The sequence below is a fragment of the Polistes dominula genome, unplaced genomic scaffold, assembly GCF_049000335.1.
Source record: "Polistes dominula isolate Pdom_NZ unplaced genomic scaffold, Pdom_raw_medaka contig_25, whole genome shotgun sequence".
NCBI lineage: Eukaryota > Metazoa > Arthropoda > Insecta > Hymenoptera > Vespidae > Polistes > Polistes dominula.
In genome coordinates, this window is record NW_028301094.1 from 2,744,626 (window position 1) to 2,874,181 (window position 129,556).

Sequence of the window (129,556 nt, forward strand, 5' to 3'; positions counted from 1 at the left end):
TCAGTTTGATTTGAATCGTTTAAAAATAACTATGGTTCTGGTGCTTGCGCAACAATGTTTTTAGTTCCTCTTACCTTTGTATCTCATTTAAATACCTAAACATTTCGTCACGTGTTGATTCTCTTTTAGGAATGTCACGTATCCTATATATTGTAAGACATGATCCCTTGGAACAGGTTGGACGAGCCTAACAGGAAGATCAAATAAAAAAAAAATAGCATTGACAGATATAAAATAAAACTCAGTTGGATTCATTGATTAGATTGAGACTCGGGTGCGTTTCCACGAGTGCATACTCGTTCGTTCAATCGAAATCGACATTCGTCGAAGTGAGGTCACGCTTGTTAGCTAGGGTGAGAGAAAAAAAGAGTCGGGAAAAAGAGGAGGGGGAGGAGGAGGAGGCAAGAGTCAACGACAACAGGAAACGAGACGTACTATCACTCGGCACCGGACGTCGTAACTTCCGAGTCCTTTGGTCTCTGTTCTCCCCCTGTGCTGTTGCTCATTGCTACGCATCGTCGGGGTAACCATCAACTGCAACGAAGAAAAAACCCTTGCGAAGATTTTCATCGACGGAGGGCGCATTAGATGACACAACCAAAAGCGAGCACCATTACCAATAAGGTAATGGCAATGTTCACGTTGAAAATGGCTTCTTAGGATATCACGAGTGGTGGCACCCGCTTTAACGCGCCCTTTCCTACAAGGATAGAGAAAGAAAGTAAGAAATGGTGAATGAGAGAGAGAAAAAGAGAGGGAGTGAAAGAAATCAAGGAAGGAGGGAGAGAGAGTGAGAGAGAGAGAGAGAGAGAGAGGGGTAGAGAGCGTGAGCTCAGAGGTGGAACGTAGAGAAAACGGGCAGGGCGCGAGAACGAGAGAAAGAAAGAAAAAGAGAAAGAGAAAGAGAGAGAAAAAGAGGGTGGGGAGACAGAGGAAAAGGAGGAGAAGTGAGCTCCTTACAGTGCATTGCCTTACGATCTTCCCCAAGTTCCCGTCGCACCCCGGACGCCGACAAATCGCGTCCAACGTGCTTCTCATGAAGAGATCCACAAAAGCAGCTTCGCCGTCGAGAGAGATTCGGGTCGTCGCTTGGCGGTGGCTCATCGAAAGAGAGAGAAAGAGGAAAGGGGAGGAGGTGGTGATGGTGGTGGTGGTGATGGAGGAGTAAGAGGAGGAGGAGGAGTCAACTCAACTCGTGTATACGTATGTGTATGCGTGAGTGCGCGTGAGCGCATGAAGACGCGAGAGAACACACAAATACACGCATTACAGACGATTTATACACGTGTATGGTATTTATGTATGGGTTTTCGTCTGTATATCCTCTTTTTACATATATGCGTTCGTTTATATGTGCATATGAGAGGAACAAGGAGGGTTTAACACCGCACCCCGTTCGTTTTTCTTCTTAGCTTTCTTCCTTCTCTTCGAAGGAGAAGCAGTCGTCGGCAACGGTGAAATGACGACGATGACGATGACGACGACGACGACGACGACGAAGATCGTCTTGTCCGTACGAGCGTTCTCCTTTACGTCCCTCTTGAGAATACGGTGAACTCTGCTTATACGCTTTTCGTCTTCTCTCCCATCTCCTTTCTCTCGTTGAGAGGAAAGAGAGGAAGAAAGAGAGACTTTCACCAAGAGACGCTATGCCAGTTCGGAGGGCTACAGGGTTATCATCCGGGGTTCTCTCTCCTTTTACGACTTACGCTTTTGGCGCGGAATTTATGCGGCGGTATGACTTCACGCTGCACTCTCGTCCTCCTTTTCGAACGTTCGCACGTCCTTCTTTAGGATACCATTTGCATTTTCACTTACGTAATCCGACGACAACCGAATTTTCTTACAACCGTTCGAGATATTCAATTCGGCAAAATCCAATATTTACGAGAATTTTCAGAATGAATCTCAAGTGTTGGTACCAGGTGGAATCACGTTTATTTCATTTAAATCAAGATCTATCACGAAAGTTTTTTGATAATCGATAAGATTCGATAAATTGATTTACTTTTGACTTTTAACGTTAGAAATTAACTAAGCAAGTTAATTTGGTTTCTTTAAAGGAAAAAAAAGTCACGACTTTAAAATATTTACATAAATTTACGCAAATGCTGTCTCATTGCATTTCGTAATAAAAAAAAAAAAAAAAAAAAAAAAAAAAAAAAAAAAAAAAAAAGGAAATAATTATTCGAATTTATTACTCCGTCGTGAATAAACACAAAGCATCGAATTTGTTGTTCCCATATTCGACTTGTAAATCTTATTCGATCTATTTACACGTGTAATGTAAATGTAAATGTTAATGTAATATATAATGCAAGTAAATGTCTGGATATGTGTTTACATTGAGTGCTTGCATTTATGTTCGTATGAACTTGTTTTGCTTTTCATGGAAGCTTTGTCGATCATTTTATGGAACTTGTTAAAACCTATGGACCAAAGAAGGAAAAAAAAGCGGGCGTTTAGTCGATCAAGTCTTTCAATGGCATCTATCGTCTAGCAGGTTGTACACAAGTTGTAACTCAAAGATGGGGTTGACTGTCCTTCCAATCCTCGTATCCGCATTAGTCTTTTTCTCTATCTTTCTCTTTCTCCGTATTTATGTACGCGCGGGTATAATATATATGAATGTGTGTGTGTATGTGTGTGTGTGGTTCGCGCCCTTCTCTTCCTATACCTCTTACCGCATTGCAATCTTCTAACGGTTAATCGACTTCGACGACTTTTTCTGACCAATCGATCTAAATCTTTGCACGTCGCGCCATCTAGCGGATTATTTCTAACAGAATCAACATGTCTACTACTACTGTACAGTCTTTTACCACTAACATAACCTATCAAAGATAATTTTAAATGATGAATTAAAAATCCAAGTATTTTATATTAAATTGAATTATTGTCATTTCTCTCTTAAAATGGCATTTTTAATGAAACGATTAAAAGTCGGAGAATTGATGAAACTATCTGTTAGATATAAACATGGTCCAAATCATTGGGTAAATATTTTCATATATTTTATTTAGAATTATTATTATATTGATGTCCTGTGTTATATTTAGTTACTAATTAATTCATTTTTTATATTTATATAATTTGTATCTTTCAGTCTGTGCTTCGGAAAAAAAGCAAAGTATAGACAAAGCATTGGAATATTTTGATGACTTTTATGCCAAAGTGTATGGAAAAGCATGGGAAAATATAAGAACTGCATTGTTACAAGAAGAAACTAAATATATAGCAGTGGTTAATAACTACAGTGATGTTGACAAAATACAAACAACTTTGGAGGTATAATAACTACCTTTATTCTATATCAAAGTTAAAGAATTATATTTAACCTATACTTGTGTATATGTCATAGAATTGTGGAGCGATAAATTTAAAATCAATATATGACGTATTTCTGGAAAATCAAGAAGTGATTAAAAAAAATCTACCAAGAAAAAGAATTCAAAGCAAACTACTAAGTCAACTAATAGGATAGATAATTTGATATCAGAAAATCAAAAAGTAGAATTACAATCTCTTTATCCAACTGATTATGAACCACCACCTGATTTGTTGACTTCTACAGAGTCAAATGATATAACTGACAATATTGATAAACCATTAGAACCAGCACAATTAAAATCTATTGCCGATGATTCTAATGAAATTAATATTGACTACAGTCGTATCGTTCTTCCCACCGATAGCACAACAGGACTTTATGAATTTATACCGGTAACAAAATTAAAAGGTTCATGAATATACTATTATTCAATATATATAGTAACAGTAAATATCTACAAACAGCACTTTAATTTTCATTTTATTATAATATAGGTTTGGAAGATTATGTCTTAGAATCTGAACATTATGAATATTATCGGAATGCAAATGATTTTGAAATAACTGTTGAAAAAGAGGACACTTTGTCTTTTCCAAAACATCTTAAATGTTACACATTTGAAGAGTTTAGTACAGAAAGATTTCCAGCTCCCAAAAAAGGATCCACCGGTGTATTAGGTTTAATATAATTTGATTTCTATATATAATAGTAATGTTTTATGTGTATCAATGTATTTTATTATTATTTTGTAGATTATTATCTCTTTGATGGAGCTTCGATACTTCCTGTTTTGGCTCTTGATTTACAATTAGGTGATCATGTATTAGATATGTGTGCAGCACCTGGAGGCAAAACTCTAACAATTTTACAGACACTTATGCCCAATTTAGTGGTAGCCAATGATTTATCAATGTCTAGAGTTAGAAGAATAAAGCAAATAGTTAATCAATACTTAATAAATATAGGAGAAATTACAGAAAGATTAATTATATCTGAACAAGATGCTCGTAGAATTGAAGATGAAAACATCTATAATAAGGTACTATATATAAATTGTGTGTATGTGAAAAAGTAATTTTGTTTTACGTATTGATTTCTTATTTTTTTTTTTAACTTGAATTGCAGATACTTGTCGATGTTCCATGTACAACAGATAGACATGTATTACATGAAAATGATAACAATGTTTTTAAACCTTCAAGAATCAAAGAAAGATTAAAAATGCCAGAAATTCAAGCAGAAATTTTATAGTTAGTATTGTAAACATTTTCAATATATATTGTCATTTGTCATTAATTTAATTATTATTATTAATATTGTAGCAACGCGTTGAAATTAGTTACTGTTGGTGGTACCGTTGTATATTCAACCTGTTCTCTTAGTCCTATACAAAATGATGGCGTTGTACAAATGGCATTAAAACGAATATGGGAAGAAAGTAACACTGTTATAGTTGTAAAGTAAGTTATTTATAAAAAAAATTTGCATTATTACTTTCTATGAAAATGTAAATAAAAATTAATGAAAATAATATATTATATTTACAGAGACATGACAAAAGCTTTAAATCCATTTCAAACATTATTTAATTTTGGAAATTTTGGTTTGAAATATGGACATATTGCTATACCCACTATCGGTTATAATTGGGGTCCTATGTATTTTTGTAAAATGGTTAAAACGAGATCATAATGATAATAAAAAATAGTTAAAAGTAATTTTTACTCCATTCTTTATATTAGGTTGGCAACTAAGTCATTGCTGGTTTTAAAAGGCCATCTATCGACAAAATCCACAATCACTTACTTGTCATCATATTTATTATGTGTATATATGTACATATATGTATATATAGATATAAACTCTTTATATAAAAATAATATGTAATATTTATAATGTTTACATTACTCTTATAAAGATAAAAACAATAATAATCTGTAAATATTCCTGTGATAATTCGACAGCTTGCAGTTTTACAAAATTACGCAGATATGCATAAAACAATTGACACCTCTCTCTCAGGTATGTCATCTTAAACTATATCGATAAATAAAAATGTCGCGTGAATGATCTGCATTATCGGTTAGTTACCGACGCGCCAATTTCAATATATCTTCAGTATTTTTGATTTATTTAATAAATAAATAATCATATGTAGTTTAACTAATGTGGTTAGAAAGAAAGCCGAATTACGTAGGTGTGATGCCAAATTTTATTTTCTATTCAATAAATTTGATTATTTATTAATCAAACTATTATTCATTATATTAATTATTTATTTTATAGTAATCGGAACATTTTGTAATTATGAAACCAAGTAAATAGAGAAAGTTATCTAAGAATAATATCATGTGTACAGATCACACATGAGACGAGTCCACAGTATCAAGGGTAAGATTATAGTAGGGTTTATTTAATATAATTTATTATAATATTGTTATTATAATATTATATAATTATCATACATACCAAAGAGCACCGATATGATCTTGAAGTAAGGTTAGCTGACAGAAACTACCACTTTCCAAATTTGAGCAATTAAAATGGAATACCGAATAAGATAGTCAAAGATAAACACTAAAATCGTAGGATGTTTGTTGACGGAAAGATATCCTGTCCTAACCTAAATAAATATAATATATATTTATATATATATTAACTATATAGATAATATAGCTATAATATAGCTATAATATAACTATAATATAACTATATATAACTATATGAATAATATAGCTATAATATAAATATAATATAACTATATTACTATAATATAAGTATATATATATAACTATATGGGGATAGCTATAATATAACTATAATATAACCATATTACTATAATATAACTATATATATAGTTATAATATATATATATATATAATATAACTATAAAGATAGTCTTTCTGTGAATTTGAAATATCTTCCTTACTTCCTAACTTTCGGTTATTTCCTTACTTTTGGTTACTTTCTTACTTCCGGTTACAATTTCTTCGTTCTATTTAGTTTAAAACTTTCGGATGGGATTCTCGAACTCACGCCATTGTGGTGATTATCTTTTTTCATTTAAATTTTATTCAAGGGTTGCGATTTTTAATTGTAAGATACACTTCCATCCTTATCGGTTTTGTGACGAGACAGACAGAGATAGAGAAAGAAATAGAATGGAAATTAAAAATTGTCGTTTATTTTATGCAATGAAATTTTTATTAATCCCAAAATTAGTCAAAATTGATAAAAAGATGTACATTAAATTATTGAAAAAAAAAACTTTGAATCATTATTCTAATATAAAAACGAAGTTACCATATTTATTTAATCAATAATTTTCAATTTTCTTATAACGAATTATAAAATTAAAGAATAATATTCAAATATTCGAATGTTTATATACACAATTAACATTCGCTAAATACCACCCTATAGTTTTATTACAATTAATCATTACATACTACCGAGGTAAAAAAAGAAAAATAATAATTATAAAAAAATAATCGTCAATAAAATTGTACGACGAAGAAGTTTGTAAAAATATTAATTTTAATTTTTTTAATGTTATTATGACCAATTTTTTTTGTTCTAATCCCTACAGATAATTAGATTAACTATAAGATAATTTAGAATTATCATATATACGTATATCTGAAAATAATTTCAATCATTTTTATATTTGTTAATTAAAAAAAAAAAAAAAAAATAAAAAAAATAAAAAAAGAAAATACATCAACGTATTTATACCACATAGAAATTTGTTCTATTATCAAATTTTTGTGATAATTATTAATAAAAAAGTATATTAAAATCTATGATCATAGTAATCGTACTAGATTTGAACTGAGGTTATTTCAATTAGTCAACGAAAATAAACATATTATTTTGAATATAAAAAATAAGATCAAAATGATAATTATAATAAAATGTTCATTTCGATCGTTGACCAATTGGATACAATGCAAATTGCATTATTTTTTATTCTGAGGATTATAAATAAAGGGATGAAATCACAGACATGACGAAAAAAAAAAGTGAAATTATCAACTCTGAACATTTCTCTAACTACTCGTATTTTCAAAACTTTAGTGTAAACGATAAACGGAGTTGCGATTTTTACCACTTTTTATAATATTTATAATATTTAATATAATCTCGTCCATTTTATTATTAGCTCGTTAAACGACAAACCATTTTCTCTTTTCTTTTTTTTTTGCGAAACTTTGGTGTGACCTGTGTGTTTATCATCAAAATGATGATAAATAGCAGTAGTTTCGTCTTAATCAAATCATTTCTTATCTTCTAATAATATTTAATATCATTGGTACTATTCAAATTTTTTTTTTGTTTTTTTTTTTCGATTTTTGTTGCATTTTGTTGTTGTTCATCTAATAGTTTGAAATCATACAAGTACATCGGTAGATATTACTTCGATATCGTTACTGAGTAAAACGTAATTAGAGTCCTTGTTGACGAGTAATCGATGTTGTTGATTTACTAAAAATGAAGATCCCCTTCTAATAGTTCTCTTTCCTAATTCTATTGCTTCGTGAGTAAACACTACGTTGTTATAGGCCTTGACGAAGACCGCGATTATAGTTATCAAACCGACTAGAATAAACCCGTAAGTTACACAAGGTACTGCGACATCCGCGAATGTTGTCGCCAAGTAAACCCATCTTTTGATCGATGGTGGTAATTCTTCGATACCTTCTTCAAGCCACATTATTGGAAACACTATATCAGGAAAATTCTCGACAACGCCTATACTAGTTTGACGTTCTACTTTTAAATTTAATTGTACTCGTACTTTTCCTTCTAAAGGTATACCAAGTTTCTGAAATCAAAATAAAAACATTTTCATTGTTACTTTTAAACATTTTTGTTTTCTTTTCTTTATTATAATAGAAATAAAATATAACAATTGTTTATCGTATATTTACCGGTTGTATCTTAAAATAACTTTCATGTATTTCTTTGACTGGTTTTAATCCTACGATCGCATCAAGAAGTTTCTTGTCAGCTTGATAGAAATGAGGAAAGGATAAATAAACTGGTGCAGCTGTAATATAAATATATATATATATATATATATAATAATAATACTAATTACATTTAAAATAATTGAAGCTTAATAATTAATTTTTAAATAAAAAAATAAACTTACTGTACTGACAAGGGCTGATATTTTGTAATCCATCTATCATACAAGAGGAAGGATCATTCATGCAGAAACATTTATTATCAGGATTTGTTTTATCAGGTCTGCCGAAGACATTTTCCGGTGGTGTAAATAGATCTGATTTGATGTTATTCGTGTTTGCTGGTCCACGATATTGCAACGGCAAGACACGACAGAGATCTTTATCCCAAACATGCATGAAATCCGATCCAGTTTTATCTCGTGGCGGAAAGAACGAGCCTTCATTTTCAAATATTAAAATAAATTCACAAGAAGTTAATATCGAGGATAAATCAAAATTATATTAAATTATATATTAAATTATAATTATATAAATAGATAAGAAGTTTATTTCAGGTATACCCTTTTAGGGTGTTTACCCCGAAGGCCCCCCCTACATGTTCGTTCCCCTTGACAATATACTTAATTCTAATTATGCCCTAATACAATATTAGCTATTAGTAAATTATAATTATATAATTACGTATATTATTATTATTAAATTTATATATTATAATTATATAAATTATATATAATTTAAATAATATTAAATTAAATATAAATCGAATGTATTATATGTGTAATGAAATAAATCAAATGAATTTACCTTCAGAAGCTGTAATAGAATTGCATGGGTTTTCTGGCCAATATGGTAGATGATCCAATCCATTTAATCGATTTATTAGACCGAATTGTTTCATATCAGTATGTCCGGTATATATAGTTGATACTTCACTTAATGTACCATTTCTCTACGATAAAAATATTCATTTAAAAAAAAACATAATCTTATGTATCGTAACCAGAAACATTTCGTATTTTAAATATTACGAGACTACAAACACTCCTAAAATTGTCTTTAGAGTATATTTATATATTGTAATATTTTATTTTATAATCAACAATCTTATATAATTATTTTATTTATTTTTTTTCTTTACAAAATATTCATCTTATAGAATTCCTTAATATAGTTAAATTTATTACAGTAAAGACATGCAAGTTATTAGCATAACACGACGCTTTCTTTCTCGTAATATAATTGTTATTGAAATAATTTAAATCATTAATATTTATCATTGTTTTTAATTAATTACACTAATGCATAATTTTTGTTTTGTTTCTATAATAAATCATCATCAAGAATTCTTTTTTTTTCTTTTTCAATTTTTATTATTATTATTTTGATGTTACTTTTATACGTATCAAATAAATTTATAACGTATAATTATATTTCGAAAGTTGTAACACAATCCGACGATTATAAATCATACGAGCTCTGTCACTGTATAAATACAATTTTCAAAATAAAAATTGAAATATATTGCAGAATAGAAACTTACCCCAAGTAGGAGTCCCATTTGACTCATCGGACGTCGAGATTTTGGAAAAAATCGATGTGCTATACTAACTAATGGATCATCGTAACCAAATACAAGTTCCTGAACTGTTACAGGAACAAACGGTTTCATTTTCATTCCCCTAAGGAACATCGATAAACCGATGGTAATAAATCGAGGTAGGCTTTTACTTTGAGTCGAAAGTGTCTGAAAATGAAATAAAACTTAAGATAGTAATAGTTTCTTTCTCTCTCTTTCTATCGTGTCGTAATCGATTGTAGAGAAATCGTAAATTAAAGGTAATCTTTGTAAATACATACGAAATTTGTGAAATAAACGAGGACAAAAGGAATGTTAAATAAGAAATTTATAAAAAGAAAAGAAAAACTCATTGTGTAATTTATTCCAATTTAATTTCATAAATTTTAGATTTTATCATTCTTGAAGTGAAAACTTCTTTAGAATTAGGGTGATTTGAAAATCGTGAAACGAAAGAATGTGAAATCGATGAAACAAAAATAATTAATTAAGTAATAAAATTCAATATATAATTTAATTCTATATATTAATTAATTAATTAATTAAATTCTATATAAAAAAATTCAGTGTCATAATATGTTTGTCCATTAATAATTCCGAAACTACTCAATTTATCTTAATGAAATTAATTTTATTTCACGCGTAATTTTTTCCAACTTAGCACATAGCACAATTTTTATCGCGATTTTTTTTTTTTTTAAATTATTTTTTATTACTAATTTAAAGATTTTTATTTAGAGATTATTTAGGTTCTGTAAGGTTCTTTTAATAGATGGCGCGGTATTACAATTCAATTATTTCAAAGCTTGGTTTTCTTTGAAGGTTTTACTTCTACCGTGTGTGATCTGCACACATTTGTTTTTTTTTTAATAGTAGTTTAATTGTTTATCGTCTATTCAACAATCATATAAGTCGTATTTTATAATAATAATAAATTAACAAAAAAAAAATGATTAAAATTGATCATAATTTGAACTTACTAGCAATGGAATGTTAGGAACCATTACTTTGAGATCTTCATCCTTGGACATTTCAGGAACGAAATGTAAAATTTTTTTTGTGTTGATAAGTCACAGTGCCGTTATTGTGAAAAACTATGTTGACTTTTTCCATATCTTCCCTGTATATCATGAATAGATAATTAAAATTGCGCGTATGTGTGTTTATTCTTTTTAAAAATAAATTTGTTTGTCTTTTAAATGCTCACCTATATACAAAAGGACCGACTTCTTGAAGTTTCGGTTTTTCGTTGAACTGTAAAAAGCCTTCGGTATTTGTCATGTTGAATATGTATACTTTGGTTAATCGAACGACACCAGGTTTTTGCCAATAATGAAAAGCAATCGAACCATTCCATAAACGTAATTGCTGTAAAAAAAGAAAAAAAAGAAGAAAAAAATTATTACTACGTGAATATGACCAATCACATATTTTTTCGATTAATATCTAAACATTTATTAAAATGTAGAATATATTTTTATTGCATAACTAAACGATTTTTTATTTTTAGTTTTACAATCGTGCGTGTATATACTTGTACGGTATGTGTATACATATTAATGGCTTTTAGCAATTTAAAAAAAAAAAAAAACTAGTTCCCATCAAGATCATTAAGCAACAGCGGTTAATGCATATACAGGTGACCAATTTGAAAAAGAAAAAAAACAATTTGCTGTTGATTCCAAAGAAGTGGTAAAAGACGTGACCCTAGTGTTGAATAGGTGAGAGAATGTATTCAAGAAATGACTCACTCAAACCCATAAGAAAGACAGAATAATATATTATTTATATATAATATATATGTATGTATGTATGTCTGTGTGTGTGTGTGTGTAAATGTATTTGTTATGCACGAGAACTGCTCGTTATATATACATTAATGAGAAATATAGAAAGGTTGAACGGAACTAGACTATTATTGAAACATTGAAACACAACTTGTTGATTCTTCGATGTATTTATAGTTAAAAGAAAAAAAAACAAAAGAAAATAATAATCCTTATAATAAACATTCATATCGAGGCTAATAATATAATAATGATTACGAAACACATTTAATAATAGAAAATCCGTTTATTCTATTTCTTTGTCATAACATTATGAATATAAACAATTTATTTGAGATTTTATTACATAACTGTATAAATGTGTATTATAAATATTAGATGTAAAAATGAATAATTTCAAAAAAAAAAAAAAAAAAAATTTATAATGCATTGGGTTGTCCAGAAAGTACGTGCCGATTGTCGGTAGATGGCACAAGATTTGTTTTCTGAAAAAAAAAAACCTGAAAATTTCTTTCTGGCGGGACAAATTTTTTAATTTACTCTCTTAAGATGAAAAAAGGTTATGCAACAAAATAGCACTTATATACATATAATTAAATAAGTATGTACTAAAAAAAAAAAAAAAAAAAAATACTTTAATGCGTTGCGTTTCAATCTTTCGTCAAAATCGGCACGAACTTTCCGAACAATTTAATAGTCATAAATATATTATTCTTCTCGAAATATTTCATTTATTTTTATATCAAAATACTAACCTTCAAAATAATGTAGTCTACCCATGGTATACTGCTGAGTACAATGCCGATGATTAAAGCCAATAAGCCGAAACAAATTGCTGCTATTCTACCTGAAGGCAAAAAGAAAAAAACATCATAGAGTTAAAATTAGAAGGTAAAAAATTATCTATGCATTTATTTTTTCAAATTGATTAATTCGAAAATATTATTTAAATAGCGTATAGGCAATTTAAATGTTTTTTTTTTTTTTGACATGTGAATAGATATTTTTGATATAAAATTATAGTCGTAGCATAGAATTATCTTTTTTAGATGTTAAAATATATAAGTATTTTTTTTTTTTTATTTAATACATATTTATAATTGTTATTAAACAAAAAAAAAGGTGAAAAATATTGGACGTAGTTGTGAACACGAAATGTAATAACAAAATTTGATAGAATTAAAATTGTATATACTAATTAATATATAATATATATTACAATTATTTATATATAATATATTAAATTAATATATTAATTATTTAATTATTATTATAATTATATTATTATTATTATTATTAATTGGCGTTAGGAACTCGAAAGTTCATTGCCGCAAATACCAAATCCCGCCATTGTTCCTGACCCTGAGCTCGATCCTTTCATTCGCGGTCTTCGTATCCTATTTCTTTCAGATCTCTTTTAATATTATCCTCCCACCTACGTCTCGGTCTACCTAGTGGTCTTTTCCCGTTCGATATATTGACCAATATTTTGTGCACCGTTCGATCCTTCCCCATATGCGTCACGTGACCAGCCCATCTTAATCGGCGTGATTTTATGTCGTTAATAATGCCCAGTTTGTTGTACAATCGATGTACTTCAACGTTATGGAGTTTTCTCCATTCGCCCGTTTCCTCATCGCGTTTTACACCGAAGATTTTACGAAGAACTTTGTTTTCGAAAACCCTAAATTTCTTTTCGTCCCGTAACGTAAGCGACCACGTTTAGCTACCATAAAGGACTACCGGTAGGATGATTATCCTGTATATCCTGATTTTTAATCGCCTAGACAGTAACCGCGAGCTGAGTAATTTGTTAACCGAATAAAAACATGAATAGCCTAAATTGATTCTTTTCTTAAGTTCTTCGTTAATTTCATTCGTCTGGTTTATGATCGATCCTAAATACCTAAAGTTGCTGACCCATTCGAAAATTTTATTCCGGACGATCAAAGTTCCAGTACTAGGCACTTTCTGAACTCTATCGGTTATCATATATTTGGTTTTTTCCACGCTTATTTGCAGTCCCAGATCTTTAGTATTATCTATTAATATTTTCGCGTTATTAATTAATGACTCTTCATTGTGTTGTCCCGTTCAACTGTAGACCATCTTTACTTTTCTGTAGTTCTTTGACAGCGAATTCCAGTACTAAATTGAACAAAAGAGGTGACAATGCGTCTACCTGTTTTAACCCGCTATGGATACTTGGTCGCTTCCGACACTTGGTTACCTATCCTCACTTTACCCTTAGTTTCCTTTAGGCAAAATTGAACCAGGTTAACCAATTTTTTTAGTATCCCCTGTCGTATTAGGATTTTGAGCACATTTATAATGTTATATATGTAGGGAAATCAATCGTTCTGTATCCGGCTAAGGATATCTAATCTCCCCGTGTTGCCGACACTACTTGAGATATAAAAGATATTCTTTATTTACACAAGTTATTGTTTATTACAGTTACAATATAATTACGCTTCGCAACTTCTCACACTCACTCAGACCTCACACGGTCACTACTCACTCGCTAATCACGTTCGTATCGAATCGTTCGCTATCGTCGTTCGGTTCTCTCTACGCTACTCCCGAAAAAACGCCCTTCACGCGTGACCGTCCTCTCCTTATGAGGTTTCTCCCCCACCCTTCATCCCCGAGGGACAAAACATTTTTGAATCGTTCTTGAATTTTCCCAACGTCCAGCTTGGTCCAATAAACAAATCATTGATATCGCTCGAGAACCTTCTAAACTCACACGGACTTACACACACAACTTCTTCGCTTCCAAAGTGCGGTCCAAACACCGTCTTTCTTTATTTCGATAGTCTTTCGTTACCTGCCTACTTATTTGTGTTTACTCTTTGATATTCAACACTCCCCACATATATATATTATAATTATATTATGTGTATTATTATATAGTATTATTATTATTTTTAATTTATATTTTTTTTTATTTTTTTTTTAAGTGAAAAATATTGGACGTAGCTGCGAACACAAAATGAAATAAAAAATTGGATAAAATTGAAATTGTATTAATGTGAAATTTAATTAAATTTCTAACACTTGTGTTGTAAAATATGAAAACGAAATGATTCATGTGTAGTATTACATAATTGTTTTGCATCACTACAAGTAAAAAACATGGTGGTCATTGCAATCCAAAAAAAAAAAGAAATAACAAAATAAAATAAAATTATAATAATCTAAATGAAAGTAGTAGATGGTGATATATATATATATATACTTAGATCCTTCTAATCAACAGTGAAATTTTCTACGTCTTTTAAGGAACGAACAATTACCATGTAAGGTGGTAGTCGTACTCTAAAATTCCGCATTCCACTATAAGCAATATTACCCGATAGGTCAATTAATCTCAGCATTTCCTGAAAGTCATGCGTGTTCAGGTTTCTACAAATATGTGACTTTAACTAATACATGCAAGAAAAAGTAAATAAGTATCTTTCTCTACCATCGATGATAAAGATATATGAACGAAATTGAACACGTATAGGAACACACGTAAGAACAACACGAACACATTCAAGAACGTGTATATGAAATATCCACACATATGTCGATAATGAAAAGAAAGTTATAGTCCACGGACATCAGTCAACAAAGTAAAATGAACGACCCTGATATTATGTCATCGTATAAATATCCTCTAACGTAATAAACATAAAACTTACGCAATTACGGACATTTCCATAACTTGATTTTGATAAGCAACCCTTCCTTATTAAATTCAAAACACGTTCAATCAAATATTTGATCTTTAAAGTAATTCATTTGTGATTAGATCATTTACCAAATATTAAGTGAATCGGAAAGTGATGTCGCTTTCTAACCTTAAATTCAAACAAATACATTTTTTTCTAATAAATTTTTATTTTTAATCAATAATAATTACCACACCCTCGTTATTCAACTTTTTTTCATCTCGTATACAACATTTTTAATACCAAATTGATAAAACTCAATCGGTTTTTGATAAAAATATACAAAATTGGACATTTGTAAAAACGACATTACTTTCCGGTCTTCCTAATATAATAATACTTCCTTATTATTATCTTAACTAATATATTAGATTTAAATTTATTTATTTATTAGATCGAGTCATAAGTAACTTCCGATGCGGCTATGTAGAATCTATTTTTTGTATTTATCTACTATAAGTCACCGAAACAAACGGATTTTCGATATCACACTATATAGATGAGGATTCAGTTAGTCTTCCGTTAACTTTTTTATGCAGTCAATGTTACATTTAACCGTTTTTCTTAACCACTGAAATGGATAGTAAAAAGTGCATATTCGATATGTAATCCTTTAAGAATTGAAACAAGGCAATAGCACTAAAGTGGCAACTGAAAAAATATGCAGCGTATATACAGTGCATACTTTATCTGATTTGTTTTTCCACTGAGTGGAGACAATTACTTTTTCTTTTAGAACAAGTTTAATAACTTTATTCTTATATCTGTCTTATTACTCGTTATTTGCACAAATAATGCATGCTGCGTAACGAGGTAAACGCTATGAGAGCCCAGATTGACATCAAGTGCGACGTTAGGATGTTATCCACAACTTTGGCCTCATGACTTCACCCATGGTCAAAGTCAATGAAGGATAGTCTCTACCCTCTGCTGGGACTCGATCACTATAATGGTTAGTAGTCGTTATGGGATAGTGCGTCGCTGCCATTTGGGCTATTCACGACTACCGATATAACTATATAATATGATAACTGATAGGGCAGTCAGAAATTAGTTTGTAAAATTCCGTTCTGGAGATACGATCTTAAAACCAAGGACATCTTTCCGACTTTGACTAACTTTTTAAAGCTCATATTGGAGTAAAATTCAATAGATACGTTCAGCAGATACAAAGAGTGCAAAAAAAAAAATACCATGAAAAGTGTCGTGCACTTGTCAGTGACAGAAACACCATTCTTTGTCTCATAAGAAAACGGAAGTTATTTATGACTCGACCGTAGATTTAAATTTATTTATTTATATTTGAAAAAAAAAAAACAGAAACAAATCTTTACGATTAACTTGAAAAATGTTTATTTTAAAATACGCGTGTAGTATAATTTAAATTTCAACAAGTTCGAATGTTCGAATAAAATATATTTTTGCATCAATTATAGATAATATTTAGATTTGTGGATGAAAAATAAAAAGAAATGATTGAGAAAAACAAAGAAATAAAAACAGAAAAAAATGTATACAAAACTAGTGACAAATATCGCTAAAATTTACAGTAGTGATTCTTTAATACCAAAAATAAACTGGTTTTTTCCCCGAAATTTACATACACACCCAACTAGGACATCAAACGACATTGGGTTTTTTTTCTACTATTTTTATCCTACTAATTGGCGAGAAAATAAAACTATTTGTTATTCATGTTTGTCAATGTGAATAAAATGTTATATTAAAAAATATAAAATTCAACATGTGTACAAATATATATATATATATATATATATAAGTTTAAAAGAGATCATTTCCAATCATAAGTATAGATTTATAGTTATATAAAAATAAGTTATGGCTCATAATAATTTAAATGTTAGATCTTATTATAAAAGTTGTTTCATTTGCTTGTCAATTTTAATGTCGAGTAAATAAATCTATCGATGTGAATGAGATCATTTTAATTCTTACAGAAATAAAATAATCGATAAATGAGAAAATAAATGACCCACACGTGTGTGTATCGAATGTTTGTATTAAAATTAAAATTTAATTATATAAAAATAAAATAGAAAATATTTAAATTATTTTTTATTCAATATGATTCTCAATAAATGGATATTTATAAATTACTAAATGATATATAAATCACTCTAAGATGCTTATATAATGAGACGATCTCTCTTCCAACAGATATAACCTAAGATCAGCTATTTTTATATTTGATTATTTAATTCTTCCGAAATATTAATTAATGTCTCTGATTCTGAAATTTATTCGAATAAGTAACATTTGATACGTTAGCGAAATTCGTAATATGATTATTTATATAATCGTTTAATGATATAAACGTGAATTATTCAAAATTAGAAATCTTTCTTTATTAATTTTATTCATTTATTGAAATAAATTTTTGCGTTTATTTTCTTTTAATAAAAAAAAAAAATAAATAAATAAATGCAAGACATCTTGGTATCCTTCTTTCGGTCATTACACAGATCTTTTTTCTCATATCGTCATAGATAATTTTAATAGAAACTCTAGTTACTATTTACTTCATCTTTAATCGAAGTTAAAACGATAATTTAAGTTGAATTCACCGTAGGATAATTTGGTGTCAACATAATGAATAGACATCAAAGATAATTATTATCTTTTATACTGATGAAAATTTGTAATTTCAACATGAATTATAATAAGAAAGATGATTCAGTTAGATTGGGTTAGTGTGAGTAAGATATATTTTTTTTGTTCCTTTTTTATCTTGTCAAGATTACATTTGATCTATCTTTAAATTCTTTTCATTCGTGTGCAATAAAATGTTTTTCATCATTAAGGTCACTCATAGTTTTTGTTCAATCAAATAGAAAAGAAAAAAAAATCTCTTTCCGAGATTTTATATTTATAAATAATGTTATTTTAAATCTTATTAAATCTTATAACTTTAACATTTCATAATCGATTTAATCTCGAATAAAATCGACGATATTTTATTGTTCGACGAACCTTGTCTTTCTTTGACCTCAATTAAATTTCAAATAAAAATCATTTGATTTTCATGCGAAAAAAAGAACTATAAGAAACTAAAAGACACGTAAAGGTGAAACACATGGTTATTTAATTCACCATAAATTCGAACAGCAAGTAATTTAAGGGGATTGCGTCATCTTATAGAAACAAATTGTGTTCAATCATTTCATCCCTGAGAAATCAAAAACAAAAAAAAACAAATTAACAAAATTCATCAACCAGTTTTTTCAAGTTCACTTTCTTCTTAGGAATTTATAATTATTATATTCAAGGTCGATTAATAAAGATTTAACCTATTTTTTGTTATTATCGAAAAATGTAAGCAAAAGACATTGAATTGTTAATATTGGTTAAAAAATAATTCCTATTACAGGAATTTTATTCACGGGGAAAAATATTATGATTACATGTAAAAGTATATTTACCAGAGATGCTAACGAATGTGTAAGTATCGTAAAATATTATACTTTTGTTATGTATATATAAACTTGTATAAAGAATAGTATACTCTTGCTAAAATTTCTTTATAAAATAAATAAACTTTCATTTATTATTCAAGGTTGAAAGGTGGATTGTCAAGTTTTAGTCATTAGTGCAATCGAAATCAATTAAAGGACAATTTATTTAGAAAAAATTATGTAAAATGTTAAACGAAGCCTTAATTTAATCGACAAGGTATTGGCCTTGTTTCTTTTACTAATATCTTGTATCTTTCTTTTCTCTTTTTCTTGCAACATTGAAAGTTAATAATCTAGAACACTATTTCGTAACTTAGACTATATTATAAACGATACCAATCTGTATGTTTTAAGGATTCATCAAATGTATTTAAAAAAAAAAAAAAAAGTACAAAATATCGACTATGATTGATCAATTGAATGATCATATTTGTAAAAGTAAAAAGCCTATAAAATTATTCGCATAAATAAAAAATTAATGAAAACCAGTCTAACAAGACTCAAAGTTGAAAGTATCGGTGAGTTATTTCTTTTTATATTCGATTAAAATGTCTTTTTAAGATTAAATGATAAGTTTCTTTGATCTCTTATCGATGCTATTTCTTACAAAATATAAACAATTTGTAAATAAATATATATTTAATACAGATTTTTCTTAAATTTTTCTTTTATAACGAAACACTTCACATAACCTGCAAAATTTGATTGTGAAATTTGTAAAATACAAATTATTTTACAGATTGGATTGATAATAAATAAAATGTGTACAGTTAATAAAACAAGACAATATATTTAACGTAGAATTTTCTTAAATTTTTCTCTTATAACGAAATACCTAGCATAACCTTAAAAATTTGATTGAAATTTGTTAAATAAAAATTATATTACAGATTAGTTTGATAATAAATAAAGTGTGTGCAGTTAAGAAAACAAAACAATATATTTGCAACATATTTTTCTTAAATTTTTCTCTTATAACGAAACACTTCACATAACCTTAAAAATATGATGAAAATTTGTAAAATAAAAATTATTGTAGAGATTAGTTTGATAATAAATATAATGTTTGCAGTTAAGGAAACAAAACAAATATTTATTTTCAAATATAAAATAAGTATTTACGGAAATCGTAAAATATAAATTTGTTTACTCAATATTTTTATTGCATTCACTGCGGCATCTTGCTAAATATATCTTGGATATTTTCATTGAATCGATTGAATATTTCATTTTATACAAAATATTTTTAATTATGTTAGAAAACGAAGAAACGTTCTATTTTTTGATAAAACGATAAATATACAAATTAAAATGAAATTAAGGACACATCGTAAAATGATATTTTGCAAGTACGAAACTTCCGCAATCTTTCAGTGAGATAAAATTATCTTATGTTAAATTTTTTAATAGATCGATCTACGTCACCTATTAACAAACAATTCTCTCGTACCTTGAAAATGTTCCTTGAATATTACATAAACAACATGGGGATACAAAACATGACGATCATAACGATTTATGATAAAAACTATGTACACTATAAATACATTCATACTTCATAAGACATGATAGAAAAAATTTACTTACAATTTATAACCTAAAAAAAAAAAAAATAGAAAAATTTTAAATAAAAAAAAATGACACACCTGTACGATATATTTAGCTATCATATCACTGTTTACAAGATTTACAGTCGATATTATGCTTATTCATAATTTTACGCGTGTTCACAAAAGTTGCGTTACTATCGTAAACTTTCACTAACACGATTTTATATCTTCTTTTTACGTTTAACACGAAAAATTAACGAAAAATGATGAAAACGTATTTTAATTGATTTCTTATGATTCAATTAAGTTTAAAATAGAGAAAAAAAATAATAATAATAAGATCTATCTAACGATAGATTCCTTTTTGAAATAATTAAATGCAAAAGAACATTTTGAAATTAAATAAAAAAAAGAACAACTGAATTACGACATACATTTATGGAAAAATTACCACATAAGTCATAGGGTATTACCCACCATTATTCACTCATTTTACGAAACACTAAAAGCAAAAGTAAATTTTATTTTAAAAACTCGACTCGTAATTAAACATAACCTGTCAAAATCTTGTATTAATTCTTATTGTTTAACTAAAAAGTAATTTGTATATTATATAATAATAAGGACTAGTAAAATTTCGAGTGGTTATTAACTCATGTAAGGAGTAGCCTGTAAGATTACTTAACTAAGACTAACGTCATGTAATAGGTGACGAGGACATTTCGTTTCGAAGCAGGGTCGAGTTCGTCAGAATATGTGCGTAATGTTCACAAATCTAAGAGCACTGGGTTTGGTTACACTAAACGGATGCTGACTGGAAAGACCGAGGGACAGTGAAAGTGATCTTTAAAAAAATGTTTGAGGAGTAACCGGTCGAGTTGCGTTTACTTGAAAGAAAACAAAAATAACGCAGAAGAGAATGGAGAAGTCTTTTATTCTGTTAAAGAAATCGTTTGGTCATATGTTAATGAATTATAATCCTTCTTAAGTAAGTATTGCAATACTTGGTAAAAACCTATTTCAAACTGTTTATGTTAAATGAGAAAGATTTGGTAACATTTAAATAGAAAATAACATTGCTACATATTTGTTATAATAAAACTTTGTATATTTTGTTTAAAGATTATTTAGTTACAATTATGTTTAGTTTTTCTTTTTTTTTTTTTTTCATTTATCATATATAGAATCTTTGAAATTTAAGTTTAATTATAAACTCTGGCTTTTTTTTTTTTTTTTATATGCAATCGTTCGAGCGTCTAAAAACAACACAAATCATAAACAGTTCCGTAACATTTCATTACAAGTTTTCTTTTACGTCCTTCTTTTATTATTAGTATTTTTTGTTTTCTTTCTCATATCTACATTTACTACCGTCATTACGTCCTCGGTTTGACATTCGCCACGAAAAGAAAGAGAGAAAAAACAAACGTAATTCTTAGAAATATCCTTTGCAGATCAGACATGTTAAAAGTAAAGTGGTAGTTCTGACGCGAGTTCTTTTTTTTTTTTTTATTATTGATGAAATGAAATGATAAAAAAAAAACCAATGTAATTATCATCAAAGGATTCATACACACGAACAAACAAACAAACAAACAAACAAACAAGAAAGTTAATTACTTTACGATAGGATAATTAAAATTTATGAAATAAAAAACAAAACGGAAGATGATGAATGATTTATAGAAATGTCTAAGTTTTAATGATGATAACGAAATAATGAAAATAAACAAAACAAATGGTTGACAAAAATGACGCGAAAGTGAACTTTATCGTATCAAATTATTCATAATTATTTATTTATTATAGAGAGTAGAGAAATTATACTATAGTGTAACTGGAATGTTAAATGAGAAAGCAACTTGCACAGTTGTGAATGCAGTGGGATAATGAAGTACACATATATATATATATATATAAGAAATATGAACTGGGAAGTGTAAGGTAGGAAAGTTCTACGGGAAGTGATTGTAAATTGAAAAAAAAAAAAAAAGTCATCGATAGAAAATAAAATCTCCGGTTTGTGCGAATATATGACGATTAATAAACTCGTAACTAAACCTCCACGAGTATATTTTATTTTTATTTTTAATCAACTTTTAACTTTCGCATTTAAAAAAAAAAAAAAATAATTTATTCAAAGACGAGATGATAAAAGTGTTAATTTATAAAATGTAAATGAATTTAAACATAATAAAAAATTATTGATAACTCATTGGCTAAGATGTTTTATCGTTAATATTAATGTGTCAGGAATTAAAGAAAAAGTTGTTGCTAACATAAAACGAGGAAGTATTTATATTTCTGATTTACGACGAAAGAGAGAGAGAGAGAGAGAGAGAAAGAGAAGTGACATTTAAAAAAAATCTAAAAAAGAAATAATAATTAAGTGTAATGCCAGACATTACGAAGAACAATACACGCCTACTCACTTGTAACTTAAAAAAAAAAAAAAAAAAAAAAAACACTTGACGTCAAGGAAAATAGATAATAAAGTTAAATGATAATGAATCGATTATTTAATCGTTGTACGTGTGAGAATTTTCTTTTAAAATATACGCACTAATTTAAATAGCATAAACGTTTTTAATGAAAAAGAAGAAAAAGAAGGAAATCAACCGATAATTTTCATCGATATAAAATGTCTTTCAAATCAATGAACGAACGAAATCGAGATTGCAATTTCTCTTAAAAGCGATCTCTCGTAGAAGAGAAACGAAGATATTTAGTAAAAGAAGAAAGTGAACCACACTTACACACTTACACACTTAAATTTATACTTAAAAAAATGTTAAATTTACGCCTACCATGTAATTGAAATAAATAGCTGACTGCATATCTCACGTGTATGACCTATATCTACCACAATACAGGTACTTCTTATAAGAATAACCTCCTATCGAGTTTAACATATATATATATATATAAATACATATGTATATGTTGAACCGATGCAAGTGACTATCGTATTAGAAAGTTTGCTATTGCTGCAAATCTGTTAGATACAGCTGCAAACCAACTTTACCTTCGTCGCCGTCAATATGTCGTCGAACTAGGAGTCATCGTTTAATAGCGCGCTTACAACTTTTTTTACGACGTTTACTTACATTAAAGTAACCCTAACTTCACAAACTACCGGTATTATTTTATTAAGTATGGTAACACACTCATAGGATGTTTTACTAAACCAACATTACGGTTCGTTTATACACACGTCATAACGGTCTAATAATTGCTTCTTGTGGTTGTAATACAACACCACAGTTGACACTTTTAAAGTCCTAGATTAAAAGATAACAGGACATTAATAATTTGGATAAAAATTAATCTATTTTTATGAATGGAAGTTAATAATTATTATTTATTTTGGTTAGTTTCTTTTTTCTTATTTGTGTTAAATGCATTCTATCACGAACGATAATTATTAAGAAAATTTGTAGTTTCATTTAGAACGTTTCATGTCATCTCATATGTTTTCTATGAGTATTAAGTAGGACTATATATATATATATATATATATACATATATATTATATATATGTAATATAATGTATTTATATATAAATTATACTTGTAAATTTGTATTAGTGTTACAAGTATACTAGTAACTTGTACTAGTATATAGAATCTACTATAGACTATAGTATTCTATATACCATAATATACTATATATTATGTAGCTAAACTAAACTAGTATATACTATACTAGTATATAGTATAATATACTATAGTATATTATATGTACTATGATATAGTACTAATATAATATAATAATATAATATAGTACTCGCGTATATTATATATACTATACAATAGTATATTATATATATATTAGTACTTTATATTAATATACTATTTATAGTATATTATTAGTATAGTATAGTACATAGTATATTACTATAGTAATATACTATAGTATTATAAGTAAGATAGTAACTTAGTGTTACTGTTTAACACCAAATAGTAGTGTTATCTACTTATATATATACAGTAGAATTCCTCTCACAAAATACATGCAAAGTTACGAATATATTAAATGAAAAGTATATAAATGTAATGCAGTTTCTTTCTAATAATACACTTTCAATATTATAAACAGTGATCTTTCTAATCCTTTTAATAGAAAAGAAATGATTTGAAAACATTCTCTATTTACGCAAATAAATATAAAAGATTCACCCTATACAATATGAAACTAGAAATCTCTTTCTCCGGTTGTTTGTATTACATTTCCTAAAAGAGTGTCTGTTAAATAAGGTCATGCGAGACGATGTATAAATGATATGGCATTAAGTAGAAAAATGACGATTCGAAAAAGAAAGAGAAAGAAAGAGAAAGAAAGAAAGAGAAAGAAAATAGTAGGCCGGGGTGCAGTAGGCCAGTGGAACAAGTGATAGAGGACAAGTTGACCCACTGAGTTCTTCGTAACGCAACACTAGGATTACGTTTTGCTATCGGCAACATATTTGAAACGTCTATCTGTCGTTTTAAACAACACTCCCGTTAGGAGTAAATGGAATCTTCCTTAAGAGTTTCTCCGTTAACCATGATACCTAGGGAACCTTTGTACTTTACGAAAATACATGGTAATTAAGAAGGAAAAAAACAAGAAAGAAATCAAAGAACCAGTTGTTGTCATCGGTTATCTCGCAATGATTGTTCCTTTTTTATTTTTTTATTCGATTCAAACGATGATCAATATTCAACAAAACAAACGTTCCATGTTCTTAGAATATGTTTACCATGTAAATAAGATAATTAATATTATTCATTTAAAAAAAAAAAAAAAAAAACTGAGTCTAACCGTGTAATTAATTCATACTAAGGCAATCCTATATTCGTCTTATTAGAACTAATGAAAATTTTCGCTCGACCGATTATAATAATAACAGATTAGAACAGAAACAATTCGTAATGGCAATTACGACGATAATTTCATTACTGGTTAGGATTAGAGTCGTTTATACCATTTAAAGCTGTTGTTAAAATACGCCTGCGTAAGTTAGATCGTAATCTTTTGTAATTCAGTATTTCGGAATAGTGTTTTACTTAGTATTTGAGATAATAGAATTTTTTTTATTATTAAAAAGTAAATCTCGTAGAATCAACGTGTACAAGTAAAGAAATTGAAAAAACAAAAGTGAAATGAATATTATTACTCACTGTGTTTTAATTTGCCACCTCGGGAAATCAGCAAGGACAAGGGTGTTGGCACTCTTTCAGAACAAACACCATTCTTTTGATCAGGTTTTATACCAAGAAGTGCATTCCTTCCAACTTTCATATATTGCCTTCCCATCGTTTTAGGAGACCCATCTCCAAATAACGACGTTATAAATTTCATCTTTGTTGTCTATCCTTCCAGATGAGAAAAGAGAACTTTTTTCTTTGTTGTTTTTTTTTTTTCCTTTTGCAATAGGTCGATGAATGAAGAAGAAGAAAACAAAAATAAAGAAGGGAGAATCTTCGATAAAGCTTAGTGCACCTTCAGGAATATATATTTTTTGATAGTTGAATAGGATGGGCCTGATATTCTGTGCTCTATTTATCGAACAATACAATGTAGAAATCGCGTTACAGATAATTCACGATGTGTTATGTTTAGAAAGCACATCTCCTCATGTTACTTCTCCCATCATCGTGTAAGGGTAGAATTTTGTATATTATTTCTCTGCCAAGTTTGAGAACTCATAATAATAATAATAATAATGATAATGATAATAATAATAATATTTCTTTTTTTACTACGATAAAGAAAGTTTTTTATCTTAGGTTAGTTTTTATCTTTAAACACGTTTTATTTCTTTTTAAATGACTTTTTAAATGGGTAGTTGTTAAAATCTTCTAGGAAATTATCAAAAAACAAAATACTTGGCCAGCTCAATATTTTTACGTGTGTGAGTTTAAGTGAACATAATAAAAAATGAGAAAGGAAGGAACAAATTTAAAGGTCGTTGGCAGACAACTCATGGATATCTCTGATCGTAGATCAAAAATTGTTTAAATGAAAGGCAAACTTAAACTTTCACTCTTGGCTATTTCCTTTTCTTTATTTTTCTCCTTTTTCTCCTTCTTCTTCTTCTTCTTGATTATTTTTTATTTTTGCCTTGATCAAACGTGAATCGATTTTGTCCTTGGGCTCCCCCTGCTTGGGATTTACCTAAAACATTTACAAATAAAATTAATAAAAAAAGAAAAGAATAACAAGAAGATCACACGTAAGAGAAAAAACTGGTTATACGGCATTGGTTTCTGAGATTATATTATATATATATATATATACATATATGTAATGTAAATGTGTACTTCGGCGAAAGTTGGCATATTGCAACGGTTCTACGTTCGGGTTATTACATATCTAGAAACGAACCGAGCAAAACGAATGTGAAGCAATTGATAGGAAGAACAAAGTTTGTATTATTAATTTAAAAAAAAATGAAACAAAAAATAAAGCCACCTAAGAATCATATTATTCTTCCATTATTCATATAACTCGTCATATTCATAACACTTTTTTTTTAACGAATCTCTATCACAATAAATAAACAAGGAAGATATGTAAATAAAATACCAGGTTGAAAAATATAAATGTTCATATGATAAAAAGTAGTAAAAATCTATGTTTGACGTTTATCTTTTCATCACGGGTATGGTAAAAAAAAAGTACCTTTTGCGTTTTCATCAATGTCCATATGATTAAGTGTTATTTTTTTATTTTTCTTTTTTATTTCGTAAAGTGCTTCGTCATCCTATACATAGTATCGAAAGATTCATGAATATTCAGATCCGGTTAGAATCATTTTGTGATCTCACTTGTTCTACTTTTGTAAAAACTTCATATACGTCTTTAATTATATGTAATATCACAACTAACAAATAACAAATATAATTTCATTGGAAAGGTAAATAATATATTTATCTTATAATGCAACAAACGTGATAAAAAATAAATTGATCGAAATTAATTTTCAATGTGATTGTCACGTTCTTATTTCATGCAAATCATAATACTCAATACAAATGAAATGATTTCTTATTTGTTTTTCCTTGTTTGTATTTATGTAATCATGTGTTTTGCCAAATGAGACAAAAATGATGAGCATAAAATCAAATGGCTTTTGAACTGATAGCAGAATTATCCTGCGATTTATTTTATGAAACGAATAATCGTTCAAGCATACTTACCAATTCTATCGATAGTAATATAGCTTTTATTATGCTCTGGTTAATGTTAGGATGTTAGGTTATGTTAGGATATATAAATATATGATATATTATGCAGAATATATTTTTTGTAATCCTACGTAATGCACACGAACTAAGAATTATTTACTGTCGATATAATTCACACAAGTTTTTTATAATTAAAATATTTATAATAGAATATAATATTAATATTATTTTATAGGTTATAAATATGTTTAAGAAATTTTATTAATTAATATATCTATAATGGAATAGAATATTAATATTATTTGATAAATTATAAATATATTTAATAAGTTAATATATTAATTAAAATATTTATAAAATAGAATATAATATTAATATTATTTGATAAATTATAAATTTATTTAATATGTTGATATATTAATTTAAATATTTATAAAATAGAATATAATATTAATATTATTTGATAAATAATAAATATATTTAATAAGTTAATATATTAATTAAAATATTTATAAAATAGAATATAATATTAATATTTTTTTATAAGTTAATATATTAATTATAAAATATTTATAAAATAAAATACAATATTAATATTATTTTATAAATTAATATATTAATTATAAAATATCTATAAAATAGAATAAAATATTACTATATTATTTTCTATTAATTTTATATTTTGACAATCTAATTTATTGTTTCAAAATTCTCTATTTTACTTCCTGTTTTATTTTCTTTCTTTGTATTTACTCATTATTCCCGTGTAATTTGACATTCGTACTTTTAATAAATAACACGTTTTTATAAACCAATGGATATTATCATTAATTCTGTCGACGTATTTCACATTTATATATATATATATATATATATACACACACACAAAAACCTAATTAATTCTAAAATCTTTTCTATTTTTCTCAGCTGTTAATTGTTTTATCTTACTAACACATACACATACATATACACAACAAATGTTGAAACTTTTTATACTATTTTCTCAATTATCGATCGATTTATCTTACATATCAACGATCACAAGTAATTATTATCTGAATCATTAATATTACTTTTCCAATAACATAATAAACATACATATCTGACTAATGATTGAAATTTCCATCTCACCTATATTAATTGAAAAAAAAAAAAAAAAAAAAAAAACAACAATTTGTAAATTCTTTACCATTTCGTCAATACAATTCACGTTCCAAATTTTACATTAAATTTCACGTTATTACTTATAATTGGACGATCGTAAAAATATCGGCAAGAGTTTTAAACGAAACGAATGAACAAAAAACACGCTACTCCGAATTCATTGCAAAACTTCGACCAAAAATTATTTCGAATAAAAAAATAAAGTGATTTGCACAATATTTTTCATCAATTAAATTCCTTCGTTCTTTTAATTATTATTATTTAATTATATTAAAAAATGAAGTATCCATAATAACTTCCAAATCGGGTATAAGTTTATCATTTAATCAATTAATAATTATAAATATTTATTTATTTTAATTTAATATTAATTTTATTTCAAGACAATAATTATTTATTTACGATGAAGATGAAGACACACAAAAAAAAACCATTATTTTCTTATTGAAGCCATAGTGTCATTGATTATATGATAATTATTTATGTAAATGTACATATAATTAACCAGTTATTTTAAACAATAATTTACATATTCAGACATGCAAAAAATGTTAGATGGAAAATTATCAAGATCGATTTATTGAGTATTTTCTCTCTCTCTCTCTCTCTCTCTCTCTCTCTCTCTCTCTCTCTCTCTCTAACAACTATATAAACTATAGTCGCAAACAGATTAAATTATTTAAATTTTACTTTACCTTCTTGTTCCACATAAATATATTTATAGCAAAAAATCTTTCTCTGATCTTGTTTATGAATTAATAGTCTAATAATTAATAGGTATTATCAATAATATAATAACACGTGTTGTTCAATAGAATATATTATATATAAACATGTCTAAGTAATTAAGAATAAAAACTAAGATTACCAATGAAATAAAAAACTAATTTAGTACTTTAATATTTTAATGCTTCATCTATCTGCAGTATTTTCTTTTTTTTTTTTTTTGGTGTAAATTTAAAGATATACAAGTAATGGTAATGCAAAATATGATGAAAGAAATGAAACAAGAACCCTGTCTCAATACAATCAAGTTTAAGTTGGGTGTATTATTTCTTGCATTCACACGCACATCTATGAAAAAATTAACGAACCTTAAAAAAAATGTAAAAAAAAAAAAAAATAAAAAAGATGATGTCTTTATTGAACTATATAAATTACTCGATAATAATTATTTTATATACTAAATTATTGATTTCAATGAAACATAAAAGTATATGTTTTATTTATTTAGATAAAACATATATATATATTTAAGTTAAGTTAATAATGTTATTAATATTATAATGTAAGCAGGTAAATGTTTGGTTACATTTAACATTTACTTTTTTAATTTGGAATCCTGTCTTTTACTCACTTGTTAATAGCAATGTACAATTACTCTATTGTTTGAAGAAAAATTATTAAAAGTCACCAAATTGACATATCACGACAACTATTATTATCTAACTTCCTATGCAATTATTCTTCTACACAATCTCGAATAACGGTTATCAAAGAATAATAATAAAAAAAAAAAACAAAAAAAAAAACAAAAAAAACTAGAAAAAACGGAATCTGAATAATTTTCACTGTGTTCAAATTTTTGTTTGTCTATGAATATGTATTAAGTTTCATTCATAAATATGAAATACATTACTAACAAAATTCATGATGTTTTAAACCGTTATAAAATAAAAATTGTTCTTAATTGAATATTAAAATATTATTAAGGATTATTAATATAATTTTAAATAATTATTACGAAAATATAATTTGTCAATTTGGAAGAAAAAAATAACAGACAAAGATGAATACACGTTTGTTGCAATTCAAGACAACTAAACCATTTGAACTTCGGTTATGATCGATACATACTGTTACACAATCAAAAGTTATATTTTTTAAGAACGTTTGCCATTTTAAATGAAATATGTATTTCGATAAATAATAACTTCATATATCTAATCATTAAACCATTATTCTTTATAATGTTATATACAAAAATTATATTAATTTATTAATTTAATGTTTAATATCAAATAATTGAATATAATTAATTTTAAACGTATAAAAATTTTTTATATTATTATATATTATAATAGGTAATTTTAATTATTAATAATTAAGTTTTTTAAATATATTATTATTATATTAAATTTTAATATAATTTATATTATATTAAAATAAATAATTAAAAATATTAAGTTTAATATAATATAATCATTATTATACTATATATATTAAATTATTATATATTATAATATTTGGAGAAGATATTGGAGTCGAGATACAACATGTGGTACAAGACGGTGGTTGCGGAAGGGTTGCCAGGATATTGGGTAGGAAAGTGGAGTGAAGAGAGAAAAAGAAGAGTGGCGAGATTTAGATTGGGGAATGAGATGAGGGAAGGGAGATACTGGGAAGAGGAGGAGAAGAAAAAATGTAGGGTGTGTGGTTGGGAGAGAGAGACATGGGAGCACGTGTTGGAGGGCTGCAGTAGAGCGGTCGGGGAGGAGGACGGGAGAGGAGTGGAAGAGAGGATCAAGGAAATTTTGGATGAGAGTGGAAAGGGGGAGGAGTGGATGAAGAGGATTGGGAGCATGAGAGAGAAGAAGGAGAGGCAAGGAGGGGAAGAAGGGAGGAAGAAGTGGAGGTTTGGAACGGGTGAAGGGGGAGGGGAAGAAGAGGAAGTGAGGGAGAGGGTAGTGTTAAGTTAGGTTAAGGAGATAATTGTCAAAGGAGTGCAACCCTTCGGGGACGCAGTAAAATATCTATCTATCTATCTATATTATAATATTTTAATTATATATTATATAATATTATAATATAAATTAATAATTAATATATTATAATAATAAATTTTAATTATTAATAATTAGGTTTTGTAAATTTATTAATATTATATTAAAATAAATAATTAAATATATTAAATTTAATTATTATAATAAATAATATAATATATAATAATTAATATATTATTTTAAATTATTATAAATAATAATAATAATTATTATTATTATTATATATTATATATTTGATTTATTTTTAATGAATTTATATGGTTGTTTATATTTTTTTCTGTAACATGATAATGGGTAATGACTGGAGTACCATGACGTATAACTCAATACCATACAAAATCATCCAAGGTCAAGATTTACAAGATAAATAATAAATTTACTTTTTGTACATTTCATTATTAATAAGATATCTATTTATCACCTTTCAATTTTTATCTTTAAAAAATTGTAGCAGTTGGCCTTGATGCAATTTTACTTTCAATGTCTTTGAATGACCTTAATTTATATATCATTGAACTCTGCTGATGAAATTCAATAACGCTATACAAGAAAATACGTGTAAATGAATTTACAAAAATGAAGGTAAATTTAAAAACTTTTTTTACACGTTTAAACACGTGTAATAAATATTAAAATATTTAAAAATTAAATAATTAAAAAATATTAAAATATAACCTTTAAATATTATTATTATTATTATTATTATTCTATAAGTTTTGTATGTAAGATATTTTTGGTATTTTTAAATTATACAGAGATATATTATAGTGTTAATAATTACTGAATAATTTTAATTAATATTTATTATAATATATACAAAATATGATATTTAAAATAAATTTTGTATCTTGAATCACTCAACTTTTCTTTTTAAGTTTAATTTAAAAAATATATATGACTTGTTATTTGTAACGTTAAAGTTACGTAAAATCTTAGTAAAATATTTGGAAAATTTCTTGAATAATTTATTGCAACACTTTTCAAATCATAATTGCATGAATTAATTTTATTTTAACAAAGAAATCAAAAAACATTAGGAATTCCATTAAAAAAAAAATATTTCGATAACCTTGAAATTTAAGAAAATAAAACAAAAAAACAATATTCACATCAAATTCTGAACATAATCAGGCGAGTTTTTTGAATACTATAATTTTGCTCTTTGTGAGCATTTTTTTTTGTTCATGTTGAATGCAAAAAATATTCCAGACTATAAAATTATACTTTGCACCTTAAAAATGATATAAAAACGATATAAAATTCTATGTATAAAATTTTAATAGGCACAGTTCTTTTTTTTTTTTTTTTTAAGTTTTAGTTAACTTTAATTTTATACGATCTGAAAATAATTTTAAATTCAAACATTTGCATTTTAACTTAACAATAAAAAAAAAAAAAATAAAATAAACAAATTAACTGTAAACAGTATTAATATTTGAAATAATCTTCTACACATGCCGTTTAAATAAAACAACAGGTAAAAAAATGGTGTTAATGAATTATATATTTTTAAAAATGATCATGTGATTCAAGAATGATCTTTAAATATTTTTTTAAGACCATTAATGCTAGCTCACGTAAAAATGTTTGAAACATGATTCAAAATTCAACATGCGATTCCAAAAAAAAAAAAAAAGATTTAATTACATATCAATTTTGAAAGTGTTGTATTCGTATATTTAATCAAATATTAATAAACTTAATTTAAAAAAAAAAAAAAACAAAATGACATTTCAAATAATTCAAAATACAAAAATAAATATTTTTTAATTTCATATCTTCAATAATTCATGTTAGATAAGATATATTTTAAATTTAATAATTTATCATTCAATCATATTTTTGTTGTTTTGTTATTTTTTTTTTCTAAATCCAAGACTTAAGTTTTCATAGGACCATTATGAGCAAGCATAAATTAGTCGGCAAGTTTTAAACCTTCTTAAAGAACGAATATAATTTTAGTGGTGTTTACCTTTTTCTTTTTTTTTTTCTTTGTTAAATCTTTTGTGTCGATAACACACAATGACTAGCCGAATATACAGGTACATATTTACATATTAAAGACAAGTTTTTGGAAGTGTAGAATATGAATATTTCTCCATAGTGTATATCCTAACAAAAATTACGTTGATGTCTTTAAAAGAAAATAAAACAAACTTCACAAAAAAAAAAAAAAAAACAATAATAAAAAAATGTACAAATAATAATGAAAAATATGATGATTGGTAATGAAGAAAAATCGATGATCAGAATGAATTGTTATTTACAATCAACTACAGTAAAAGTTATAGGAACATGTATGAATTGTATTTACTTCCGTCTTCTATTACGTTGAATGCCTAAACTAGATCAAGCTTTCACGATCTTTTCAACATTTCAAAAGGAAGTGAAATCAGTTAAAAATAAGGAATATTATCAAGATATTTACTACTACTATTTACTTATTATATTATATAGGTATCTCGTTGTGTCTATGAATAGCATGACATTTCGTTTCTTTACCACAAAATAAAATCAATTTGTTGAGCATATTTAAAAGAAGTGATTATATTTAAAGACGAGATACAAATCGTTCTACTTTTGTTCGTCAATAATTCTCCTTTAGTTATCCTCGAGAGTTTCATTTAATCGTCAAGATTAAAACAGTTATAAATATGCGATTAAATCAACATAGTAGTAACCATTTACAATTAGAAGATTGTAGGATATAACGATGCAAAACTGACTGTGATAATAATCACAATTATGGCATTAATAATCAACGAGTGTAATAAACACAATCTTCTCTATCTAACAAAGTAACTATCTCGAAGTAAACTACTACAACTATGATACTTTTTCATGATGTAACACATAAGCAGCCATGTAATCGTAAAACTGTGTAGGGTATATCAATAAAGAACTCTCTCGTGTAATGGACTCACGATCGTGATTGTTATATTATTTTGTGTCAAAGAAAATAATGATTACACATGTGTTATATAAATAAATCGATGGATAATGATAACAGTAGGTTATGTTAAATGAAACGTGAATTTGAAAATATCAACCTTTTAAAGTAGGTCAAATTCTTATGTTACAATTAATTATTAAAATAAAAAAAAATAAAAAAATAAAAAAAAAGGAGCAAGGAAAAAAGAAATATGGTAACAAGATCTCAGCATTGATCTTAGCAATGCTAGTCATTTCAACTTTACCATGAAAATGCATTTACAAAACATTATACGCACTATTAAAATAAAATACTTCTTGACGATTCATCATGTTCATTGAAGCTTATCCACGTGACACTTCAAAACACATTTTTGTACTTTAACATATTACGAAACGTAATTTCTTCGAAGAACCTTTATACCTGTACTTTTACTTATATATTTGGAACAATTACATATCTATAACCGATAATCTCTTAATAACATTCTAATATATCCAACAGTTATATCAAAGGTATAGTTTGAGATATTCTTTTTTTAGAAAGCAGATACGTTTCGTAAGTACTCTCGATCATGCTTACAACAAGGCTCGGCATTCTATTGCATTTAAATTTTTAATGAGAGAAGAAATTTCTTTTATTCATTTTTTTTTGTTTTTGTTTTTAATATTTCAACATTTATCAACTTTTCCATCATAATCTTAAATGTTTTGTAATCTTTGATTTTGATACTTTAATTGACCTTGACTTAAAGTAATAATGACCTACGAATTATATCTACGAAACATATTAACGTGAGGGTTAAATAATTGATTCGTATCACTGTGATACTCTAGTAAAAGTAAGTAATATGAATAATTAAAATTGTTTCAATACATATATGAATAGATTTACGTATAGAATATAAAAAAAAAAAATGACTAAATACCCTAATAGCACAAAATATTGAAAAATATTGAATACATGTTTATTTAATATTAAAAAGACATTGAATCTCTTTTTTTTATTTTAATATTTAAATTAATATTAATTAATTATATAATATATAATAAATTAATAATAATTAATATTTAAATCTAATGTTTAAATTTTTTGATATTAAATACACATGCATTGAATATTTTTGAATATTTTGTGCTACTAGGGTAACGTTTTCATCTTGGATAGTAGTAGAGTAATATAAACTTAAAATTTTTTTTTTTCTTAATTTTCAATGTATATTTTACTTACGTAAGATAATATTATCTTCGTTCCAGTAATTCTTTCTTGATATATTTCGTCGTTCTCCGAAAAGCGCAGGTATGTTCTATTGCGCGCAAGTGCGCGTGTTCTTACGCACACACGTACACAACTAACACTCACACACTCAAACACAGAGGAGAGATACGCACTCGTGTAAGTTCGTTAACTGACCAATAAAATATGTCTCTTTATGTAATATACTAGAAGACAGAGTAAAAATAGGGTGGATTGTGGTTAAAGAATGAGAAAGCGATAGAATAAATGAATGAAAGAAGAAGAAGAGAGAGAAAGAGAGAGAGAAATAGAAAAAAGAGGAAGAAGAAAGCGAGAGAGCGGAGTGAGTTTCTCTCGTGGATCACCGGTGATGACCAAACGAACTGTTAGCCGCGTTCCTTTCGACAACTTTTCCGCGATCCGCTTAAAGATTTTTCTTCTAAATGAAATTTCCGTCATGAAACACAGTTAACGTGTGTACTCCTTTCTCCCCATATATTTATATTCACTATATTACCAATACATCGTTTAAATCCTTTCTTTTTTTATTATATTTATCGACTGATGTTCAAATTCGAAGAAAATGCCGCAAAAGTTTTACTATGAAACCTATCGGACCAAGCATTCAAATCACCGCGTTGCGATCAATCTCTATGCGGACACTGAAAACGGTCGTAGGATTAAATGCTCTGATGAACTCGATAGTAGAAGAAGAAGAAGTTGAAGAAGTTGAAGTGGTAGAAGAAAACAACATGAAGAAAAAGTATATTTAAAAAATAGAAACGGAACCGGGCCCCCACCAGTTATATGCCGGCATATAGAAATTAATCGAACGTTTCTTTAGCGAAATTGTGTACCGTTATAATAAACTGGATTTTTACATGTCTACTTCTTCTACTTCTTCTTCTTCTTCTTCTTCTCTATTTCTCTCTCTCTCTCTTTCTCTTTTTCAATTTCTCTTTTTTCTTTGGATTTGATTTTTATTTATTTTGAAAATACCCTCAATTTTTATCTTCTTTAATAACAAAATCAATCGCGACGTGGATGATTTGAAAAAATGTCACGCACGATAGATAAATCGATTAACTTAAGATCGATTCGACGTATTGATTGAGATTAAATAGAACGGTCTGGACCATCGGTAAAACGTTGCTTCGTACCAACCTCGTATTCAAAGAAGAACTCAACGGTAGTGGTAACCGATGCTAATAGTGGTAGGTTTGATACTCTCTCGCTGCTGATACTCGTGGTGGTGGTCGTAGAAGAAGTGATGGTAGTAGAAGTGGAGGTGGTGGTAATGGTGGTGGTGAAGACAAAGTAATAGTGGTGATGGTGGTGGTAATGACGACAACGACACTGACGAAGAACTGGACGTCCCCAGGTAAACGTACGTCCTGAAGGTTGTTTTATTTTAATTATCGTATTGTAAATTTGGCCAATTGTACAATTCCATTTTGATGAAATAAATGACACCCTTTGTTCGATAAATTAATAACATTTAATTTAACATCACACGGTCCATTGTCAAGGTGTCAAATAAACGGTTATAATAAAAGAAAGATAAAGAGAAAGAGATAAAAAAAAAAAAAAAAGGAAAAAAGAGAAAACCTTTTACTAGGATGCTGAGAATAAGCTTATGAAACCATCTTTGGTCTTTTACGTGTCAAGGATGGGTTCACGTTTTGGTGTCGTTTTTGTGAACTCCTATAGATGTATTTTTTATGATCAGAAAAACAAGATTTGTGAAAAAGCATTCTTCGAATTTTGATTTTTATTTTTATTCTTCTTCTTCTTCATCTTATTATTATTATTATTATTATTATTATTATTATTATTGTTCTTTTTTTTATTTTATCTTTTATGAGTGACCGAATGATAGATAATAAATTTTCTGATATTTTTTTTCTTAGATATGTAAATGAGTATATATTTTATATAAAATTTAGAAATAATAAAAATATTTATTTTCAAACGTTAATTAAATTTATAACAAGAAATTTCTTTCTTTTCATTAATTATTGTCGTTTTTAATACACGTGATCAAAACCTTCCATAAAGTCATTTGTTGTAAAAAAAAAAAAAAGAAAAAAGTATCACGACGTTCGAGTGAGTCGCATAAACAACTAACATAAGAGAGAACGTATAAAATGTTTCATATAAAAATCAACAATCGATATCTCTAACCAATAACGTCATAAGAAACGTAGGAATAATTTTCTCCTAGTTGCGTTCTCTTTCTAATTAACTTTACAAATGATAAACGAGTTTTTCATATCGTTATAGATGCAGGATTGCAAGAAGGAGACATGTACTTAATTGCGTCAAAGTGTATCTTGTTAGGAAATGGTTAGGCCCAAAGGTTAACCCTCGATTATGCTACACAACTTGTTGCTTCATAATTACATATTAAAATTTCAACCGAATACATTTAACCTGGCCTTGTTCACTACTCTGAACAAATTCATTAATCTTTCCTCTCGTCAAATTTTTTTCTTTTTTTTTTTTTTTATTGTTTCATTTATATTTCGCACAAATTTGCAAAATTCTTCATTCGATGTATAATCAGAAAATTTCTTTTTTTTTTTCTTTTTTTTTTTTGGAATGAGTCGTCTTTTTATTGATGATCTGTTCAAATTTCAAGAACGAAGATCACATTTACCGATGACATTTTTCTACGCCTCATTCGCAGAATATTCGCGACATGTAAATAGGAAAATTACACGTTATACAATACTATATGACATATATATTTAAACAACAGTCCTTTTTCTTTTTTGTTTAAATCCGTTTAAGATGAATACATATTATATCAAAAAAATAATAAAGACTTTTCCTACTGTCATATATACATGTATTTATAAGTACATACATGAATATTATACAATTGTCAATTTATTATAGATCATCTTTTCTTAAAAACTTATCACAAAACAGAAGAAACATAAACGTCATTGATAATAATTACAGTACTGTCTTTCAAACATTGTAAGATTTTTTATACATTGACGTAAGAGCATATTTATTGACCGGATCGTACACACAATGAGTACAAGGTCTCCTTACTTTTTCGGGGTAAATGGGTATTACAAGGTGAAAAAGAGTTAAGTGTATACGAAGAAAGTAAAAAGAACATAACGCTCTTAAAAGATCAATAAGTATATGTTAACTCTAAAGTTAAAAAACAAATTGTTCTGAACAATGACGACGTCTGAATGTTATTCATGGTATTGGTTGAATGTTTATTCGACGTTATTTTTTTATTTCAAATTTTTGATATTAAATCGAACCACGTGATCGAATGACAAACAGAGAGACAAAAAGAACAATTCTGCACTATTTAACATTGGTTTTGCATTACACGTGACTTTGAATGACATAAATAAGGTCATCGAAGACAGGGAAAAACTAAAATAACGACGTAATAAAATAACTTTTTATGATTTACAAAAAAAAAACACATATATATATTTTTTATTAAAAATTAAATGATTATAAATATATTTATATTTATATTTATATTTATATTTATATTTATATTTATATTTATATACAATATATATTATATAAAAATACATATATATAATATATATTGTGTGTATATAAATAATTATATATTAATTATATATATATTATATAATAATATAATAATAAAAATATAAATGTAAATATAAATATATTTATAATTATTTAAATTTTAATAAAATATTAATATATTAATGAATAATTAAATAAAATAATATAATAAAAAAATAAAATAAAAATAATATAGTAAAATATTAATATAAAATATATAAATAAAAATGTCCTACAAAAATTAGTATTGCGCATTTTATAATAGTCATTTATTGTCGAGTTATAAAATTCATAAAGAAAAATGAAATTTGTCTTAAAATAATCAAACTTAAATCTTCAATAACATTCAAATGGTGAAGTTTACGAAAAAAAAATATAAGATACCTTTTTTGTAGAGCATTAAATTTCCTACAAAATTCTTTCAGATTATTTTTCTGTAAAATCAATTAATAATGAGGTATGAATCTATTGGACTGAAAAAAAAATAAAAAGCTGCGATGCGGTGGATCTTCCTATTAAAATTAAAAGCTCATACTTGGTGAGAATTTTTTTAAGGTGTCTAGCAACCCATTTTTCTGTGTCACTTGTAAAAAAAAAAATTATTTATTTTTTTTACCCACCCTAATATATATATATATTAAGATGAAAGGAAGAAACGTTTCGAAATAAATGGGATTGATTAATAATAATTATTTCTTTTTTCGTAATAATAATAATAATAATAATAATAATAATAATAATAATATCTTGATATTTATTTTGAAAGATTTATTTTGAAAAGTTGCAAATGTTTAAAGAATGCAATATCAGCGGTTAATACGTGACGATAAACGGATTTTGACCTTACCGGAAACATACTTGATTCATACAACATAATCAAAAGTGAAATGAACAAAAATGACACGTCGTGACAAGTCAATACATATTTTCATCGCGTGTATCTTGTCAGAATTAAAAGCCATTTTTCAAAAGTTTGAATCGTTCAAACTTTACGAAAATAATATGTTATTTAAAGAAAACAGTAAAAATGATAAAAAAAATAAAAAGAATGAGGAAAGAAAGGAGAAGAAGATGCAAAAGAAAGTTCAACAAATCGAGGTCATTGTTAATCAATCGCTAAAAACTATCAAACATTACCAATTATCGTATCATCAATGTAAAAGGTGAAAAACTAGAAATTTTGTTGTATTTCCATGTGTTATATTAAGTGTATAAAATTAATGTGAAACTTTATACCAATGTAAAAAGTATTAATATTATTTATTCATGTTATAATAAAAACAAGTTGAATTAATTTGCTTTATTCATGCGTAAAAGGATCGATTAATCTTGTAAACAAATAACAAGACAAATGATATATTTAATGACCTAAATAAACATAGAATGTAATTTTACTGTATAAATAAACAATCATATTAATAAAAATGATATAAGAAGGTTGAAATTCATTTTTTTATTTTAAGTATATAATTTATTCGTTCTAATTAGAACGATATATAATAAGATTTTATAAGATAAGATTTTTATATTTGTTGTATGTGAAATTGTTGTTTAGTATAAGCAATATTTATTTATATGTTAATATTATATAATATTGTATATATATAACTATTGGTACTCTCTCGTTTAGTGTGCAATTTATTTATAATATATATTTATTTATAATTTATAATAAATATATATAATATTAATATAATAATATATTAATTAATAATAAATTAATAAATTTAATTATTATAAATTATAAATATTATATATATTTTTTTTTTTATATATTATATATATTATAAATAATATAATATATATTAAATATTAAAAATATTATATATGAATATTTAAATTATAATAAAATATCAATTAATAATTAAATTAATATTATATATATATATATATATATATTTTTTATAATAAATATATGTTATATATATATACGAGAATCTATATATAATATATTTATAATATACATTTATTTATAATTTATAATAAAATATATATATATATATATATATATATAGATTCTAATTAATAATTTATATAATTAATTAATTAATTATTTATAAAAAAAAAAACTCATTTTAAATGTAAAAATATCTCAAGAAAAGAAAAGAAAAGAAAAGAAATAAAAATAAAAATAATAGATCCAATTGATGAAATAAATCAATGGCCATAAATCAATGAATAATAAAAAATGATAGTTTTGATCCAAATAACAAATATGATCGAAATAATTAAAAATATTTTCTTTTCGTAGAATAAATACAAACCTTGACATAACAGTCTCACGTTTATCTTTCCTACGAACGATCAAATAATAAAAAAAATAAAAAATACAAAAATAAAAGTAAAAGTTCGAGAGACTTTTAATGAAAATAAATAACATATGGTTTCTCATCCGCAATTGAATTGCGGATTCGTTCGTAGAACTTCCTTTGAAATAAACGACGCAAGGAGAAAATATAAAAGTATCTTGTACATACTTTTGTATGTACATACATGCATGCATGTATGTATATATACATATATGGATAAGTATAAGTATGTATGATATACGCATGAAGACCATAATCGTGGATCGTTGGTCGAAGCAATAGAAGACGATGCAAAATGTCCTTTTTCACTGCTAGTATCAAATCTACGATGTAATTTAAATTCTTTTTTTTTTTGTTTTTTTTTTTTTTTTATTATTATTTCTCGATGTAATCTCACAATTCTTCCGGTTGTAAACCATTTCCAGAAAGAACCGTTGCCACTAACAAGTTCGATTGGTCATAAGAATTTTATTTATTTATTCTTTAATAATAAAAACAAATTTTTAATTGAAATAGGAAAACGAATTATATTATTTTTAATAGTCAAAATGTTAAAATAATATGTATGAGTATCTTTAAAAAAAAATGTTGTAGATTTTGGAAAACCCAACTGAAAAGCAAAGAGTTTTTGTTAGAAACGATATCAATGTCGTAATATTTTACATGAATGATTCAATTTGATTTAATTGAGATATAAATTTAAATAATAAAATCTTTTAATCAAGGTGATGAAAAATGTGGAAGGTAAAAGTATTTATCGTAGATTAAAGTTATATAAATATGTAAATAAAATGGTAAATAGACATATCATTAAAAATTATAATCATAAAATAAATATTAAAATCAAAAAACTGATAATAAATTTGATTAAAATCAGAAAATAAATATTAAAGTAAAAAAATAACTGATGATAAGCTTTGTTAAAATCAGAAAATAAATAATTCTAATTTATTTGTTTATTCTTTCTTAATGTGACACTCTTTTCCTCGAAATAATTTTCTTTCGAATTTTCATTTTCCTATTATTATAATCTCTTTTATAATTTTCATGTTAATTTTTGTTTTCTATTTCTAGATTTTTTGCTTTTGCAATTAACTTTGAAGTTGTTACAAAATGCAAATTTTCTTTATTATCAGGAAATATTACTAATAGATAATAATAAGACAAAAAAATATTTATCGATCTAATCTATGATGTGAAGTATCAATTTTATGCTAATGTAATGTATACACGTTTAAATAAAAAAAAAAAAAAGAAATAATAAGTATTAATATCGTCATAAAAATAATATGATTCAATAAACAAGTTCATTAACTTGGAATTTATCATAAAAAAAGTATGAACCTTTTATAAGATACAATATTTTTTTTACTAGAATTAATTTTTTCTATTTCTTATAATAAAAATGTTATTAATATGTTTCAAATAAAAATATTATAATAATTATCCATTAAATCATAATTATTATTAATCATTGAAACTTTTAATTATTAATTAATATTACGAAAAAGCGATTGTGTGTTTTTCATGAAAAATATTGATGAAACATGAATTAATCTTTCTTCACTAATTTGTCACGAATTATTACCAATTAAGAAATTTTTTTAATTTATATTTCTTACAAATTAATAAACTCATGAACGAAAGATGAGATTAATGATGATTAACTAAAAAAATATTATAGAATTTAATATTAATAGAATTTTTAAATTATTAAAATCTAAATAAAATTAAAAAATCATAGGATTTATAAATTATTTATGTAAATAAGAATTAAAATATATTATATAACTTACGCCTTTATTTGCCAAAATTAATATTGCATTTTGTGTTTTTAAGCACATATTATTCGATAGCTATGAATAATTTTATTATAAACGTCTCAACGTAGTATATTTATTTGATATATTTAATAGAAACATAAATTTCAAAATATATATACTAATTTTATATATACTGTCATTTTTCCTGAAATATTAAATTAAATAATAAAACAAACAAACAAAAAATGATTTTTCGAATATTATAAACTACTGTTTGATTTATAGATACTTTTTCAGCTAATGTTTTCTATAAATAATTACGAAGTTACCTAGATCATACAACATTATAGCTCAAACGAAGAGTCAAAAGATTGACTATTTGATTAACACAATATATTATAACATTTATTTGTAATTTAATAAGTATATATATATATATATATATATATATGATATAACGCTTGTTACAGAGCCAAAATATGATTAATGTTATAAACAACAAATTGAAATGTTTAAAATAAAAATAATACTGAATAATGATGTTCCATCTTTCCTACAAAATATGACAATTTCGATAATTTACATCCATAAACGTTATTTACCGACTATTGAACTCTTCATCTTATCTTGTATGTATATTTGTCTAATCATAAGTAAATTATTGTTCAATAATGATGCAAGGATTGGTCAAAAGAGAATTCATTTTATAAAAAATAATATTAACATTGATGATGTTATTGTTTCAAAGATATTAATTTGTCTTCTTAAGATGTGCATATATACATATATATGTATGTATATATCTTTAAAATGCAATCATAGCATTAATAGTTTAATGACGCATCTCATTCCATATACGAATTTCATAAGAAATTCAAATAATCTTTTACCTATGTTTAATGTACATGATAATACATTGTGAAGAAGCTTAAATTTTAGTGTGCGTCACAAACTTTAGAGATAATATATTATAAGGAAGTGTAAGTAGTGATATACATACCTCCCACATATGATTTACTTTGTATTTTTCTCAAAATGTTATGAAACCGTATAGCATTTATGCATATGTAAAGAAAATCACGAAAATGATAATAGTTAATATGTGAAATATAATAATAAAAGATATCATTTACAATATTCCTGCATTTTGTATTATTCATATTTTAATATAGCATAAAATGCTGGCTCGGATATATAACGATCCTATTTTTCAATTATCTCAAGATAAATTTATGTCAGAATAATTTGTACAAAAGAACGTTTCAATTTAAGTACATTGAACAGGCGTTATATAGCGTTGTCAGGTATAATAAAGTATAGTATTTCCTTGTACGTCTTTCTGGAGATTAATTTCAGAAAGAGAGCTAGATTGAGTGTAATTTACATTTATTACTAATTATAATGACATGGTTTGTATATAGCTATCAATATTCTTTCAATATGTAGCACAATACAAAACAGTACATTGTTTAACCATAATTGTTACATATAGCCCGAATCATTAAAACAGATCTATTAACTTATAATCTATACACCTTGCAGAAAAACTTCGCACGTCTAAATACCAAAGATTGAAAGGAAAATAATATTTTACAATTGTTAAATGAATAATTCCCCCAAAAAAATACTAAAGGTATAATTTTAAAATAATCATATATGGAATATACAATTAATATTAAACTACTTAATAATCAATATAATCATCATAAATATATAACGGATATGTTTTAACAAAAAGGAAATCAATATTTTCGGTTGTTCCCTTTTTGCTTATTGAGATAGATCAGTGAAGTGTATTCACATTTTACATTAATTGAAAAGAAAATGTAGATCTTGTGCTTAAGTCTAAGAAAATTTTGTACAACACAATAAAGCGATTCGATTATCAATATCTATCACCAGCACTAACAAAATCATTTGATTTACATAAAATAATTACTAATCACTTTTTATGTATAGTAAATCATAGATTAGATAGTAGTTGTCTCTAAACACTGAGATCTTCACAGACGCATCGTCTTAAGTATTGCATCGAATGCAAGGTAACTACATTATATTTAAGTAGAATACAATAATTATTTAGTTATTGATACTATCTTCACAGACATTTTTATACCTTTACATTTTTTTAATAGACATTTCAATAATACTCACTACAATCTGTCAAGATTATTTTTTTTTTTTTTAATCTGAACTGGTTGTTAATGAAATCATTTTTTATTTATTATGACTCTGAGAGTAAGAAAGAGAGCATGGTAATACATTTGTATGTTAATAATTTATCTGTAGTTCTTTGTAACATGTTTTCAACTTGATATAGAATTTCTACTCACATTTATATAAGTGAACATTTCTACAAAAAGTAATTAAGATTTATCTTTCATATGTAAATACACACACACTTTCGAATATTTTAATATTTATTTTTTATTCAATGAAAATGTTTTAGATAAGTTTGCAATATTCAAAGAAATTAAATATGGCAATCTTAAATAAACTTTTTAAATGCAATTTAAATATAAATTCGTAGCTTTTAGATCAATTTTTTTTTTTTTTTGTATTCTAGAAAATAGGTGAGACAATAATCATAATTGTTATTTTTCAACAAATCAATAAAATAATTAATTTCAATAGAAAACATGTTAGAATACTTTGGAGAATTACATTTAATATATAATAAATTATATTATAGATATAATCATATATTTTTAAATAAAAATTAAAGTATTTATATATTATATAGCATATACTATTTATTAAAGCTTCTATAACTGAGATACAATATGAGAAAAAGTCATATTAAATATGAATATTGAAATTTATGAAAGAAAAACTTTTTGTTCTTTTTAAACTTGCAACCCAGAACACCAGTCTTTTTAAGTTATCATACATTTAGTACCTTCATATTTGTAAACTGGTGATAAAGAGCAATTGCCATATGACAAATATTGCATAAATATTATCAAAATAATACTAAGAGATTGCAAATGACTAGCAAATGAATATACTGAAAAAAAAAAAAATAAATAAATTACTGTACAGTATATATTATTTTTTTTCTCTATGATTTTAATAAACCATGAGCTTTCTTTCCAACATCAGATCACACCTACACATTATTAAAGTCTCACAATGCACATTATTAATATCCGCGTTTACTATGAACACGTCACAATGTTAAAATATACATAACCTGTGCATGTGCTACTTCTTAGACATTATGGAATTACTATATTTATTCATTACAAGATTTAATATTTAATTCTGTAATTGATGAATGGTCATCATAATTCGTGCCTAGAAACTCGAATGGCATATTTTGAATGTACCTAATGTTTCTTTGTGTCATTGGGCGCATGAATAAGTGTAACTTACAAGTGGTCAACAATAAGAAGCACAGTTTAACAAATAACGCTTCCTCTACATCTGCCATGAAAACTTACTCTACAATTAATGCTGCCCAGCGATCTATCAGCAAATAAAGTTCTTCTCATTTCTGTAAGAAATAAATAATAAAAGAATCAAATTATACCGAAAGTAACATGACTCTTTCATATTACTAAAAAGAAAACAGAAGATAAAATTACCTCAGAGAAAAACAAACTAGAGAGAGCAGTATGTTTTCAGGATGGATTAATCTAATCCATTTTTCTTCGTTGGTAGTTCGCTGTGCATCTTGTGAAAATATATTTCGGTAATGACTATGGATGACATTTAATAAGCAGGGGCTTGAAAATCCCCCATTCCCCGCTGCTGTTGACCAAAAGGTGGTTCTTGATAAGCAGCATCTGTAGCGTCAGGATAACTTGTATATCCTGTTCCACCTACAGGATCTGCTTCGTAACTTGGAGCAAAGGCTGCATCTTGTATACCTTGTCTGAATCTTTGAAATGCAAACCAGGCACAGCCAATCTATATATACAAAATATATATATATACATATTTTCCAAAAGGGTCATGGAAAATTTAATGCTATTAAATTATTTTCACTTTACGATGAATAACAAATTGTAAATGAAAAACTTACCCAAGAAAAAATTGAAAAAAACGAAAATGCAATAGCTCCTTGTACATTATTAACACCGTACCCATCTTCTGAAGCTGGTGATTTATTCCATGCATTTGTTAGGTAACAGAAGCCGACAAAATATAAAAATGCCCAAAAACCCGAAAAACTAAAAGAGATAGAATATATACGTGTGAAATCAATGATTACAAATCAATGAAAGATTTTATTAGCAATTGTATCATTTTATCAACTTGTTATTTAATAAACAATTTTAATAATTCTAGGAAATAATTGATTAAGCTTACCCAAGATCTAAAAGGACATAATGTTTTCGAGTTTTAACAGAGGACATTTGTTCAAACAGATATTCACCAGCAAGGAAACCAATACTGGCTAAAAATGCTATAACACCTATTCCGATGCCATAATTACAAGCATTATTGTCGCCATTGTAGAGGCACACCTCTTTGTCTCCTTTTGTAATGTATCCCTTGCTGCTTATGCACCCAAATACTATTATAGCAAAGAGCTGAAATTCATTAAACTTTCTTCATTAAATTTATCTTTTTTATACCTTTTTTTTAATTCTTTTCTAATATTTGCAAAATATTTGTAATCTTTAAATATATACGTAAATAATTTAATATTAAAATAATTCCAAGTTAGAGTATAAGATGACATGACTGTTATCACATATATCCTATTCATATATCGAAGTGATAAAACAAAATGGAATAAAATCGATAGAATGACATATCCCTATATAGATATGATATTATTATAAGATAAAATCGATGTAACGGGTTTGATTAAGAAGCCAAGAATTTTGATTTAGTCGATAATGTACATAAGCATAACTTGGCATTAAATAAAATCAACCTACTAAATAAGACCATTTAAAAATATCATCTCATTAAGGACATTTATAATCGACATTTTTAAAACATATCAGATCAATCGAAGTTATGATGGATTTCAATTGAAAATCCCATAGAATCTTGTATTATGGGGCGTACCGCTGGAATTCACGAAAAATCAATAGAACCCCATCATGGATAGGGGTGGGGGCTCAAGTTCTTTTAAAATCAATGTATTTACCATCTCAAATTTAGTTCGACCTATTGAGCTATAGAATAAGAAACATTCAAGAAAATGAAATTTTGTTATAATGCTTTAACTTACCAAGCATGCTGCCCTTAAAATAACTAGAGGCCTTTGAATGAATGCAATCGGATCAAAAGGCGCTCCTGCCTTTCCTCCACCGTACGCTCCGCCGCCGTCCATCTTAATGCAACTGAAGTGAAATTTCAAAGCTTTCAAAGAAAGACACCACGCACGCGCCACACAATACTCATCCTCTTGTGCGATATTTTATTAAACCATCATTGTAAACTCTCCAATTTATTCGATGAGTAGTTACCTAAATAATCAAATATTAATATTTTACAATGGAGAAAGAAGTAAAAAAAAATAAAAATAAAGTTGTTTAATATCTACATTTGTAATTTGGTATTTAACTAATTGCATACAAAATAATTAAAATAAAAATGAAACTTAAAATTATTAATATCACAAGTACTACGCGTATTGAATTTATTTATAATTCTTTCAAAAATTACATATCTGTTTGTATAATTCAAAAATGAATTTCTATTTCAATAGTGATTGGTTAATATTATTTTTGCAAGTTCACCAATCAATATACGACAATTAATTGAACTTACATCTGATTGGTGGTGACAATAATAGAACGGAACGGAAGATAATAGTAGAACGGCGTAGAATTATTGTACACACCTTTCGTGTGATTATCGATTTTATAATTTGTAAAATATACTATATTACATAATTTAATTAATAGCAATTTTTTCTCATAAGGTATAAATAATTATAATTTTAAACAGTAAATATAAAAGAGTATATATAAAAACATTCGTAAAATAAAAGGATTTTTCCGATAATGGCGCCACAAAAAATTTAAATAACATACGTTATTGAACACTTCATTATTATCGTTATACATTTGTTTTGTAGACTTTATTTTTATTTGTAATATTTAAAAAAATACATATACATCAATATATATAAATATGACATAGTTAATGACGTAATATATTAAAGATGATTAGTTGAAGTAAAACTTTTGCCACGTGTCAAGTTACGACTACATTACCGACTGATAAAGTACCTTTTATTATTTTATGTTGATAAAATAATAAATAATTAAATATAACTAAACTTGTTGAAATATATATATATTTTTAATTGGTATATTATTAAATTCTTTAAATTAAACCCATTAAACTTTTTATCAATTTTGATTTGCAGTTGTGTCGACCACTACGGTCACGTTACGGTGGTATGGGAGACGTTCAGATAGTATAAAAGAGCAGGGAGCGATGCAACAGTCCGGCTTCTGAGGGCATCGTCGTTAGATCAGTTGGGATTATTGGTATTGTTTTTCGCCTGATAGACAATACGAATTATCCTGCAATGGCCCTCAGCCAAACTAGTGTGGTAAGTAAAGGAGAAATCAATGACAACTCCACAGAAATATGATTGTAATAATGAAACGTGTACGTTTTAGTTCTAAGAAATAATTCGACATGGTTATGCGAAGCCACGTTGTAAAGGAATAAATTGTTCACGTGGTTCATATACTTGTCACCTAATTTGAGAAATCCTCTCCAACTTATATTTTATTCAATGTTTTTTATCATTCTCTTTCTCTCGATTACAACTTTTAGGTTAATCGTATTTTTTGTGTTCTTAGGAATGTATGAAATACTTAACATCTATTCAATTATTATATTCTTCTTTTTATGTCAAAACAGTTATTTAATCTTTACTTTCATACTTCAGAATTGTTAGTTTTCATTTGAAAAAAGAACGTAATATTTATTATATAAATTATTAAATATTTAATAGAGATTAAGATAGCATAACAAATTCATTAAGTAACGTTCACGTTATTAATATTACACAAATTAGATTTAAAATCATATTTTTTATAAGTATGTATTTCTGTAGAAAACATAGAACATATATATGATTTAAAGTCTTTACTAATTTATTGTTTCAAATTTTATTAATTAATTGTATATACCGAAACTGATGCATTTAAAAAAAACTTTTGTTTTGATTTTTGTTATTATAAATAACAAAATACTTTAACATATTATTTACAGTTGAGACTATACAACACTGTGATAGATGATGTAATTGGTGGAGTTCGAGAAGCGTTTTCAGATGAAGGTGTAGATGAACAAGTATTATTAGAATTGAAACAAATTTGGGAAACAAAATTAATGTCAAGTAAAGCAGTGGAATTAAATCCAGAACCACAAGAACCACAAGTTCCTCAGCTAAATACACATAAATCTGTGCCTGGTAGCAAAGGTATAATGACATACATATAATTACAAAATATTTTATACTAACATAAGAATTTAGGATAAAATTATATAATATATCTTTGCTAATCATATATTATTGATACAGTTTCACAACAATCGCAGCAGCAACAACAACAACAACAACCAACACCGCAGCAATCACAACCGCAACAACAGCAGCAGCAACATCAACAGCCGCAACAATCACAGCAACATCAACAACAACCATCACAGCAACAAACATCACATTCTTCAAGTACACCATTACAACACCAAAATGCACCGGTGCAACAAGTGGTGACGACTACTCCACCTGCGGTACTTGATAGACAAGTGCCAATTCAAATTACTTTACCACCACAACCTGGTTCACGTGATTCTCAGCAACGTATATTAACTATACAAGTTCCTGCATCTGCGATTCAAGGTATATAGAGTTCAGAAGTTATTGTATATCATATGTTCTTGTAAGCTAAAGTAAATTATTTTGTTTAAAGGCAACCAACTTCACACTATTTTAACTGGTCCTATAATTAGTGCTGCAATGGGTTTGCCAGCTGATGTAGCTGGAACATTATTACAACAGCATGTAAATTCTACTTTTCTGGGTCATCCTACATTGTCACCAATTCAGGTTAATCAACCCTTACAAGTTGTAACGCAAAACACAAATAATGTTGTTTCACAACGATCTGTTCAAGGTCAAGTAAGTACAATTTTTAAATCTATAAAAACATTTATAATATTTTGTAAATATTATTATAATTCATGAAGTTTAGAAATATATTATTAGTTATTTTTCTTATTTTTTAGCAAAATAACATAGCCCAATTAGATGGAGCATTAGGTGATTCCTCAGATGAAGACGAAGAAGAAGAGGAAGAGGATAACGATGATGACGATGAGGATCTTGATGACAAGGAAGAAGAGGAAAATGATGAAGCCACTGCACGAGAAGAGGTACTTAAAAAAATTATTATAAAATTGAAAGTAGTCCAAGATAATAAATATTTAACTTATATTTCTTTTCATTCACAGGAACCATTAAATTCTGAAGATGATGTAACGGATGATGACCCTTCTGACCTATTTGATACAGACAATGTAGTTGTTTGTCAATATGATAAAGTAAATTTCTATTTTATTAAGATACCTAAAGAAAGATAGTTTAATCATTGTAATGTAAATGAAACATTACATCAGGAATGTTTATGTATGATTGTACAAATATTTTACTTTTCAGATTACAAGGAGTAGAAACAAATGGAAATTTTATCTTAAGGATGGCATAATGAACTTAAGTGGGAAGGATTATGTGTTCCAAAAGGCAAATGGAGATGCTGAATGGTAGATTTGAAGATGATGTGAATATTGTGTTGTCCAGTTTTATTTTTAACAGACTTTATAAAAGGACAGCTTGGTAATGTGTTCATGTGACGTTGTGCTTGATGGACAACATTAAGCTGTAAACATTCTATAATGAGGCAGTAAACCACATAATAATACTATTATATCTAAAATTAAAGTGGTTAAACTCTCTGAGAAAGTAAAAAATCTAGATTTTATATCTTTTATATTTTAATATTTTAGTAATTATCAAAGTTAATATAATGGCAATTTATTGATATTGTTTATTTAAGAAAAAGATTTTAAAATAGTTATATATAAAGTTTAAATAATTTTCTGTTGTTTATTATAAATTTATTATAATATTTTATTATTGTATTATTTTATTAGTGGTACTATTCCTCATAAAGAAAGTTACAGCAGCTGTTCTTATATCGTTTTACAACACAAACATTATTGTTCAATCAATAATGTATTTAGTGAAATATTTTAGTTAACATTACTAGTTGTATTAATGATTATCGCATCAAGAATTTTAATCATTATTCTTGCTGCTTTATATCCCTAGGATCTATAATTATTAAACTTTTACATAATTACAAAATAATTGTAAATAAAGTAAAGGGATGCTAATTATGTGATGCTTTTGAAAATAAATGTGTCTTATACTGTTATTATAGTTAACTAAATTGCGAAATAAAAATGATCATTTAATTCTTAAATTAAATCTGATTGATCAAGAAGAATTACGTCAGTAACAATATACAACAATAATATTAATATCGATAACTGCCTGAAACAGTCGGTAATGCATTTTGAACGAAAGCGGATAACATGCACCCTCGAATCACGACCCTGGAACAAAATGCATCCTGTCACAACATAATTAAAGCTTATGGCAAGTAACGAGAAGAAAATCATAAAAGCAGGATGTTTCCGTAATTATTATAAACAGTTAATGCTCTTATTAGACTGGTTTTGAGCGCGTAACGATTACGGTTAACCTCACTTTTTTCGAATGACATTGTTGACAGTGACAGATAGGGTTAACAAAGAATAGCAAAGAGACTACGAAAAACAACAAAAATAATAATAAATAACAATGAAATAAGCAAAATTATTTTTAATGAAAAAGAAAGAAAATAAAATGAAATATGTAATGTTTAAAAATAAAAGAAAATATCGGGAGGATGTTATATAAAATGCGTAATCGTGTGTGACCATGAATGAGAAGAAGAAATTAAAGCGCGCACGAGATACATCTCGGGAATGTTAAGCGGTTTTCCTACGCCGAAATTTCTACGCGGGATGGAAAAGATATGCCTCTTTGTGAAGCCGAACGTCCTCTTCATGGATAGTAGCTTATGCTTCCGAAAACTGTGGGAGTAAGAGTAGTACAAACTAATAAAGAAAGAGAACGAGAAAGAGAGAGGAAGAATCAACCCACCCGGTCTTTCGGTCCTCTTTCTTCAAAGCATTTAACTCGATTCTCTTAGTAAAAGGCAGCAATCGAAATTGTGGGCTCGAGAAGTCGTGGTGCATCGTTCAAGTTGTGTTGTCAAGATCGAAAAGTGACCATTACCTAAAAAGGGCCTAACAAGTAGAATCGACGATTTTAATCGCGATTTTACATTGATCTGTCATTTTAAAAATGCAAATCAAACGAATCGGATGGTGTTTGATCTTGAGCATTTTTTACATACCACGTGGTCAGCGAGAACACGGACTCCTTGGAATCTAATGGTAAACTCATTTATGTTTACATTACAGAATATAACAAATGAATATATATTGCTTATTTAATCATTTAAAACTTTACCTTTATTATCGTATATTCCCTTTTCTATATGTTTGTATTTTTATTCATATTTTTAATTTATTTGTTAATCGTTCATTCACTTTCAATATTTGTTTACCCTATTTTTGTTTATTATCTGTTTATTATCTTGTTAGCTTTGTATGACGAATATACTCATTGTATGAAAAATGTAATAGTATTATTTTGAGAAAGAGAGAGATATTTAAGTATTTTTAAATAAATTATTAAATAAATTTACAAAAAAGTAATAAAATAGTTCATTAAAAATTTAAAAGGCACTTACATTTTTTCGAATTTATTTTAATTTCTATATATTCTAATGTTATATTGTCTATGTAAAAAATTATGTTAAATATATATATATATATATAATTATAAATATTATAATATATTTAATATAATAATTTATAATAATATAAATATATTATTAAATATATATAATATTAATTACATAAATATTTGTGTTGTTTTCTGTGGAAAACAACAGGTATACTTTACGTATAATATATGATAATTATATCTCATATATAATATTCATTGATTAAATTGATCAACGATCAAAAATTAAAATTGAAAGTTTCTTTTTCGATAAAAATAATGTTACGGTTCATTCATTTAATGAAAAAAATTAAACGAAAGTGACAAGAAGAAATGAGGAATAAAATAACATTCGCTTTTTCTTTACTTCTCAAAGATATAACGTAATCTCTCTTTAACCGCAAATAACTTTTGAAAGAAACGAAAGTTTTCTCAATTATGTAATTTTCTCTCGATCAGTCATAAATTATTTACCTGTAAAAAAAAAGGAATAATGCAATAGCGATAGATATAAAATCTATCGTCAATTGTCTTTTTGTTTTCTATCGATCTATCGTTACGCTTTCCAAATTATCGTACGATCGAAACTAATTTGTTTTTATTATCAATTACTTTCGTATATATCAAAGATTTTTCAACATAAAATACTTTATTTCACTATTAAATTATTTTACTTTCACCAAATATTGTTTTATATTTATCGGGAATTGAACAATAAATAAAAATAAAATCAACATCAAATAAGCAACATGGCTTAATCGTAATTGTAACATTTAATTGGCTCAACGAGATCAACCTATTTTGTTTGAACTTAATTGTTCTCAAACTATTTATTTCATTCTTAAATTATATTTTATTGTAAATATATTTGAAATTAATTTTTTTTCTCTAGAATCTCGTTACATTTTTATCATCTGGCAACCGGAAACGATGGTAGCTTATTTCGAAATAGTATACTACGTGACTTTAAAAACGTAAGATTAAATATCATCTTCAAGATTTACGATATATTTAGCTTATTTGTTTTTATCTTTAATTACTATATTTTATAATAGTAATAATATTATAATAAATAATATAAAATTACACAATTGAAAAAAAAAGTATTTCATTGTCGGTAAGTATTTATCTTTTTTCTTTATACAACCCACCATTTCAAATGCGTGGGTTGGTTACAGCAATCGTAATGAAGCATATCTTACTGAAATATATATATATATATATATAACATACTATTCCGTGAAACGTGTATAGTAAAAAGTAGTGCTATTATATGTCATCGATATGAAAAGATTCTTCCACAGTATAATTATCTTATAAGAGGACAAAACTATGTTTTACCATGTTTCCTACGTCCATTTTAATGTTTATAATTTATTAATAGAATGTACAAAAGAATATTGACGAATGTTGATACAAATCACATATGAAAAAAGTACGTGCGATGCATAAATACTATAAATCTTTCTAGATCATAGTCAGAAAGATGCATTTACCATTTTGCATTCGCTAAACGTTCTGCGGTTTTTCATGTTGGGCACTACTTTACGATCGGTTATGACGTCATCGTTCAAACTGAACATAAATCATATTAATTTTATGAATAGTTGATTTTCATAAATGTTATTTGTATATGCATATATATGTCAGTAATTATGACATTTTGGGTTAATGTAAATTAAAAAATTTACTGAATTAATATTATGATTTATTTATTTATGTTAAAATTATTCATATTTTAAAAGAAATCATAAAATCAATTTTTACAACTTTTTATTTTACATTAATTAAATATCATAATTATTGGCAAAAGTATATTTATATAATTATATCAAATTGAAATTATAAACATTGTTAGTAGGTATGTGAAATGGCGGCATCGCAGACTTATACTTTTTTAGAATCACTGTAATTGGGGAATATTGAAATGAAAAATTAAATATTGTTATTCTATTAATAATATAATATTGATTTTTGTATTGTTTTTCTTTTCTTAGTATAGCGACTTTTGGACCTTGGTCGCTTATCAAAACATAAGAACAAATATTTGAGTTTATATTTATACATTTAACATTTTGAACATAAACAAAGTTCAAACATCATGTAAATCTTGATATTCTCAAATCTCGGTCTACATGATAATATATATGTATCTATAAGTATTAAATTGTTATCATTTCAGATGTTCTCATTTTCACTGTTGCTACAAACGAGACTGATGGTTTCAAGAGATATATCCGGTCTACGGAGGTTTACGGATTCCGTGACTACGTGAGGGTTCTTGGTTTAGGAAAAGAATGGAGAGGGGGTAATGTTAAAACCAGTCGAGGCGGTGGATACAAAATAAATCTTTTGAAAGATGCGCTAAAAAATTATCAAAATGATAGGGACAGAATTATCATCTTTACGGACAGGTAGATGTATGGTGAATGATATTAATTATATCAATATATATTCATACATATATATATCTTCTCAGTTACGACGTTATATTCCTGGCTCAAATTTCCGAAATTGTTGAGAAATTTAAGGAAACCGAAGCACGAATATTATTCTCAGCGGAAGGTTTCTGTTGGCCTGATCAGAATTTAGCTTCTAAATATCCACAAGTTACTGGGGGAAACGTTATTTAAACTCTGGTGGTTTTATGGGCTACGCCTCCGACGTATTTGCCATTTTAAACATTGCCACACTCGAGGATCATGAAGACGATCAATTGTTTTACACGAATATTTACCTTAACGAAGATTTGAGAGAAAAACATAAGATTAAACTTGATCATAAGTCCGAAATATTTCAAAATCTTTATGGTGCTGTAGGTATGTGTAAACTTGAGTAAATATTTAACGATGACTATTCGATGAGATATTTATATACTTTCTCTTACATTGTTTAGCCGACGTCGAATTGATATTCAAGGGACAAGAGGCTTATCTTCAAAATACAGTGTACAATACAATACCTTTGATAGTACACGGTAATGGTTACAGTAAGCTAGCTCTTAACTCCTTAGGAAATTATTTGGCACGTGCCTGGAGTCCTGAAGAAGGATGTTTAAATTGTTGGGACAATGTCATTGAATTGGATATTACCAAACCTGATAAATTTCCTATTATTTTGATTGCATTGTTCATAAATATACCAGTACCATTTTTAGAAGAATTTTTACTATCCGTTTATCGACAGACCTATCCAAAATCTAAATTACATCTTTTCATTTACAACGATGTTTCATATCATGAGCAGACTGTACAAGAATTCGTCGATACTATTGGACATGAATATTTGGCTGTTAAACAAATTTTACCAAACAACGATATAGATGAAGTTCAAGCAAGAAATTTGGCAATGTAAGAATTGCGAAACTAACTTCATTTACACATATTACATATGTATAGATTCATATTTTTAACATTAACACAATATTCAATCAATTCTTATGCAGGGATTATTGTTTGTTGAAAAACTGTGATGGATACTTTTCAATCGACGCTATTGCCCATCTTGATAATGAACATACTTTGAAATTATTGGTTGAACAACAGAGAAACATCGTTGCTCCTTTACTTGTAAGACCATATAAAGCATGGAGTAATTTTTGGGGAGCCATCACAGACGATGGATTTTATGCACGGAGCTTTGACTATATGGAAATTGTCAAGAATGAACGCAGGTGAGTTATATGTTTTACTATAAATCGAAATAATATTTCTATTAAGTTATTCGAATGTTTCATTTGTATAGATTAAATTGTTTTTTATTTTTCGTTATTATATTTATTTCATTTTATTACGTTTTCATATATAATACGCTAGATTTATCTGCTGCGTTTCTAGTTAATCGTTTAGGAATGTTTTCCGTCTAATAAAAAATCAACCTATGATTTACCTCATTAGAATATTACGTTCAATTTTAATCAAAAGCAATGGAGAAATCAGTCTTGAATGATCTCCGGTCGATGCTGTACATATTATCGGCGGTACATTCATAAACACCCGCATCCATCTGAGTAGCAGGATCAATCTCAAGTTTAGATTTTACTTTATCTGCACCGACTTGCCATTCGTGTACCTATTGTTAAATGAAAGATTAGATCAATGATAATGATAAATATTATATTAGGTATAGCTATTAATTCGGTGGTTTGATGTTAAATTTACTGTATCAAAATCGGCATTGACATCTTTGTTAAAGAACTCGTCAGTTGCCTGAAAGATGGACCATAGAATAATGTGGACCCTAAGACCATTTATTTAAAGTGCACCGAATTAATTGCTACATTTAATAATTGTAAATAAAATGATGTGTCAAATTTTACTAACGTGTAGGTAAAGATGACTGTAAATCTCAGTTCCATCTTTGAACCATGTAATATGGGGTCTCGGTTTACCACGTGCGACACACACGAAAGCTATTTTATGTCCCAATACGTATTCAAAATCAAAATGTGATGCAAGCAATATTTTTGCTCCCTGAAAACGAAAGTTAATCATTAATAAAAATAATAATTATTTTTGTATTTTATAAAATCGTACAAAATGTTGTTCCTTACATTATCGTTATTATAATACTGATCACTCTCGGTATCACGATATTTTCCAGTAATAGGTAGACCTATCTGTACACGAGACTTACTTCTTGCTCTAGAACGACCTCTTCTGCCAAAACTCTCGCGTGAATTTAATAATAATATAGTCAATAAAAGAATTACAAATGTTAAATGTCGCATGATGATTCTGAAATAATAGAATTTTTCGTATCAGTTTAACAATGATTATCTTTATAGACGATTGAATAAAATAGAACAAATATTAATTAATCAACGTTTCAACGTACATCTTTGATAATTACGAATAAAGTTAAATAGACCACAAGTCATGTAATTAAATGAAACTTTTTGGAAATTGCGTAACGTTTCCTTGGACTTGTCAAACTTATTCACCGTGTGCGTACAACGTTCGACGATCACACGGAACTCCGATGCAACTGACAGTCACCTACTCATTACTCCCCTAGTATCCTATCCTATCTATTATGGAACTTGCTGCAGTTACCATTAACTCATACGTGTTTCATGTATAAACATTGAATGCATTTCTTCTAATTACTTTTCTCTCAATGTTTAATACATCCAAAAATTTTCATTAAGGAAAACGTTTCTTTCTTATTGATTTGTATTAATTTAAGATTAATTAATTAGAAAAAAATAAAATATTAAAATTAAAGAGATATATTTATAATAGTATGATACTTTTATAGAAAATTGTATGTTTCATGAAAAGCATCCTTTTTTTTTATTTTCAAATTTCAGCAGCATGACCCGTTTTATTTCATTTTGTATTATTACGCATAATACGATACGATACATTTCTCGATATACTTTATACCTCACTTTACAAACTTATCACCCTTATGGAAGCCAATTATGTCCTAATGAAAAAGAGCTAGGGGACATCTGAATTTGCATTTATATCGTTATATGGTGAAAAATATTAACGATAAGAGTACTTGAACTCTATCATCTAATAAACTTTGACATTGTATTTTTAAAATGATATACTCTCGATTATTGAGACAAATAAAATGAATTTTTCCTATAATTTAATATAAAAATACATTATAAGAGATAATAGAATATTTTTATTTCATATTATTTATTTATTAAGGAAAAGGAAACAAAGTTAAACTGAGATGGTTAATGAAATTTTTTCTTATGTGATTACATGTAACATAAGTGTCAGTCTTGCATTTCATGCTACAATAACATTTCCAGCTATTATACGTGCATGTTAAGTTTCTATCATATTCGTACAATGTTATTTGATTATTTGAAAAGTAAGAAGAAAATATGCATTTATTAATATGATATCATAACGTAATCTGTTCTGAAACCCCTATGATCAACGGCATATTGATTATCAGCTTGACATTCGTAATAGCCAGCGTCTTTTTGAGTGGCAGGATCAATCTCCATCTTTGATCTAATTGTATCATTTCCAACTGCCCTTTCATGTATCTAAAAATCATTCAAACAATTTCTATATGAGCATGAATGAAATGAAAAGAGAAGTTCTACTTACTTGGAAAAATTCGTGATGATAAACTTCTATACCATCTTTGAGCCAAGTAATCTCAGGTCTTGGAATTCCCGTGGCTACACACGAGAAAGTGATCTTTCTTCCTAATATATAATCTGATTCAAAGTGAGATGCTTCGATAATTCTTGCACCCTACATAACAGAATTGTTGATTAAAAATATACTCCCTCTCTCTTTGTATTTTTCGTCACTCATGTTATATCAAACTTACATCTTTGTTTTCGTAATAGCGTGCACTTGCAGGATTTCGATGTAGTATAAGTATAGGCATCCTAGATCCATGCATTCTTGTTCGACTTCTGCTAGGTCCTCGAGAGCCTCCAGCCTTCGCTGCATTCGCATTCACCACCAAAGTTGCTAACAGCAACAACGAAAGAAACCTGTATCTGGTCATTTGACCTAAAATCAATGATCTTTTCTACATTTTCTTATCATTTTGTTCAAATACAACGATCCATTTTTAAAATTATTTTTTTTATCGCCTTGTTCTTTGCGCGTATATTTTTTGGATTTTTTTACCTCAACACACACTCAACTATTCGAGATTTGATTTTTTCCCGTTGAATATGTATGGTATAAGCTTTTTAATTTGTTATCATATTAGAAATATCATTATGCGGATTTCTCTTACCGAGTATTCAAAGAACAACTTCTTTTCACTATTGAAAAAGTAAAACTCAAAGATCAGATCCGCCTGACCCTACAGCCTAAAATACAAATGGTCCACGTATGATGGGCACGCAGTCACCAGAGACACAGTTATGAATCTCAATTGGATAATTATGCATAACCCATTGCCAGTATGCTCATCAAGCAATCACAGTAGCAGATTGACTACGGTACAAAACATTTAAACGATGACCTCTGAAAAACAACACGTGGCAATTACTTCGCGCGAGTACCAAACAACCCTGCGAGATATTTAAACGTGTGATATAAAGCTTTTCTACTGACGACAAAAGACTTTTAAAGCAATCTTCAAATACTATTTTTTCTCTTCATCTTTTAAAGAACATCATCCCGCAGATATTAAAAAAAATATTTAATGATCTAAAATGTAACATATTTGAATTTATTATGTTCCAGGGGTTTGTGGAATGTACCATTCATTAGTAATTGTTATTTGATCAATGCTACACTTATAAAGAACAAAATAACACGTCCCTCTTATTCAATTGACGATTTGGACCCAGATATGTCTTTTGCATATGTTAATAGAGAACGTTACATTCATATGTATGTTAGTAACAGATTAGATTTTGGACATTTGGTTGATCCAGATACCTACAATATTAAATTAACACATCCGGATTTCTATCAAATATTAGATAATAAATACGATTGGGAGAAAAGATACATTCACGAAAACTATACTCTAAACTTTGATCCGAATCATAAACCTCTACAGGTATGTATAATAGCATTATTTATTATATAATTTGACCATCTTTATTTTAAATATTAATATTATCTTCTACTTCTTTTTCTAGCCGTGTCCAGATGTTTATTGGTTTCCTATTGCCAATCGACGATTTATTAAAGAAATGGTCAATATCGTAGAAACTTATGGTCATTGGTCTGACGGTACAAATCATGTGAGTTTTTCTCTGACCAAACAAATGATTAGAAAATAAAGAAACAATGAATGAATAAACAAAATGATAAATAATATTTTTTTCTATAGGATCCAAGATTATCAGGTGGTTACGAGAATGTACCAACTCGTGATATTCACATGAATCAAATTAATTTTGAAAAGCAATGGTTATATTTCTTAAAAGAATATGTTAGACCTCTACAAGAGCTAGTATTCACGGGATACTACCATGACGTAAGATTTTATGTTATTTTAATAGTAATAGATAGATTTGTATCATATAAAATGTTTTAAACGTTTTATTTTTTTTAACAGCCACCGCGCGCCCTTATGAATTTCGTTGTTCGATATCGACCAGACGAACAACCGTCATTAAGGCCGCATCACGATAGTTCAACGTACACAATTAATATTGCTCTTAACGAAGTTGGGATTGACTATGAAGGTGGTGGATGTAGATTTATCCGATATAATTGTTCGGTCACCAGTACGAAACCTGGTTGGATGTTGATGCATCCTGGAAGACTGACGCACTTTCATGAAGGATTGAAAGTAACCAAGGGTACTCGTTATATAATGATTTCTTTTGTTGATCCATGACAAGTTTTAAATAAAGAAACTATAAGTTTCATTCACATTTTATAAATCTCACGAAAGAATTATATATCGTGTGATTATATCAATTAAATGTGTTCTTTTAACTTTAGATTGATAATATAATTGCGATACAAGATCACTCATGTATTATTTTTATAATGTTGTATCATAATTGTAAATGAACATACTTCATTGATGATAATAATAATGACTGAACATTTATACAGATTGATGCAAATCGTAAATGCAAAATTGTAATATACAATGCTAAACTCTGTTTATTTTTTTTCCTTTATAATAATAAAGTTTTCCCCTTCATATTTTATTCGCTAGTTAAAATCAAAGCAATGATGGCTATATAAAAATGTATTTTGGGAACATATTCTATTTTCTCACGATAGAAATATTAAAAAACATTCCATATCACAACATTATTGAGCTTTAAAATCTATAGTTAATAAGTAGCGAAATATATATGAAAATCTGAGATTCTATTAGGAACTTTCATAGGAAAAATAAGTTGATTGATATCAACGAGTAGCAAATTGTTAAAAATCGGTTTAATCATATCTCTGCACATTTATTTACATAGTAAAAAAAGTGCTTCTTTAAAAATATAAACGAAACATGCATAATGCAATGGCCCATTAACTTTTCCTTAATTTTTTTTATCTTTTTTTTTTATCAAGGTAAGTACATTTTAAAGTAATTGAATTATCGAATAATGTTATAGTGCAGATATTGAAGGATTTAGTTTGAATTTATACCTTCATCATAATGTACATTGCAGCAGAATATTTGTCAAATTTACATTTAGTGAACTTCTGTATTTACTATCTTTTTACACCTTGTTTTTTTATGGAATGCTACCAGTTTAAATTAATTCAAGAAATAGTGTTTAACAGGCAGTAATGCAAATAATTATATGTTATAAAAATCTTATATCTCTCTCTGCCAGCGAGTGCTCTAATAATTATAGATATTAATATTTGATAAATATAAGATTGTTATTCGAATTGAAATTATTATTTAATTTATCTAGAGATTATTTACAATTTGTTCGTCTCATAGAAAAAATGATTATATATTAACTTAATAACCAGCTCGTTTCAATTCGTTTAATTGATGCGCCAATTTTTCTTCCTTAGTTCTTCTTGCTTGCCCTAGTTTCCGACATTCAATATATGTGCTAAGAAATCGCTCAACATCAACTTTTCCATTAAGAAAATCTTCTGCTATTTTTTCACTCTCTTCATGACTTTCATCGGCTGCTCGCCTTAGGCATTCTTTTATTTGATCTGGCGTAAAAATTTCTGACAACTTATTGTATCGTTGTATTAATTGGTCATATTTAGCTTTTAATACAGCTACTGTTTGTATTTTTTCTGTAACATCAGCTTGTAATTGTTTTAATTCAGGTTCCTTTGCTGCATTGGCTTCTAGAAGATAGAAAAAGATATTACAAAAGATATTATTATTATTATTATTATTATTATTTCTTATATACTAATACACTATTAAAGTTTTATTTGATTACATACTTGCTGTCTTTTCTACCCAATCAATAGTATCTTCAATAGCTGTGTTAATATCCTTTAATTGGGAATGTTTTTCAAGAAATTCATCCTGCCTATCTTCATCTTCGTTAAGTTTTTTCAATTCCTCATTTGATAAATTATTTAATTCTGGGAATATAAAACTTTGCACAACTTTTGTTTGTGCACAGCTTGGTAACGTTGGATGATAATTGGTATTTGTATAAGTAAGGTATGTTGCCCTGTGTTGATTAGTTGTGTATCGAGAAGGGCTGGCATTATGAAGTGTGTTACTTCTTGAAGATGAAATGTATGTTGAATGTTGTGATGCAGAACCAAATGTTTTTGACTGGTTATCTGTGACATACGTATTGCCAGAATTTGTATTATTATAGTTATAAATGCAAGGATTTGTACCGGAAGTTGAATACTGTGGAAACTGTGTATTATAATACGAGTTATAAGAAGTAGGCGGAATATCTGTATATTGTTGAAGCGAGTAGGATGGTGAATTTCTTCCTTGTAAGTCTACAATGAAATAAATTAATCGTTCACATTTTAAAAAATCAATTCAATCAAATTTATTCTTTGAAAAATATCAAATAAAATAAGAAAAGGATCTTTTAGTAATCTCATACGTACCTCTGTGAGGTTTGGCAGATCCAGGTGAAACATATTCTATTACCTGAGGCGGATTTTTACTGAATTCTCTAATAATAGCTTGAACAACACGACCAAGATCGCTATGCACTGTGAACTAAAAAATGTATAATAATACTTATTTCGCTATAACAAATGATATGAATACAAATTTCAATATAAAATTTGTTTATAAAATTAATAAAATTTACATTAAGTAAACCTGGTGCACTAGTGATTTCACTGTGTTCATTACACCAAGGATGATTTATCGGAGGGGAAACTCTAAGGACTGGCTTTTCAAGCGGGAACTCTGGTGACAAAGAAACCATGATAGCCATACGCCTTTCTCCAGCATTGAACTGTACTTGATATTCCACATCTTCTCTTAATTCTGCTACACTAAAATATATATATATATAAAAAAAAAAGTTAAAACAAATTACAACAAACACTGAATTACTTATACGACCTTGAAAACATTTTTTTAACCATATTAAGCTACAATGCAATATTATAGAATACAAGATATCAAGAATTATTATACTTTGTCAATTTAAATTTGACAAGATACAATGAAATTGCAAAACTAATAAATATATAACTAAATCTGCTGTCTGTACAATATACGATGTCTTTTAACACTGTAATGTCATTGTACTTTTGAATAACTTAAATAATCTATTCATTTAATTATTTTCTTAATAATTAGATAATAGTCTATATATTATAAATGTTTCACCTAACAAGTAAAGTTAATAAGAGGTTACGACAAAGGTATATTATCTTACTTGTCGTTAAAAATTTTCAAAGTGTCGATTTGACGTTTTCTCTTAACAGCGACATTTTCATTTTCTCCACGGAATATTCGCGATATCATTTAAGAGAACTAATTTTGGATAAATCATTCGCTTAACTGTCGATCTCCCTGTCAATGCAACCATCCAGTAGAAACAGCTGTTTAACCTCGCTACGTTTGTGTAGGAACTGAGAAATATTCTCTGAAACATATATCTGTATGTACTCATATACGAATATATATTTTTGCAATGTAGTGACGCGTATACATATTTATAACAAATAAATCATTGAATGCATTTGTAAAAGATCACGAATACGGAAGAGACTACAATTTTCTACAATCGTGACATCTGTCGATGAAACACGAAACTTCTCATTTATTTTGACAATTAAATTTAATGATGCGTCATAATAATTCAATATTGCTAAATTTTATTGAAATCTATATTAAATAATAACAATCAAGTATACATTTTTTTAAAATTTATTTTTTATTTTCATTCAGTTCTTGTACTATTGGTTCTATATGTTTTATAAGTTCATTTGAACTCATTTTGTAATCACTGTCAAACCATAACATTTTTAATTTTTGTAAAACTGGTCCAACCATTTTTCCATTTGATACATAAGATTTTACCATATGACCATTTATTGGAAATTTAGGAACTGTCCACTTATTAATATCATTATAGAAATCTACCATTCCTCTATATTTTAACAATTCGCATACATATTCTTTTGTATCTGACATTTTTAGCTTTGAATTTAATATTAAAAGCTGATACGGTTTCAATGGTTTTTCACAAGGTTTTGGTTCTCTATGTTGAACCAAAAATAATGCTAAATTTCTTTCATAAGCAGAAAACTTCAATCTACTATGCAAATGCATTACTTCTTCTTCATTTTTTAACAATGAAGCAATTAAAGTTATAGCATGTAATTTAAGTGAATTATTCAATGCATTATAATAAACTTTCTTAAAATTTTCTATATCTGGTTTCTCTGGTAGCCCTATATATAACGAAGCATTACATTCTATCAATTTTAATGTTGATTCTCCGCCAAATCTTCCATCTAAAATTCTTTTCCATTCAGACCATATTCGTTCACCAGAAATAAATTCTAACCCTGAAATATTTTCCTTTATTGCTTTTATAGTATTTTCATCAAACTCATCGGGGTTGTTTGAAATTCTACCATAGAATCGGAAAAACCTGTAAATTATAATTACATTCAAATTTAACATAGATTTATTTGAAATTGAACAAAATTATTTCCTACCTTAAGATTCTAAGATAATCTTCTTGTATTCGGGTTGTAGGATCACCTACAAAAACAATTCTTCTTTTTTTAAATCATCGTAACCATAAAAATAATCATATATATTGCCCGTAAGATCAAGAAACATGGAATTAATAGTAAGATCTCGTCTATTAGCATCTAATTTCCAATCAGTAGTATATTCTACTTCGGCACGTCGACCATCAGTTACAACATCAATTCTCAGAGTAGTAATTTCAAAGTTTTCTTTGTCATTAATTCTTGCGGTAATAGTGCCATGTTTTTCACCATTTGCATTTATCATTCTTATTTCTTCCTTTGTAAATAAATCTTTCATTTGTTCTGGTGTAGCAGTAGTAGCAAAATCAAGATCTGTGGGCTTTAAATCCATGAGAATGTCACGTACAGCACCTCCTGCAATTCTCAATGGATAATTGTATTTTTGAAACAACTCTGACAAAACATTTAATTCCGGTGTAAAAATAGAATGAAATATAGAATTATTCAATTTCATGATGATGGGATTATCTCTGGATGGTGGTGCATTTTCCATCATAACTCTTATTCTTTTGTTTTTAATTGAACATAAATATCTTAATGTACTATCCTGCTGCAAAGAAATACAATAAAGAATTATAATATTAATTACTATTTAAATAAATATTTACCTATCTTATATTCCATCTATTTATATATTTATCAATATTTGATTCTCTGATGTTCATTTTATTTTCAGTAAAGATTTTAACCAAACAACATCGAAAATACATACATATATGTACTCACGTATGGAAATTTTTGAAAAAAAGCACATTGTCTTAACCGTAAAAATTTAAACAAAAATACCATAATTATTGACACATTTTATCACTTTTTTAAGGATTAATGATTATTATTTAAAGCAATATAACAATGTATTACGCGAGACACGTGACATTTAAACTACACTTGCAATCTGTCTAAATAAGTATTACTGTTTTCCTTTGAAAAATATTTACAACAATAATAATTATAATAATAATATTACATATATAAGATAAGAATTATATTTAATCTGTATCAATTTGTATTTATTTATAAAATTTTAGTATATTTTTTCATTAGTTTACTTTATGGAGGGTATAGGTAAGGAATATCATCTTTATATATGAAAAGTGTCCGTCGAAATGCATTGAATTAGGTTGGCGCCACAGTAGTTTCAGGGTAAATTTTAAAGGAAGCGCCAAATCTCCCTTTTCTTTTTCTCTTAAAGCCTAAAATAATATTAATATGTAGAACTTATATAAATAAATAAAGTGTAAAAACATTGTATTTTCAATATAGATAAATATAAATACCAGCACGTCTGGAGTATTAGGCCTAAAACGAACAGCAGGCATTGGAAAATCTAATCCAAAAAATACACGTTTTGCTATCAATTTTTTTACATCTATTGGTTTAGGTGGTCTTACGGATGATTTGAGAGAACATCTCAAATCTTAATTATAAATTCGTTATTAAATGTAAATATAACGATTTCATGTTATATGAATCGTCGTAATCTGTAATGTAAAGATATAAGAATTGTAATATATGTAAATCGGTAAATATCAATAAGAGTAGTAATGGTTTCAATATTCAAAAAAGTATCAATAGTTTTTCTTTTTACAATTAGATAAAAAAAACAATGTTTAATTACTCGATAAATTTACTGATAAGTTATAAGATTTTTATAGTTAAAACTCGAGATCAGATCACTAATACATCATATTATGTTAATTGATTTTATTTTTGAAATTTACAAATAAATCAATTGGTATATAAAATACTGTAGCATCATAACTTCATTTCAAAAAATACCGCCAACACGTTCATGTGCACCATTATACACCTATATAACCTATTATATACCTATCACAACGTAGGGATCCGCCATTCATATTCAGCTCATGTGCCATTGGCTGAAAATTTTGGGGACCGCTTGAATTTATAGTAATTTTTTCGTTTAACCTATTCTATTTTAATATAAATTTTTAATTATCATTAAATATAGTTCATTTTTTTCTGTATTTGATGCAATTCATTATTTCATAATTATTTCAATGTTTGAATCATTCGCGCGCAAAATCGAGTTCCGGTCCCCCAGTAATGTACATGGCGCATACCGCCTATGGTTTGTTTCCTCTATCTGTAATATCTCTATGGGGTAATATCTTTATCCAATCCCTGATCGTGATTACGTCACATGCTTCGACTAATCAGCTGCTTACACCTCCCGGATTGGCTTAACATGGCTGCGCGATGGAACGGAAGCTGTCCCTCCAAATTTTCAGCCTAGCAATGTGTATGGCGCGTCTGTCCTATAGAGTCCCTAGCACAATTTGGTATTGTGCGCCACTGAGTCGCATTATGCTCTGTAATTGGAAAACTACCATTATATCACAGAAAACATATCGATATCTCTATTACCACTTTTCGCTTATTTCACTTAGGCGCGAAAATCAATTTATTTTTTTATCATATCCCAAAACTGACTTAAATCTTTTAATTGATATAGTCATATTAAAAATTATTAATTGATTAATTAAAAAATTAATATTAATTACAGTTAAGAAAACTAGTATCTAATAAATAACTCACAATAAAATACGGATCATACGTTTCAATATAAATAAAGGAAACGAAGGATTCGTAACAATAAAAAATAAATGAACTTTTCCCTAATAAATTTAAATTCATTTTATTACATAATACTAATCTATACAACTTATATAATCATTATTAATAATGATAAATTTAAACTGACTTTTTACAAGATATATTTTATATATATCATTCCTTGATTAAGGAGATAGAAATATATCTGATTTTTATTCATCAAGATGAAATATTTTATTATTAATTCTTAATTAATATTATTATTATTAATTCTTAATTAATATTATTATTATTATTATTAATATTATTATTGACACATGATTTCAGAATACGAAAAAGTTTAAAAAGAAAAAATATATTTTATGATATTGAACTTATTGAAGTTTTATAATTAAGTTTTTTGATTATAGCTAAGATAATTAATTAATTAAACATTTACTTAGAAGAATTTTTGAACATATACATATTTGCAAAAATATAATACTTTTTTAATTTTTATGTATTACATCTTTGCACGGCTCAATATGTGATCTTTGTTGCGCCAGTTATTCAAACATGTATATAAACCTATGAATGTAATGTATTAATTAAGACATATGAATGCACGAAGAAAATAAAAAGAAGAAATCAAGATCTATTTATTTTTTTACACATTAAATTTTGATAATAATTTTTAGGAACGAACACGATGTTTTAAAAAATTTCTCATTAATTGAGTTAAATTAAAAATCAATTTACTTACGGATGAAGCGTATTTTTTACATAAGAAATATTAGTACTTTGGTAACAGAAGATTCTAAAATTTAATGATACTGTACAGAAAGGAATGAATTATTGTTGCAATCTTCAATGGCTAAAAATGTATCTAATTTTGTATCTTAAATCCCTGATGATATAAAAAATGTAAAACAAAAACCACCAGATTAAATAATACGTGGATCCAAAGTTCGTTAAACTTATATTTCTTGTAAATTCCATAACTTTAACATATATTTTTTGTTTGTTTGTTACTTTATACAGTGGTAATATTGATTTTATTAACTTTCAGTATGAACATTTTAATGATCAACGACTTATAATAATGGCGTTAATAAAATGGAAATGCCGTTTTTTATAAAATTACTTGTTTGATACATCCTTGACTATTCTGTGTTTAAGTTCTTCCATATTTTCTGTCAACCGATTTTCTTACTGGCGAACCAAAAACGAGAAAATGAAAATAAAGATTTTCTTTTAAGCTTAAAAACAAGTCTGTGTAATTATCGCGCAATAAAAAAATTCGTGTTAACAGTTATAGTCCATTTCTTCATTAATAATATAGATTCTTAAGAATTCTATATATCATACTTCAGATAAGCATGATTACATCAATTGTAACTCAATGGTACAGAGTTATAGAGCAATCATAATATACTTTTACTTTCATTTCATTAAGAACGCATTGGAAAATCTTCTGATTCCAGAATGAACAGATTCTTGGCAATAATGTTCTTTAAAATAAGATTTCAAAATCTTCCATGTCCGACAATGAAAGGTCTTCTGAGAGATCATTGATATCAAGACTGGGCTCATAATCTGGACTATCATCAGCCGAGTCGTCACCATTTGCGCCATCTTCATCATCATCCTCATCATCGTCATTATCATCTCTATCATTTTGCTCATTATCTTCTCCGTTTTCTTCAGCGGCAGCATCATTGTTATCGCCATCTATTTTAATAAAATAATGGTTTGCCTTTTGAAATAGTTATTAATATGTTGCCGTCCGATTTTTGTATTTCTGAGCATGATCGTCAAATTAAAAGGATGCGGCAACGTGGTAATGTATTTCATAATAATTTATACAGAATGGTGCACCAACTATTAGCACCTAAATATTTCCGTTATTTGTTATAATATAGACAAATGTTATATGCAAAACATATATGGCACAAAGAAGTACATAAGGTAGTATAAATATTTTTGGCGTAAGTGGGAATAGATATTCAAAAGCTATACGAATTATTTATCTTGTAAATATTGACCTTGGATGGCCTTCCATATTTTGAATCATAGGTCGTTCTACTCCACTCATAACCCACTATCATACTATAGAAAAAAAAAAAATATGAATCCATTTAAAAAAATTAAGATAACCTCAAGAATTTCTGTACTCCTCCACCCACGCAAAAAACATTGACACTTTCTTATGTACCATATTACATTTTTCTATGTGCTAATATTTGATGGATCACTCTGTATGTGATCTATTTTATAATAAATACTATAAGAGTATAATTTACATAAATATATATAAGCGATATTATTTTTTAAAATAATAAACTAATAAGTAAGTTCGAGAGATAACCATCAGGATTATTATCATCCGATGCAGAATTAGATCCATCGTCATCAGTAGCATCAAGATCTTCTTCTTCATCATCATCTTCTTCAGCCTCGTCTTCATCATCCCTTCGTCTTCCAACATCATATAATCTAACGCAGGATTCTTGTATACTATCAAATTCTCCTAAATTTTCAACTATAGCAATTTGTGTATCAAATTTATTGCATGCTAAATCATAAACTCCTCTTTTTACATCACACGTTGCTAAAATATTATAAAATTGATATTACTTTATATATATTTAAATGCATAATTAATATTTTATTTTATCAGATATTTTTAAAAATTTACGTACCAATGTTGGAATAATCTAATGCGTCTAATGTTTTGAACGATGTTACATAATGTGATTCATCTTCACTTTCTTGATCTAAAGATACAGCATATATTATATTATTAATAGGAGAAAAGATAACTTCCATTTGATCAAGAGTAGGGACAGTCTTAAGAAGATGAAAAGTACGTAAATCCCATACTTCTGTATTTGATACTACTTCTGTACCATTAGGATGAAATACTCCATTTAAAGTTTGATTAAGTTTATCAAACTTATGTATTTCTTTACCAGAATTGACATCCCATAATATTCCATCACTTAAAACTAATTCATCATTCATACTAAATGTTGCCCGATTTTTTGTATATTGATTAGAAATAGAAGGTGTTAATGTTGATAGAAGTTTACCAGTTGTTATATCATATATCTACAATCAAAATAAATATCATAATATTTATTAATTTATAACATAATTTGTATTTAAATGAGATTATTACTTACAGTAGCACTTTCTGCTTGTGTACCAATTATTCTATCTTGCAATTTTCCAAATTCAACATAATCTTCATTTTCTAAAGACAATTTCATGTCAAAGAATGCTCCAATACTCCAAAGAGCTGACATGGGACTTCTCCAAGCAGTTGATGTTAATAATAGATTACCTCGTTGATTACATTCCATATGGTATACATACGACTCATAGCACTGATATGTCGCTTCCTCTACTCCTGTATGAATGTTGAACATTTTCACATCTCCATTATACGTACCTAACATGAGGTACTGTTGACAAGGCTATAAGGACAAAATAGAAATTATTTATGTATATGAATAATACGTATATGAGACACAATATATGTTTATTACTTACCGTAAAGATGCAACAAGTGAATGTCCCATCCATATCGGTTGGACGAAAAGTTTTCACAGGACAGAAACGACTATATATATACCTTCTATCTAATCGTCTACTATCTATTCCTAATGCTCTTCTTACTAGCCTTGAAGTTACATTAGTAGGAATAGAATTCTTTGTACACGGATCTGGGCACTTGTGAGGCCTAGAATATACAATTATGTATAAGAGAAAATATTTTCTTTTCTTTATTTTATAAATTTTATTTCTAGCATTTTGTAAACTTACTCAAAAAGATTAAATTGGGGACACGTAACCATGGGATTTTTGCAAAGAGCATGTTGATTAGTTAAATATTCTGTTATAATTGAATCAAGAGTAATTGTAGATGGATTGCAAGTAGCAACCCCAGTAATTCCTCCACCCCCTGGATCTCTAGAAATTTGTTTTTGTAAAGATCTACAGCTACTTTGTTGTAATTGTACTGAGGATTGATTATTTACGGGTGGAAATGGTGATCTTTCATTTTGTACCAATTTCCTAGAGGAAATTAAAATCATTATTTTATAAGTTTTTTAAGTCAAGATAACAATTTTTCATTTCCAAATAGCCTTTTTTTTTATTTTGAAATGAATAAATGTTATTTTGAAATGAAAATTGTTCATTTGAAAGAAAAATTATCTTGACCTGAACACAACCTATATATGACATTATTTTAATTTTAATATATTTAAAATAAGAATAAAATATGAACTTACTTCTGATTAATTTGTAATTTAATTGGTTGATTCGGAGTAGTAGTAGTGGCATTTTGATTAAGGGCATCAGCTAGTTTTACTCGAATTCCATTATTGCTAGATGATGAACTAGTATAGGACGAAGTATGGGAAATAAAACGAGTAGAAGATGAGGGAGTAGTGTTTCTACAATTAGTTTCTCTTTGATTACATCTGCTTGTATTATACAAATTAACAGGAGCACCAGGAGAAAATCCATTTCTCAACTATAAATATAATAAATGATTATAAAATTGTAATTACAAATAAAATTGTATCACGTTGTCTATAGAATAACTAATTTTTTTAAAGTTTTTACTTACTCCTGGAGTTGCAGGACTTCTATAGGTGAATGGTTGATAATTTGCTAATGGTTTCATAACTGCGGGTGTATCTAGATTAGCTTCTCTGTATAACATTGAAGCAGTATCATTCAAACCTTTTGATACAAGATGTTGATATATTAATTGATTAAGTTGTTGTTCATTGTATTGAATCCTTGTTTGGGCAACAACATTCGCCTATAATGTCAACAAAATGAGAAAATCCTTTCCTTATAATTATTACACATATAATATAAAATTATATATAAAAATTGTACTTACCCTATGTAAGCTGACTAAAGAAATTTCATATTCTGCACCCGTTGGCTTCGCTTTGCCTGATACTCTTTCCATCAATTCGAGTGCATATTTTTGAAACATGACATGTTCTTGCCTTTTTTCTTGTAAAATAGGGTCCTTCATTAGTGCTTGTATTTGGCCATCCGTAAACATTGGTAATTTACTAATAATTTGTCTAACTTTTTCACTTCTTGCTAGTCCAGCTAGTGCTCGACAAGCCAATGCTCGTATACTATCGGCATCTGTTATTGGTGTTTTCACCATCATTAGTTGAAGTAAAACCTAATTTTTTAAAAATGTATAAAATTAACAATTTTACATTTGGCAATAATATAAAATATATTTTATCTGAAAACACAGATGTGTGTGTTATTCATTATGAACTTACCATTATACCATTATTAGATCTTACACTTTCCCAGATTTTTTGTATAAGTTCTTCACTATTTTGAATATTAGCTTTCTTTTTAGTTGAACCAGTTACAGAATACCTAGCTACATTTCCACCAACCTTAAAACAATACATATAATACATTAAAAATGAAAAAATATAGAACTAATAAATATAAATTAAATGTGTAGACTTTTCCACAAATGTTGTTAAATTATTTACCCTGTTTATAGGTGCACAGACACAATTAACCACGGCTCTAAGAGCTGCTCTTTGTACATCCGCATCTGCAATTATCTCACACTCTGCAGCAGCTAAAAGAAGATTAATTGCCATTGTCATTGACATATCTGGCATATCAACTCTTTCACAAAGTAATAGCATTACTTTAGGAACTACTGAACAGATTGCAATTACATCCAAACAAGACCGAACTGTTTCTGCACTTGAAGTTGAATGAACTCTAAAGAAAGAATAATTCATTAATAGTAAGCAAATGTTTATTAACGAAATATTTATTTATAAAATATTAACACTTACCGTCCACTATAGTTCCACTCCCGAGCAAATGCTATGATTTGTAATAAAAGTGTAATGCCTCCTAAACGATGGAGTTCTTCTACTGGTGGCCATACAGATCTTATTGACATTAACTCTTGCAACACTTCCAATTTTGCTTGCACTTCTTCACTAGTTAGTTTACAAGCCTAAAGGAATTAATATTTAAAAATTAGTTCAATAAAGATTATAAGAATTATATTACAATTTTATGCAAGAGTGAATTAATATTTGTAAATTTTATACATGTATATATAAGAATATACTTATAAGAATATATATATACTTAATATATCACCTTATAAGGAGGTAAAGATGGTTGCCAAGTATCTCGTTCTGTTCTTACATTTTCCACTCTTTGCAATTGTTCAGCTTTTAAATGTAAATGTGCTTCCATGTACCGCTTTAATGCAACAGCTACGTGCCTAACAATTTGACGTGATGCACATTCTTCATCATCATTTAAAGATATATCTTCTTCAACATTCAAAATAGGTAAAGTTGATATCTATAATACAAATCTTGTTTTAGCATAGAAAATATTTATATGATTATAAAAAATAAAATGATATAATAAAAACTTACTACATTAAATAATTTCCTCAGACCATCTTGCGCATCAAATTCTTCAAGTATAACTTTGAATGGAAAAGAAAAACCAAAAAACATTGTTGCATGACAGCGACCTGAATCATGACTTCTTTCTAACAGCCAAAGTGCATATGTGACCAGGTCAGAAATAATGTGTTTTGGTAGTAAACAAACTCTTTCCATCGCATCTTCACAATATGCTAAATAATAAAGACATATTGATACACCTGTTGCAGCAACACTTGGTCTTGGGACATCTAATAATTTTTGCAATCCTTTAACATTTAAAAATTCAATTGAAAATTTTTTATGGCACAATAATGATGCCAAATATTTTAATGCTTCGAATGCAAGTCGGCTGTCTTTTGTCTCACGAACATTTATATATTTCAATATTAAATCAAGTGCATTTTGTTCAAAAACATGGCCTAAGAATTCTTGATATTCTCCCATTGGTGTAAGATATCTTAAAACGAGCATTTGACGTGTAGCTAAGGTTGGTGGATGCATTTGAATATTACCAATAACATAAGATTCCATTTCTGCCCAAGATGAATTAGAATTACCTTCTAATAACATAGGAGGTGGATTAACTACCTGTGATGAATTTGTAGGTTTTTGAAAAGAAGATTTAAAGGACTTCATATTTGTTGAACGTGTACTTTGTTGACCAGTTTGTTTGTTTAGTGGTGTTATTGGTGATAAATTTGAACAATTACTAGTTGGTTTAGAAATACTTGGTGGAGGAGACATATCTAAATATGGAATATTTCCATGTTTCAGAATTTCTTCTCCCAAATCGTTTTTCAATTTTTTAGCAGGTGGAATTTCACTAGATTCAAGAAGCTGTTCACTTTCTTCATCAGAAAAATTTATATCTTGCGATGAATTTTTCAGGATTCCATTTTCTTTTTTTTCGCGAACTTTTCGTTTTCCAGGAACCCCTTTATTTTCGGAATCACTCTTATCACTTGTATTTTTAGCAAAATGTGCAAATGGGCGTGCACTCAATGCTAGCTGCCTATCTGTTTGAGCTTTCTCTTGTAACTTATGTAATCGTTGTAACATTAATGGTACCATTTTACCATTTAGATCTCTAAATCCAGTAGCAATATCTTGCACCTCCATTGCAGCAGCTAAAAGACCAGTTGCATAACTTTGCAATGGTTCTATACTCTTTTCTGCCCAAGAAAATAATCTGTGTATAAGGCCCTCCATATCCGGTTGAAATACTGCTGAAGTTTCTAATCCTGGCAGTATATCTAGCATTAGACGACAAGCAGCAACATTCAATTTCCGAACATCTCGGCCCGTAATACCAATACGTGACCAATAAGTATCTCTTAGATAGTCATTTATTAGCTATCATTTATTAGCATTAAAAAAATAAATAATACATTAATATAGTATTGAATAAGTTATTAAAGAATAATTTTGAAAAATATATTCAGTTAAAAATTAGATAATATTATAAATTTTTAAATTATAGTATTTATAACTCTACACATATAGCACGTGTCTTATTTACCTTTGTCATAAAATTATCTTTCCTAAAAAGAACTTTAAGAATGTGTCCAAAATTACACTCTGGATCAGTACGTGATGGGTGTCTTTCATCAAAAGGATCTGGATCCATTTTTAGGTAATTTTCTGTTTCAAGCTCTATAATCTCAGCTAACTTCTGAAGCGTTGGAATAGGATCATATGAAGGTGATGTATGTTCTTCTTCCCATTGTCGTAAAATTTGTACAACATCCGTTACTTCAGCGACAGATTCTGCATTTGCCATTTTTGAATCTATATGTAAAAATATCTGATATAATAAATAGTTTTATAATTATCATTAATATATCTTAATTAGATACTTTAAGTTTTATTTTAAACATATATATGTAATATATTAGTAATAATAAAATAAAATATAAATTTCAATAATATAAAAATATCGAGTAAATTATTATATTCTGAAATATTAATTATGATTATTGCAATTAATAATAAGTTATTACCGCAGATCAAAATAACCTGATGACAAACTTCGTACACGTTAGGAACACACAATTAATATAATATATAAAATAGACGTTATTATAGGAAATAAATTAATTGATATCTAAAAATAAAATACCGATTTTAAAATTAAAAAGTTTAAGCAGTTATCAACAACAAAAAGAAGCCGTATGTACAAATATATAGCGCATGCCTTTTATAGGTTATAATCCATTACCAAGTATCTTCCATTCGACTGTATTGTGTCGACACTCCGCGGTGTATATTAGAACTAGTGTCTTTCAATTTAATAAGTTTACCATTTCAATGGGACTTAGTAATTCTAATATTTTCATTATGGCAGCACTTGTCTAGAAATTATTTGATTAAAAATGTTTTTAAAATATTTCAAATTTTATTAATTTATCCAACTTTTTGATAATGAATGCTTATAATTTACAATAATTTAAACATTTTACGTTTAGAAAATTTCTGTCCTATTTGTTGTTTCAATTATATAACGAACTTCATTGGTTCAATATTGTTATAAGATAAAACCTGAAAACTTAAATATGAATTTATTAAAATACCAAAGAACAAAACAATTCAGTTTCAAGTAATATAAAATAAATACAGAAAGTATTTTTACTTAACTTAACCAATTATATTTGACTACTATATGCAGAAGTATATTATACTACTATATAGGAACTATATAGAGTTATTAGTTTATAACTTTTGACTAATGAGACAGATTGATATGAAAAAAAATTATATAATAAAGTTTAATTTATGTAATATAATTCTTTAACAAAAATATTATATTAACAACCAAATAAATACGATAATTACATTTGAAAATATGACAATGTCACATTTCAGTAATTTCTGATCAAGAAATTTGGCAGCACTGCGGAATTAGCGCTTCATTCAAATCTGTGTTCAAACATAAATTACGTATTTTAAATCTTAAAATAAATCGCTAGAAATCCAGCATAACAAGAATTTATTTGTTTAATATAACTAAATAAACAGATCAAAATTACTTGAATAAATGTAACTAATTAAATATGACTTACACTATTATATAGTAAAACTTATAATTTAACTAACATTTTTGATAGACATTACGTACAAACTGTACAAAATATTTATTTTTACAAGATAACAGGAAAACTTTTATTTTTTATACATACGTATTTATAACGATGAGTCAAACTTCTTTGGTAATTTTGATGATTATTTGCACATTAATCTTCTAATTGTATTTCAACAATAATTTAATGTGATGACCTAATTAACAATGATAATCATATGTCTAAATTGAATCCAACTTTCTAATAAAGAGATTTTTTCTGTGTTTACGAAAATAATGTCATCAATATATATATATATATATATATATATATTATTATTGCGCACTTAGAATATAAGTCAACAATAGCTGACAATTTCATGTATCTTTATTTGTATTATCTTATGTATTATTTGGATATTTTCTAGCTTATATTAAATTTATTATATGGGAATAAATAGTATATAGGCATAAACATCAATGTCAAAATAATATGTATTTGATCATTAAGAATAATATATTTATCATAGAATAACAAACACTGTAAACTTTATTTTATGAATTTCTAAGTTATTGAGGGCCATATTTAGAAATATATTTCATATGAAAAATTGCTTACTGAGATATAATGATAGTAACAAAATTATAAATCTAGTATAAACATGTTAAATGACATCATACATACTATTCTAAATATGGCCATACACTTTTTATTATACTTATTGTATATGTGCATTAAATTAAAATTATATTGCGTAAGAAATAAAAATTAAACTTCACCATTCAAGAGTTTCTTATCAAATAAGAACTCTCCAAGGGGACCATTATTTACCATCATTCTACCTAATGTGGAGATTTTTCCAGCAAGATCACGTTCACCTTTATATTGTTCATCCAAAAATTCTCCAGAGAGATAGTCAACCAACTATAATAATATAATAATTAAAGAATAATTTTCAATATAATTGACAATTCGATTGTTCTACATAAATATATTATTTTATTATATATTCAAACATTTGTTAGAAATTATACTTACATGATAATCATTAACATTTACGTCAGATGGATTTTCACAAGCTAAAATGATGCTTTTAATGCTACGTGTGACATTGGATTCTAGGGTAAGAGCTTGGTTAAGTGCATCCAATCCTGTAGCCCATTCTTCTTGCATTGGACTCTAAAAATTCATTTCAATTAAAAAATAATAAACTATCAAATTTAAGTGTAAACAGTTCTTTTAAATAAATTTATATAGTGTACCATCTTTATCAATGGGAATTCCAGAATATCGTTAATACCATTTACAAGTTGGCCACGCATTAACAAATATTCTATAATTTTGATTGCATGTTCTCTTTCTTCGCTTGCATTTTCAAAGAAAAATTTACTAAATCCAGGACGATTTTGAGAATCACGTGCGAAATGTGCAGCCTAAAAAATATAATAAGGTAAATTATATCTATTTACCTTAACACTAGATATACCATACCAGTCATTTTGACTGGTCGAGCCATTTTAATTCAAAATTTCTACTTCATGTAACATTTGAGTTCTGTAAATAATTAAGCGTTTTGTTAAACATTTTTTGTTATTTTTTAAGAGTAAATAAAGACTGGAAGCCTTAACAAGCATTTTTTTATACACCAGTCATTTTGACTAGTGTAGTAGAAATAGGTATATTGAAAATGGTGGTATATCTAGTGTTAAAGTAATGAACAAAAATATTTATAATTTTATAATTTCTTCTACTGAAATTTTCAATAAATCCAATACCATTGCGAGATAGGTCAAAGAAGCTTCAACTTCCATTTTTATTTGAGCTGTCAAGCTTTTGATGCATGCACTGTCCATGTCGATCCATTTTTTTGTTATATTTGCTGAACCAATTGTACCTGAAATTAAATATTTATCAAAATTTATATTACTTCGAATCCTTCTAAGAATTTAAAAATATATTAAATATATTTTTTTGATTGATAAAATTATGGATGAGCATATCTCTTGTCAATAAAAAAAAATTCTATATCTATGATAACGAGTTTCCAACTATAACAAAATAATCTTTCCATCACACAGTTCAAATGGCATGCTCTATTTATTTTACATTTCAAATAAGATATATAAGTTATTTTATAACAGTATAAAAAATAATGTTAAATTTATTGAAGCGAATATATATTTCTATTATAATTATTTAAATTGAACAAGTGCATGAATCAAAAAGTTATGAAATAAAATATGAATATAAATTTAATCCAACCAATTGGATAAAATCAATAATTAAAAAAATACTTTATTAACTTTGATAAATTAATAATTGTTATATTAGTATGGCTTGTGTTAATTTATGCAAATTAAAACTCATACTGTCATTGTACAAAATTAAAAATAAATCTAAAGCTTAATGATATGAAGTTGAATAGCATATGCATATTAACTATGCAATATTATCTTTTTAAATGTATCATGTTGCACTAGATGAATACAATGAAAAAGATTTAAAAAGAAGAAATGGACTTTGAAACGTGGATTAATCAACGCATGTTCATCGTCACGCACTTCTTATCAAACAAAGTACTGATGTTGTACAAACAAGATGATCTATAATATTGGCAGCTTTTCTAAATATATTACAAGGATAGATGTTGGCGTCATAAATTAACTCTCTTAACTTAAATATTGTTATTTCATTATGAAGTATTATCACGACATTCAAGAATGATATATTTATTGTATTTTATTACAATGTAAATATAATTATATTTATTAACAAATAAGTAATTGCAAAAAGATTACTAACAAAAAATTACAAAATATATATATAAGATATACACAGAACTAAAATTTGAATAAAAGTTCAATACAATGAGCAAAATGAATCGAATAGATGAAATTTTATATTTATTATTTTCATTTGTGCACATTTTATAAATTTTATTTTTTTTGTAATTTGCCATAATAGCTTTAAAATCACGTTCTATAGATAAATGATAAAACTGAGTGCTCATATCAAGAAAGAGATTGAAAGATAAAGGTAATATAAATGATAAAACTTAATGATATATTATTTTCTCTAAATTATAGGTACAAATACAACGTTATTATAATTTTAATAAACATTCTATTAAATATTAAATATGAATATATAACTACTATTCTACATTAAATCTCATAACTCAGCAAATATTTTTTAACTAACATTGTGTATTATTAATGTCGTTTAATCGAATAAAAATAATTCTGTGATAGCAGTTTTATTTAGTATAAACAATGACAGTTCAAAGAACATCTCGAGACCCAGATAAATAAATTATGATGAATTTTTTCCAACTATCTTTCAAGGAAAATAGTTCATTAGATCGTAACCATTTTATCACATAACAGTCTTGTTATAAATAGATATTGAAATTTTTAATCATTAATTTATGCACATTAAGAATATATTAATGTTATATTATTATTACATTTTATATTCTCTAATATAAACAATATATTATAATTAAGATTGTTTATATATACAGCACAGTGTATAAATTAAGAAAAATAGAACATTAAGTAGTTTCAAATTAATGCGTATAATTTAAAAATAATCTCTCATAATATAATTAACTGCCAACACTAAATTAAGTAAACTACGTCGAAAATTTATATCCTCTTGTTTACTGACAATCATATTGTAGATATTGAGTTCAAATGAATAAAAATTCCCCAAACATTATTATGATTGTTATTAGTCATCAAAATATTATTACATGACAAGCAATTGTTTCATTTTCAAATTAATAAAGTACACAATGTAAAATATCAGTTACAATATAAGAAATACTTACGCTGATTTAAATTAGAGTTAATGCAAGAATAATAATAAGTAAACTTGTATAGTATTGATAAAAAAAAAAAAGGAATGTGGAATAGATAATTAAATGTAAGAAAAAAAAGACAGAGGGAAACAGAAATAGAAAGATAGAAAGAGAGAGAGAGAAAGTGAAGTAAATGAACTAAAGAAAAATAAAGAGTCGTTAAATCTTGTAAATAAAAAAAAAAACTTACATTTGAATTCACTTTTAGTGGAACCAAGGGTGCAAATTAATGCAAAAAGGAGAACACAAAGAAGCTTCATCATCTTTTTCTCTCACTGTAAGGTTATAGTGCGTAAATTGAAAGAAGGGGGACTGTTGCTGATCTCTTTCGGAAACAACCTTTATACACACTGGTATAGAAGGCTGTATTCGATCAATTTAAGAATACAAAATGTTTATGAACTAAACACGACAAGCAACCATTGATCATCTAATAATCAGTACGTAAATGTGTAACATTCACAACTCTCAAGTAATACAAAGCACACCGGAATTACTGGAAATTGTACTTTTCTTGTTAATATTGAGCAATTGCGCATGCGCAACTACGTATCAGCTGACTCTATTTCCTCATGAATACCCTTACCATATTCCACATCCTCCTACTTTGAGTCCAATGTTCACTTAGGTTAATCTGTAATTCATTATTGTTGAGAGAACATCGAAGCGAGAGTATTCACGTTCTAACCAACAGTACATCAACATCACTCAAAGAAATATTTGATAAGGTATCATACATTTTTTTTTATGATACTGATAGAAAGATAAGTATTTTCTCGTTATTTCCTTTCTGTTCGATTTGATTTTTATAATGATGGCGGGTAAAATCGATTCGTCATTGATCCAAATTTCTATGTAAATAACATTTATATTACTGCGTAATTTGTATACGGTAACGCAATACTAAAATATATGAGTAATTGGTTAGAATAGCAACAATAATTTGACAACGTGTATTACAATTTACCAATCCAATTTTACTTGATTCACTTTTATAAAAGTACGTTCTTGCGTCATGACATTGCTTTGTTTAGAATGTTACAGTTCATTGCCGGATAATATTGCTCTGATATTCAAATTATTTCCAAATACTTTGGCTGTAATTGAAAAAATTAAAATATATCTTATTGTTTATACTCGTTGGTTTAGTATCAATTTAGAACATATATATTGTTGAAAGTTTGTTATATTATGTAGAATTATAATATATAAATAATATGCATGATTGTTCTTGATTCTAAACCGTTATATTTTTTTTCTTTAGCAAACATGTTTCGACTAGGATTATTGTGTGCCTTCTTAATCGCTGTCTCAGCGGAGGATATGGATTCTTGTTATGATAAATCCAAAAAAGCTTGTAATTCTTTAGATTTTGTAGATAGTAAGTTACATTTTTTCAAAAAACAAATGTAATAAAAAGTTGAATTATCATATTGTATCTTTAATCACTAATATTATTAATTATTATATTTTTAGAGAAAGCATTGTTCACAAATTGTAATGCTGTATATGGAAATATCATGGATTTTCAAGCTGACCTACAGGCATACGTAAATGCTCATATTGAATCCAGTTTTGAATTTTTGTTAATGTCAACTCATTTTGGAAATTATGAAGCAAATCGAGATGGTTTTAAGACATTATATCGTAAACTGTCAGACAAAACATGGGAAGATGCTTTTGATTTAATTAAATTTATTGCCAAAAGAGGTGGTAAAATGAATTTCAATCAACTACCAAGAATTAAGGGAAGTACACAAATTAAAAGTAAAAAGATACTTCAGTTAAATGAAATTCACAGTTTATCTAAAGCACTTGATATTGAGAAACAACTTGCTGAAGAAGCTTTATATATTCATTCAAGAGCACAACAACACTCTAAGCAAGATGCTTCTGTAGCTCATTATTTAGAAGAACAATTCTTGGAACCTCAATCTGATGTTGTGCGTCAGTTAGCTGGACATATAACTGATCTTAAGAAATTATTAACAGATCACGATGCTTCTCTTTCTGTATTCATGTTTGATGAATATCTTAAAAAACTTATGTAAATTTTCATCAATCAACAAATTTTATAAATCATAAATAATGCACTTATCAATATTAGTGCCTCTCCCTAATTCAATCTTTATTTCTTTATGATTTGTGTTATATATAATTAGGAATAATAAATATAAAAAAGTTTTTTCTTTAAGAAATATGAAATATCACTTATATACATAAATACATATGAATATATATATATAGAGAGAATAAATAAAAAGTTTTGTTTATCTTGTTTATATATCTCTGTGTAATCTTACTTTTAAAGTATTCAATAAAAACGTTAGTTTTAAGACAAATGGTAAACAATCTATATTTGTTGCAGATGGTTTTTTTTTTATTTCACAATTCATCATATGTACTACACAAAAATACTTGTTACTATCCATCTTTTTTTATTGTATTTTTTATTGATTTGCGCATGAGTAATATAGTTATTTTTATCAGACTATACTTACACAAAAATTTCTCTTTATATAATATAATGTTTTTAATATATAAATATAAGGGGCAATGTAATGTAGATCATTAATAAGAAAAAATACACATTGAAAGTATTGCGGAAATACTATTTGAATATATATTTTTTTATATATCTACGGATATGTGAGTATATTATCAAAATAAATGCAATAGTATTATTTGTAATAATGAAATTAGAGAGAAATTATTAATAAAATTTATGGTAGTAACAAGATACTAAAAATTATTTATTGTGCAAAGATATGTATCACTTCTTTTATTAAAGTTAATTTTATTCTTTTAATTAGTAAATGCTATATTTCATAGAATTGTATTTTTATCCACTGATTATAAAATTAATTAATAAATCAATACTATAAAATATTATTTCTGATATCAATAAAAAAATCAAGTTAAATATTCTATTAAGAACATCTTAAGTAAGATATTAATTAAATTTCATTATTTAAATGAAATCAGTAAATAATAAAATTTATTTTTATCACTCTCATTATTTAAAAAAATGTTATTGTTCGTGGTCTTATTTAACCACAATGTACACACAGAGCCACTCATCAAATATATGTACATGTGAAACACTATCAAATATTGTAGACAATGTATTAGGTCTACTCAACTTTTTCTTTCGGTTCACGATGTTGCCTAAAAAATATATAATATAATGAAATTAAATGTTAAATCAATAATTAAAAATAATTAAAACATAAAAAGAGATAACTATTTACATTTACAGAAAAATTTGTAATTCGAATGTGTACTAAAAGTGCAGCAAGTTCTAAATCTTCACTATAGTTGTTTTTTAATGTAACACTTCTATATCCTGTTCTTAAACAACGGACCTAAAATATAATTAATAAAACAAATTAATTTTTTTTAAATAATAAGGCTAAATGTTTTTAATATAAATAAATAAGTGTATATAATATCAATAAATACATACAGGATAAGTAGCTTGCCCTATGAAATTACTATCACCAAACATATCTTCATCTTGTACTACAAATCTTATGAGAGCAAAATATGGATTGAATATTTCAAATTCACAAGATTCATTCCACATGGGGTTAAAACCATTGTCGTCTGAAGAAATTAAATACTCAGATGTTAAAACAGAAATGTTAATATAATTAGAAAATATAAATAATTATTAATTTTTTGTTTATACTAATACGTACGTATCGTTTTTGTTGTTATCTTTGTTCCATTATCAAAATCTGCACCAATTACTTCTACTTCAACAAATGGACTAGCTGTTCCTCTTCCAGACCTAATCAAGTGTCTTGCACCTATAATTTTTAAGCTAATTTTAAGTGCATCTATACCATACAAGCAATTTTTGTCATAAGGATTAAAATCATCTCTGAACATAAAATCTGGTTTGAGAACATAGCCACAGCTACCATTTTCTTTAAATTTAGCTTGATTTAATTGCATAGATTTATCTCCAGTTTGATAATTTAGGGCTACCATTTGACAACCAGAATTCCACATTGGCACAGGATTGTAATTAGATGAATCAATACGTTGTCCTTTAGGATAAACTCTACTAAATTGCACCTACGATTCATAATATTTGTTAACATAAAATTACTTTTATAATAAGAAAAAGTTTATACTTTATTAACTTATTATTACCTGATGATATTTTAAGAAAAACTTATTTTCTTGCTGGCACATGATTTTTTCTGCTTTAGTTTCAGGAAAACTACTCATTTCATGAAATATAAATCCCTTTGCTCTAATTCGTTCAACATTAAAAGCAACCGACCTACAATATACTATAAGATTAGACATTTCTTTTGCTATCTTCCATTCTCGTTCCATCTTTTTATGTTGATTTTCCTATAAAAATGGAAGACAGTAGTATAAAAAAATTACGAAAATTTAGAGATATTGATTAAAATCAAGTTTGAATAAACATAAATGGTTTTATTACTCTAACACTGGCGTTTTGTGCTGTTTCTTTGATACTTGACATCCATTCTAGTGCACTCTCTTTTGACGATGTTGCTACTTCAAATACAGAACACATACTAGGATTTTGTATTCTTAAAATCCATTCTAATCCAGGTCTTTCGCCTGATGTTAATTCAACAACAGCACCCATAATGTCTAATGAACCTTTTTGAAGACTACCAAGCATCATAGAATCTGTAGACTGAAATTGATATTATAATTATAAAATTGTATTGTGTATTGAATAATTATATTACTTACATCTCCTTGACTATCTTGATAATCTATTTCTTCAACATAATTTGCTGGAAACCAATGTTGCTTTTTACCACCATAATCGCCTCTCCACCATCCACCACTTTGTCGTGTTACATTAGTAATTATAGCATGTTTTACCAATGTCAATTCATCTTCTCTTCTTGCTTTATAATCATAAAGAGCTTTTACTGTTACCTATTTATGAAATATAGTATTTATATATATCATTATAATTATTGTGAAAATATATATAATCTTTAATAATAATTACCTTTATTATAAAATATAACTTACTTTAGATCCAAAACTTGTTGGGTCCATGTATCCAGGTATACCATAAACAGATCCATCATCTGCATCCTTTAAAAAAATGATTATTGTAATTTTTAATAACATTAATGTGCTAACTTGATTCTTTTAAAAATATCGTATTTAATAAAAATATGACCTCATCCATATCTTTGTTTACTTATAAACTTTGAATTTTTTGTAATTATACATACTAGCAAAAGTTTTTAGTCTGTCACATACCAAACCCACTCTTCTGATGATATCTTGATTGACAGGATGACTTAACTTTATTCTCTTATAGAGTGGATTCCTTTCATAGTAATTTACTAATTCAACTAAACTTTCAAATTGCACTGTTCCTATTGTATATAAACGTCCTTCAAATTTTATTCTACAATGTTTAATTTTTTTTTCAGCCCTATGAAATAAAATATAACAGATTTTTAATTATTTATTTACTTTATATATATATATATATATATATATATATATATATATATATATATATATATATATATATATATATATGTATATTCCGAAAAAAATTATTATATTTGCGAACCTGAAAGATATAGCATAAGAATTACTTTCTTTTTCACTAGGTCTCACTAAAAATGCACCATCAGTGGGAATACGTTTTAACATTTCTTCTGCTAAAGTGCGAGTGCATTCTGCATGCCACCATTCTTTTTCCTCATGCTTATTTGGTTGAGGTACAGGTTCTTGAAGCGTAATTAAAAATTCCTGTATATTAAATAAATATGTATTATTATCTGTTTCAAAAGAAAACTATAAATAACTTACGTTACTTTATTTTGAGAGTGCAATTACCTGACTTCTAAGGGGATGATTGCGATAACGTGTTATTAGACTATACAAACTATCAAAGCAATTTGTATCAATTAAATAATATTGTGTTTGACCCATTTCTTGTTTTAATTTAATACGACAATGGTTAACCTTGCCTTTACGCCAAAAAGAAAGACTATAATCACCAACAAATGTAACGCATTGTCGAACTAAGAAGGTACCATCGCCAAGATGAGAATATCGTTGTAATAATTCTTCAGCTTCTTCTCTACCTCTTGCCAATTTTCCATGAAACCATTTTTCACCGAAATGTAGCTCATCATTTGGTACTCCCTTTAAAACAAATGTATTTTATTGATGGTTGAAATTTGTGATAGGTTTTTTAAATAACGAATTTATAAATGTAATAATATTAAAAATGTACGTACATCCGTTGGTCTTCGAACACACCCTTCATCATCATCATCATGTTCTGTCTCTTGAATTCTTGAAAATGTATCTGTGTAAAATAGCTTTTGTTGTGTTAATACAAAAAAATGTGGATTCCATTCTCTATCAACAGGATCTTCTAAGTATAATATTCCATTTTTTACAGTATTTCTAAGATCCATTTCTTGTCTACTTTCATCATTACGAATAAGAAATGATGCTTCGTCAGCTCCATCAGGAAGTTTTTTATGTTTTAATAATATTTTCTTTCTTAATGCATACGGAGATGGTAAACAAGTTTCATTTTTATCTACTGATTGGACTAATAACATATTTCCAAATAATTCTTGCATTGTAGTTGCCATTTTTCTTTGTTGTGGCAATGTACAATTATCTTCTATAGATAAAATAACAGGATATCTACAAAAAGAAATAAATAAGTATATCAGTTTATACAAGAGAACATATAAGCATGCAAATAGTATATGTTTATCATATAAAATAGCTATATAATTTTTAAAAAATAAAGCATATATACTCAGATGTAGCAAAAGCATGTTCTTTTATAGTTTTAATAACATCTAGAAATTTTATTTTCGTTGTTAATGTATGTCCATGAAATATAAAAGGCATTCCATCAGGGCCATCCCAACAATCAAGTTCTATACATCTGCAGCCAGCTCTTAATGCACGTACATAAGCTTGGCAACTACTTTCACTGCTTATTTGATCACCCATCAAATATCTGAAATAATTTATTTTATATATTAACAATATTTAATAACGATTAGAAGTTTACAATGTTTATTATAATATTAAATGTAATAAAAAATATGTTATTGTAATTATATACAACTTCTTACGTGTTGTGTGATGAGGCAATCCAGTAATGTGCTAAAGGCTTCGTCATATCTTGTGTTACCTCATTACATCGTGAATCCGAAATATCATTTTGTTTGGAAAAAAGGAAATCTATAAATTCAGAAAATGTGAAATATGGTTCTTGTATATCTCTTTGTGGATCTTGAAGATAGTCTCTAATAAAACGTGAAGCTTCTATATCATTGTTTCCTAAAGCATCTTGTTGTTCAGTGATTAAGAAGTTTTGAAATTCTTGAAGAGTAACAGTCTGTCCTGACTTAGAATAATTCAATAACTTATTCCAATCTGCTAGATTCTGTTAAAAAAATATAATTATACATTACTGTGTATTATCAATAACATGATACAACATTTACAATAATATTTTAAAATAAATATAACTTACATTCTGGTCAAACATAAGTTTATGATAGAGAATCACGAAGTCATCAAATCCAAGTTCATTCCTGTTTCTTGTATCTACTTCTTGAAATAATTCTCTTAGGCGATTAGTTGCAATTTTGCAATTAACTCTAGGTAAAAATGCTTTAACATCCTTTAATGTAACTCTGTCAAATCAAATTTACTATCAGTCTTTACGCGATCAAACTTAAATATTAGTTTAAATTATATTATCTAGGTATAAATGTTCTTACGTTTCTCTTGAATTTTCCATAGCATAAAATTCTTTCCTAAGCCACCTTTCAACTTGTAAAGGATATGGGGCATTAATTGTATCTTGCACTAAATGACGTAAACCTTTAACCCATAACTCACATTCTTTTTCGCTTAGAGCTAAAATACAAATTAATTATAAATAAATGAATCACACAAAAATCAACATAATTCTAATTTTATATTTACCTGATATTGAAAGAGTTTTTAATCTGAATTCAGATCCATAGAATACAACAAAACATCTCAAGCTTTCTATTCTCTTTGCATCTTCTGGCCATTTTTCAAAATCTTTGGAATGTTTGCCTACTCTAACTTCTTTTACTTCTCTGATTTCAACTAAAAAAAGATGATATATAAATATATATAAATTTGTATATTTTTTACCTAGATATTACAACTCCAATATATAATATTGTTTGAATATACTATCCAAATATTTATGCAGTATTATGATATTAATTGTTATTGTGCTATAGTACCTCTAGTTTTAATATTCTATCCTATATATCAACAGTAGTAATGGGCACAATTGTTGATAGACCAAAACTGAAGGAGAAGTTGCAATAATGGCAAGATAAAATAAGAATATGAATATAATTATTTATTTTGAAATCATTTGAGACTGGATTTAATATTTTATACCTACCACCTATATGAATTAAATAACAACTCTATCTTTTTATATAATTAATTATAAGTCAATAAAAAATTGAAATAATTTCAAATAGAACAGATACTAACATAAATAAAAAATATAAATATATACACCCATTTACAAAGTTCATGTATTTTTCTGGATGAGATCCAACAATTGATATGGATTTTATCTTTATCATAAACTCACCCATATACAAAATGGACACTGATTTTTCCTTCTGGTTTTTGGCCTATAACTAGTATCTTCAGATAATATTCTGCCCATTTTTGCTGTAGATATATAACTGCATAACCATGTATAAAGTGTGCCTAAAATATTACGTGGAAAATTTATTTTTTGTGTGCTTTTGAATGTGAATCTATAAGGAACAGTTTTTTTAATGTAAAACAACCCTTCATAGAAAGATATTTTATCTTTCCTATAATAAAATATAAGTATGTGATATTAATTGTAAACATTAACTAGAAACTTAAAACTTCTTACCAGAACCATCAAAAGGTCTAAAGGTAGAACTCCTCGACCAAACAATTTGTCTAGTTTCTCTTCGTATCATTAAGGTTTTTTTTTCTGGTCTCTTTCTTGAGAAAAATTTTGTTACCACAGTCCCACGTTCAAGCTGACTAATTATTTGTTCCATTTCAGGAATAATCCCATTCATTTTTGATGTTATAAACTGCTACTGTAATTATTGTTTTATATTCTTGTTTATTATTTGAATTTAATATAATATAAAATTTCTTATTATAATTTATTAAAAAATTAATTGACCAAAATTTCTTACAATTGAAGTTCTCTAACTTATAAATATATAAACATATCATAAATAATAGTAAGATTTAAGTTATTAAAGAAATAGCTCTGTATTGAATTTAAGAGTATATAGAACAAAAACATATGTCACACACACACACACACATTCATTTTGAATTATTTTTAAACACTTGCGGTATCTGTATATCAAAGTATTATTCTTCTATTAAAAGTTGTATAGTAATTAGACATTTATTCATAATAATATTTATAGTATTTAAAATCTATAAGAAGTACCGTTTTTACGATTAAATGTTGAACTAATTTAGAAAACGTGTTCTGATTGATTGTCTATTCCATTCATAAAATATATCCAGTGATGTATACAAATATAATTGTGCCAGTGTATTTTGAAGTCTATAAAGATAAATTGTTTTTTCTTTTTTTGCTATTTAAATAATTTTTACGTAAAGAAATTCTAATTTATTAAGTATAAAAAAAACATTAAACAATTTATTTTTTATATAGTTCTTTTATCTATATATCTATATCTATATCTATATCTATATCTATATCTATATCTATATCTACATCTATATCTATATCTACATCTATATCTATATCTATATATATACATATCTTTTGAAGAACATACATATGTACGGTTAGCTTACAACATTGGTATAGTGTTTTCATTTCTAATTTCACTTCTATATAAAATAGATATTTCATTTAAAAATAATATATATTAAATTTTTGATAAAATTTTAAAAAATCTTAAAATATTATTAATTGTAATTTTATGTAGTTAAATTTGTGGCCATTAAATTTATTTTATTAATAATAAAAGAGAATATGACATAAACATAACCTAAACAAAAGACGAAAGCATTCTCAATTAAACAATAAAATATTGGATAAAAATGAATGATTTATCATCTATTAAAAAGATCTATATAAAAATGCAATACATATATTTATATATTTTTATACATGTTTATATATTATGTATGTAAATATATAATATATATATATATATACATAAAAACATCGATTCTATATGGTATATAATTTCCTATAGAAATTATATCGTTTGAAAGCACTTATTGTTTTCTTATTTTCATTTGTTTAATTTTTCCTGCATTGTATTATAAATATTTAAAAATTAATCATACCTGTTCTTAATATGAAACGCCGCTGTTAATAACTCAAGTAAGACTATTTCATTCGCATGTGTAAGCATTGATCACTATATATATTTATATAAATTTGTAAACTTTCATAGCAACATACGTGACTATATACACATAACAAATAAAGTGGAAACACCCGAAATTTATATATTTTAATATTACAAAAGCATCATTTTGAAAGACTAAATACTTCGTAATTCGATTTTATAAATTTACTTTCTTAATGGTGTTCAAACTTTTCACTCAACCTCCCTAGAATAAACCAATGTGCATTCTATATAATATTCCGTGATGTGAAACACTAGGAATATCTACCATATTATTTTACGTTACAATTTTGTGTATGTATTTTGATTAATAATATTTCAATATTTCAATTATTACATTCGTCTATCAATAACTAAATAAAAATATTATCAATAACAATCATATAATCTGAAATCACTGTTGTAATATTATAGAAATATTGGAAATATTAAATTATTCCGTTTCATAATTTTTAATAATTTGATAAATCATCAAAATCATTCTGATATCAATAATTTAGACATTTCAATTTAGTTACGTACAATTTGAGATACCAAATTGATAAATTCGTGATACAAAATTGGCGGTTTTATATTCGATTTACCAATGAAAAGTATGAATTGCATTCAAATAAATATTAATAATTGGAGACAAAAAATAACAATATATAATTAAATATTTTTGAATGTTATATTTAACCAATTAATCGTTTAATGGTTTTCAAAAATATTCTAGGGAAAGTAATTAAAACAATGTTGAATTTTTTACTAGATTGAAAAATACCGTTGACAGCCATTTTCAAAATGTCCCCTACACGCAAATTGAGGACGAAAGATCGTTAAAAGGAAAACAAAATTTTGTGTTATATTGATCAATTACTGATCTATATATTTTGCATTTTTATGAATTCAAATGTAAATTAATTTGAAATTAAATAATTTATTAAAAGTTTAAGTGAACTAACAAAAGTTAAAACGTAAAAAATGATAAATTTGTGGTTTTATTGTTTGTATTTGGAGTTAGCTCGGTATACGATTAAATAGACTTTACTTTTTCTTATGTCTAAAAATGTACCGATATTTTCTGTGACACATTGTCAATACAAGAATATATATTTATTCTGAAATGAATTAAATCGGTTATATATTTATTATTTGATAAAATATATGATCTTACATTTTTCTGTATTGCTTTAATATCTAATATACAAATACATGACAATGCTTTTTGTAGAAAGATTAATGGAAATTGTTGTTTTGTAGAAACATGAAATAAACATTGGAAAATAACTTTTATAACCTATAAGTATCATTAGAAGATCTTGGTATGTAAATTATTGACTTGATAAGTATATAATTTTAATCTATTTAATATACATGTAATAAATATTTATACATATATAATTCAATTTTTATTTCAGTAGGAATAATGTCTACGAAAAAACAAAATGTAAAGATTTGTTGTTTCTGTGGTCTTGCAGAAGACAATGAATTTGAGTTTGGAAAATTTTATGAATATCGTGGTATTGTTACACATTATTATTGTTTGGTAAGTATTAATATTCAAGAGAAACACCATTTGCTTTTTAAGATTTTTGTTTAAATAAAAAGGGTTGTCTAATATTACTACAACTTTGTCAAAATGTGAAATAAGAGTGTACAAAGTTGTAGTAATGTCAGACAATCCTTTTTATTCGAAAAATAACTATAACAACAGCTAATTTTTGGGCTTTTAAATGGTGTTTCCCCTTTAAATAATTCTTATTTTTACTTATGATCTATTTTTGTATAAGCATCAATAAAAACAAATATTTTTTATCTTTCAGTTATTATCATCCAACATGGAACAAAAAGGTAGAGACAATGAAGGTATTTTAGGATTTCTATTAGGAGATATACAAAAAGAGTTGCGTAGAGGAAAAAGATTGGTAAGATAATGATACTACACTTATTACATTGTAATTTGTTTTATTTTGTGTTGTTTTTTTTTTTCCATATCAATTAAAGATTTATATTTACATTTTGAATTTATTTTTCAAGGTATGCTTTTACTGTAAAAAATCTGGTGCCACATTAGGTTGTTGTAATACAAAATGTAAACGAATATTCCATTTTCCTTGTGGCTTAAAAGCTGGAACTCTTCATCAATTTTTTGGTGAATTTAGGTAATGTTTTTAATGGTGTACGTTTAAATATAATTTCAGCCTTTTGCCTTAGTTCATATAAATTTATATATTTGTTATGATTTATATAGTAGATGAATATTCTTTGTATTAATTTAATATATCAATTTTTTATATGAAAATTTTAGGTCGTATTGTATAAATCATAGGCCCAAACAAAAATTTAGCGTTTATACAAAAGAATTAATTAAGGAAAAAATAGATGTAATATGTTATATTTGTTATGATAAGGTAAACATTAAGAATTTAATTGATGTATTATGGACACCTTGCTGTAAAAAAGATGCTTGGTTTCATAAAAAATGTGTTCAGGTAAATTAATCATTTACTTACTCTCGAAATTATTTAATATATAATAAAAGTTATCAACACATAGAAATATAATAATTAAAAATAAACATTTCATATTAATCATTTATTTCTTTTTAGCAACTTGCTTCTAATGCAGGTTATTTTTTTAAGTGTCCACTATGTAATAACAAAAAGGAATTCCAAAAAGCAATGCTAGAACAGGGTATTTTTATTCCAAGCCAGTAAGTTAAATTATCATAAATGAATGAATATATCTAGATGCTGCATATCTAAAAAAATTATTGCTGAGATTCAATTTTAATTTAGAATAAATAATTATTTAATTTATTTATTAAATTTTCAATAATATTATATATTATTTTTATTTCATAGGGATGCATCTTGGGAGCTTGAACCAAATGCATTTCATGAACTTTTATACAGACACAACCGTTGTGATGCTGTGACATGTTTATGTCCAAAAGGCAGAAATCACACAAGCATAAATGCGTAAGTAGTTAATACAATTTAGATGCAAAATTACACTTGCTACTATTGCTTTTATTTGAAATCATGTTATAATATTATATGTTAAAATGATATATGTTATTTTACTAGAAAATGGGAATTGGCATTATGTCGAACATGTGGTTCTCAAGGAATTCATATGGCATGTGGTCAACTAAAATGGGCCAAACCTATTTGGAATTGTGATGAATGCATATCTATATTAGGTGGTATTATTATTATTTTCCTTAGCCACAAATTCTCCTAAGAAATTCATTATAATATATTAATTTAATCTAACTTTTTATTTTACAGATAAAGTAAATCACTCGTCAAATAAAGTATCAGAAACTGTAAAGTATGTATTTTCATAATCATTATCAGATTGAAAGAATTTATAATAATATTTTCTATTTTGTTTTTTGATGTAATTAATAGTTTTTATAACTTATCTTTTTTAGTATTACTTATCATGGTACAGACACAGATGCCAGCGATTCAGAAATTTCTGTGTGTGAATCACAAAATAAGGATGATTTTTCTATAGTGTCATATTCACCTTCAAGTGCAACATCTCAAACTTTTGAACAAAATCCAACTAACATTTCAACAAAGTATGCACAAATTTATACACCTATATTTTTGCACTTTTATAACTGATTATAAAGACTAAAGACACTTTTTCCTTATGTATCTTAGGAATATATCTGAAAATAACTGTAGTAGTTCTAATCAAAATATGTTTACAATATCATCAGTAAATTCACCAGAGAAAAGTTCAAATATTACTTTAAACCGATCAGAAAATAAAAATATATCACTAATTGATCCAAATAAAACTATAATACAAACAAATCAAGAAAAAGGACAAACGGATTTAAAAGAAACTATTAACAGATTATTAACAGATGAAAAACAAAGTATATTAAACAAAAGTCAAGACAAAAACTTACAAAGTGAAGAAGAATCGATTTCTAGGGATAAAAAGGTTGACTTGATCATGATTGATAGTGATGAAGATGATATTGAAGTGAGTAATTGAATCAATGAATTAACTAGTTTTATTAAATTGTAGAAAACTAATTTACGATTTATTCATATTATATAGATTATAAGTAATTTAAAAAAGTCAGACATAAAAGGTCAAACTTTAATGAACATGGATCTTCCTAACTGTGATATAAATACAAAAAATAAAAATCCGGATCAATTAATAAATATTTCATGTAGTTCATCATATATACCTGAAACATATAATAATCAAATGAAAACAAACAGAAAAACTTCAGATAACTTAAACAAAAGAAAAGATTGTGAAATTGTAACTGTAAATAATGTAAAAGATAATATGTTTTCAGAAAATGAAAATCATGAAGACGTAGATAACTCACCTGTTATGAACATCAAAATTACTAATGTAACATCTTTATCACCTGAAGTTTTTGCGAGTGTACCTAGTCTGGAAAGATTGGATAATCATAAAGTATTACAATTAAATACTAAATCTTCAATGAGTTTAAATAATTTTGAAAATTTACAAACTGAAGATAGAAGACTATCATTTTCGAAATATCAATCTAATGAGACAAAAACAAGCTCAAAGAGAAAACATGAAACAAATATATGTGTAATTGGTACTCACACAAATGGAGTACAATCTGTGACCATAACTAACATAACACCTAAAAAAGTAAGAACAAGTTATTTAGAAGAAAATATGGAAGCTTCATGTAGTAGTACTACCTATAATGAAGTTAAGCAGCAAATTGCTAACCAGAATAATATAAAACCATCACAAAAATACGTTAACGATAGGAATTATCAATCGGATTTGGATATTTTTAATTTAAATAATTACAGAAAAAATAAAATTTCTTGTCCAAGCAGTACTACAGAGGTATTTACTCCAACGCTGGAATTATCAAATCACAATATAGCAGAAAGCCAAGTTAAAAGTGCTCCTTCATGGGCTTCTGATGCTAGTACTACTATTAATAAAGATGTAATTATTACTCGTATTCGAAATAATAGTACACATCAGTCGTCGAATACAAAACAAAATTTCACTAAAAGAAAAACGACATCATCTAAAAATTCGGATAGTTCTGAAATTAACAACGAAATACAATCTACCTTGAAACAGGTAGGTAATGTAATATACAATACCCTTATGTATATGATTTTAAAGAAAGTATTCATAATGATCTGGATGCGTAATTCTTTAATAATCATATAAATATGGAAAATTTAAATTAATAAGTAGTTATTAAATAATATTTTAAACATATTTGTGTTTGCATTTTTACCCGCACTAACCAAACAAAATATCATTTTATTGTAATTGTCTCTCATTTTATGTTAATATTATATTTGATAAATGCTAATATCGATAAATGTAATGGAAAATAGAAATATTATGGTGCGGGTAGTAAATTTTATCACATTGATTCCCTCATACCTCGTCTCCAGTGTATGTCTTGGGGTTCTAACAGTTTGACGGAGATGCAGGCACCAGTTTTACCAACGAGTCAACAGACGATTGTATCCAAAGAAATGACGACCGGATTAATCCAAAAAGAGCATCGATTAACAAAAGAAGTTTATTACAGTGTATTGACTCCAGAGAAAATGGCTGCAAGAAACAGTAAGTTATGACATGAAAAATGATTTATATAAATACGAAATTTATAATTTAATTAAAAATTATTGTTTTTATAGTCTCAACTTCAATTCGTTTTCCGAAATCGCAAGTAATCCTAACGCCTGTGATAAACCTAGATTGATACCAGAATCTGTACAATTACAAGATCTTAAATTTAAAGTTAAAGATTCTAATAGCGTACAGGTATATAATACAATGTAAATATACTTCTATAAAAGTTCTATGCACTAAACATTTCTTGTTTATTTCCATTAGATGATCTTATATGATACGTTTTCTGTAAATATCCATATGAATACTGCTATGAAGAATCACGTAAGGAATTCGGCCGCATCCGTAGGAGTATCGAACATGAGACGTTCATTATTGGAATTAAACGACGAATCAAATATTGATAATTGCAGTAGTACTGAAACTCTGTATAATTCTCATTTAATTAGTGATAAAGATATGTGTACTTCCGATACAATTGTAAGTAGAAACGTTTTTAAACAAAGAGATGATGTAAAAGAAAATTATTATCCAACTACACAAACATCTCTTGTTACAATGTATTAAATAATTTCAGTATAGTAAACAAATTTGACGATAAAAATGTCAATCAATGACAAGATAAAAATCGTATGGAAAACAATATTGTGATATTTGATTTTTCTTCCATCATATTAAATCAACGTATACAGTGTATTTTACGATATACATAAAAATGTAACGAGATGATAACTCTGAAGGTAAAACTTTGTTTCCTTTGGAATGTTACTATCAAAAATAATTTGAGACGATCTGCGTGTATCAAATGGTACATTCAAAAATAAGAAAGATGTACTTTTTGATATTGACTTCAAATTAAATATTATAAATGCGAATATTCATATATTAATATTTCTCTATGCCAAAATAATGATACTAATTTAACTCACTTGCATTTGAAAGCGAAATATTTCGCGAGAATATGTTCGTGTGAACGATGATATTCACTTATCAACGTCTTTAGAGCTCAGATGTAAATGGGTTAATTACATTAATAATATATTTTATGTATCTACAATATTATTTAAAAGCGGTTATATTGCTAATCATTATGGACATAGTAATGATTAAAATATAATAAAATTAGGTATTAGATCTGCCAATACTAATGACATATTCAGTATATTTAAGGAATATCTTGAAAGATGCACTGATAAAATAAGATAACGTGCGATATGTATGTGCGATATAAATTTTGTCTTTGGCCTAATATTCTTCAAAAACCCTAGATAGGCCTTCGAATAAAGGTACGTATAGAAAATAAAAAGAATAATTATAATTTGAATTAGTATTACAATCTGCACAAAACCTTTAAAAAAAAAATTAAGATAAATTTATTTTTCTAATGTAGATCATAGACAAGAATGTCTAATCATGTGAAAAGTAATATTAGTAAAATTACGATGAAATTATGATAAAAACGTTACAATGTGAAAGAGAAACAAAATTCTATCATTATCAAAATTAGAAAATAGAAAAGGCAGGATATGAAAATTAAGTAAAATACTTATGTAAAAGTACATATTTAGAAATGATAGATACATTAATTATTATAAGATGAACAAATTACATTTTGTTCATTGTTTACTATGTTAATATTATTTTTATTTTTTTCTACGAAATTTATTTTCTCTATGAATTCGTATTTGTTCTCAGACTCAACATTTGTTCCAAACTCGTAGGCGTTGATAAAATTGATGGTAATCCTCCGTGAAGAATCCGGATTTAAAGTGAAAGATTTCTTGAATAAGTCACGTCGAATTCATGAAGAAAAAGCTGTAATCGTAAGAATTGTTCCGGCTACGTCTCGAGAATGAAATTACTTGTAATAAATAACGTTAAGTTTAGATCGCACGTAATACGTTGACAACGAACGGTGGGGAGAGACTATAAAATCAGGATTGCGAATGTTTTTTTTTCAGTTGTGAATGTTCCCCGATGGAATCAAGTGTTCAAAATATTACGTGCGTTCTATTGATCTTTGCTATCTTAGGATGTTTCATTGTCAGAATCGAAGGGGACTTGGATCATAACGCTTTTGGTATTATGATTCATTAAATTAATTAATATTACGGTTAAATAAAATTATATTAATTATAGAAAATATAATAGTGAACAAAAAAAAAAAGAAAAATGTTATGAAAAATTATGTTTTTTCATTATGTTTTATATCTACTCTGTTACTTAGATATATATTTATATATATTTGATAAAACAAATAATTAAATTCTAATCATTTAAATTATTGTTCAAATATTAGAAAAGATTCTGTCTTCCTCTCATTAAAATATTGCATATGTTTATTGCAAAGTATAAAGCAATGATATTTATTTAAATACTATAATAACTATTATATTATGGGAACATTAAAATAATTGGCAAACGTATTCTGAAAGAAAAATATAAAATGTTATATATTTATGTAGTTATGAAACACACGAATAAACTCTACAACTGTGGCATATATTCAGTTATATTATTATTTACCTGTTTTTATGTTGCTTATGAAAAAAAAATAATTTTTTTCAGATCTTAAATTGAGGGCTCTTTTTAAAGTTATTAAATATGTATATGAACGACCGCAACAGATGACGATCGGTACTATTTATGCAATTACTTTAACAGAAGGTGAGAACATTTCTATTTACATATAAAAAAACCAAATTTATATCAATTGATAATAATATTTATAATTATATAAAAATTGTCAATATATACACATAAATATTTTTTGGAACAGTCTCTCTGTTAAAAACAATATTGCATAAAAATACCCGTTACCTTGGCAAAACATATTCTCACGATATGAACAAATTATTCAAATTTTCTTACAATACGCGAAAACTGTTAACAAACGTCATTATTCCAATAAATGATGAAATGAAAGTGCGTAAGTATTTTGTTACTTTGTTTATTTTTCATTAATATATCACAATATATTTTGTACGTTAATTTATACTTTATGATATATTATAATTATATAATTTTGATAATTAGTAAAAGAAGTATTAAACGATCCACAAATTTGGATGCGAGAAATATCTTGGAAAAATGAAACTTTGAGTGCTATGTTACCGCTTCCATCTCAACGATTATCATATGCGAATGGTGAAGATATAATAATGAAAGGAAGACCTAATGAATATGAAAGTGATTATTGTCTTGTTGAAATTGTTAAACAAAACTTTGATAACAAATGCTCGATACCTTACAAATGTATACAGATGATAATGAAAAAAGATAATCCAAGAGGATATCCTCTTACACATAGATTACTTATTATACAAACTTTAAGAGCAGTAAGTTTATAAATATAATTATTTAATTTTATTTGAGGAAAAGAATTTACTGTAATGTTATAAGTTTAAATAACATAATTGTAGATGGGATGTAAAGAAAATCGAATGATGCCGTATTTGAAAATGTTACCTATCTATTGTTCACGTATTCTTCGAGATATGATTGATATTGAAATAATTGGATTTCCTTATAACACACGAGATTTGTTAATGGAACAAGGTAAATGATGTTTATTTTTAACCGTATCATTTTGCAAATTAATTCTTGTGTATTATTTGAATTATAGTTGTTTTATGCGGATCAGAAGGATATTTGGAATTCATGGATAAACATTATGAGAATTTAATTTTAAGCTGGTCTCATCCTAGTGGTTGTTACAGTGCATTTGGGTATGCAAGATTATATATGTATATACATAAGACGTCCCAAAGTTAACTTTATCATGAAAAAAGAATAAAAAATAGAAAGAAAAATCAATATTGGTCTCCATATTTTTATTTTCATTTCAAAATATAAATCTTCAATATTTGCTTAGAAAGAAAATGTATAATTTTTCAATTCGATAAAGCGACTTTTGGAACACTTATTGTTAGTATATTCTTTTGAATTATAATTTATTAAGATAAATAAAATACTTTTGGATTTGTCTTATTTTGTAACAGTTACAGAGAACTTACATCGAAAAGTAACATGAATACCGATTTTGGATGTGATAGTCATGCTACGGGTCTTGGAGCTGCAAGTTTAGCATTATTTATTCGCAAAGATGTAGAAACTGTATTCCAATGAATATTAATTAAATTTTTATTTTTATGTAATATGTACATACGATATATGATTAAAAACAATAAATGATTCAATAAAAATATCATGAAAATGAATAATCATTTTTATGCGACCATTGTACTTATTTATTGTTTTTATTATAAGATATTTAAAATATTCTTTCATCGTCTATTTTTTAAAAATTGAAATTTTCGCGATTATTTTTAGTTCGCGGTTAAAGAACATTGAACCAATCACGTTCTTCGTACTGATAATCGATTCATCGATTGGTTGATTATTAGCTATAAATCGATCTATCAAGTCACATGACTATTTCAACCAATAGGGATAATCGAATATTCAGTATCTCGTTTACCGCTATTAGTATCTTTGGAGAAGGTTATTGTTTTTACAGTACTCCCACGCTTTTATTCCTACTATGTATTGAAAGTACCAGTTGCCGATCGTTGTCCATTGTTGCACATTGCAGTTTTGCTGAAAAAATGTCCAATGTTAACAAATTATTTCATTTTATATTTTAAAATATGGACAGTGAACAAAAGAAAAACACCTCGCCAACCAAAATAACAAATGAAGATACTGAAAAAAAGAAACACAAGACAGATATTGGATTGTCCACAACAGAGGCTTTAAATATTTTACAAACTGATATTCTTTACGTCTTACAAGATTACGAACGCAGAAAAGAAAACGAATACAAAATAAACAAGTAATCAAATATCAAATACTATTTTTTATTTGATTAATAATATTCAATTGCATGTTATTTAGGGTTAACTTTAGTAGTGTTTGATCAGTGTAGTTACAATTGCAACTTCAAATTATTCGAAGATAGAAGAAAAGGTTAACATAGTGTTGATCTAAAGATTTGCTATGATTTAAATATATCAAAGATTTGTGCAATTTTTCATTGAAAATTCTATTTTGAATGCTTGTTTATATTATGATGAGTTATATAATTTGACATATAACATATGTATATATGTTTAGAAAATACAAAGCTTGGCTAAAGGATGCATTACATCATCGTAGTCAATACACAACTCTTTGTTGGACATCAGCAATTGCATTGTTAATCAATGGACTCACACTTATTATTATATATTTGTTTATAGGTGAAAAATGGTACGATGTGTATTATATAAAATAACTTTTATTTTATACACTATGTATATTGCATATGTTGAAATATGTAACCGTTCTATTATAGGTACTCAACACTGCCATATGAAGGATTGGTCATTTGTTGCTTAACAATTTTAAATTTTATTCTAGTTGTATCAGATAACAAACTGCGTCATAATGAAATTCCTAGTAGAGTTTACGTTCTTCTTAAACAACTTGAAAGTATGTCGATGCATAAAATAATTTTTATATATACTGTATTATATGTAACAGTAGAATTGTCTCTTTTTACTATTATTTCATTCTTTATTATTATATTTTAGATGCACAAGCTAAATGTAAGTGGAATATTGAAAATTATCCACATTTATGCACACCTTTATCACCATGTTTAACTTTACAATGGACATATCGTGATGGCCAAATAGTTAATTTACCTTGGGCATTATTAGTTGTTGGAGATATAATTGTGATGAAACCTGGTCAACAGTCTCCTGGACATTGTATTCCATATAATGTGAGTTTTTTACGATTTAACTTTATTTCATAAAATAATGGCTTCAGCATTTAGATATAATACGTTTTATTTTTAGGATCGTAATGGATCATCTTTATACACAAGAGAAGTTTATAGTCCACCAGTCCATAGTGTTAATGAAATATTTTCAACACCACAAGCAAGAATACCTTTGAAAAATAAATTATACGAATTGCAAGAAACTCCATATGTGACAAATCTAAAAATGGCTTTAGATCAGGCTCTTAATAGGCCTGTTACCTATCATAATCGCAAACGTTACCTTGTAATGATTTGTTATATAGAACAATTGGCCTATCCTCTTATTTTAACTTTTATTGTGGCCTTTAATTTGTTTCGTTACTTATATCTGTCAGAACGCTTTGGTATAGGAACATGGGTTGAAATGTTTTTACTGCAACCAATAGCGGTAACTCTTCCATTGTTACCAGTAATTTTTCCTATTTGTTGGATTTTTCTAAACTGTATGGGAATGGCACGTTTCAAAGCACTATGCAAACTTTATCAATCTTCAAAAAAACTTCAGGTTAGAATTTTTTTTTTTTTTAAATTAATTAAATAAATTATTGTACGATTTGTTAATATTTTAAAGAAATTATTATAATCATGTAAATAATATATTTAGTTTGTAGATCCTTTTGAAGACGCAGATATTTCAACTCCGACTCATCCAGAAATAATTTATAATTGGTTTGAATTGAAGGAACATTTTATAAATATTCTTTGTGGAAAAGAGCATATGATGTCAAGATCTGCAAATATTCTTCATGTTTTGGGTTCTGTCACAGTATGTGGAATTATATATGTTTAATGTTAACACATCCATGGACACACAACGTGAACAGATAATTATGCACAGAAAAAGTCATGATATTTTGTAAAGTATAAAACATACAGGTTAGTTGGATAACCATAGTAGATTTAAATAATATATTATTATTCAATAAGTACAACTACTTTGATTATCCACGAATGTGTTAACATCATATTGTATGGTGATATTAAAACATCTTATAAAAGCTATGTATGTTAGGCATTATGTTGTGTAGATAAGAAAGGCATTCTTTCTTGGCCTAATCCTACTGCAGAAAAGGTTTTCTTCCTGCATAATAACAATTCTTTCTCAGCAGCTTCAAGGTGAATAATACTACTAAGTAATATACAGAAACAATATATAAAATTTATTATATCATTATTTTAGCAATGACAGTTTAGGACAAACAGAACCTATGCCCAATGAAGAAAATACGAAGGAAATTTCAAATAGGGAATGTTTTAGGCAACATGGTAGTATTTTCTAATAATACAAATGTAAGTATCTTTATTATTGTTAAAAGAAAAATTGTATTTTTTTGTAGAATTATCTCATTCTACAGCAGAAGTATTGGATCTAACGCATGATCGTGCCTTGCCATTTCGTTTACAATTTGACGATCATTCTTGGAGGAAACATTTAAATTCATTAAAACCTCTAGGCTTAGCAATTCTTTTGAATACCTGTAATATGGAAACTCAAGAACATTATACTCAATTTTGCTGTCATGTTACTTGTGAAGCTCTTTATAATGAAAATCTTGTCCCGGTTACAAACAGACGGTATATTTTAAAGTTATATTATAATTATTTAATTCGAAAATAATTCCATTAGAATCTTTCTTTTTGTATTATCAGATGTTTATGTGAATTGGCGAAGCAAATAGGATTTCGAGATCAAGCAGAAAAAATATTTCAATTAGAAAAACAATTATCTACATTCAGACATGTGGTATGTACATTTATTACAAAATAGTTTATTCAATATTTTTATTCTCCCTAACGTTTAATGAATAAATAATTGATTGATCTTAATTTATATAGCAAGCAGACAAAGTTAAAAGAGATATTAAATTTGCACGATCTCTGAGTATTGCAACCAAGTTAAAATTTCCATTTCCACATATGGTTGCTGTAATTGTTAAAGAACGTAATAGTGGTAGTCTACAATTATTAACACAAGGTACTGCAGATATAATTCTAGACTCGTGCATTGAATTTTGGGATGGTCATGATCTTTGTCCCCTTTCTGCATCTGATAGGTATATTTCTTATGATTAATCTTAATACAATAAGTTTACAATATAACAATTATATCTGTATAAACATATTAATCATATATTACAGGAAAAAGGTACAAGATTTTTATCAAAGAACAAGTTTAACATCATATTGTACTGCATTTGCTTATAGACCATTAACTAAAGGCGTTAATAATAATATGCCAGAAATATATATAGAACTTCCTGCAGACAGTAAACATTTATATACCACACATAGAAGTCCAACTCCCTTACCATGGGATTTTAGAAATGTTCTTGATCCTAGAATAAAAGGAATGCTTGGACAATTTCATTCCACAGGTAAAATTTACAATTGGATTTATTCAATGTAAGTATACAATATTCTTGGAAATATTTATATACATTTTTATTCTAGATTCATTATTGTGTAATGAAAATAATGATGATGATGTAAATGATGTTGAAAGTTGTTTCGAACTTCAATGTAATCAAATATTTATTGGAATGGTGACTATGCAGTATCAAGCTCAGACTGACATGGTAAAATGTTATGCTTATAAATAATAATATATTCATAAATTATATTTGTTTATTTTAATTGTGTACTTACCAGGTTCAGTTAATTGAACAGCTAGAAAGAGCCTGCATAAGATTTGTTCATTTCAGTAAAGAAAATGAATTACGTTCTCGTGTATTCTCGGAAAAAATGGGACTTGAGAGTGGATGGAATTGTCACATATCATTGCTCACAGAGAGGACTAGGTTAATCTTTTTAATTTATATATTTATTATTTTCAAACTTTTGGCTGTTTTTTTTTCTTTTTCTTAAATAGGAAAGAAATCTCTTTTTTTTAAATAATTTTCAAATAATTTTAGGCATGTTGTTTTGACTATTTCCATATATATATATATATATATATATTTATATGCTTTTTTTATTAATATTATTTATTAAATAATTTTATAATGAAATTTAACAATGGTTGGTGTAATGCCATTAACAATACGCTAATTGGTTCCAGTTGAAAGTCACCTCTCAAGTGGCTTTATTAAACTAAAGTTAATTAATATATAAATTATGGGCTTTTTTCATATAAATATAAAGGATAATAACATTCAGGTATTGTCATAAAATTGACAATTTTGCATCTCAAAACATATTTAATAAATAAATATATATTCATAATAATTATGCGCATACACACACACATATCCTATAGTAGCTATGTATGTTTTTTGTTATTTTATCATTTGATATTTATTAAATGCATAACTAAGCAAACGTAACTAACGCATAAATGTCAGGTCAGAGAGTCCAGTGGGTTGTTGGGTGAGCCAGGCAGCAGCCGTGACCTCACCCACTCCCTCAACGCCTCAATGCCGTCAGCATAAATACTCTTGCATGGAACAGGCCAAGCACTTGCTTAATCATATATCTCCTCGGTATGTTACATGTTACTTTTTATCATAAATAATATACTTTCAAACATATCATAACATATTGATGTGTGATTATTATTATTATTCTTAAAATCTTTCTTTAATAATAAACAAATGAAACTATTATAATATATTGTTTGAAATGTATATATTCATGCTTTTTAATGGGTTTACAACAAGAACATTTTTATTTGTATAAAAAATAAGAAAATATAACTAAATATTACCTAATTTTTATAGCAGTAACTTGGATAGCAGTCGAGCAATGAGTGTATCTGCACCAAGTGCTATAAATACCGATATGTCCACCGTGAGGTTTGAAGATGAACCTGCTGAATGGAACTATAATAGGCCAGATCAAGCCAAAAGCACCATGAGCCATAGGTTTACATTAATTTATATAAAATTTGCCATTTTTTTTTTATAAATAATAAATATTTGATTATCATAATCTTTATGACTCGATTTGCTTTAAGATTTGAATTAATAATTGATTGAAAATAGGACATATTTTGTTTTTATCTCCATTTTTATTTTTTTTTTCATCCTTATAGAGAAAGAATTTATTTGATTTTATTTTAAAATTAGGTTCTCATTCACAACTCTTGCACTTATAAAAAGTTATCTGCATGATTTATGAGTATGTTCTTTATTGCCATTTATAAATATTTTGCAGATTAATTATCAAGTTCATTTCTAAATGACGAAGTAATTTTTCAATAATCATGATACAGGGAACATAACACTGTAAGAAGCGAAAACAGTGTGCTCATGCACAGTGTTGATTTAGGATCTGGTCAGGAGGCTTGGCAATCTTTAAGTTGCCTTACTGATAGCACAGAGCAAAGTGCTCCCGTTCATTTTGATTTATCTAATCGAGTAAGTCAAATGTTTTTTCATTAAAATGCAACATTTTATTAAAATGATATTTTGTTTTCAGGCTAAGTTACCACGAGGTATTGATAAAATACGACCTCATATAGAATTGATAGACAATGTCCCTTTGTTGGTATCTTTATTCACCGATTGCACTACTGCTGTGACCCGAGAAATGTTACATATTATGCAAGATTATGGCGAAGTTGTATGCGTTCTTGGATCATCTGCCAATGCTGAAAATATGCCTATTTTTATGCAAGCCGATGCTGCGTAAGTCATATTATTAATCGATTATTACACGTTTCAAATTTGATCTTTTGTAATTTTATTTCTTTTTTTTTCTAGAGTTGCAGTAGAACCATTGTACCCACAAGTATGTCAAAAAATACCAGTGTTAGCACAAACTAGGCCTGATCAAGGACCATCTCCTGTTGACTTAAGTAGAACTTTAAATTCTGTTGCTTGTTCATTGAGTGTAAAACGTGAAGATCCAATTACTATTTTTCATCTTATCATGGAGGTGATTAGAATCTTTTTATTATGTTTATAACTCTAATAAAATAATAATAATTAATTATTATTATTTTTACTTTTCTTTTAGGCACGTCATTATATGAAATGTTTATGGAATTGTGTACAATTTTGGTTGTGCTGTACAGTTAGTCTTTCATTTGCACAAGCAATATCTGCCATTCTGCTATTACCGCCTTTATTGTCTGTATCTCAAATTGTATGGTTAAGTTGTTTTATTATACCAATTTTATCGATCTCCATGATAGCTACTCCTATGGATTCCACTATAATGCAACGAGCAACAGGAAAGAATCAGTGCATAATAAACGGACAAGTAATGTATTTGCATTGTCCTTTTTCGTTTAGTTTCATGTATTTTTATAATAACATGAATTGTTTTTATTTTGTAGGTTGCAATTTTTGTATTGTGGTGTTATGGTAGTAAATTCTTGCCCACTATTATAACGGTAGTTTTATCACAATACATTTCATTTTTGGTTTTATGTCCAATGTACAATACAACCGACTCTAAATGTGTTTATATATATCCTGATTTACATGGGAAAGATATTTGGGGTGGTTGGGGTTCTAAGCCAAATGTTATGTTGGCGATACAGCATTTCGCTTTAGCAATATTAGTTTTACATTATGGTATATATCACAGTTATACATTTATATAATATATATTTCTTTTTTTTTTTAAATTGTATTTGAAGAATTTCTCTTTTTTTTTTTTAGTAACGATATCAATAGGATTTGTACATAGAGAGTATTCCATTTGGAAAAAGAGATCTACGAACAATTATTTGTGGTTTATTAGCGCATTTATAGTGTAAGTATATTATAACGATATTTTTTCAATGAAATTTTCGAATAATTATTATTTTAACAAGTATTTTTAATATATTTAGAATTTGTGCACAAGCAGCATTCTCAGGGCATGTATTCAGTCGTTTTATAAAAGAGGAGGGACCACAAATAGAAAATTTTTCTCTACATTTACCATTATCGTACTTATTTTCTTTGCCATTGGTTTTTGCAATTAATGAACTTGTTAAATGGCAAGAGATAAAGTGAGTAATTTATCTATTTATATATTGTTTATATAAGAGATATTACAATTTTAATTTGATATTGTATCCTTAGACTAAACGTTAGATATCAAAAACGGGCCCGTTTGGAATTTGGTACAAAACTTGGGATGAACTCACCGTTTTAAAGACTAATATTTTTCTAGACAGCAATCGGTACAAACACACATGTAGTTTTTAATGTTAACTATTAGCGTGTGATAGAATTTGATTGTACATACGTATTAATTTTAAATGTTATAAATTACGAATCTGTCAATTCGATAAATAATTTCATTTTCTTTTGGAATGCGTATGTAGATCAATTATTTACTCATAATTGTAAATTTTTTTTACGCCGTAGTCAAAATGAAGAAACTAACATAAAAATGCTTTTTTTTAAATAATAAGTTAGATCTTTTTAATAAGTATCAATGAAATTTGTTTTTTTTTGTCAGTATTTGGAACTACTGTTTTACTGTATTGCTATTAAATACTTGTATATTTAGAAGTATTATTGATGGTATTTTTGTTATATGGTGATGAAAGCATTTTAGGTATAAAAAAAATTAAAAACTATTGAACAGTATGCATCTCCCATTTGAATTGTTCATTCTCTGACTTTATTATTTGTATTTTTACTTTATAATGTAATTTGAGAGAATGTATTTGGAAAAGTCCTTTAAAAAAATTTGACATAACTTCAATTTGGACCAATCATTTAAATAAAATGGTGATATATCGTTGCAAATTTTCTATATTAATGTTGCGTACTGTTATGATAAAAATTGTCTTAAAATAAAACGTGTGATAAGAGTTGAAACGGCAACAAACGAATAAAATATTAAACACCACTAGCGCTGGAAAGACGTGCCACGCACGTCATGATGCTTTTGTCGTAGAATCGCCAACGACGTGGTATGCACGTCGTAATTTAATGGCACAGAGAAAGAAACATGACGTGAGTGGCACGCGCGGCAGTAAATTATTTGCCGGCATAAGAATACGTCTTTAAAAGTGATAGTTCAAATCATGCCAGGAAAAAATAATTATATCTATCAGTCTCATGTTTTTTGCCAATTATCAGATGTCTACGATGATGTTTAAAGCGTTAATGAAGCAATCTTTCTTGAAATATAGAAACGTAATTGATGATTGTAAATTATTTTGAGGAGAAGTTGAATACTGATCTTTTGTAAATAAATATTCATTTTTGGAAAATACGATTGTCGCTCTTAACATTTTACCGATCGCTAGAATCCCAGCAGCATATGCACTTCTGACGACCGACAGTTCAGCCGCAGATTCTACTAACAAATTTTAATAGGATGCTAAATAAGATTCTAATAACAAATTACTGTTCATGTAATGTTAACCGATAACTAAGTTTTTGGTAAGTGACAAAAAGGTGATAAATTAAATTTTTGTTCGATAAGGATCGATAACAAAAAAGCCTATTTATAGGCTAGTGGTCGTTAAAGTGTTAAAACTAAAACTTTTAACTGTTGTTAATCCATGACATTTTTCTAATCAGTTTCCTCTTCTTCTGTATCTCCAATTTTGATTTCTCTTTTTATTTAATTTGTTCGTCTCTCTCTCTCTCTCTCATCCTTCCGGTAATTTTAACAAACATCTCATTTTATCTTACAAACCATTATCCCGTATTATCGACTTACGTTCATACGGGTATAAAGAGTCACGCGAGAATTCGAGCAGCCGCATGTGGTAAAAACGTATATACATGTTTTTAAAATAATAGTATGAATAGAATAAAGAAAGAAGCGATTTATACTTGGAAATTCATGTTTCGAACATTCGACCAGCGGAGAGACTCGAGAAGTCGGTAGATATTATACATACATACATGAATACACGATTAAACGAGTGTGCCAAGAAGTTACGAGGGAATAAAGCTGTGCGTGCATCTCCGTCACCTTGCATTCGGTACGTTCGAAGTATGTGCAGGCTGTGCTGACTGCACGAATTGCACGAGTTGCACGCGATGTGCTCGCGTTTAAGGTGTGCCCAAGAAATATTCACCTAACGTATATCTAATAAGTACTCGAATATTCATTATTTTGATGATACCTCAATCAATCCTAAAATGATGATTTTGTCTATTGGAATCATATTTCCTCTCTTTTCATTTTTTATTACAATTACAATATATTCAGTTGTACGGAAAGTTCGTGCCGATTTTGACGAAAGATTGAAACGCAAGTTTTGTTGTTGTTGGTATATTTATTAAATTAAAATATATAAGTGTCACTTTGTTTCATAACTTTTTTTTTTATCTTTATGGGTAACTTTAAAATTTCGTTCTAGCAAAACTTTTCAGGTTTTTTTTACCAAAAGAACTTTATGCCATCTACCGAAAATCGGCACGAACTTTTCGGACAATCCAATATTTTGTTGTATAATGAAATAATTGAAAATTGATTGTATAAATATACTTTTTTATTATTTAGCCGATTCGTAATTCTTTCGACGACAAGTTTGCGATTAGAGCTCACGTTGCGACAAGAATCACACAGGGTGGTTGATAACGGAGTTCAAAAAACTATGCAACAGACAAGTCTCGCGATAAGGGCCCATTACGTGTTGACTTAGAAGTCTGTTGACGTGGACTTTCCGTTTTTAGCTGTGACAATGAGTCAAGTTGAATCAGGTATCACGATGTAGTTGTTGTTTCGCTTTATAGAGCGATTGTGCAAGAATAACGAGAAAACAACCTGTTGCACGATAAACTCGTGTTGCCCGTCAATAGAATTTCAAGGAACGGCATTTTTTTTTCTCCCCCTCAACAAATCGTTGCATGAATATATTCATATTATTGTACGTTGTTTTATTATTTTCTTTCTCTTTTCAATTTAATTTTTTCAATCAAAAATCAGATACATATTTTCACTTAAACTCAATTTATTATTCATATTTTTTTTGAATCAAAAAATAAAACACGTGTAAATTCGTAAGATATAGAAAATGTATTTTCCTGTTTTATTTGTTTTTTTTTTCTTATTCTTTTAAATATTCTATTATGCATAATGTAAAATTACTTTAACACTAGATATATACCAGACCAGCCATTTTAACTGGTCGGGCCATTTTAATTCAAAATTTCTACTTCATGTAACATTTGAGTTTTCTGTAAATAATTAAGCGTTTTGTTATTTAAAAATGTTTATAAATTCATTTATCTATTAAAATTATTATTGTTAAACAATTTTGTTATTTTTTAAGAGTAAATAAAAACTGGAAGCAAAGCTCAAAAAGCATTTTTTTTATATACCAATCATTTTGACTAGTGTGGTAGAAATAGGTATACTGAAAATGATGGTACATCTAGTGTTAAATGTGAACATCGTAAACTCAACATTTGTTCGACATACTCGAAGTATTTCGAAATGGTATGCATGCATGCATGCATGCACATTTGATTTAGCTGATGCAACTGTTCTAAATTATATCGAGAAAGTGGCAAACGAGAAGAAAAGAATCAACTTTTTAACGTGTATTCGAATCTTGACACGAAGCGAGAAATTTTTGATGGATTTCAAGCGTATTCGAAAGTAAGAATAATAATGTTAAATAAATAACTAAATTACCTATTGATTATACTTGCGATGGTCGTAAAGATGAAATAATCCGTTTTCAAAATCTTAAGAGGGTGGGAGAAAGAGGGAGAAAAAGAGGAGAGAGAGAGAGAAAGAGAAAGAAAAAGAAATATCCTCGTCCTCGTTTCAGACACGATTCTTGGTGCGAACTATTTTCAAACGATACCAACTACCTCGTTTTCTTAGCGAATTCGTTGCAGAGAAGGACGTTTTATTTAGAAATATTACACACTTTCTCAATCGCTTGATAAACATTATTTTAACCGAATATCCATACATGTTCTTTTCACACTTTTGCAATAATAGTTTCATCGTATGCACTTTATTCATTTACAACACGATAAATGTTGCATTTTACACTTATACACACGTTCGTTCAATTTCTAACATTGCATTCACAAACATTAGAAAATAAACTTCAAATAAATAAAACGATTATCGATGATATATTGTTAATTAAGAAAATAGCTTTTCAAAATTAAGGACAATGTGATTTAAGACAATTTAATAGAAAATTGATCTACACATTATTTTATGTTTCATCGTTAGTCCTTTTTTTTTTATGTTTCATCTTTAGTCTTTTTTCATGTTAATTTTGGTCCGAACGAAAATTACAATGCGCGTTATAATAAATAATAAAAATGTAATATGTTAATTTAAAAACTCGATTAACCAGTTAGCTATGGCGGCCTTTTTGAAAAGTGTGTCCCTAAATTGGGTCGTTAAAATGAAACGATGACAAATATATTCGTCAAACACGAAATATATTTTACTGTTATAATATTGAATTAAGTTGTAATCAAATGATTATATTATTATTATTTTTTTTTGTATAAAATTGATAATTTTATTACTGAAATTTATTTATTTATTTAATTTAGACATTTATATATATATAGTTTGAATTTGACAGAAAAAAAAGAGACAAAATTAATTACTTAGAAAGGTGATCAGTTAGAAATTAAATTTACAGTTACTGTATTGAATAAAATAAAATATAATATGTAATGGCACTTCGCAAATCGAACACCAATATCTTCATATTCTTCCGAATATTTATGTTTGTAACAATTTAAACATATTTTTCTAAAATTAGTTTTTAAAGATATGTTTGATATAATATAATTCAGAAAATATTTTCCGAGATTAAACTTGTAACGTTAAATTTAGTTGGCCGAGTTTGTATTACTTTGTTCACACTGTATATACAGAGTAATTTCATAATAATTACGTGCGAGTTTAAAACAGAAAAATTAATATTTTTTTGTTTTGGTGTTATTTCGTTTTGATTTTCAATTATTTGAACAATCTTTGTGCAAATTTACGAATATATTTTACTTTTACACTAAAATTACATTTTAAATAGCAAATGGTAGTATATTCTCGTCATGATGACGTAAAATATTATTAAATATTGTTATTTTTCCATGAGTAGTAGATACGTCGATCACAGCTAACCGAGTTAAAAAAAAAAAAAAAAAAAGAAAAGAAAAAAAAAATGAAAAATCATATTAAAAAAAATTTGTGAAATATAAAAAAGAAAATTATTATAATGAAATTAAAAATCACGATTAAAACTTAGCTTAGTAAAGTTTCAAACTATCTCATCACCGTACGCGAAACTATTTGTAAGAGTAATAGGAAAACGCGGCTCTTGTCTATGTCGGACGCTAGTTGCCCGCGTAGTACTCGGTGGTGGGGAGCATGGCGTGCCTTCTTAAAGCTTCGCGGTTTTTTCAAAAGCAGCCTGTGACCCCCACCCTGTGCTGCGCTTTTCGTCTTCTCCAATCCCGCTCGACAAGTCCTACGCTTCCCCCACCCTCTACCACCTTCTTTTTCTCTTTCTCTCTCTCTCTCTCTCTCTCTCTTTCCTTTTTCGTTCTATCTATCTTTTCCCTCTGCATTTACTAACACACGACTACATATATTCCCTTCGTTGTTGCACCGTCAAAGAAGGAAGAGCGCGTGCAACGGTACTCGGTTTGCTTCGCGAAAGAACATCGGATATATTCTTGCTCGCGTGAATTGCACATATGTAAATATATACTTTGCTATTTTCATCTCTTATCTTTCTACTAAAAAAAAGAAAATAAAAAAAAGAGTTAAATACTCTTTCTCTCTCTCTTTTCATCTTACTCTATTTTTCACTTTCAAGCTTTTTCGAGCTTTAAATTCTCGATTCTCGATTCTATTTATTAATCTAATCTAATTGTAAATAATTTCATCTATGTAAATACGATTTTACATTATGATATTGCATATTACATCAAAGTTATATCGTACGTAATATTATTTTTTCTTTTCTTTTTCTTTCTTTCTTTTTTTTTTTTTTTTGAATGAATCGAAGGTAGAACATTGACCCGTTCGACTCGAGAATTAACATATGTTGTTCAATTGCAATCTCATAAATTGCAGCTTACGTATAGTGAGGCGTTTCTCGGAACACGGATGTGATGTCCGTTGGTTTCTTCGACCAATACATACATATTCACGATATGTAAACGTAATACATATGTGTATATATAATACATAAATTGACACGATGAAAAAGATAACGATCGATGAACGAACGTCGAAGAAAATAGAAATGTAATATTGAAATGCGTTCGATTGCGAATAGAGAGAGTCAATGGGGAAAATAGGATTACTATTTTGAAGATAATGAAAGTGTCGAGTCCTACAACAGATGATAAAAGTAAAGAACTTGAATTTTCATCGATGCAAGAGAAAGAAAAGTAAAAGAAAACAAAGATAATGATGACGATGAAGATGAAGATAAAAGTAGAAAGAAAAGAAAATGAAAATAAATGAATAAGAAAAGGTGGGAGAAGGGAAAGCGGTCGGTGGTATCGAAGCGAGCAGAAATATTCCGGAGATACGCCCTTTTGTAAAGGAGAGGACTATCTGGCCTCTGCAACTGCATCGGCTAACCTCACTTTCGCGTTGCTAGACTCAATTCATGCCAAGGCTGACCGGGTGCGTTGCCCTCTATTGCCCCTATGCTGCCGTCACTGCGCTGCACTGCGCTCAGCTCCCCTGGCCCCTTAGCCCTCCAACCCCCGTCCTCCGTCCTCCCAAAGCCCCTTGCCTACCCCCTCAACACCGCGCGCTGCACGCAGCCACGAGGCAAACTGCAATTGCGTTAGACCTTAACCGTCTGCACGAACCGCGTGTGCCCGATTCCACTTTGCTTTTTTGCTCCTACCCTCCCTCTCACCCCTCTCTACTCCTCTCCTTTCCTCCTCTCTTCTTCACTCCACTCCACTCCTCTTCTTTCCTCTCTTTTTCTCTCTTTTTCTTTCCTTCTTCTTCTTCTTCTTCTTCTTCTTCTTCTTCACCTCTTCTTCTTCTTCTTCTTCTTCTACTCCTTCATGGTGCGGTCATGTGCTTGGATTCTACACGTTCCCTCCATGATTTTCGACGGTTTAGATTTCGTCGTTCGCCACGTCGACATTTTTCTTTGCATTCTTTTATAATACATGCTACATCGATTTTCTATAAGCAATTTATTTGACGATCTATTGCGTTATGATCCAATTTGAGGAATATTTCACAATGGTCTTGACTCATCATGTTCTACATATGTATATTATTAGATATTTGGTATATCGACATTTTTAAATTCGTACATCAAGTTACAAAAATGAAAAGAAGACAAAAAGAATGTTAACTACTATTACTAACACTACTACGAGTGATTGAAATAACTCTGGAAAGTGGTACAACAGCCCAGCATCGTTATTTTTAACTTCGTTTCACTGTTGCATCGGGAGAACTTGATCGTTCAAGAAGCAAATCAGTAATCTTTTTGTATGTTATTAGCTAAACGTAAGGAAAGATTAATGATAAGTAAATATAAATAGTTAAATAGATCATTATTTGTTTCCATTTATTTATTTTATAAAAAGAAGATTTCAAATTCGCTAGCTCAATGTACATTGCTGAAATGACATCGTTTGATTAAATGTGTTCTCCTAAGTTAAGCGGCAGCTTTTATCGTACAAATACTTCAATAAACTGACAACGTGATGAGTAATGACGTTTCTAACAATCAACCATATTACGCCTTCTTCTTCTTCTTCTTCCTTTTCTTCTTCTTCTTCTTCTTCTGCCCCTTCATTTCTCTGCCCATTCCTTTTTTGTCTTCCCTCTCGTGGCCTACTTTTCAATCGATAGCTTTTGCATCACGTGGAGAATAAAAGAGTCTAGAAAGTGAATAATTAGACGAAGCTTGTCGATCAGATCGTAGTTATTTCATTTGCATAGGCGACGGATGGATGCCGTCGTCAAAACGGCTTATTTATAACCTTCATCCGGTATCTGACGCTTCGCGATTACTGACTCTGCTGTTTCTCTTCTGCACTTCCCCCCTTATCTCCCTCCTACCCCCCCACCCAACGACTCCCTCTTTATTCTCTTCTCTTCGATATCACCGACGTAACCCGCGTACCAACGATAAAAACGAGAGTATCGATTCTCGTCCTAATTTCTAATTTACGCTTCAAATTATACATGTACGTATGCATGCATGAATGCATGCACGCATGCACGCAATATTATCTTTATGTATTTATGCACACGTGCAAACGGCACTTTCTTCGATTATCTTCTCGTCAAAAGTCATAGTGGTTTTCAAACATTTGCTTGCAAAAGTACCATTGCCCCTTTGGCAACGTTGGACGCGCTGTACCAATGCAATAAAGTCGAACTGGCGGGCATGCGATATTAGAAAGTTCGGGGCAGTAACCTCGATCTTCGTTGGTTTCTTCGACGATTTTCGTTTTGATGCACGGAAGACTCGTAGTGGCTGCGGGCTACTGCGCGAACTCTCTTCTTCTTCTTCTTCTTCTTCGCTACACTCGTGAAAGGCAAATTAGCCGTTTTGCATCGAGAATTTTCGTTCCTCTTAATTTGAATTTGAAGGCCACACCGCGCGAACACCGAGAGAGAGATAAATAACGTTATCGCGATTGTTTCTCTTCAACGATTCGTTCTCGATGCAAGAAAAAGTATTTATGTATACGATTGAATATATATATATATATATATATATATATATATATATATATATATATATATATATAGAGAGAGAGAGAGAGAGAGAGAGTATATACATTTTGTACCTCCGCATGTGAATATACCTCCTACCTACTACGTATACCTGTTGCTGCATCTCACCGAATCGTCCCAATCAGCGTTCTCTTGTTACGTTACTACCGTTACCATTCGTGATTGCCTTTAACCGTGTATTTCGAGCGTATGTACTTTCTTCCGGTACTGAAATTTAGTCGAAATTCGTGACTATTAACGAAATTCGCAAAGATTGGTTTTGATTTGATAGCATGAACCAAAAGAAAATATCTTACGAGGTATTATTTTCAAAGCAAGGTCTACCATGTATAATTTAATGAGTTAGAGAGAGAGAGAGAGAGAGAGAGAAGAGTTGTGACGATAAGAAAAAGACAAGGAAATTACAAAGAAAGAGAACGTTGTTATTATTTATAACAATTTTCAACAGAAATACAAATATTTAACTATTGGGTTGTCCGGAAAGTTCGTGTTGATTTTCGATAGATGGCATTAAAGTTCTTTAGCTAAAAAAACCTGTAAAGTTTTGGAAAGATAAAATTTAGAAGTTATTATATTATTATATATATATTCATAGTTATATTTATTATTTAATAAATATATAGCAAAAATAGGAAGCTTAAATGAGTTGCATTTCAATCTTCCGTCAAAATCGACACCCAATATTTAAAGTTGAAGAAGCTTGTGCTAATAAGTAACATTATCTCACATGTGAAATTTATAAACTTTGTATTATTCCGAAAGTATTTGAAAGAGACATTTTTTTATTTTTTTTATTTTGGTTTAATTATTTATTACCGAAAAAAAAATGGAAAATTTCTTTCTTTTATTTTCTCTATCATATATACGAGATCGATTGATTTGGAATGGCTCGACTAACGTGTATTATCTCTTATTGAAAACTTATTGCAACAGGGAGATAGCGCGAGTAGTTGCTTGGCACTTGATTTATGATCGAAGAGACTTCTTCGTAACTCCTATAAGGCCTGTTCTCTCTCTCTCTCTCTCTCTATCTCTCTTTTTCTTTCTTTTATTTCTTACATCAGCTCTCGCATCGCATCGCATCGGATCGCATTTGCGATCGCAGCACCAACCCTCGGCACCTTTAGCGAGATGCCTTCCCTTCAAAAGACGGTAGATTTTTCTTAGTATAGAGCCGGAGCAACGGTATTCGCATTTCGGTGATCACGCTTCTCTTCTTTTCTCTTCTTTTCTCTTCTTTACTCTCTTGTATGGTATACCTTTTACTCCGATGCACGTTACACGTCTTTCCTTCGAGTTCCTTGGTTCGTCTGTCCATTCTCCTCCGGAGTTGTTCGTACATACGTCTGCACCTCTACCGTTCGCGTGTTCATCCGTGCATGCGCGCGCGCGAGCGCGAGCGAGTGAGCGAGCAAGAGCTCACCCGATCGTTCGCGGTTTCGTCCGTTCGTGGGGTAGTTGACCTAAGAGTAAGGGGTCGATGCACTCAGTTGGGCCCGCTTTCATCCCCACCACTTTCTACTTCATCTGGTCAGCCCCGCGGACCTAACCTCACTTCTTCTTCTTCTTCTTCTTCTTCTTCTTCTGCTTCTTCTTCTTCTCTTTCATCGTCATCTACTCCTTCTTCTTCTTCTACTTTTTCTTATCCTTCTTCATTTCAACCTTCTCTTCTTTCTATCTTACTCGTTCTATCTTTCTCTTATCCTCTTTCATTTTGACCACCTCTCTTTTCCCCACCCCACCCACCTCCCCTCTTTTCCTTCTTTCCATCTTTCTTTCTCAGTCTACTACTACTACTACTCAACCCCCGAATGTTGTAGCTGGTTCCGAAAGAAATTATAGTTATTTACCGGCGGCCCCTTCGGATAGTCGGCTATTTCGCGGTAGTTGTTCTCTCTCTCTCTTGTAAGCATAACTCTGACTTGGGGAACAGAGAGACAACTTCTTTGCTCGCCACTAAAGAAGGGATAAGAATCGCGAAGCGAGAAAGGGCCGATCGGGACCGAGAAGAAGATGAATAAAGAGACATCGAAGAGAAAAGAGGAGTGGACTCTGGCGAAAAGGTGGACTGGCTCGAATGGGGAGAGTGGGTAGGGGGACGGAGGGGGACTTAGAGAATACTAACTTTGAGGACCATCTCCAATTCTACGGAGAACGAAGTCTTCTTCTTCTCTCTTCTTCTTCCTTATTTCTTTCTTTTCGCGTTCGGTGGAAAAAAATTTCCGACGCGATAGATATCGTAGCGTCGCCGTGGTTATCTGTTTGGCACGATCTCGAGGAATCTCGTTCTTCGTAAACTCGTCTGGACATTATCTAAACGCTTTAAGCCCCAGTAAATGCATCGGCTTAAATTTTTATAATATCTCTTACCAACATCTAGAAATATCGTGCAATTGTAGTAAAAATAAAAGAATAGAAATGTAATGTGTAATAAATATATAATATAATATATAATTCATTATATTATAATATAATGAATATATATAATATAATATAATAAAACATTAATAATATAATGAAACATTATATTAATATACATTAATAATATAATATTAATAATATAATGAAACATTATATTAATAATAAAATATGTTATTAGTGTTTTTAATATATGTTAATATATTATTATTGTAGATAAATAAAAGAATAGAAATGTAATGTAATAAATAAATGTAATAAATATATAATATTATATATAATGAATATATATGAATATATATAATATAATATAATATAATAAAACATAAATAATATAATATTAATAATATAATGAAACATTATATTAATAATAAAATATGTTTTTAGTGTTATATGTTAATATATTATTATTATTATTATGTGTATATTATTATTGTGTTTAATATATGTTTTTAATAGATATAATATAATAAAAAATTAATATAATATAATGAAACATTATATTAATAATAAAATATGTTTTTAGTGTTTTAAAATGTATGATTTAAGTTAAATCGTGAAAAATCCTAGATCTTACAACAGATAACTAAACATTTCAGAGATAAAATACATAAAAATAATTTTATTATTATATATACTTGTTAATTATACTAAATGAGTGATTCTTCATTGCATCTACAAATTACGGAGTATGTGAAACAAACCCTAATTTATTCTAATGTTTTCTATAGGGATTTCCCACTGCTCAAATGTTTTGTAAAAATTATAAATGCAGACAATAAATTATTATATTATTATAATATATACTTGTTAAACTAGGAAATAACTAGGTAATATATGAATTCACTAGAGCCGTGTAGTTAAATTCTTTAAAGTTTTAACATGGTAAATTCAAAGTCAATAAAACATCAAAAAGTAACACAGAAAATCTGTTTTCAAAGGACAGAAGGAGATAAGTAATGGATCAACGAGACTATTCATTTTGTTAGGGTTTATTTTATTTTACTTTTCATAGTTATAGAATGAACCTTAGTAGCTCAAAATATTGAAAAATATTGAATACATGTGTATTTAATATTAAAAAGAGATTTAATGTCTTTTTGTATTCAATATTTTGTGCAACTAGGGAAACTTATAATACAATCTCTTAAATCAATAGACAAAACTTTATCTCTTACATTAGTCACTAATTATGCTTTTGTTTTACTTTTATTACTTGACATTTCATAGACAATTTAAATTTACTAAAGTCATTATTCCATATAAAAAAAAATGAACAGAAACCACACTTTACTCAAACCTGATTTTTCCCATTTAAAAACATCTATTTGTCGAGCAATAAACTCATATCAGTATAAATGTAAGTTAGTGACTTTTGATAGAACATATACCTATATATACATATATCTATACTCATACTCGTATATATACGATACGAACAAAAGAGAGAGAGAGAGAGAAAGAGGGGAGGGATAGTAAAAAGATTAAACAAGCGATCGAGCCAAAGAGGAGGTCCTCTCCTCTCCTTCTGTTTCCGCTAGAAAAAGAAAGGAGGAAGGTAAAGGTGAGGCAAGGAACGACAGGAAGGGGTGACAAGGGAGGGGGAGTTCGGGGAGGTAATGTGGCGCGGTCGAAGAAATCGCAGTCTTTTCGGTAGGATTCACGAAGCGTGCATGACGGAAATGCAACTCTGCTGCTGCGGTCGTGCCGCGATGGCACGAAACGTGACGAAAGAGAAAAAGGATCTTTTGAACATGAAGGAGGAGGGGAGAATAGTAGAAGAAGAAGATGAAGAAGATGAAGAAGAAAGAAAGAAAAGACGAAGAAGAAGAAGAAGAAGAAGAAGAAGTAGTAGTAGTAGTAGTAGTAGTAGTAGAAGTAAGGGAGAAGTAGGAGGAGAAGGAAAAGGAGGAGTAGGAAAAGGAGGGGGAGACGTAGAAGAGAAAAGGGGGACGAAAGAAATCTGGCTGTGTTGTAGGAAAGAGGACCGAGGGCTATATCGGAGGTGGGGGGAGAAACGCGAGAGAGTTTTGGTTGAAGCAATGGGCCGAAACAAGAAGCTTGGGACCAAGCTAGGTGCAGCTTTCTCTACCTTTCCCTCCTTCTTTCCCCCCTCCCTTTACTCTTTTCGACCCTTTTTTCGTCTTTTTGGTCTATCTCTATCTCTCTTCCTCTCTTTTTCTCTCTTCCTGCTCGCGCGAGCGTGATTACGGTCCTGTCATATTTTACTGGATCCGCCGGTGCACACGATGCCACCGGCTCCGATAAAATTGCTACGTCTTGTACAAGACCACGAAGTATACGAAATGCACCATGCACTCGAGCTAAACGCTGGGAGTACTCTTTTTTTCTTACTTTCTTTTTGTTTGTTTTTTTTTTTATTTATCTTTCTATCTCTCTTTCTCATGCAATATTGCCCATTTTTTTAATTGCTACAGCCTAAATTTCTTACAAATGAAAAAATAAAATATGAACGATCAACGTAGACGAATAAAAAGAAAAGATAATATTTCGTTTTAGAAAGAATGTAAAATAAATATTTGAATATTTATCTTTATTTTCTAATTTGATAAACGGATAGTGATGAGACAACAGTGGCAACATTGCTGACCGAGATGACGATAAAAAGGTCGATAAACGACAACGGCTGCGAAATTAGGTTCTCGTTAGTGCGAAATAATGCATCAGGCAAGTTATCGTTACCCGTCGACGTTGCTACGAAAAGATAAGGCGTACCCGTTTATTTGTCGGTCCTTGTATTTACAGACTATGATAGAGATTAACTTATCGTTTCGTTAGAAACCTCACAAGGATCCCCACTGTATACTGTCAGCCAACACTATGTCAATATTATTTCAACGAGTACTATGTTGCGAATGACGTTTCGAATTGCAATCGATGCTTTCGATATTGAAGACATAAATAAAGTGAATTATATGTGTGTGTTTATACGTTTCTCGATAATTATGACAATGGATTATTAGTTAATAAATTAAAAATATTAATTATATCATTTGTTTGATATTTAAATTATTTATATTATTATTTTATGTACAAAACAAATTTTATTGTAAATTGCATCCCTTATTTTGTTAGCAGGTGTGTTGTGTAACTTTAAAAATATGAAACAATATTTATTCGAAATGAAGAATATGATTTACAAAAGAATTGCAATGGTTAAGTTGACTCAAAGGCTTTAATAAATAAATTATATAATTAATATTTTTTTTTTACATATTCACATTGTAATAGTTATATAATATAACATCGCAAACGTGCGTTTAATCATATTTTTAATATAAATACGATTAAAAATAAATAAAAAAATGTATTAAATAAATTAAATTTGATTATTTATTAAATAGATTTAGATTAATTTGATTTAGATATTTTAAATTTATTAAATAAAAAAAAAATAATTAATTTAATTAATACTGAATACAATGAAAAATCAATTTTAAGAAATTAATAGGAAATGATAAAAAAATATGAAAAAAAAAAACATTATTATTCTCTAGCATATATATGTATTTCTGTGATTTTTTTTATTAATTCATGATTTTACTTAAGAACAATATAAAAAGAGAGAGAGAAAAAAAATAAATATATAGCAAAAGCTGGTCCTCTTTCGTTGCGACACTTAAATTATTAATGCCAGTTTCTCGTGTTCCCTCATGTAACATTTATGCGAGCGACTCTCGAAACGACCAGTCGAGCGTGATACGTTGATTCGTTTTAAGCGAATTCACTTGACCCGCGTACAGTAAACCGCGGCGGAAATAAATATATTAGGGGTTGAATGTAAGCCCGGGAACCCATGATAGCCCATCTCGCGTTTTAGGAAATTCTTTTCCACCATCTTGTGCGCAACGTTATTTATTTGTGAACGAACATTCTTTTTACAACGATATACATATATATATATATATATTATATTTTGCAATATGTATTGACGTATTTTACAATGATCTTCATAAACATTAATAATTTTTGTCCTTGTTTTTTTTTATATTTTTATTTATTATTATTTATTATATTCTTATATTTTATATTATTATTATCATTATTATTATTATTATTATTATTTATATTTAGCGTATATTTTTATATCATCGCAAAAGTTTCTTGTATTTTTCTTCATAAATTTTACATTCTTCTCAAATATTTTTTATTTTACATTATAAATTAATAATAAAGAAAGAAAAATGGATCGTAAATAATTAAAATAATATGAAATAAAAGAATATTATTTATTTGAAACTTATAAAAACAAAATGAGGAACAAGAAACTTTTGTAACATCTTAATACTTTCTGTTCTTATTCCAAAAAAAAAAAAAAACTGTTTATAAATTCATTCTAATTTATTCGAGATGTGAAAGATTATTAGATAATCATTATTTAGTGTCAAATCGATACAAATTATTATCGAGAAAAAATGATTGAACAAAAGATATTGTGGAATATATCGTAACGGATCATCTTAGTCTTCGTTTTGCTGACCTCTTGGATTGCTCGAAGCTATAATACGAGAAATATTCGCATAATATCATTTTGGTATACCACAACGTATCTTGTATTAACGGTAAACACAAAATAGCGGATACTGGATTATGGCGTGGATCAAGGAAGATCTAAGTTTTTGAATTGGATTAAAAATAGCAGGGATTGAAAACTTTCCAAAATCATCTATTCGAATGATCTTACGCGTGATTTTGAAAAATGACATTATTTTAATTTATTCGATTAATTGATGTTATTCAATCTACAATGTTTAATATTAACACATGATTGATTATCATCGTGAAATGAAACAAAATAAATTACTATAATTTTTTCTTATGTGAGAAAAATGAACATGTGAATAATGTAAATTTGAAATTCAAAAGAGATCTATACACGAAAGGTCATTAATAATTAATATTAACACACTACCGTCGGGAACGTAATAAGCTTGACTCACGTGTGTAAAAGGTGAAAATGAGCGAAATTGGAAGCAGTGCACTTTTTAGAAAACATGTTATAACTTTACATCTAATAGTAAGATTTCAATGAAATTTGAAAAATAGGTATCAAATAGTATTTCGAAGATGTAGAAAACTTAAACTCATTGTTATCAAAATCAATCAACTGAATTTATGCCACTCTGTAAACACGAAACTTGCAGTGTCAAAATAGCACATTTCATCAAATTATTAGTTTTTCTTAAAAATTAATAAATTTAAGACTAAACATTGGTCAGGCTTTACAAAAAAAAACATCCCAAAACATTATTCCAGCTCAAAAATAAGTGACAATGAAAAAAAAACAAGCATTAGTAAGTGTTTTATTGAGACTTAACTTACGTTCTGCATAAAACGTATTAATACGCTACCCGCCGACCAGCGCCAATCTGTGGAACGGGTAGAAATACCCGACCCGCTGATAGTGTGTTAATAAACTTATGATACATGTATATACAAAACGAAAAAGAAGTTTGTAAAAAATATAAATTTCATTATAATAATCGTTGGAGGAAACTTCCGGCGGTTAGGAAGAAGCCATTCGATGCGTCTGGCTAGTGTCTGGATCGCGTCTGGTGTACGTCGAGAACGTGTTTGTACAAGAAGGTCTAGTAGTAGGCCATGGTAATGAATCTTGGTCGTTAGAAAACGAGACAACGGCCCTGAGAATTACCGCGGAAGCAATAATTCGTCCTTCGACGGTTTCACGAGTGAATTTGCGGTTTAAAGAAAGATACGAGTTGAAGAAATGCGGTCAAGATCATCAATTTGAGTTCTTGAAGGTCTAACGTTTGGTCCTTCTAACATTTAAATACTTTAGTTTAACTATTATTAGATATTACGTAAATAATCTTTGAATAACAGAAAGATGTTTCTTAAAAGACTTATTCTTTCTAATGGGGAAAGATGTTTTATTGTATTAGTGACTCGTTTAGATGAAAGGATTAGAATAACGTATAATATGCTGTATAATCCTATGTAAATGTAAATGTGAATGTACGCATGTGTGTGTGTGTGCTTGTTTTGTGTGTCTCGTAACGTGTCTCGCCAGACTGGCATAGTCCTCCCCGCGCCCTCCGCCTCCCATCCCCATTTAAACGAAGCGTTAGAAAGCGAAGCGAGTTACGCTTGGCTCTGACCGTGAACGTGCGTTAGAAGGAGAAAACCAGGACGTACACGATGGTAGGGGATAACCACGGCGTGCATCAGAGAAGTCGGCCAAGTTCAACGGAAAGGCGAACCTTCATGCACGAGTGCGCTTACGCATGAACGTGAGCACTACGTACATCATCCTTCTTTTCATTCCATCCCATCCCATCCCATCCCTTTGATTTCATTCTATACGATTCGAAAAAAAAAAATATGTTCATTCTTTTATTTAGTCTTTTTAAATCTCGAATGATGATCGAAATGTCGACGGGATTTGATTTACGTTCGAAAAAAATGAGGAAGTTCAAGCAACTGTTTCATGACGGGCAGCATCAAGCAAAGATATGGTAAATGTGTCGATTTAATTTTAGAAAAGGAATGCGAATAACTCTCGTAGAGTCGTGCTGCCATTGCGTCTCGTTTGCTAAGTTTGATTTTAATTACGCCAGATGTCGTGACAATTGAATCAAATCTAAGAATAATAAATAGATTATGTTAAAATGTAATAAATATAGAAAAAAAGAAGAAAAAAAAAATGTAACAAAATAAATGATTATGCAAATCGTTGATAGCAATATTAATGATTATTATAACATCGAGTCAAAATAAATCTTCGTAAAAAGAAATATTATTATTATTATTATTATAATTTTTTTTTTTAGGTTATTAGTCATTTTTAGAATTTTTTTTTCATCGATGATTAAGATTTCGGTTAGTTATTAATTTTACGTAAGGTGATGAGGAATTTTTGTGTAAATTTGACCCATTCCTTTCCCCTTCTAAATGAGACGATAACATAACCACAAAGCGATAAAGCTTGGTGTATGTATATACGTGTCAACGTTTCGTCTAGGAAGGGGCTCTCTCTCTCAAATGCGAGTGGAAAGAGACATCCTGTTTACTTTAATCCGTCTAGACGTTGCGCTCGAACCGTAATTGCTGCATTTATATATGCATCTGGTCGAAGTACATTTCGGCGAATTCGTTAGGAATCGTTATGCGTGAAACTAGCACAGAACTCTAAGCTTGTCAAGTAGTTACTAACAAAAAAAAAATATAATTATAATATACAAGCATATACGTACATATATCGTTTAACACTAGATATACTACCATTTTCAGTATACCTATTTCTACCACATTAGTCAAAATGACTGGTGTATACAAAAAAATGCTTTTTGAGCTTTGCTTCCAGTTTTTATTTGCTCTTTAAAAATAATAAAAAATGTTTAACAATAATAATTTTAATAGATAAATGGATTTATAGACATTTTTAAATAACAAAACGCTTAATTATTTACAGAACTCAAATGTTACATGAAGTAGAAATTTTGAATTAAAATGGCTGGTCTGGTATATATCTAGTGTTAAAATAAGATTACATGAATTATTTATTAGAAGAAAATTAATTAATAGCAATTATGTTGACTTTCGAGAATGAGAATGAACATAATTGCTAATTCGATCGAATACATTTTTGACCCTGAAAAAAAAAATAGACAAAAATTAATTACATTTTGTACGATTAAGATTATTCCAAAAAATATGAGACAACGTGCTTGATGACTTCATGCTTTTGAGTTAGAAAAATAGTTATGGCCACTTAAAAAAAAAAAAAAAAAGAATAAAAAAACACACACACAGACAGACACACAGAAAGAGGAGACAAAAAGTAAAGAAAACAAAAA

General features: G+C 27.6%; 16 protein-coding genes across 28 annotated transcripts; 7 read left to right on the plus strand and 9 right to left on the minus strand.

The window, feature by feature from the left end:
- The first annotated feature begins 2,507 nt into the window (after positions 1-2,507).
- On the plus strand, positions 2,508-5,220 carry l(2)10685 (5-methylcytosine rRNA methyltransferase l(2)10685). The gene is given in 10 exon segments (XM_089176431.1): positions 2,508-2,996; positions 3,107-3,119; positions 3,122-3,288; positions 3,362-3,418; positions 3,457-3,739; positions 3,826-4,008; positions 4,084-4,370; positions 4,457-4,581; positions 4,654-4,791; positions 4,879-5,220. Coding segments are annotated over 10 exon segments (1,479 nt in total). The 5' UTR covers positions 2,508-2,915; the 3' UTR covers positions 5,024-5,220.
- A 2,173-nt stretch (positions 5,221-7,393) lies between these two features.
- dsb (scavenger receptor class B member debris buster) lies at positions 7,394-36,969 on the minus strand. The gene is given in 11 exon segments (XM_015315876.2): positions 7,394-8,156; positions 8,263-8,381; positions 8,487-8,741; positions 9,109-9,253; positions 9,845-10,048; positions 10,861-10,938; positions 10,940-11,000; positions 11,088-11,248; positions 12,423-12,514; positions 25,572-26,568; positions 36,861-36,969. Coding segments are annotated over 10 exon segments (1,731 nt in total). The 5' UTR covers positions 25,753-26,568; positions 36,861-36,969; the 3' UTR covers positions 7,394-7,721.
- Positions 36,970-43,359: 6,390 nt separating this feature from the next.
- Positions 43,360-48,693, minus strand: Syngr (synaptogyrin). Its single transcript, XM_015315919.2, has 5 exons — positions 48,533-48,693; positions 47,656-47,879; positions 47,369-47,516; positions 46,929-47,253; positions 43,360-46,837 (listed from the first exon to the last, which is right to left on the minus strand). The coding sequence occupies exons 1-4, from the start codon at positions 48,632-48,634 to the stop codon at positions 47,056-47,058; spliced, it is 672 nt and encodes a 223-aa protein (XP_015171405.1). The 5' UTR covers positions 48,635-48,693; the 3' UTR covers positions 43,360-46,837; positions 46,929-47,055.
- Positions 48,694-49,414: 721 nt separating this feature from the next.
- TfIIA-L (transcription factor IIA L) lies at positions 49,415-53,212 on the plus strand. Of its 2 annotated transcripts, XM_015315792.2 has the most exons (8): positions 49,415-49,534; positions 49,679-49,867; positions 50,539-50,749; positions 50,852-51,172; positions 51,243-51,451; positions 51,559-51,705; positions 51,784-51,873; positions 51,989-53,212. In XM_015315792.2, exons 2-8 carry the CDS (start codon positions 49,844-49,846, stop codon positions 52,094-52,096), a joined length of 1,110 nt encoding a protein of 369 aa, XP_015171278.1. In that variant the 5' UTR covers positions 49,415-49,534; positions 49,679-49,843; the 3' UTR covers positions 52,097-53,212. The 2 variants fall into 2 exon arrangements, with proteins under 2 accessions (XP_015171278.1, XP_015171279.1); XM_015315793.2 differs by having other exon boundaries at positions 49,527-49,867.
- A 531-nt stretch (positions 53,213-53,743) lies between these two features.
- On the plus strand, positions 53,744-62,793 carry Plod (procollagen lysyl hydroxylase). The gene is given in 11 exon segments (XM_015315794.2): positions 53,744-53,787; positions 53,789-53,835; positions 56,412-56,643; positions 56,709-56,848; positions 56,851-57,048; positions 57,126-57,579; positions 57,675-57,902; positions 61,414-61,735; positions 61,818-61,922; positions 62,012-62,158; positions 62,240-62,793. Coding segments are annotated over 11 exon segments (2,202 nt in total). The 3' UTR covers positions 62,525-62,793.
- LOC107063745 (immunoglobulin domain-containing protein oig-4) lies at positions 57,980-59,223 on the minus strand. Its single transcript, XM_015315799.2, has 4 exons — positions 59,066-59,223; positions 58,782-58,965; positions 58,552-58,701; positions 57,980-58,300 (listed from the first exon to the last, which is right to left on the minus strand). Exons 2-4 carry the CDS (start codon positions 58,956-58,958, stop codon positions 58,142-58,144), a joined length of 486 nt encoding a protein of 161 aa, XP_015171285.1. The 5' UTR covers positions 58,959-58,965; positions 59,066-59,223; the 3' UTR covers positions 57,980-58,141.
- Positions 59,917-61,109, minus strand: LOC107063744 (immunoglobulin domain-containing protein oig-4). 2 transcript variants are annotated; one of them, XM_015315797.2, is made up of 4 exons: positions 60,959-61,109; positions 60,539-60,726; positions 60,310-60,459; positions 59,917-60,245 (listed from the first exon to the last, which is right to left on the minus strand). In XM_015315797.2, exons 2-4 carry the CDS (start codon positions 60,719-60,721, stop codon positions 60,087-60,089), a joined length of 492 nt encoding a protein of 163 aa, XP_015171283.1. In that variant the 5' UTR covers positions 60,722-60,726; positions 60,959-61,109; the 3' UTR covers positions 59,917-60,086. The 2 variants fall into 2 exon arrangements, with proteins under 2 accessions (XP_015171283.1, XP_089032684.1); XM_089176558.1 differs by lacking the exon at positions 60,959-61,109 and having other exon boundaries at positions 60,539-60,740.
- A 271-nt stretch (positions 62,794-63,064) lies between the features above and the next one.
- Positions 63,065-65,811, minus strand: Vsp37A (Vacuolar protein sorting 37A). The gene is made up of 5 exons (XM_015315796.2): positions 65,487-65,811; positions 64,908-65,097; positions 64,699-64,813; positions 64,063-64,584; positions 63,065-63,960 (listed from the first exon to the last, which is right to left on the minus strand). The coding sequence occupies exons 1-5, from the start codon at positions 65,573-65,575 to the stop codon at positions 63,614-63,616; spliced, it is 1,263 nt and encodes a 420-aa protein (XP_015171282.1). The 5' UTR covers positions 65,576-65,811; the 3' UTR covers positions 63,065-63,613.
- A 153-nt stretch (positions 65,812-65,964) lies between these two features.
- On the minus strand, positions 65,965-68,385 carry LOC107063746 (CCA tRNA nucleotidyltransferase 1, mitochondrial). Its single transcript, XM_015315801.2, is given in 5 exon segments — positions 65,965-66,710; positions 66,778-66,847; positions 66,850-67,387; positions 67,564-68,030; positions 68,115-68,385. Coding segments are annotated over 4 exon segments (1,401 nt in total). The 5' UTR covers positions 67,627-68,030; positions 68,115-68,385; the 3' UTR covers positions 65,965-65,980.
- Positions 68,386-69,760: 1,375 nt separating this feature from the next.
- On the minus strand, positions 69,761-78,205 carry mahj (LisH and WD40 domain-containing protein mahjong). Of its 3 annotated transcripts, XM_089176396.1 has the most exons (17): positions 78,076-78,160; positions 77,882-77,985; positions 77,401-77,669; positions 75,867-77,234; positions 75,580-75,789; positions 75,264-75,430; positions 74,946-75,186; positions 74,721-74,843; positions 74,315-74,614; positions 74,033-74,230; positions 73,692-73,936; positions 73,222-73,473; positions 72,949-73,138; positions 72,579-72,872; positions 72,096-72,504; positions 71,762-72,004; positions 69,761-71,124 (listed from the first exon to the last, which is right to left on the minus strand). In XM_089176396.1, exons 3-17 carry the CDS (start codon positions 77,659-77,661, stop codon positions 70,907-70,909), a joined length of 4,719 nt encoding a protein of 1,572 aa, XP_089032522.1. In that variant the 5' UTR covers positions 77,662-77,669; positions 77,882-77,985; positions 78,076-78,160; the 3' UTR covers positions 69,761-70,906. The 3 variants fall into 3 exon arrangements, with proteins under 3 accessions (XP_089032522.1, XP_015171141.1, XP_015171140.1); XM_015315655.2 differs by lacking the exon at positions 77,882-77,985 and having other exon boundaries at positions 78,076-78,205; XM_015315654.2 differs by lacking the exon at positions 78,076-78,160 and having other exon boundaries at positions 77,882-78,069.
- A 1,208-nt stretch (positions 78,206-79,413) lies between these two features.
- On the minus strand, positions 79,414-83,281 carry Fer1HCH (ferritin 1 heavy chain). The gene is made up of 5 exons (XM_015315660.2): positions 82,990-83,281; positions 80,713-80,831; positions 80,200-80,370; positions 79,976-80,116; positions 79,414-79,861 (listed from the first exon to the last, which is right to left on the minus strand). Exons 1-5 carry the CDS (start codon positions 83,060-83,062, stop codon positions 79,706-79,708), a joined length of 660 nt encoding a protein of 219 aa, XP_015171146.1. The 5' UTR covers positions 83,063-83,281; the 3' UTR covers positions 79,414-79,705.
- A 94-nt stretch (positions 83,282-83,375) lies between these two features.
- On the plus strand, positions 83,376-85,141 carry Fer2LCH (ferritin 2 light chain). The gene is made up of 3 exons (XM_015315658.2): positions 83,376-83,527; positions 84,064-84,180; positions 84,276-85,141. The coding sequence occupies exons 2-3, from the start codon at positions 84,069-84,071 to the stop codon at positions 84,848-84,850; spliced, it is 687 nt and encodes a 228-aa protein (XP_015171144.1). The 5' UTR covers positions 83,376-83,527; positions 84,064-84,068; the 3' UTR covers positions 84,851-85,141.
- A 687-nt stretch (positions 85,142-85,828) lies between these two features.
- On the minus strand, positions 85,829-93,528 carry sl (small wing phospholipase C gamma 1). Of its 5 annotated transcripts, none has more exons than XM_089176536.1 (19): positions 93,192-93,528; positions 92,048-92,433; positions 91,750-91,945; positions 90,795-90,944; positions 90,587-90,725; positions 90,337-90,499; positions 89,933-90,246; positions 89,608-89,814; positions 89,069-89,489; positions 88,662-88,973; positions 88,393-88,574; positions 88,071-88,248; positions 87,834-87,899; positions 87,543-87,734; positions 87,262-87,483; positions 86,961-87,167; positions 86,501-86,882; positions 86,266-86,405; positions 85,829-86,164 (listed from the first exon to the last, which is right to left on the minus strand). In XM_089176536.1, the coding sequence occupies exons 3-19, from the start codon at positions 91,922-91,924 to the stop codon at positions 86,012-86,014; spliced, it is 3,603 nt and encodes a 1,200-aa protein (XP_089032662.1). In that variant the 5' UTR covers positions 91,925-91,945; positions 92,048-92,433; positions 93,192-93,528; the 3' UTR covers positions 85,829-86,011. The 5 variants fall into 5 exon arrangements, with proteins under 5 accessions (XP_089032662.1, XP_015171147.1, XP_089032663.1 ...); XM_015315661.2 differs by lacking the exon at positions 92,048-92,433 and having other exon boundaries at positions 85,829-85,967; positions 86,051-86,164; positions 93,192-93,525; XM_089176537.1 differs by lacking the exon at positions 92,048-92,433 and having other exon boundaries at positions 91,750-91,942.
- A 483-nt stretch (positions 93,529-94,011) lies between these two features.
- Positions 94,012-101,372, plus strand: LOC107063691 (uncharacterized). Its single transcript, XM_015315665.2, is given in 18 exon segments — positions 94,012-94,150; positions 94,499-94,560; positions 94,657-94,784; positions 95,062-95,163; positions 95,276-95,400; positions 95,547-95,730; positions 95,848-95,951; positions 96,103-96,219; positions 96,328-96,443; positions 96,532-96,574; positions 96,678-96,830; positions 96,916-97,246; positions 97,325-98,359; positions 98,709-98,860; positions 98,935-99,061; positions 99,134-99,424; positions 99,427-99,468; positions 99,471-101,372. Coding segments are annotated over 16 exon segments (3,066 nt in total). The 5' UTR covers positions 94,012-94,150; positions 94,499-94,560; positions 94,657-94,664; the 3' UTR covers positions 99,495-101,372.
- On the plus strand, positions 100,824-103,076 carry LOC107063692 (UPF0764 protein C16orf89 homolog). 2 transcript variants are annotated; one of them, XM_015315667.2, is made up of 7 exons: positions 100,824-100,949; positions 101,438-101,536; positions 101,649-101,798; positions 101,906-102,207; positions 102,292-102,427; positions 102,495-102,597; positions 102,871-103,076. In XM_015315667.2, exons 1-7 carry the CDS (start codon positions 100,847-100,849, stop codon positions 102,995-102,997), a joined length of 1,020 nt encoding a protein of 339 aa, XP_015171153.1. In that variant the 5' UTR covers positions 100,824-100,846; the 3' UTR covers positions 102,998-103,076. The 2 variants fall into 2 exon arrangements, with proteins under 2 accessions (XP_015171153.1, XP_089032665.1); XM_089176539.1 differs by lacking the exon at positions 101,649-101,798.
- A 304-nt stretch (positions 103,077-103,380) lies between these two features.
- l(2)k05819 (transmembrane protein 94-like protein l(2)k05819) lies at positions 103,381-111,839 on the plus strand. Of its 4 annotated transcripts, none has more exons than XM_015315669.2 (24): positions 103,381-103,703; positions 103,985-104,119; positions 104,205-104,341; positions 104,443-104,636; positions 104,713-105,183; positions 105,283-105,444; positions 105,691-105,794; positions 105,859-105,944; positions 106,016-106,253; positions 106,329-106,422; positions 106,515-106,732; positions 106,818-107,053; positions 107,130-107,254; positions 107,328-107,476; positions 108,020-108,157; positions 108,395-108,538; positions 108,889-109,033; positions 109,095-109,303; positions 109,379-109,553; positions 109,635-109,880; positions 109,957-110,197; positions 110,285-110,378; positions 110,458-110,619; positions 110,693-111,839. In XM_015315669.2, the coding sequence occupies exons 1-24, from the start codon at positions 103,519-103,521 to the stop codon at positions 110,763-110,765; spliced, it is 4,161 nt and encodes a 1,386-aa protein (XP_015171155.1). In that variant the 5' UTR covers positions 103,381-103,518; the 3' UTR covers positions 110,766-111,839. The 4 variants fall into 4 exon arrangements, with proteins under 4 accessions (XP_015171155.1, XP_015171156.1, XP_015171157.1 ...); XM_015315670.2 differs by having other exon boundaries at positions 108,398-108,538; XM_015315671.2 differs by lacking the exon at positions 108,020-108,157.
- The last annotated feature ends 17,717 nt before the right edge of the window (positions 111,840-129,556 follow it).

Excerpts from the sequence above, each read along its gene's own strand:
- Fer1HCH (XM_015315660.2), bottom strand. The coding sequence starts at position 83,062 with ATGATGAAGCTTCTTTGTGTTCTCCTTTTTGCATTAATTTGCACCCTT. Across the intron at positions 80,371-80,712 it reads CTTTGACCTATCTCGCAATG|GCTGCACATTTCGCACGTGA; the intron begins GTATTGGATTTA and ends TATATTTTTTAG. Across the intron at positions 79,862-79,975 it reads TAAATGTTAATGATTATCAT|TTGGTTGACTATCTCTCTGG; the intron begins GTAAGTATAATT and ends ATATTATTATAG.
- LOC107063692 (XM_015315667.2), top strand. The coding sequence starts at position 100,847 with ATGGAATCAAGTGTTCAAAATATTACGTGCGTTCTATTGATCTTTGCT. Across the intron at positions 101,537-101,648 it reads TGCAATTACTTTAACAGAAG|TCTCTCTGTTAAAAACAATA; the intron begins GTGAGAACATTT and ends TTTTTGGAACAG. Across the intron at positions 102,598-102,870 it reads GGTTGTTACAGTGCATTTGG|TTACAGAGAACTTACATCGA; the intron begins GTATGCAAGATT and ends ATTTTGTAACAG.
- TfIIA-L (XM_015315792.2), top strand. The coding sequence starts at position 49,844 with ATGGCCCTCAGCCAAACTAGTGTG. Across the intron at positions 50,750-50,851 it reads ATCTGTGCCTGGTAGCAAAG|TTTCACAACAATCGCAGCAG; the intron begins GTATAATGACAT and ends TTATTGATACAG. Across the intron at positions 51,706-51,783 it reads AAGCCACTGCACGAGAAGAG|GAACCATTAAATTCTGAAGA; the intron begins GTACTTAAAAAA and ends TTTCATTCACAG.
- LOC107063745 (XM_015315799.2), bottom strand. The coding sequence starts at position 58,958 with ATGCGACATTTAACATTTGTAATTCTTTTATTGACTATATTATTATTA. Across the intron at positions 58,702-58,781 it reads AGTATTATAATAACGATAAT|GGAGCAAAAATATTGCTTGC; the intron begins GTAAGGAACAAC and ends TTTCGTTTTCAG. Across the intron at positions 58,301-58,551 it reads ACAGTCATCTTTACCTACAC|GTACACGAATGGCAAGTCGG; the intron begins GTTAGTAAAATT and ends ATTTAACAATAG.
- Syngr (XM_015315919.2), bottom strand. The coding sequence starts at position 48,634 with ATGGACGGCGGCGGAGCGTACGGTGGAGGAAAGGCAGGAGCGCCTTTT. Across the intron at positions 47,880-48,532 it reads TTTTAAGGGCAGCATGCTTG|CTCTTTGCTATAATAGTATT; the intron begins GTAAGTTAAAGC and ends AATGAATTTCAG. Across the intron at positions 47,254-47,368 it reads TTTTTTCAATTTTTTCTTGG|ATTGGCTGTGCCTGGTTTGC; the intron begins GTAAGTTTTTCA and ends TTGTATATATAG.
- Fer2LCH (XM_015315658.2), top strand. The coding sequence starts at position 84,069 with ATGTTTCGACTAGGATTATTGTGTGCCTTCTTAATCGCTGTCTCAGCG. Across the intron at positions 84,181-84,275 it reads TTCTTTAGATTTTGTAGATA|AGAAAGCATTGTTCACAAAT; the intron begins GTAAGTTACATT and ends TTATATTTTTAG.
- LOC107063744 (XM_015315797.2), bottom strand. The coding sequence starts at position 60,721 with ATGACCAGATACAGGTTTCTTTCGTTGTTGCTGTTAGCAACTTTGGTG. Across the intron at positions 60,460-60,538 it reads GCTATTACGAAAACAAAGAT|GGTGCAAGAATTATCGAAGC; the intron begins GTAAGTTTGATA and ends TCTGTTATGTAG. Across the intron at positions 60,246-60,309 it reads ATCATCACGAATTTTTCCAA|ATACATGAAAGGGCAGTTGG; the intron begins GTAAGTAGAACT and ends AATGATTTTTAG.
- mahj (XM_015315655.2), bottom strand. The coding sequence starts at position 77,661 with ATGGCAAATGCAGAATCTGTCGCTGAAGTAACGGATGTTGTACAAATT. Across the intron at positions 74,231-74,314 it reads CTTTAGTCAGCTTACATAGG|GCGAATGTTGTTGCCCAAAC; the intron begins GTAAGTACAATT and ends TTGACATTATAG. Across the intron at positions 73,937-74,032 it reads GAAGTCCTGCAACTCCAGGA|TTGAGAAATGGATTTTCTCC; the intron begins GTAAGTAAAAAC and ends TTATATTTATAG.
- Vsp37A (XM_015315796.2), bottom strand. The coding sequence starts at position 65,575 with ATGATATCGCGAATATTCCGTGGAGAAAATGAAAATGTCGCTGTTAAG. Across the intron at positions 64,814-64,907 it reads GTGCACCAGGTTTACTTAAT|TTCACAGTGCATAGCGATCT; the intron begins GTAAATTTTATT and ends TACATTTTTTAG. Across the intron at positions 64,585-64,698 it reads ATCTGCCAAACCTCACAGAG|ACTTACAAGGAAGAAATTCA; the intron begins GTACGTATGAGA and ends ATTTCATTGTAG.
- sl (XM_089176537.1), bottom strand. The coding sequence starts at position 91,924 with ATGAATGGGATTATTCCTGAAATGGAACAAATAATTAGTCAGCTTGAA. Across the intron at positions 90,500-90,586 it reads ATGGAAAATTCAAGAGAAAC|AGTTACATTAAAGGATGTTA; the intron begins GTAAGAACATTT and ends TTGATTTGACAG. Across the intron at positions 89,815-89,932 it reads ATTGCCTCATCACACAACAC|ATATTTGATGGGTGATCAAA; the intron begins GTAAGAAGTTGT and ends AAATTATTTCAG.